The sequence below is a fragment of the Oncorhynchus nerka genome, linkage group LG15 (genome assembly GCF_034236695.1).
Source record: "Oncorhynchus nerka isolate Pitt River linkage group LG15, Oner_Uvic_2.0, whole genome shotgun sequence".
Lineage (NCBI taxonomy): Eukaryota > Metazoa > Chordata > Actinopteri > Salmoniformes > Salmonidae > Oncorhynchus > Oncorhynchus nerka.
The window spans coordinates 56619664-56756994 of record NC_088410.1 but is presented as its reverse complement, the minus strand read 5'-3'; the positions used below and the strand labels follow the sequence as shown (position 1 = coordinate 56756994).

Here is a 137331-nt window from a genome sequence, read left to right as displayed (position 1 = left end):
GCTACAATTGTGAGAAACAAGTTTTGGTTTATTTCATTCCATTTTCGAGTTGTGTCAATGTAGACATGGTCTTTCGTTTTGAGCGCACTTAGTATTACTTTCTCAGTTCCAGTATACACATCTCCGCGGCATATTACATCATTTATGCAGCTGCAAATACAATACATTTTTGTACTCATCTTGTTGTGCTGTGCTCACTCAACAGGAAGGTGGTGTGGCAGTCCTTCTTGTGGGCAGATTTCGTCATTAAAGTCTGGCATTCTCTGGATTTATGGTTCTTTCAAGACAACTGGGAACACCAAAAAAAATAAAAACAAGGTTGAATCATGACGTCAGTGATCTTCAGGTCGGAGCTCTAGAAAGAGGCCTGTGTTGGATGACCATTCAAAACATATTTTCCAGAGTCGGCGCTCATTCTTTTATGATTTCCCAGTTGTCTTGAGCTCACAGAAGTCTTAGATTTCCCACTTCAGAGTTTCCAGTTGTTTTGAACATGGCAGAAGTCATGCTGGATTGACAGCATGGCTAATATATACAACCTTTTCTGGCCCATGATTTAGCATGTGAATGTTTATCCTGTCAAGCTTGGAAAAGAGATGCTTAAACCCAAACATGGACCACACACCCTCTCCACTGAATAGCAGGCTAGTGATGGCTTTGCAACACTTGCAGTTAGCCACTGATTCCTTCCAAACCACTCAATGTTGAATTTGCGATTTCCAAATTGTTGTGTAATGTTTGTTTCCAATGGCCGACGAGCACCGGTATGTTTTATCTATACTTTTTCTTCATAGGAAAACGATTGAAAATAAATTACCAGTAGATTGTCGACTTGATTCATTACGATGACCGGTTGTCTAGCTTGCAAGATAAGATTTTGAAAGTATGATGATGTTGACATGATCAGTCCTATCAAAGCTAAGGTAGATATAATGTGATTTGACATAATTTTATCTGTGGTCAATGACCTTGAGCCTTCTTGGATGGGCACTTCTAATGTAAATCTATGGCAGCACCCAAGGGTTTTGAATTTTCGAGCTCTCCCTGTAGATTTTGTGGTGACGTAGTATCCCCATGAGTGACAGAACACTGAGCCAATCACGGCGCAACTAGAGAACATTACCAACCCCTAGGATCTTTATTTTCCTCTGGCTGCCCCACCACCACAGAAAGCACTGAGCTAGGCTGAAACACCTGCATTTGGGAGCTGCCTAACTCAAGAAAGCAAAAAGAGACCATGTTTTACGCGGCTTAATTTTTTACTATTTCTGAATTGTAGAATAATAGTGAAGATATCAAAACTATGAAATATTACATATGGAATCATGTAGTAACCAAAAAAAGTGTAAAACAAATTAAATGTATTTTATTTTTGAAATTCTTCAAATAGCCACCCTTTGCCTTGATGACAGCTTTGCACAATCTTGGAATTCTCTCAACCAGCTTCAACAGGTGTGCCTTGTTAAAAGTTCATTTGTGGAATTTCTTTCCTTCTTAATGCTTTTGAGCCAATAAATTGTGTTGTGACACGGTTGAGGGGTATACAGAAGATAACCCTATTTGGTAAAAGACCAAGTACATATTATAGCAACAACAGCACAAATAAGCCAAAATAAATAACAGTCCATCATTACTTTAAGACATGGTCAGCCAATATGGAACCTTTCAAGAACTTTGAAAGTTTCTTCAAGTGCAGTTCAAAAACGATCAATCGCTATGATAAATCTGGCTCTCATGAGGACCGCCACAGGACAGGAAGACCCAGAGTTACCTCTGCTGGAGAAAATAAGTTCATTAGAGAGTTACCAGCCTTTCAAATTGCAGTTCAAATAGATGCGTCAGAGTTCCTGTATCAGACACATCTCAACATCAACTGTTCAGAGGAGACTGCATGAAATCAGGCCTTCATGGTCGAATTGCTGCAACGGAACCACTACTAAAGGACACCAATAAGAAGAAGAGACTTGCCTTGGCCAAGTAACATGAGAAATGGACATTCATTTGTCCTTTGGTCCGATGAGATTTTTGGTTCCAACCGCCGTGTCTTTGTGAGACACAAAGTAGGTGAACGGATGATCTCCGTATGTGTGGTTCCCACCGTGAAGTATGGACGAGGAGGTATATGTGGGAACTCTTTCAAGAATGTTGGAAAAGCATTCCAGGTGAAGCTGGTTTGAAAGAATGCCAAGAGTGTGCAAAGCTGTCATCAAGGCAAAGGGTGGCTAATTTTGAAGAATCAAAAATATATTTTGATTTGTTAAACACTTTGAGTTACTACATGATTCCGTGTTATTTCATAGTTTGATGTCTTCACTATTATTCTACAATGTAGAAAATAGCACAAATAAGGAAAAACCCTTGAATGAGTAGGTATTTCCAAACTTCTGACTGGTACTGGTTAAAACCAGTAATATGTTTTAAATGGTCTTTCCTGTTTCCAAAATATGTTGTTCAAAACAAGCTGTTCAGTTACTAGGTACTCTGTCAGCTCCAACTCCATGGGGGCGTAGGTCTGAACATTGCTTCGATATAAGTGGGAACTGCCCCAATGAAGTCACACTATTTCATCAGAACTTCTGAGTCTGCTCTAATCTCCTCCTCCCAATGTATCTCTCGTGCCAGACAGCTTACTTCCACACGTGAGACTGGATCTGCTCTCAGGTACAGATGGAGCTAAAGCAAACACCAAATTGCAGTTGACTTGTAAGTAAATAATCATAACAGTCATGGGAGGCTGGGACCTGATAAACCGGACAACTACATCCAACAAGAAACGAAGGACAGAGGGATACAGTAGCTAGATCCTTCTCGTTGCGGATCTGTTGGGATAAAATCCACAACCAATTTTATTGATCCCCAAACATTAACATGTTGGGACTAAACCAGCATAAAACCGGGTGTATCACAAAGAATGATCAAATTGATTTGCCAGCTACAGAAACATTGAAAAATAGTTTGGTTGAATTAGTTTTTTTGGGGTCAAATTCACCAGCTATCTACCTTTTGATAAGAAGCTAGCTATAGCTTGCTACCTAGTTAGCTCCCATGGCAATTGTAAGTCTTTCTAAACTCATATCTGACTAACTCGGAAATATGAAGATATTTCAGAATGAAAGTTAAATGTCTAGTGCATCATGCTTTGTGACATTATGTTAGCTAGCAATCCTGGCGCACTCGCTCTTTTGTGAGAAGGCAGCTCCTTCTAAACAGCATAATTGAATCCAGTGGAGGCTGGTGGGAGGAGCTAAAGGAGGATGACCTCATTGTCGTGGCTGTATTGAAATAAATGGAGTCAAACATGCGGTTTCCATGTCTTTGTGTTTGATACCGTTCCATCAATTCCATTCCATTAATTACAATGAGCCTGTCCAGCTTCCACTGATCTAATCTGTTCAAAACAGTGGCAGCATGTGCAGCTGTGGTCATGAGTTTTTTTCACATGCAAAAGTGAAATGGGTGTATTTATGCTGTTGTTCAAATTCACAGATCGATATATATATATACAGCTAACGCTTGTTCGAAAACTTGGCATCATATGTCTGTCAGCCAATCAACGGCTGCTGCAGGTATGTATGTGTCCATCCTCACTGATAGTCAGCAGAGTCTTTAGGTTTGTGATCAGAGGGTTTGTCCCTTGTCCACAGAACTGGCCAGAGAAGTCATCCATGTCCAGAGCCCACACATGGGCACAACCATACTGGCTTTCTTTCAGATAGCGGACCCGATGGAACTAGATAGATAGACAAAGACCAGTATTATCCTTGTAAAAGATATGCATGAAAGAAACACAATCACAAAAAAATAATCCTCAGATTTAGATCGAGGTTGAGTCTGTTGGTCATGCATGTCTGGAGATTTGGTTAGAAGATCTTACCTTGGCCTCATAACTCATCTGAGGAAAAAAACAACAACATTGGATTATGATTAAATGGATTTCAGTCTTTGAAAAAGAGGAGCGCAAGACTTCTGAAAACGTGTGAACCCTATAAGCAGGGATTCACAAACTCAGTTGTCGGGACCCCACGGGGTTCACATTTGAGTTTTTTGCCCTAGCACTAACACAGCAGATTTAAATAATCAACTAATCATCAAGCTTTGATAATGTGAATCAGCTGTGTAGTGTTAGGGCAAAAACCAAAACGTGAGTTTTTATAGTAAGCCCATTTCCTGAGTATAGGGCCCAGGAGAAGCGGGTCCACTGACAGGGGCCCCACATAGTCCTGCAAAGGAGGAATAGAGTTAGTTTAGCAAAATACTACCCTAATCTGAAGGCTTCATCAAAACAGTAAACAAGCTAATGTACTTTTTGCAACTTTACGAAAGAGACATTTGCAACTGTGTTTTTGACTCTTGCCTCAGAGTCCTGTTTTCCTTACTGTGTTAGTTTATTTGTCATCTCCAGTTCGCCCTGATAGTGGGGCGGTGACACTCCCCGAGGCTCCATGGAGGTTGAACCTCACTGATGAAGTCCAGATTACTTAGACACGCAACAACAGAGACATGTGACTCTAACAGTGACCGAGGAGTGAGACTAAACATGATCAACATGAAATCTTCAAAATGTTGATGTATCACTTGATCAACCAGATGCAGACCATACTCGGACAGTGCAGTGATTTCATATACTCCATCAATGTCGTCTCTCCTGGCTGCCAGTGCAGTTGACAGGATCAGTCTTGAGGCTCCGCTGGCCTTGCTTTCTGCGACATAATCCTCAAAACTCCTGTGGGTGCAGATAAAGACGCACAAAGACACAGTAGTGCGCACAATGGATGCCTTTCTATTTCTATCGTACTAGTTAATGCATTGTTTTGTGAAACATTGTTAGTTTAATCAATGCCAAGCTAGAACAAAAACATGCACCACGTGGGTCCAGCCGGAATGGATTGAGAAGCTAGGTGTAACTCTCAAAGCCATGTCCTCAGGATGCTGATGGACGGTGAGGATGATTCCCCGTAACACCCTGTTTTTTATGTGAGGATAACTAAGATCAGTGTTTCTTCGACCAATGTGACATTTCACTTTGTACTATGTGAAATTTGTAATATAAACTTTATAGAAGTTTAGAAGCGCTGAGATATTCCTTTCCGTAACTTATAGCGTAACATGTCAATGTTCTTAGTTTAGTCTCTAGAGGGAGACCTTTCAAAGGGAGTAGATGTGCTCTGCTGCTTCTGCGTACCTTCCATTGTAGAGTTCATGGTTCCTCCCTCTCACCAACAGTGAAGTCATCAGTTTGGGGTTTCTGTACACAAACAAGAAAAAGAGAAGACCTCTTAAATATGAATATCATAATATGTGTATCTCTCGCTCTCTCCCGGTGTGTGTGTGTGTTAGAGAGAAAGGAGAAAAAAAGGTAGCAAGAGGTGGCAGGTAGCCTAGTGGTTAGAGCATTGGGCCAGTAACCGAAAGGTTACTGGATTGAATCCCCGTGCTGACATGGTAAAAATCTGTCGTTCTGCCCTGAACAAGGTAGGCCATCATAGTAAATAAGATTTTGTTCTTAACTGACTTGCCTAGTTAAAAAAAAGAGAAATGTAGTGTTTTACCAAATGAGCAACAAATGACCTTTTTAATAGATACAAAATTGATTTCATTTGTATTCATCATCGTAAACTATTACTTGGCCGTCAAGGCGGCGAAAGACTTGTAGAGGGTCTTGTCCTTCCACTCGTAGGTAATGAGCTCATTAGCATAATTTGTGACGGCAAAAGTGTAGACCAGGTGGGTGCACAGGTAAGGATCCACATTCTCACCAAATAAGTAGACTCAGACCTATAAGACACATTACAGATAGAATTGTGTGCTGATAAAATAAATGTATAGGGTTTGGTAAATAATCAATAATACGACATGACAAAAGCAACAGCACAACCAAAAATATGTAGCGACATACAAAGAAAACAAAATCTGTGGAAATGGCACCTGCTGAATATGCTATGCCTCTCATTATTTTATCTGTCCTGGTGTGCTCCTGGCTCTGGCAGTGTGGGAAGTCCCATGGAGAGGTACCTGGGAGAGCAGAGAGGGAGAAAGAGTGGGAGGAAGATGCATACATCGCATAACGCCAGATGAACATTACCTCTCCAGTTACAGACATACGGTGAGCCAGGTGGAATGCTATTCCACTGGTCAGAACATTTATACAACATAGCCTAAAATAGACTTCTATTTGTCTTGTTGAGAAGTACAATGACAGACTGCATGACATGTAGACGAAAGTACAGGGTGTGGACCAAAATAATTTTTACTCAGTTGACAGCCTCATTTATCAGTTTAATAGTAGACCTATATAATCCTACATGCACAGTACAGCTTGGGTTGGCCTGACTGGTCTAAGACCAATTTATAATTTTGGGTCATAGAGTGTATGTCACTGTTTCCGCCTTTCCTTCAGCCGGTGGGCCATTTAGCAAAGACCCAGAGTTACCTCTGCTGCAGAGGATAAGTTCATTAGAGTTACCAGCCTCAGAAATTGCAGCCCAAATAAATGCTTCAGAGTTCAAGTAACAGACACATCTCAACATCAACTGTTTAGTGGAGACTGCGTGAATCAGGCCTTCATGGTCGAATTGCTGCAACGAAACCACTACTAAAGGACACCAAAAAGGACCCAAGCCTATGATCACCATGCGCAATGCCAAACGTCGGCTGGAGGGGTGTAAAGCTTGCCACCATTGGACTCTGGAGCAGTGGAAATGCCTTCTATGGAGTGATGAAATCATACTTCACCATCTGGCAGTCCGACAGACAAATCTGGGTTTGGCGGATGCCTGGAGAACGCTACTTGCCTGAATGCATAGTGGCAACTGTAAAGTTTGGTCTGGGGCTGTTTTTCATGGTTCGGGCTAGGCCCCTTAGTTCCACTGAAGGGAAATGTTAACGCTATAGCAGACAATGTCATTCTAGACAATTATGTGCTTCCAACATTGTGGCAACAGTTTGGGGAAAGCCCTAGCCTGTTTCAGCATGACAAGGCCTCCATGCACAAAGCAAGGTCCATAAATTAATGGTTTGTCGTGATCGGTGTGGAAGAACTTGACTGACCTGCACAGAGCCCTGACCTCAACCCTTTCGAACACCTTTGGAATGAATTGGAATGCCGACTGGAGCCAGCCTAATCGCCCAACATCAGTGCCCAACCTCACTAATGCTCGTGGCTGAATGGAATGCTCGAGGCTGAATGGTCTTCCCAGAAGAATGGAGGCTATTATAGCAGCAAAGGGGGACCAACTCCATATTAATGGCCATGATTTTGGAATGAGATGTTCGACTATCAGGTGTCCACATACTACATTACCAAAAGTATCTATTTTTAGAATTGTGGGAACGCTTGAACAGTTTTCCTAAATGGAACACATTTTTTGCTGAATTCCTGTTGTTTTTTTGAGCCCAAAACTAAAATCTCCCTTCTTTTTTTGTTGTGCTAAAGGACATTGTGAGCAGCAATTATTCAGGATGTTATGGTTATGTATTTTTTTAACCATTTTAATTTACTCCACTAGCCTCATCTGCACATGTATCATAGAATTCTATCACTTACTGCTACAGTTTAGTGTCCACACTACCTGATAGCACTGGTTTAGCACACACCCACGGCTGTCCCATTGCATGTATCGGTCATCAACTGTGGGCTACTAAACTATGCTGTGATGTCAGACAGACAGTTTTTCTTATCCCTTTTATTTGTAATTTCTATTATGCCCCTATCACCCCACACTGAACACAAATATAAACACTATGTAAAGTGCTGGTCTGATGTTTTATGAGCTGAAATAAGAGCTCAGAAATGTTCCATTCACAAAAAAAAAGCATATTTCTCTAAACTTTTGTACACAACTTTGTTGTAAGTGAGCATTTCTCTTTTGCCAAAATAATCCATCCACCTGACAGGTGTGGCATATCAAGAAGCTGATTAAACAGCATGATCATTACACAGGTGCACCTTGTGCTGGGGACACATCCACTACAATGTGCAGTTTTGTAACACCACAGATGTTTTGAGGGAACGAGCAATTGGCACGCTGACTGCAGGAATGTTCTCCAGAGCTGTTGCAAGAGAATATGTTAATTTCACTACCATAAGCCACTTCCAACATCATTTTAGAGAATTTGGCAGTTTCATCCAACCTACCTCACAAGCACGTGTTACATCCCCCAGCTAGAAAACAAAATAATGTCACTCAAACAGAATGGGAAACCTACAGAGTCTCTGACAACAACCAAAACAGAACATAGGAGGGGTTTCTGAAAGACACTCATGGGGGTGTCCACATGAGGGTATAGGTTGGCCTGACTGGATTCGGAGCATTTCCAAATCATCTGTCAATCAAATGACATGCACACATTATTTTTGTTCTTCTTCTTCTTAGTCTGGTTGCACGTTCCTCTTGGCTTTCCCTGTGCTCCAACCTGTCGTCACATTCTTTTTCCCCTTTCCTTGTGCTCAAGCTCTAATCTCTCCTCACATTCTCATTCCTTGTGCTCGAGCAAGATCCTTTTTGTTGCTCCAACTTTGCCTTTAGTTCTAACTCCCTTTGTTGCAAATCTTTATTAACTACAAAAAGGTGTTTTTAATTATGGTGCTTGTTAGCTAGCTAGCTCAAGCTTGTTAGCCAGCTACCTCAAAGGACATTCAATGTTCCCCCTTAGAATCTGCTCCTCCTAGGTATAATTCTGTGGACGTAATTCATATAATGCATGTCATAACAAGTTGCCCAGTGCATCAAGCCTCCTCCTCAACCCTCTCACTCTCACCCCACCCGCAAAAGTCAGATCTTGCACTATATGCTACACTTGTCTGTCCATTACGCACATAAGGAACTAGATCGCCTGCTCTATCTGCCCTGATTGGTGAAGTAATTTATTGAGTTAATTGTACAAAAATGGTTTATTTCACAGGTTAAAACTGGTTCAGAACTATATTTTGCTAGTCGGAACAGTTCTGTTCATGGTCTGTTATGATATACACTGAGTATATAAAACATAAAGAACACCTGCTATTCCATGACATGAAAGCTATTTTCTTTATTTGATGTCACTTCTAAAATACACTTCAATCAGTGTAGATGAATGGGAGGACACAGGTTAAAGAAGGATTTTTAAGCCTTGAAACAATTGAGACATGGATTCTGTATGTGTACCATTCAGAGGGTAAATGGGCAAGACAAAAGTGCCTTTGAATGGGGAATGGTGGTAAGTGCCAGGCGCACCGGTTTGTGTCAAGAACTGCAACGCTACTGTTTTCTTTTTGCACTCAACAGTTTCCCATGTGTATCAAGAATGGTCCACCACCCAAAGGACATCCAGCCAACTTGACTCAACTGTGGGAAGCATTGGTGTCAACATGGGCCAGCATCCCTGTGGAATGCTGTCAACACCTTGAAGAGTCCATGTACTGACGAATTAAGGCAGTTCTGAGGGCAAATGGTGGGGGTTGCAACTCAATATTAGGAAGGTGTTTGGTATACTCAGTGTATGTATTATGATGATAAATTAAATGTTGTCCAGGCTACCAGAGAAATTTGACATTACAATATTCAGATGTAGCCTAAAAATGCCAATGGAAAAGGTGAACTGCGCTTTGGATCAGATCTCGTAGAGTCAAATACTTGAAATACCGGTAGCTCATCTATTTACTATTGTGAAGTGGGTCCAATTAAATGAGATGTGGGATGAATTATAGCATATCCTAATTTATGGGCCTATAGGCTATTTTGTGAGTATGAAACCATCCGTATCAAAAAAGATAAGGAATTTGGAAATGATCATGGTAATGAAATAAATCATCGGAAAAAGATTTCAAATGATTTTAGAATGCAAAGATAAAATAAATAGATTTTCATCTCTTCTCACTAACAGAAAGTTATTCCATCTTGTTATAAAATTTAACTACCTATTTTTTTTGTTATGAATAAGTCATATATTCCTCATTTACACAAGGCTACTTTTGCCTTCTTGCAATGCAATACTTCAATCACTAGAAACTGTGCTTATGCATGGTCTAAAGTTTGGAGGTGAAGCACATTTTCACGTCAAGTTCAGTTTTTATGAATGCCAACTTTTACGTGAAGAAGTGAGCATTCTTTTTTTGGTGAATTTCAAATAATATTTACATTTGAAAAGAATGGACTGATGCTTCAAGTGTTTTTGCATATCAGTTCATGAATCCTATGCCATGGCACTGGGACATAAAAAATATGTTCCAACTATCTAGAATTCTATACTGCGTAGTTGTCAAACTAGTGAAACAGATACATTCTACGATTTACACTAGTCATTTTTAAGCCATGCATGGTTTATCGTTGGAGGCAGACAAACCAATATGTTCCTTTCTGTTTTGAGTAATTGCCCTTTCTATTTTTGTGGCAGAGCTGCGACGAGTTGGTTATACTTTCGTACTGAGCATATATCTCCATAAACTTTTGTTAATGGCTTGTGTGACATGAATTTACAATATCATAAACATTGTACCTTCCTTACACAGTACCAGTCAAAAGTTTGGACACACATACTCATTGCAGTATTTTTTTTATTTGTACTATTTTCTACATTGTAGAATAATACTGAAGACATCAAAACTGTGAAATAACATATATCAAATCATGTAGTAACCAAAACACATACACATGGTTAGCAGATGTTAATGCGAGTGTAGCGAAATGCTTGTGCTTTGCGTTCCTAGGAATGCTTTTCCAAGAGTCTAGAAGGAGTTCCCACATATGCTGAGCACTTGTTGGCTGCTTTTCCTTCCCTCTGCACTCCCAACTCATCCCAAACCATCTCAATTGGGTTGATGTCAGGTGATTGTGGAGGCCAGGTCATCTTATGCAGCACTCCATCACTCTCCTTCTTGGTCAAATAGCCCTTACAGAGCCTGAAGGTGTGTTGGGTCATTGTCCTGTTGAAAACAAATGATAGTCCCACTAAATGCAAACCAGATGGGATGGTGTATCGTTACAGAATGCTGTGGTAACCATGTTGGTTAAATGTGCCTTGAATTCTAAATTAATCACAGACAGTGTCACCAGCAAAGAACCCCCACACCATCAAACCTCCTCCTCCTCCGCTTCACAGTGGGAAAAACACATTCGGAGATCATCCGTTCACCTTCTCTGCATCTCACAAAGACACGGTGGTTGGAACCATAAATCACAATTTTGGACTCATCAGACCAAAGGACAAATTTCCAACAGTCTAATGTCCATTTCTCATGTTTCTTGGCCCAAGCAAGTCTCTTCTTCTTATTGGTGTCCTTTAGTAGGTGTTTCTTTGCAGAAATTCGAACCATGAAGACCTGATTCATGCAGTCTCCTCTGAACAGCTGATGTTGAGATGTGTCTGTTACTTGAACTCTGTGGAGCCTTTATTTGGGTTGCAATCTGACTTAACTGTAATGAATTTATCGTCTGCAGCAAAGTAACTCTGGGTCTTCTTTTCCTGTGGCGGTCCCCATGAGAGCCAGTTTCATCATAGCGCTTGATGGTTTTGGCAACTACACTTGAATAAACTTGAAAAGTTCTTGAAATTTTCCAGATTGACTGACCTTCATGACTTAAAGTGATGATGGAATTTTGTTTCTATTTGCTTTTTTGAGCTGTTCTTGCCATAATATGGACTTGGTCTTTTACCAAATAGGGCTAACTTCTGTATACCACCCTTACCTCGTCACAACACAACTGATTGGCTCAAACGCATTTTAAGAAGGAAAGAAATTCCTCAAATGAACTTTTAACAAGACACCTGTTAATTGAAATGCATTCCAGGTGACTACCTCATGAAGCTGGTTGAGATTATGCTAAGAGTGTCCAAAGCTGTCATCAAGGCAAAGGGTGGCCACATGAAGAATTACTAAAATTACTTAAATTACTGACAGTGTCACCAGCAAATCACCCCCACACCATCACACCTCCTCCTTCATGCTTCGCTGTGGGAAAAACACATGGGGAGAACATCCATTCACCTACTCAGCGTCACACAAAGACATGGCGGTTGGAACCAAAAATCTCAAATTTGGACTCGTCAGACCAAAGAACAGATTTCCACCGGTCTGATGTCTATTGCTCGTGTTTCTTGGTCCAAGCAGGTGTCTTCTTTATATTGGTGTCCTTTAGTAGTGGTTTCTTTGCAGCAATTCAACCATGAATGCCTGATTCACGCAGTCTCCTCTGAACAGTTGATGTAGAGATGTATATGTTACTTCAAGTAGCTAATGTTGAATATTTCAACCCTGTTGATTTGCTGATGGTCTAAATATGTTATAAAAATAGTGGTGAGCATATCTTGCATGAACTGTTTTTTCTTTGTCATGCCTCTGGAACAGGGGTGTCAAAGTCAAATGGACGGAGGGCCAAATAAAAAAATCAGCTACAAGACGAGGGCCGGACTGTTCGAATGTTCATTGAAAATTTTTTAAATGACGCATATAGTCTAGTGAACCTAATTGAACCTACTGAAAACCTAACAAATATATTACAATATGATCAGATAAATAAAGCAATATTTTCTTATGGCTCTGTCAGTAATCTTTAATTTTCAACAGACACAAAAGACAAATTTCCTTTATATAAATATCCCCATAACATGAACATTAAATGAAAGAAACCGGTATTCAAGGCACCATCAGTAGACTATATTTTCTATTTTAGCAAAAGTGGGCTAAATTTACTTCAAAGAAAAAACAATAATAGCAATTTTCTATCATCCACTCAACTGAAATATTTTTAAAATATAATTGGATTGAAATACAAAAAAATAAAGTGCAAAAATCTATTAATCAAAAACAACACTTTGTTTAAGGAGAAGTAACATGCAGTGAAAACAAATATTAAATTTTAACTTTTAAACTTGAACTGAGTAAAAACTCTAAATATGTGATTGCACAGTAATGTTCACTTGTTTGAGGTTGAGGGTGATACTTGGTGGTGTCCCATCTTTTCCACAAGTTCATCAATGTTCGGGGTAAGGCTCTGAGCTGAAGAAATCCTCAGAATTGAGTGGAGGTGTTCAGCAGTAAGTCGACTTCTGTGTGATGTTTTGTTCAGGTTCATCAAAGAAAACAGTTGTTCACACAGGTATGTGCTGCCAAACATAGACAACGTTTGAGCAGCCTGGATGCGCAGCTGGGGCATTGTGCCGGGAGGAAACGGGCGAACTCCGCAGCACCCACTGCCGCATATTTTGCCCTCAGTGCATCATTGCATTGGAGGTCAATCAACTCCATTTGGAGGTTTGGTGGTGAGCTTTCCACGTCAACAGCAAATGGGTTACCGAGCAGTTCCAACCTGCTTTTTGTGCTTCAAAGTCAGCAAATCGGCGAAAGTCAGCGGCAAGCATACCTATTTTATCAGCCAACTGTGTGCTCGGGAACGCACTGGTAGAGAGCTTCTCTTTCATGGTCTGGCAGCTGGGAAAGTGGCTCAAATTTTCTTTCCGCATCTGCGTCTCCCACAGAGTCAGTTTGGTTTTAAATGCCTTCACTGTACTGTACATATCAGAGATGACACGATCCCGACCCTGCAGCTGCAAGTTTATTGCATTCAGATGACTCGTAATGTCACACAGAAAAGCCATTTCACACAGAAACATTTCGTCTCGGAGTTGTGTTGTGTCTTTCCCTTTGCTGTCCAAGAACAGACAAATCTCCTCACGAAGCTCGAAACATCTTTGAAGCACCTTTCCCTGGCTTAGCCATCGCACCTCTGTGTGATAAGGCAAATCACCATGCTCCGTTTCTAACTCCGTCAGAAATGCCTTGAACTGGCGGTGATTCAAACCTTTGGCTCTGATAAAGTTAACTGTGCGCGTGATGATGCTCATTACATGCTCCATTTTCAAGGCTTTACCGCACAACGCTTCCTGGTGTATGATACAATGATAAGCTGTCAGCTCACCTGTCGCGTTTTCCTCTTGCATCTTTTCCCGTATCTTCGCCACCAGTCCGCTCCTGTGTCCACACATCGCAGGTGCTCCGTCGGTTGTCAAACCCACGAGTTTTTCCCAAGGCAGCTCCATCTCATTTACACATCTTGACACCTCTTCATACAAATCATGCCCCGTAGTTGTGCCATGCATAGGACGTAAAGCCAAAAACTCCTCTGTCACGCTTAGGTTGGAGTCCACTCCGCGGATGAAAATTGACAACTGGGCAATGTCAGAAATGTCGGTGCTCTCATCCACAGCCAAGGAATATGCAATAAAATCTTTTCCCTTTTTCACAAGCTGCTCTTTTAGATTGATGGACAACTGGTCTACTCTCTCGGCAATGGTGTTTCTGCTCAGACTCACATTTAAAAAGAGTTGCCTTTTTTCTGGGCAAACTTCGTCACAAACTTTAATCATGCAGTTTTTGATGAAATCCCCTCCGTAAATGGCCGGGCTGATTTAGCGATCTCTTCTGCCAAAATAAAACTGGCCTTGACAGCAGCCTGGCCTTGTGATTTGGCTTTTTTGAACAGAGCCTGTCGAGATTTGAGGCCTCGTTTTAATTCCTCTGCCTTTGTAGCCTTTGTTCCATGTCCATATTCTTGTTTTTGTCCGCGTGTTTCGTTTCATAATGTCGTCTCAGATTATACTCTTTCAGTACCGCCACACTTTCTCCACACAGAAGACACACAGGTTTTCCAGCTACCTTCGTGAACATATACTCCGACTCCCACCTTGTTTGAAACCCCCGGTTCTCAGTATCCACCTTCCGTTTTGCCATTTTTGATGGGTATCTGAAAGTTAATTTTACTGTGATGCTGACGACTGCTGTGCCAATAAATATTGAAATGAAGCAGCCTACTGCTCGGTGCGTCACCTTTGCATTGTGGGAAATGTAGTATTGGTGCGTGTAAAAGATCTGCGGGCTGCCGGCTTGCTGCGGGCCGGTTCTAATAATAAATCAAGATCATCCCAGGGGCCGTAAAAAACCTTCTTGCGGGCCGGATGTGGCCCGCGGGCCTTGACTCTGACATATGTGCTCTGGAAGAACAGTCCACCATGCACTGCCTTCTGGTCAGTCAGCTGGGATTAAGGTACACAGACAGTGAGTGGTCCCATAAAGACATGGACTGACCGTAATATTGTTTTACATCTTACAATTTTCTCAAGGATTTTGATGCATATAACCATTGCTAATACACCACACTGACTCAGATGCAGCTGCAAATCAGTATTGGATTGAAAGAGAGAGGCATAAGTCGCCGTCTGACACTCCACACAAAGAGAGCAAAGGGATGGGAAATAAAAAATCATTTAACACTTTTTTGGTTACTGCATGATTCCATATGTGTTATTTCATAGTTTTGATGTCTTCACTATTATTCTACAATGTATAAAATAGTAAAAAATAATGAAAAACCCTGCAATGAGTAGGTGTGTCCAAACTTTTGACTGGTACTGTACATTTATTTAAAGAAAATTGGTCTTTCCTCTGTCAGTGCATTGGAGTTCAGCCATTTTATTTGTTGTAATATTTGTTCTTCCTCTTCCGGAGGAATTTTAGCCAACTAATTTAAAAAAGAAGATACTTTAAACAAGGTTCCATTGTCAAGCCACGAGAAAGGGTTGGTCTTACTCTGTATAATGGCAAAAACACTGCTTTTGAACATTGGATGTACCTCTCCTAGTAGCCTGCTGGAAAACCAATTTGGATTTTGATATCATTCCTGTATAATGGAGGCTTTAAGATAGAGGTTTAATGCCTTAATATTTAATAGTTTTAACTATCCAAACTCATGTTCGTTATATAAATATGACTGTATAACTTGATCTGGTTTGCTGTCCACCCATTTATTTGGGAGATAACATGCCAATTTAAAGTTAGCATGTTTTAGAACCCAATGCATAATATAGTACTCTTATCATAGTTGGGTTTTACTCCAGAGAAACTCGAGAAATTATCCAGGTCCTCAATAAGGCCCATTCAAGGTTGAAGATTGAGGAAAACTTCAATCATTGGCATACATTGATACTTTAGTCCTTAATCCCAAAATGTTTTGCCCCTTAATGTTATCATTAGATATTTATATTTAACAGTTCAACGGCCATAATAAATACGTACGGTGACAGAGTGCAAATGTTTTTTTTACCTCTCTTGATAATTCAAAGTTCTCAAAAAGGAACCGTTATTTAGGATTTTACATAAAGGATTGTTGTACATTACTTTTACCGATCTCATGAGAGATTTTCCAAAATGGAAAATAAAACCAGGCACTTGTAAACAGATTCTAAACATACTGTATGGAAAGCTCTCATAATTTAGATTGTAGCTGGTATTCTCATAGTTTTCGATCATTTCTAGTAGTTGTCTAATGATATCTCCAATATTTCCTTTTAAGAATCCCATCGGATCGTGATGAATAATGTCCGGTAGGACCTTTTTAATTCTATGAGCAATACATTTTGCAAATGTATTTTGCATCTCAACATTGAATGGTGAGGGGGGCCTCCAATTTCTTGCTTCAGTAGGAGAGACATCAGTCCCTCTTTTTCTGTGTTCGAAAGTTTGCCATTAATATACAGTACAAGTAATTAAAACATGATAGTAAATACTCTTGCAGTACTTCATAAAAAGTACTGGAATGCCATTGAGGCCAGGGGTTTACCCCGCCCAAAATAAATCAATTGTCAATCATAATTTGCCCTGTGTAATTACTCCTTCATAATATTTTGGGGGGGTCGCAGGTAGTTTAACATGATTTTTTGGGAGAATGATATCACAAAACTCAACGTCAAGTGAGGAACTTGACAAGAGAACATTTGTTTAAAATATTTTACTTCCTCATTGAAATCTCCTTTGTTGAGATAAGGATTTCTACATCATTTGTAACTATTTTCTGTAGGTTCCTTTTGGTCGAGTTTCTATAATGAAGGTTTAAGAAAAACTTGGTTCGTTTCTTGCCATTCTCCATCCAGTTTGCCCAGTTTAAAAAAATAACTGAAACCTGATATTTCCTGAATAAAATCCTCAAACCCCTTTGGTTTTCAGTCTAGATTATTCCGTGCTTCTATAGTACATTCATCAACACCATTGATGTGGAATCTTAGATTTTCTATTTCTGGTTTAAGTCTTTTCTCCATCGACCGATACTGTTTTTGTTTTTGAGATGAACATTAATTTGAATGGCCTCTAAAGGCACATTTTAAAGGCATCCCCTACATTAAGTGGGTCTGCTGATCCTGTATTGTGCAAGAAAATCTTATGAATTCCTTAGCTTTCTGTTAGGAGGGTACTGCCAGTCAATAAACCTTGGTTAAATTTCCAATATCTCCATCCTCATGATAAGTCTGTCATAGTTACTGTATATGGAGGGATGTTGATCTGATCTTATTCAAATCTCAATCATGACTCTTTTTTTTTCATTTTTGGCACCATAGAAACGGATACCAGGAAATAATCAATCTGATTAGCTTGATTAAGCCTCCTCCAAGTATATCTTATGAAATCCAGGGTTTTAAGCCTCCAAATATCAGTAATTTCCAATGTGTCCATAATATTCGCAATCTCTTTGAACGCCAGAAGTTGATAGTTGGTAGTATGATTGCCTTTACAGTATATTGGCGGACTTACAACTGTGTGGAGACTAAAAATATGTTCAAATAAATTGGGATTGTCATTAGTCGGTCCATATATATAGATATATGAGCTATATCTTTACATCATCAAGTAGAACAGCACCTTCAGAAAGTATTCACACCCTTGACTTTTTCCACACTTTGTTGTGTTACAGCCTGAATTTAAAATGTATTAAATGTAGATTTGTTGTCACTAGCCTACACACAATAACCTGTACTGTCAAAGTGGAATTATACTTTTTCGAAATTATTACAAATGAATAAAAAATGAAAAGCTGAAATTTCTTGAGTTAATAAGTATTTGACCCCTTTTGTTATGGCAAGCCTAAATAAGTTTAGGAGTAAACATTTGCTTAACAAGTCACATAATACATTGCATGGAATAGTATAGTGTTTAAAATAATTTTTTGAACGACTATCTCATTTCTGTACCCTACATATACAATTATCTAAGGTCCCTTAGTCGAGCAGTGAATATCAAAGCCCGATTCAACCACCAAGAACACAGAGGTTTTCCAATACCTCGCAAAGATGGGCACCTATTGGTAGATGGGTATTAAATAAAAAAACAGACATTGAATTTCCCTTTGAGCATGGCAAAGTTATTAATAACACTATGGATGGTATATCAATATACCCAGTCACTAAAAAGATACAGGCATCCTTCCTACATCAGTTGCAAGAAAGGAAAGAAACCGTTCAGAGGTGTCACCATGTGGCAATGGTGACTTTAAAACAGTTACAGAGTTTAATGACTGTGATAGGAGAAAACTGAGGATGTAGCTACTCCACAATACTAACCTAATTGACAAAGTAAAAACAAGGAATCCGGTACAGAATAAAAAATATTACAAAACATGCATGCTGTTTGCAAGAAGGCACTAAAGTAATACTTTTTAAAAAAATGTGGCAAAGCAATTAGCTTTTTTCTCTGAATACAAAGTGTTATGTTTGTGGCAAATCCAATACAAAACATTACTGAGTAACACTCTCCATATTTTCAAGCACGGTGGTGGATGCATCATGTTATTGGTATGTGTGTAATTGTTAAGGATTGGACAGTTATTCAGGATAAAACATTTGTGGAATGGAGCTAAGAATAGAAAACATCCTAGAGTAAAACCTGTTCAGTCTGCTTTCCACCAGAAACTGGGAGATGAATTCACCTTTCAGCAGGACAATAACCTACAACACAAGGCCAAATCTACAGTGGAATTGCTTACCAATAAGACAGGCAAGTGAACGAGTTATAGTTTTGACTGTAAATGTACATGAAAATCTATGGCAAGAGTTGAAAAAAAAAGATTCAGCTTGAAGAATTTTGAAAAAAATAATGGGCAAATGTTGCATAATCCAGGAGTGGACATCTTTTAGAGACGTACCCAGAAAGACTCACAGCTGTAAATGCGGCCAAAAGTGCACCTGAGAACGTATGTAACTGAAAAAAAATTCTAAAAACATGTTTTCACTTTGTCATTATGGGGTATTGTGTGTAGATTGGTGAGAAAAAAATGATGAATTTAATCCATTTTGAATTCAGACTGTAACAAATACATTTAGAATGTCACGGTTCATGAATCCACTGCCTCCTTTTCTCTTTCTCTTTCTCTCTCTCTCTCTCTCTCTCTCTCTCTCTCTCTCCCGTGTTTGTGTGGGCGTGGTTCCCAATCTCGGCCTGATTGTCTGCGCCAGCTGGAATCACTTATCTTCCCTTTATATGTTCTGTAACCAGTGTTTCTTGTTGTCAGATCGTTGTTACTTCCCTGAGGTTGTGTCGTGTGTCCGTGCTCATCTCTCGCCGCCCTTGTGTGGATTATCTGTTGTGCTCCTTCCTACCCATCCGGACACACTTCCCTGGATTTCTCAGCACGCTATCATAGGAAGATGCGCCCTAGTCCCTGGGTCGGATTCCGTCTGAGTACAGTCTGTCTGTCCTGTTGCTGCTGTAAACTGTATTCATAAAACCATCGTTGCTTGCATCTTGCATCCGCCTCTGTATTGTCACATAGAATAAGTCAAAGGGTATGAATACTTTCTGAAGGCACTGTATACAGTGCATTTGGAAAGTATTCAGACCCCTTCACTTTTTCTAGATTTTGTTACATTATGGCCTTATTATGAAATTGATTAAATCATTTGTTTTACTAATCAATCTACACACAATACACCATAATGACAAAGCAAAAACAGGTTTTGGGAACTTTTAACTTATTTATTGAAAATTAATTACTGAAATATTACATTTACATAAGTATTCAAACCCTTTACTCAGTACTTTGTTAAAGCACCTTTGCAGCGATTACAGCATTGAGTCTTCTTGGGTAGGACGCTAAAAGCTTGGCACACCTGTATTTGGGGAGTTTCTCCCATTCTTCTCTGCAGATCCTCTCAAGCTCTGTCAGGTTGGTTGGGGAGCGTCGCTGCACAGCTATTTTCAGGTCTCCCCAGAGATGTTTGATCGGGTTCAAATCCGGGCTCTGGCTGGGCCACTCAAGGACAATCAGTGACTTGTCCCCAAGCCACTCCTGCATTGTATTGGCTGTGTGCTTAGTGTCATTGTCCTGTTGGAAGGTGAACATTTGCCCCAGTCTGAGGTCCTGAGCACTCTGGAGCAGGTTTTCATCAAGGATCTCTCTGTACTATGCTTCATTCATCTTTCCCTCAATCCCGACTAGTCTCACTGTCCTTACCATTGACAGCATGATGCTGATCCCTCACAGCATGATGCTGACACCACCATGCTTCACCGTAGGGATGGTGCCAGGTTTCCTCCAGACTTGATACTTGGCATTCAGGCCAAAGAGTTCAATCTTGGTTTCATCAAACCAGAGAATCTTGTTCCTCATGGTCTGAGAGTCACTTGTGTGCCTTTAGGCAAATTCCAAGTGGACTGTCATGTGCCTTTTACTTTTATCTGGCCACTCTACTATAAAGGTCTGATTGATGGAGTACTGCAGAGATGGTTGTCCTTCTGGAAGGTTCTCCCATCTCCACAGAGGAACTCTGAACTCCAATCAAGTCTTGGTTGTTCCAAACGTATTCCATTTAACAATGATGGAGGCCACTGTGTTTTTGGGGACCTTCAATGCTGCAGAAATATTTTGGGACCCTTCCTCAGATCTGTGCCTCAACACAATCTTATCTCTGAGTTCTACGGACAATTCCTTTGACCTCATGGCTTGGTGTTTACTCTGACATGCACTGTCAAGTGTGGGAACTTATATAGACAGGTTTGACTTTTGCAAGTCATGTCCAATCAATTGAATTTACCACAGGCGGACTCCATTCAAGTTGTAGAAACAGGATGCACCTGAGCTCAATTTCGAGTTTCATAGCTAAGGGTCTGGTTACTTATGTAAATAAGATATTTCAGGTTTTATATGTAATAAATGTGCAAAAAAAAAAAAAACAGTTTTCGCTTTGTCCTAATGGGGTTTTGTGAGTAGATTGATGAGGAAAGTGTTTTATTTAATCCATTTTAGAATAAGGCTGTGGCGTAAAAAAAAATGTGTGAAGGCATCTGAATACTTTCCGAATGCACTGTATATAAATATAAAAATAAATTATTTTAAAACATTCCCAGATTTTTCCCAAATTGCCGTTCTGCAATTTCCTTAGGTAACTGATCGTTCATTCCTATTTAAGTGCCGGCGAGTGATTTGCCCAGGATTCTGACCGTTGTTTTGTCTTTAAAGGATACAAATTAGGCAATGATTGGGTGCTCGTAACGATGTACTGCTCTCTGTTCGAAACGATGTTCGCATTCAAGTTTGATTGTGATGTCAGTCAGTTGTCTATACTGTTGTTATAGTGATCTGGGGCGACTCTTGAGGAGCAGGTGTTAGTGGATTTGTCTTCTGTCACTGGCTGAATGGTTCTCACTTCCTGCATTGTGTTGGGTGGCAGGATCCTTGTAATCCCTGTCACTTCCTCAGGACTATGCTGTCAGCCCGACTGCTGCTCACATAGCTAAGGGCTGTTGTATACTGGCCTGTACATAGAAACATAACCTAAAATGTCACGATGTATGTCAGTCCAAAGATGTTGGTGAACTAAGGAATATTACACTGCAATTGATTTCTAAATATATTTTTAGTTTTGTGTTCAAATGCTGTGTGTATGTGCATTTGATTGAGATTGCAATGGTTTTTAAAAAAAATCTCTCTGGGATGTTTTTCATTCATGTTTGTATATGAGGAATTTCAACGCTTGTATTCTACTGTATGTAATTCACATTGCAAGGTGCCCCAATCCTGAAGATAGTGGCTATGAATTCCAACAGTGTTTACTACTACGTTTTCACTCCCCTTTCCCATTGCCTTGTGTCAGTCGCAATATAGGCCACATTCATTTCTGACTTGGACCTGGGAGAACTTGAGCAGATTATGTCAATGGTCTATGTGGGTTGTCTCTGGTGTGGGGTTTAGTCATGAAAATATGTTTATAAATCACAGTACACGCTAAAAGCTTGGCACACCTGTATTTGGGGAGTTTCTTCTCTGCAGATCCTCTCAAGCTCTGTCAGGTTGGTTGGGGAGCGTCGCTGCACAGCTATTTTCAGGTCTCCCCAGAGATGTTTGATCGGGTTCAAATCCGGGCTCTGGCTCATGACTAAACCCCACACCAGAGACAACCCACATAGACCATTGACATAATCGGCTCAAGTTCTCCCATAAACCATTTGATTTCCACTGATGCTTTGTCCTTCACCACCTTCACCGGCTGTAACACTTTTTGTCCACTATGTAACCCAACCCTTTTTATACATGGCCGATTTGGCTGCGTCTCTAAAATAGCTATTATCGTTTGAATACTATATTGTATCACCAGTGTATTTTCAAATGCCATTTGATGAGGAGTCATTAATTAGAAGGGAAAATAAACAGATATTCAAGTAGAATAAAGACTATAGAGATACAGTATATGGCTCTGGGTTTGTAGAAGTATCGCAACACAAATGCGTTTGTCATGCAAAACCAAGAAGGTAATACATGTTTTAGTGTAAGAATTAAAAGTATTAAACATGTCGAACAAAGGGAAAATACAAGATAAGGCAGAATCTTTCATTTTTTTGAACTCATTCAAAACAAAACAGTTTTCACTTCTACAAAACTAAGCGCGAGACTCAACTAATTGCATCTCAATTACTTTCTACATTCAGCATTCTTCCCTTCCCACACAACATGTTTTAGCACCACGGTAACACTTAAAGATGCACTATGCAAAAATCGCTCCACCATTTCCTGATTGCTAAAATTCGAATAGTTCGCCTAATTTCAGTTTATGTGACAAAACAAGCAAGTATAGTGTAGAGAATCATTGTACCATCTAAACCACTGAAATATATTTTCAGCTGTATGAAGCTGGTGTACAAAACCGAAAGTAAAAGACGCAAAAACTAAACTTGAGCATCAGAAGTATAGAAATACCACACATAGAACAGATCTACCACTTCTTAGACTTGCTTTCGATGAGCATGACAGATCTATAACGCACAGTTCTATGTGAATTTGTTGGGTCAACCAAAAAGTTTAATATAGCATCTTTAAATCCCTGATGCAGTCTTTTTAATTACATTTTCAAATCCTCACTGTATGTATAATAAATCACTGTGTTTTTCATGAATATAACTAATAAAATAACTAAATATATTGTTTCCCTGTGCCTCTTTTTCCGTTTGAAATACTCAGTCTGGTCATGTGGGCGTGTTGATACAAATTTAAATATATTTACATACACAGCCCTGATTGGCGGATAGGAGCATCAAGACCATACAGTTAGAAACTAAAATACTAATTTAGTAGAATCTCTATGGTCTAGAATCTAGAGCCTACCCAACTTACCCCAAGGAGGAGGATACATATGCAAATAAAAGATGACTGGTCATTGGTCAGAATAATCAGATCAGATTGTGATGTCAAGTTGTGGACCAAAAACTCCATCCCATCTGAACAGGCTGAAATTCCAAGTGTACGCTAAAGGGCATTATCATAACATTTTTACCATTTCCTAGTGTTATTTTGACCTCATATTGTGGAAATATTTATTTTCCAAAAGTAAATTAAAGGGGCAGTGCAGTCAAATTTAAAATTGGTAAATACAACGTTGGCATTAGCGATGCTAATTCACACCCTTACTTCCTCACAACGCGCTTAAGGCCACACGCAGATCTTGGAGCCGGGGTCGAAGACCGAGCCGTTGCTGCAGTTTTTGAGGTGGGTGAGGCCATGGGCACACATGTAGAAGGTGGTGATGTCGTCTGGGTTGGCGTAGATGCCATCAGGCTTTCCGTTGCAGAAGCCTGTCCCAGGGGCGTGGGTGGTGGCGGTGGTGGTGGTGGGGCGGGTGGTGGTGACTGAGCCAGGTTTGGGGGTGGTGGTAGGGGGCAGAGGGGGTAGTACTGGATGGAAGGAAAAATAAAAGGAGAGAGGGTTTTACCATGAAGGAGGGAGCTGAGGTGATGAAACAGTGATGTCATTTCGGGACATTATTTTATCTGACTGGATTTATCATAGTGGCCCATCACACAGTGGGATAATCTGGTCTAGTAGTTGATTCATTTCAGATTACACTTTAGTTTTTGAATATCAGGTTTGCTCCTTCACTAAAACTTCAGACTTACCGATGTCAAGAAGTTTGCGCAGATGTCCCAACAGAGGGTGGTTGCCCTCAGCGCAGAACTGGTTGGCGAAGTCATCAAGATCCAGGGCCCACACGAAGGCACCGCCAAACTTGTTGTCCTTCATGTAGCGGACCTGTGCAGCGGATCGAATGAGGAGACCGCAGTAGATAGACATAGATAGAGAGGGTGAATATATTTAGAGGATATGTCACAGAAGTATCATACCAGACTTTTTGTTGACCACTTTAATGACTATGGGCAAAAATGTCTTATCTAAATTACAATATTATGTAAACTGATTAGGGGAAATGACCTTGGTCTCAAAGCTCTGCTTGGAGTCAAATCCAACCCACTCATTGCCACTGTAGGCATAGGGAACCATCTGGTCTGCAATCATCTCAACTGTTGCGCCATTTATGAAGGTGCAGATCTGAACAAAACACACAAAAAGGGAGTTTGTTTTGTGAAAAACTCATGCAAAGGTCTCCGTTGTACAGCATTCTTGGAATAACAATGAAAAATGAATTTCTAACTTTGCTTAACATTTTGGTGTTGAATGTTTTGGCCCCCAGCAGCCAGGCTCTCACCTCATAGTAGGCCCAGAAGCCAGCTTCGCGGGTGTAGGGCCCGGCGGAGGCAGGGCCACTGACTGGTGCTCCAACGCTGGTGTCAGATGATGTCAGGCGGAAGGTACGACCATAGGTGGCGAAGCCCATGTTCAGCTTCTCCACTGGGGTGCCATTGTCTCTCCAGTACTTCATGGCGTAGTCCTGAGAGAGAAAGAGGGGGTTAAGAGGGTTGGAGGGATGGATGGAGAGAGAAGTGAGAAATGTAGCAAGTACTTCAGCAGTGCTAGAGTATTTATTGTTGTGGAATAGCACACCACAGTAAAGTGGCACTATACTTTTTCTATCATGGTGAAAATGTGTAGCAAATGTCATGATTATACCACACCATTATAAGTAAATAACATCAGTAAAGCTGTATGATGTTTAAAACCTATTTTCCTTTATAAAGATGGAATGACAAGGGTTTTAAACGCACTATTTGCATACTATGGGTTTACAATAGTATCATTATACACACTGATAAAGATTCTGTCAGTCTGTGTGTTATTTTTCCTTACAGTGTTGAAGTAGATAAGCTCTCCCTCGTCATGAGCACCGCGATACAGGGGGCTGTTGTGTCCAGTGAATCTCTCCCAAGTTCCGTGGAAGTCGTAGGTCATCACATTGATGAAGTCCAGAGACCTGGAGACGCACGCACAAACTATAACCACTGAGAACAAATGGCACCTGGAAACTGTTTCTAAAGCGCCATAGCTATTTAAACTGATTGACCTCAGGAAACATTTGTTATTCAAAATGGCCGGCAGACTCACTTGGCAATCTCGGCAATCTCATATCCAGCATCGATGGTTCCCTTTCCAGCGGACACGGCAGCGGTGAGCATGAGCTGGGCATTACCGGTGGACTTGGCCTCAGCTGCGTAGGCTGCCACTAGCTCCTGTAAAATACACACACACACACACACACACACAACATCATGTGTCAGAGAGGGTTGGGGATGCACAGTGAAGACGTATTATGGGGAACATATGAATATATGAATAGTATGCCCCCAGTATGCTAGTGAATAAGGAGAGTTTATCTTATTTTGTAAAGCTCTTTGAACGCTTGGAAAAGCACTATATACATCCAAACCTTTTATCTATCTACATGACTATCATTGAGTAATAACTGTAGTGGAGGAGCCACACCCACCTGGCAGAGCAGAGTGAACCTCTTCTTGTCCTCCGGGGGGCTCCCTCGGGCCCCGGGGTACTCCCAGTCCAGATCCAGACCGTCAAAACCATGGGTTCTCAAGAAGCTGATGGACGACTGGATGAATGCCTGACGGTTGGCAGCATTACTCACCATGATGGAGAACCTGAGGAGAGGAAGACGGTTTTATCATGAGGCTGTATTACAATACACCATATGGTTTCTAAATACTACCTTACTACTTCCACAGATATACTACTTGCTAGTCTCTCATGGACAAACTAGGTAAACATAAATCAAGCATATAACCAAATTATGCAACATTTTAGTTCTGGGTTAACTGAGAGTTTTCTATATACATGAACACCTGAGAGATGATCAAAGTTCTATCATGACGCCATAACATAATACACCATATAGTTGCTAAAGTGTACTAAACGTAAATTAGTACAGATACCAGTAGTCATATAGTACTGATAGTCACGATCAAAGTTATCTTGACAACACAAACGTGTTGTCCTCTGTCAAAAGCACTTTGAACAGCATCTACACTGAAAAACATGATAGTTGTGTTATTTCACGTGCCCTAGTAGCTATAGTTAACACAGTTCCAGAGAACCTAAATGTAGCTGCAGAGATTATCTCACAAACACTACGATACAGTAGGTACTGTTGCAGATACTCTAAATCTAAGTAATCCAAATGTATGGTGCTTTTCATAGCCCTGTAGCATGACTAAGGGAGGTGCTCACTGGGAAGAACCAAAGTTCCATCCTCCGACGGCCAGCAGAGTCTTAAGATGAGGGTTCCTGCAGAGAGATGGCAAAGAGAGAAGGGGTTGAGATTATTCAGCAATTTTGTATATGAGTAGATTGATAACTCTGCAAGTGGCTGCTTAAACAAGCTCCAGTTCAGAGGAGGGATTAATAAAACCAAAGAAATATCCCTGGACACTTGGGAAACTAAATTCCTCATTCAACACCAACACTAATAAGTTGTGAAGCGAGCTATTTACTTGATCTTCAAGGCGTTGAAGGACTTGTAGAGGACGTCATCATTCCACTCGTAGGTGACCAGCTCATTGCGGTGGTTGAGGATGGAGAAAGCATAGATCAGGTGAGTGCACAGGTGGGCGTCCACATTTTCGGGCTTGTACTTCCCTTTGTCTGGTCTGTACTGAGACCAGTTGGTGAAGTAGCACACCATTTTGGGAGAAGCAGCAGCTGTGGTGGAAACTGAGGTGGAAGCGCCAAACTGGCACAGCACCAGGCACAAGCCTAGAGCGAGTGAGAAAGAGTTTTGAAAGGTTAAGCAAATGTCTAATTAAATAGCCCCAAAAACATTTGTCAAAGCGTATCATTTTATTGCACGATAGAAGGCAGTGATAGTGCCTGATGTAAATGATGGAGTCATAGTCACCTGCTAAGATTGTCAGCTTAGACATCTTGACTATTTGCTATGAGACAAAGAGAGAGAGAGAGAGAGAGAGAGAGAGAGTAAGAGAGAGAGTGAGAGACAGACAGAGAGATATTTTCAACAATGATACTTGGACCTGTAATCAGGATGTTTACACTGGGTTATGCCAGCATGGAACTGATGCAAGGTTTTGAACATTACCTGCTCACAACAGACAGAACAACAATAAACTACCACCATTCACATTTCCCCATTAAATTAACATTACCCACTGCACTGCACAGGGTACTGTCCTAAACAAGTGCCACAGTATTTAAATATTGAAATAATTGTTAAATAATAATTTGTGCATTCACTGACTCTCATTACTACATTGATGTAGTTAAATTATTTACTAAACTAATTTAGCAATGTACTTAGATTCACACTAAATTCTTTCCAATAGCTATATTGCATCAGTTGTTGTCAGAGTCCAATAAAAATAATAGCCAGAGACTAAAGGTGTACAGACCAAGACATTGAAAGCAACAGTTGCTAGCTACTGAAACAAAATCGTTACTAACATCGAAGGCCCATTTATCCAATTACACAATGAATCAAGTCGGTCCTAATATGACCAAGGAAACTGTCAGCTGTCACTAGTGAGTTTCCTTCTAAGCTTACCGTGGGAACTTCACCGATGAAACCGTCAGTGATGAGAAGTTAAGTCTTGGTTTTTATATAGTTTATCCAGTGGTGGGTGGGCCCCCATGGAACCAATTGGGAGGGGGGGTTAAACAAATGTGCAATACAATCAGATAAGTACAGAAGAGTCTGGACTGGGGTGGTGATTAATTTATGACAGGCCAGGTAATGTACAGTAATCAGCTCAGAAACACTAAGCAAGACAGATAAGACACGGACCACGTAAGAAGACACATGACCTGAGCATAAACAGATGAACAACAGTGCACGTTAGATTGGTAATGTTGATTCTCTGTTCATTTCCCATTTTTGTAGAGATTTTGAGGTCAAAGTAATTAATACGAAGCATATACACAGTGAGAATGTTCATTCTGTATTTGGAAAACAATGTTATGTACAGTATTATAAAAACTGTAGCTGGGATTATACAGTGAGTGTACAAAACATTAGGAAAACCTTCCTAATATTGAGATGCACCCCCTATTGCCCTCAGAACAGTCTCAATTTGTCAGTACATGGACTCTACAACATGTTTTGGAAGTGCTCCACAGGAATGCTGGCCCATGTTGACTGCAATGCTTCCCACAGTTGTCAAATTGTCTGGATGTCCTTTGGTTGTTGGACCATTCTTGATACACATGGGAAACTGTTGAGTGCGAAAACCCCAGCAGCATTGCAGTTCTTGACACACTCAAATCGGTGCACCTGGCAACAACTACCCTTCCCTGTTCAAAGTTACTTAAATATTTTGTCTTGCCATTCACCCTCTAAATGGCACACATACACAATCCATGTCTCAATTGTCTCAAGGCTTAAACATCCTTCTTTAACCTGTCTCCTTCCCTTCATCTACGCTGATTAAAGTAGGTTTAACAGGTAATATTACTAAGGAAGCATATCTTTTACCTGGATTCCTCTGGTCACTATATTTCATGGAAAGAGCAGGTGATCGTAATGTTTTGTACACTCGGTGTGTATTGCAGGCATTTAGAAAAATGTTAATCATAATTGGCACAACTATCCATTTGTTGGAATTGTGATAACACATTAATTAGTTATTATGTTGGCAAGTTTGATAATAATGACCATTATTTGTTCAGATTACGCTATCTGTGTCCCGAGCTGTCAAAAACATCCCAAAAGTTAAATAGTTGACACTTCTCAAATGTATATTGGCATGTCTAATTGTCTTTGATCCAGCAGGTTCCTAGCTGTACTGAATTATATACACTGCTCAAAAAAATAAAGGGAACACTAAAATAACACATCCTAGATCTGAATGAATGAAATATTCTTATAAAATACTTTTTTCTTTACATAGTTGAATGTGCTGACAAAAAATCACACACAAATTATCAATGGAAATCAAAATTCATCAACCCATGGAGGTCTGGATTTGGAGTCACACTCAAAATGAAAGTGGAGAACCACACTACAGGCTGATCCAACTTTGATGCAATGTCCTTAAAACAAGTCAAAATGAGGCTCAGTAGTGTGTGTGGCCTCCACGTGCCTGTATGACCTCCCTACAACGCCTGGGCATGCTCCTGAACTCCTGGACAGTCTGTGATGCAACGTGGCGTTGGTGGATGAAGCGAGACATGATGTCCCAGATGTGCTCAATTGGATTCAGGTCTGGGGAACGGGCGGGCCAGTCCGTAGCATCAATGCCTTCCTCTTGCAGGAACTGCTGACACACTCCAGCCACATGAGGTCTAGCATTGTCTTGCATTAGGAGGAACCCAGGGCCAACCGCACCAGCATATGGTCTCACAAGATGTCTGAGGTTCTCATCTCGGTACCTGATGGCAGTCAGGCTACCTCTGGCGAGCACATGGAGGGCTGTGCGGCCCCCCAAAGAAATGCCACCCCACACCATGACTGACCCACCGCCAAACCAGTCATGCTGCAGGATGTTGCAGGCAGCAGAACGTTCTCCACGGCGTCTCCAGACTCTCACGTCTGTCACATGTGCTCAGTGTGAACCTGCTTTCATCTGTGAAGAGCACAGGGTGCCAGTGGCGAATTTGCCAATCTTGGTGTTCTCGGGCAAATGAAAAACGTCCTGCACGGTGTTGGGCTGTGAGCACAACCCCCACCTGTGGACGTCGGGCCCTCATACCACCCTCATGGAGTCTGTTTCTGACCATTTGAGCAGACACATGCACATTTGTGGCCTGCTGGAGGTCATTTTGAAGGGCTCTGGCAGTGCTCCCCCTGCTCCTCCTTGCACAAAGGCGGAGGTAGCGGTCCTGCTGCTGGGTTGTTGCCCTCCTACGGCCTCCTCCACGTCTCCTGATGTACTGGCATGTCTCCTGGTAGCGCCTCCATGCTCTGGACACTACGCTGACAGACACAGCAAACCTTCTTGAAACAGCTCGCATTGATGTGCCATCCTGGATGAGCTGCACTACATGAGCCACTTGTGTGGGTTGTAGACTCCATCTCATGCTACCACTAGAGTGAAAGCACCGCCAGCATTCAAAAGTGACCAAAACATCAGCCAGGAAGCATAGGAACTGAGAAGTGGTCTGTGGTCCCCACCTGCAGAACCACTCCTTTATTGGGGGTGTCTTGCTAATTGCCTATAATTTCCACCTGTTGTCTATTCCATTTGCACAACAGCATGTGAAATGTATTGTCAATCAGTGTTGCTTCCTAAGTGGACAGTTTGATTTCACAGAAGTGTGATTGACTTGGAGTTACATTGTGTTGTTTAAGTGTTCCCTTTATTTTTTTGAGCAGTGTATTTAAAAAGCGTACTTTTTCAACTTTGATCTCTTATGATAACCATATGAATTTCTGGCAGTGGTTTGTTAGGTACATTTGGTCAAGCACTGCCAACTGTTTTTGGCAGATGCCTTGGAGCAAAGTTGACTTGGATATTTAATGTCAGCAGAATTGTCGTTTTTTTTGGCGCTCTGCCACGCATGTGCGCTCACGTACGTAATAAAATCAACGTAAGAAATATAAAGTTGTCAGCAATATTTTATTTAATCTTTCATTAGATCACCACCTTAGTGGGATTATTTCTTTGTCACATAAATGACAACATTTACAAATCCCTTACGACTGCTGAGACTACTGATTAGAGTAATAGAAAACAGAGGTGCAACAACCTTTAGTAGCTGTCTGTCAATAAATATGAAAGCCTTATGTAAACTGTCATTGTGGAATATGGCACAGATTGCAGTGTTGCATTTCTTTGGTCTTTTTTATTACATTGACTTGTATTGTTCAGAGACAGGAATGACAGTTCATATTAATCATGTAAATATATATATTTTGCAATATCTACATAACAAAACAGTTACTTTGGTGTCTATTTGAAATTTCATAACCTGAGCATAAACAGATGAACAACAGTGCACGTTAGATTGGTAATGTTGCTTTTCTGTTCATTTCCCATTTTAGTAGAGATTTTGAGGTCAAAGTAATTCATTTGAAGCATATACACCGTGAGAATGTTCATTCTGCATTTGCAAAACAATGTTATGTACAGTATTATAAAAACTGTAGCTGGGATTATACAGTGAGTGTACAAAACATTAGGAAAACCTTCCTAATATTGAGATGCACCCCCTATTGCCCTCAGAACAGTCTCAATTTGTCAGTACATGGACTCTACAACATGTTTTGGAAGTGCTCCACAGGAATGCTGGCCCATGTTGACTGCAATGCTTCCCACAGTTGTCAAATTGTCTGGATGTCCTTTGGTTGTTGGACCATTCTTGATACACATGGGAAACTGTTGAGTGTGAAAACCCCAGCAGCATTGCAGTTCTTGACACACTCAAATCGGTGCACCTGGCAACAACTACCCTTCCCTGTTCAAAGGCACTTAAATATTTTGTCTTGCCATTCACCCTCTAAATGGCACACATACACAATCCATGTCTCAATTGTCTCAAGGCTTAAACATCCTTCTTTAACCTGTCTCCTTCCCTTCATCTACGCTGATTAAAGTAGGTTTAACAGGTAATATTACTAAGGAAGCATATCTTTTACCTGGATTCCTCTGGTCACTATATTTCATGGAAAGAGCAGGTGATCGTAATGTTTTGTACACTCGGTGTGTGTTGCAGGCATTTAGAAAAATGTTAATCATAATTGGCACAACTATCCATTTGTTGGAATTGTGATAACACATTAATTAGTCATTATGTTGGCAAGTTTGATAATAATGACCATTATTTGTTCAGATTATGCTATCTGTGTCCCGCGCTGTCAAAAACATCCAAACAATTCAATAGTTGACACTTCACAACTTTATTATGGCATGTCTGATTGTCTTTGATCCAGCAGGTTCATAGCTGTACTGAAATACTGTATATATTTAAAAAGTGTACTTTTTCAACTTTGATCTCTTATGATAACGATATGAATTTCTGGCAGTGGTTTGTTAGGTACATTTGGTCAAGTCACTGGCAACTGTTTTTGGCAGATGCCTTGGAGCAAAGTTTACTTGGATATTTAATGTCAGCAGAATTGTAGTTTTTTTGGCGCTCTGCCACGCATGTGCACTCAAGTGCGTAATAAAATCAACGTAAGATATATAAAGTTGTCAGCAATATTTCATTTCATCTTTCATTAGATCACCACCTAAGTGGGATTATTTCTTTGTCATATACAGTTGAAGTCTGAAGTTTACATACACTTAGGTTGGAGTCATTAAAACTTGTTTTTCAACGACTCCACAAATTTCTTGTTAACAAACTATAGTTTTGGCAAGTTTGTTAGGACATCTACTTTGTGCATGACACAAGTAATATTTCCAACAATTGTTTACATACAGATTATTTCATTTATAATTCACTGTATTACAATTACAGTGGGTCAGAAGTTGACGAACACTAAGTTGACTGTACCTATAAACAGCTTGGAAAATTCCAGAAAATTACGTCATGGCTTCTGATAGGCTACTTGAAACCATTTGATTCAATTGTAGGTGTACCTGTGGATATATTTCAAGGCCTACCTTCCAACTCAGTGCATCTTTGCTTGACATCATGGGGAAATTAAAATAAATCAGCCAAAACATCAGAAAGAAAATGTAGACATCCACAATTCTGGTTCATCCTTGGGAGCAATTTCCAAATGCCTGAAGGTACCATGTTCATCTGTACAAACAGTAGTACGCATGTATAAACACCATGGGACCACACAGCTGTCATTACCGCTCAGGAAGGAGATGCATTCTGTCTCCTAGAGATGAACATACTTTGGTGCGAAAAGTGTAAATCAATCCCAGAACAACAGCAAATGACCTTGTAAAGATGCTGGAGGAAACGGGTACAAAGGTATCTATATCCACAGTAAACAAGTCCTATATCGACATAACTTGAATGGCCGCTCAGCAAGGAAGAAGCCACTGCTCCAAAATCGCCATAAAAAAGCCAGACTACGGTTTGCAACTGCACATGGGGACAAAGATCGTACTTTTTGAGAAATACCCTCTGGTCTGATGAAACAAAAATAAAACTGTTCGGCCATAATGACCATCGTTATGTTTGGAGGAAAAAGGGGGAGGCTTGCAAGCCGAAGAACACCATCCCAACCGTGGAGCACGGGGGTGGCAGCATCTTGTTGTGTGGGTGCTTTGCTGAAGGAGGGACTGGTGCATTTCACAAAATAGATGGCATCATGAGGTAGGAAAATTATGTGGATATATTGAAGCAATATCTCAAGACATTAGTCAGGAAGTTAAAGCTTGGTCTCAAATGGGTCTTGCAAATGGACAATGACCCCAAGCATAGTTCCAAAGGTGTGGCAAAGTGGCTTAAGGACAACAAAGTCAAGGTATTGGAGTGGCAATCACAACACCCTGACCTCAATTCCATAGAAAATTTGTTGGCAGAATTGAAAAGCGTGTGCGAGCAAGGAGGCCTACAAACCTGACTCTGTTACACCTTCTCTGTCAGGAAGAATGGGCCAACATTCACCCAACGTATTGTGGGAAGCTTGTGGAAAGCTACCTGAAACGTTTGACCCAAGTTAAACAATTTAAAGGCAATGCTACTAAATACTAATTGAGTGTATGTACACTTCTGACCCACTGGGAATGTGATTAAGGAAATTAAAGCTGAAATAAATCATCCTCTCTACTATTATTCTGTTATTTCACATTCTTAAAATGAAGTGGTGATCCTAACTGACCTAAGACAGGTAATTTTTACTCTGATTAAATGTCACAAATTGGAAGTGAAAGGAAGTGAAAAACTGAGTTTAAATGTAGTTGGCTAAGGTGTATGTAAACTTCTGACTTCAACTGTAAATGACAACATTTACAAATCCCTTACTACTGCTGAGACTACTGATTAGAGTAATAGAAAACAGAGGTGCAACAACCTTTAGTATCTGTCTGTCAATAAATTTGAAAGCCTTATGTAAACATGACACAGCTTGCAGTGTTGCATTTGTTTGTTCTTTTTTATTGGATAGTTGTGCCAATTATGACTAACATTTTTCTAAATGCCTGCAATACACACCGAGTGTACAAAACATTACGATCACCTGCTCTTTCCATGAAATATAGTGACCAGAGGAATCCAGGTAAAAGATATGCTTCCTTAGTAATATTTTATTACATTGACTTGTATTGTTCAGTGACATGAATGACAGTTCATATTAATCATGTAAAAATAGAAAAAATATATATTTTTGCAATATCTAAATAACAAAACAGTTACTTTGCTGGGATATGTTTCGTATTGCGTCAGATAACAACATTGACGAATACGCTGATTCGGTGTGCGAGTTCATTAGAACGTGCGTTGAAGATGTCGTTCCCATAGCAACGATTAAAACATTCCCTAACCAGAAACCGTGGATTGATGGCAGCATTCGCGTGAAACTGAAAGCGCGAACCACTGCTTTTAATCAGGGCAAGGTGACTGGTAACATGACCGAATACAAACAGTGCAGCTATTCCCTCCGCAAGGCTATCAAACAAGCTAAGCGTCAGTACAGAGACAAAGTAGAATCTCAATTCAACGGCTCAGACACAAGAGGCATGTGGCAGGGTCTACAGTCAATCACGGACTACAAGAAGAAATCCAGCCCAGTCACGGACCAGGATGTCTTGCTCCCAGGCAGACTAAATAACTTTTTTGCCCGCTTTGAGGACAATACAGTGCCACTGACACGGCCTGCAACGAAAACATGCGGACTATCCTTCACTGCAGCCGAGGTGAGTAAGACATTTAAACGTGTTAACCCTCGCAAGGCTGCAGGCCCAGACGGCATCCCCAGCCGCGCCCTCAGAGCATGCGCAGACCAGCTGGCCGGTGTGTTTACGGACATATTCAATCAATCCCTATACCAGTCTGCTGTTCCCACATGCTTCAAGAGGGCCACCATTGTTCCTGTTCCCAAGAAAGCTAAGGTAACTGAGCTAAACGACTACCGCCCCGTAGCACTCACTTTCGTCATCATGAAGTGCTTTGAGAGACTAGTCAAGGACCATATCACCTCCACCCTACCTGACACCCTAGACCCACTCCAATTTGCTTACCGCCCAAATAGGTCCACAGACGATGCAATCTCAACCACACTGCACACTGCCCTAACCCATCTGGACAAGAGGAATACCTATGTGAGAATTCTGTTCATCGACTACAGCTCGGCATTCAACACCATAGTACCCTCCAAGCTCGTCATCAAGCTCGAGACCCTGGGTCTCGACCCCGCCCTGTGCAACTGGGTACTGGACTTCCTGACGGGCCGCCCCCAGGTGGTGAGGGTAGGCAACAACATCTCCACCCCGCTGATCCTCAACACTGGGGCCCCACAAGGGTGCGTTCTGAGCCCTCTCCTGTACTCCCTGTTCACCCACGACTGCGTGGCCACGCACGCCTCCAACTCAATCATCAAGTTTGCGGACGACACAACAGTGGTAGGCTTGATTACCAACAACGACGAGACGGCCTACAGGGAGGAGGTGAGGGCCCTCGGAGTGTGGTGTCAGGAAAATAACCTCACACTCAACGTCAACAAAACTAAGGAGATGATTGTGGACTTCAGGAAACAGCAGAGGGAACACCCCCCTATCCACATCGATGGAACAGTAGTGGAGAGGGTAGTAAGTTTTAAGTTCCTCGGCATACACATCACAGACAAACTGAATTGGTCCATTCACACAGACAGCATCGTGAAGAAGGCGCAGCAGCGCCTCTTCAACCTCAGGAGGCTGAAGAAATTCGGCTTGTCACTAAAAGCACTCACAAACTTCTACAGATGCACAATCGAGAGCATCCTGGCGGGCTGTATCACCGCCTGGTACGGCAACTGCTCCGCCCACAACCGTAAGGCTCTCCAGAGGGTAGTGAGGTCTGCACAACGCATCACCGGGGGCAAACTACCTGCGCTCCAGGACAACTACACCACCCGATGTCACAGGAAGGCCATAAAGATCATCAAGGACATCAACCACCCGAGCCACTGCCTGTTCACCCCGCTATCATCCAGAAGGCAAGGTCAGTACAGGTGCATCAAAGCTGGGACCGAAAGACTGAAAAACAGCTTCTATCTCAAGGCCATCAGACTGTTAAACAGCCACCACTAACATTGAGTGGCTGCTGCCAACACACTGACACTGACTCAACTCCAGCCACTTTAATAATGGGAATTGATGGGAAATTATGTAAAATATATCACTAGCCACTTTAAACAATGCTACCTAATATAATGTTACATACCCTACATTATTCATCTCATATGCATACGTATATACTGTACTCTATATCATCGACTGCATCCTTATTTAATACATGTATCACTAGCCACTTTAACTATGCCACTTTGTTTACATACTCATCTCATATGTATATACTGTACTCGATACCATCTACTGTATCTTGCCTATGCTGCTCTGTACCATCACTCATTCATATATCTTTATGTACATATTCTTTATCCCCTTACACTGTGTATAAGACAGTAGTTTTGGAATTGTTAGTTAGATTACTTGTTGGTTATTACTGCGTTGTCGGAACTAGAAGCACAAGCATTTCGCTACACTCGCATTAACATCTGCTAACCATGTGTATGTGACAAATAAAATTGGATTCGATTTGATTTGATTTGATTTGGTGTCTATTTGTAATATCCTTAAATTGTGCGCCCTTCATTAAAACATTGAATGAACACTCAACTTCAGTCCCTGTGGGATGCATTTTGCTGTGTACAGGGCTGCATTGTGGCTGCAAACAAACAGCACATTTATCCCACTAGACGTTGTTGGTTATAATGAGAGAAATCAATATCACCATGCAGAAGTGTTCACATAAACAGCTATATTTTTTGGTACCCTCATTACTAGGATTTACACTGAGATGTCATTGAAACTTCTTGATTGCATTATCATTACCTGCTAATTAATGCTTTTTATTTTCTTTGGGAATGATTTGATTGAAATTAAGTGCCATTTGTACATATGGTAACATGTAATAATAATACTGATTCTATTGAATTTTATATTTTTTCACCCTAAATGCCTCATCCTTCTAAACTGTAACATAAATGAATTAGCCACTATGACCTCATTCGGAATCCATTTGAATCATGTAAACAGAAAGTGTGCTATCTACGCTGATGTACAAAACATTAGGAACACCTGCTCTTTCCATGACATAGACGGACCAGGTGAATCCGATTGAAAGCTATGATCCCTTACTGTTGTCACCCAGCCTAAAACCCCAAACAGCAAGCAATGCAGGTGTAGAAGCACGGTGGCTAGGAAAAACTCCCTAGAAAGGCCAAAACCTAGGAAGAAACCTAGAGAGGAACCAGGCTATGTGGGGTGGCCAGTCCTCTTCTGGCTGTGCCGGGTGGAGATTATAACAGAACATGGCCAAGATGTTCAAATGTTCATAAATGACCAGCATGGTTGAATAATAATAAGGCAGAACAGTTGAAACTGGAGCAGCAGCACGGCCAGGTGGACTGGGGACAGCAAGGAGTCATGTCAGGTAGTCCTGGGGCATGGTCCTAGGGCTCAGGTCCTCCGAGAGAAAGAAAGAGAGAAGGAGAGAATTAGAGAACGCACACTTAGATTCTCACAGGACACCGAATAGGACAGGAGAAGTACTCCAGATATAACAAACTGACCCTAGCCCCCCGACACAAACTACTGCAGCATAAATACTGGAGGCTGAGACAGAAGGGGTCAGGAGACACTGTGGCCCCATCCGAGGACACCCCGGACAGGGCCAAACAGGAAGGATATAACCCCACCCACTTTGCCAAAGCACAGCCCCCACACCACACCATCTTCAACCACCAACTTACCATCCTGAGACAAGGCTGAGTATAGCCCACAAAGATCTCCGCCATGGCACAACCCAAGGGGGGGCGCCAACCCAGACAGGATGACCACATCAGTGAATCAACCCACTCAGGTGACGCACCCCTTCCAGGGACGGCATGAGAGAGCCCCAGTAAGCCAGTGACTCAACCCCTGTAATAGGGTTAGAGGCAGAGAATCCCAGTGGAAAGAGGGGAACTGGCCAGGCAGAGACAGCAAGGGCGGTTCGTTGCTCCAGAGCCTTTCCGTTCACCTTCCCACTCCTGGGCCAGACTACACTCAATCATATGACCCACTGAAGAGATGAGTCTTCAGTAAAGACTTAAAGGTTGAGACCGAGTTTGCGTCTCTGACATGGGTAGGCAGACCGTTCCATAAAATATGTGAGCTTATATACACTACCAGTCATAGTTTGGACACACCTACTTATTCAAGGGTTTTTCTTAATTTGTACTATTTTCTACATTGTACAATAATAGTGAAGACATCAAACTATGACATAACACATATGGAATCATGTAGTAACCAAAACAATTGTTACAAATCAAAATATATTTTAGATTTGAGATTCTTCAAAGTAGCCACACTTTGCCTGGAGGTGTGTTGGGTCACTGTCCTGTTGAAAAACAAATGATAGTCCCACTAAGCGCAAACCAGATGGGATGGCGAATCTCTGCAGAATGTTGTGGTAGCCATAATGGTTCAGTGTGCCTTGAGTTAATAATAAATCACAGACAGTGTCACCAGCAAAGCACCCCCACACCATCATACCTCCTCCTCCATGCTTCACGGTGGGAAATACACATGCAGAGATAATCCGTTAACCTACTCTGCGTTTTAACCAAAAATCTCAAATTTGGCCTCATCAGACCAAAGGACAGATTTCCAACGGTCTAATGTCCATTGCTCGTGTTTCTTTGTCCAACTAAGTCTCTTCTTATTGGTGTCCTTTAGTAGTGGTTTCTTTGCAGCAATTCGACCATGAAGGCCTGATTCACGCATTCCCTTCCGAATAGTTGATGTAGAGATGTGTCTGTTACTTGAACTCTGTGAAGCATTTATTTGGGCTGCAATTTCTGAGGCTGGTAACTCTAATGAACTTATCCTCTGCAGCCAAGTAACTCTGCGTCTCCCTTTTCTTGTGGCGGTCCTCATGAGAGCCAGTTTCATCATAACACTTCATGGTTTCTGCGACTGCACTTGAATAAACGTTCAAAGTTCTTGAAAGTTTCCAGATTGACTGACCTTCATGTCTTAAAGTAATGATGGACTGTCATTCTCTTTGATTATTTGAGCTGTTCTTGCCATAATATGGACTTGGTCTTTGGCCAAATAGGGCTATCCTCTGTATACCCCCCTACCTTGTCACAACACAACTGATTGGCTCAAATGCATTAAGAAGGAAATATATTCCACAATTGAACTTTTAACAAGGCACACCTGTTAATTGAAATGCATTCCCGGTGACTACCTCATGAAGCTGGTTAAGAGAATGTCAAGAGTATGCAAAGCTGTCATCAATGCAAAAGATGTCTAGTTTGAAGAATCTCAAATATATTTTGATTTGTATAACACTTTTTTGGTTGCTCATTGATTCCATATGTGTTCTTTTATAGTTTTGATGTCTTCACTATTATTCTACAATGTAGAACATAGTAAAATAAAGAAAAACCCTTGAATAAGTAGGTGTGTCCAAACGTTTGACTGGTACAGTATGAAAAACTGACAAGCAAAATGAAACATTCACAATATTGTATTCAGTCTTAGTATGGTATTATTTTTATTTGAAAGACAGTAACCCGACAAATAGAAAATGACAAAATTAAAATTAGTATATTTTGTAACATTTTGCCAGTTGCAGTTCAGGATCAGATCCTAGGATAAGTTATTGCCGTTACAGCTAGTTGTCATTGAAGGTTGTTATAGCATTCTAACTAATTGGTCCTACATAGCTAGCAGTCATTCAGAGCCAGTCACAGCACTTGCAGGAATCAATATAGACGAGACCGGTCTGGCATCGGTGCAGGTAGGTGTTTCCACGGAAACACTGGAAATAGGTGGTGTTGTCGATGACGTTGACGTACAAGCCATCTGGGCGTCCGGAGCAGAAGCTGAGGATGGGGTCAGGGGTGGTGGTGGGGGCCCGAGTGGTTGTGGGCTTGGGGGCGAAGCCTGGGAGGGAGAAAGGGAAGGAGGGGTGGAGGGAAGAGAGTGGGAGATAAGATGATATAAAAACCTACCTTTACTGTACTTGACTTTTGGGTTTATAAAAAAAAACTAGAATTTAACTTCAATGGAACTGAATTTACCCAGAGAGTTGCGGAGGTGATTGACAAGAGGGAAGGAACCATCAGCACAGAAAGCACCAGTGAAGTCATCCATGTCCAGCGTCCACACGGAGGCTCCTCCCAGGTTCTTGTTCCTCAGCCAATGGACCTGATGGAGCAAAAGGGGACAAAGACAGATGTGTAAACATGGACATGGGTATATAGAGAACTTGATTGATTGATGGATCAATTGACTGAGATGTTCCTGGCATGCACCTTGGCAGCGTAGCTCTCCTTGTTGTCATAGCCCACCCAGGAGCTGCCCTGGACAGCATAGGGGACCTTCTGCTCATCAATCCACCCAACAGTGGCGCTGGAGGTGAAGGCGCAGACCTGGGAGGAGAGAGAAGCATCCTGTTAGCTAATGACAAACAAACACATAAACAAACAAACAACACAATATAACATAGTGTTTTGAGATCCATGGCCTGTATGCTTTGAGTTTGAGAAAAGGGCCTCATATTTCAAATGTACCTCGTAGTAGGACCAGTATCCTGCTTCGCTGGTGAATGGGCCGGCGTCAGCAGGGCCTTTGGCGGGGGCTCCCAGGCCAGTGTTGGTGGTGGTGAGACGGTAGGTGCGGCCATAGGTGGGGAAACTCATCAACAGCTTCTCAGCAGGGGCACCGTTGTCCAGCCAGTAGGTGATGGCAGAGTCCTAAATCACATGGACAGGTGGTTAGGACAAGGCAGCGAAATTGAAGGACATCAACACCAATATTTCCTATATGTAAATAGTTTATTTACAAGTTTCCATTATATAATCATGGTCAATAACACAATGGTTTACAAGTACTTCCTGGTTTAATACTCAGCATGGAATAGAATCAATCCTAATAAAACCAAGTGTGTGTTAGTCTTACGACGTTGAAGTCGTAGTGTGTCACTGAGTCGAGACTGCTGCGGTACAGGGGGCTGTTGTGTCCGGTTGCTTTCTCCCAGTGTCCGTGAAAGTCATAGGTCATCACGTTGATGAAGTCCAGAGAGCTGCAGAGACATAAAGAGACAAGTATATGGAGTATAGTGAGTTTGTAAGATTCATGAATTGGATGTATGGTGTTATTCTCTATTATAAGGTTTTCCTTCATTGACTAATTTGTCTTTTTTAGATCAAATGTAATTTACCCCAACTCTGGTATAAAATCATTTCAAAATGTGTTTGACGAATGTCTCTTTCACCCTCAAGTCACATGCTGCCTACCTGGCGATCTGGGCCACCTCGTAGCTGGAGTTGATGGTGGGCCGTAAAGCAGCCACGCTGGCAGACAGCAGCAGCTGGGTTAGCTTGGTGTCTTTGGCATCGTCCATAAAGGCCTTCTGCAGCTCCTGTAAAGCCATACAGAAACATAACGTTCTGACAGAAAGTAATATAAACTATTTGGCCCTTCAGGCCGAGCTAACCCCTTCAGCAGGTGGTAGATCGCTATACAACCATACATAGTCCCAGAAAATGACAGTAACACATTGAAAGATATTGGTGCAAATCCTCACTCATGTTATAACTGTCAGTAAAAAAAAAAAAAGGTTCTGTGCAAGCTTACCCTGACGAGCTCGGTGAACCTCTTCCTGTCTCCGTTGGGGCTGCCGTTCTGAGTGGGGTACTCCCAGGCCAGGTTGAGACCATCAAAGTTGTGGGAACGCAGGTAGTTGATGGCTGACTTGATGAAGGCCTGGCGGCTCTCAGGTTTGGACACCATGCCGATGAATCTGGAGGGGGAAGGAGACATAATTGAACCATTATTCTGGTTGTGAGCCTATATGAAAGGACTGAAACCCAACAGACACAGCAGTCCTCCAGATTAAGACAAAAACCGGGAAACACTGATAATTATAATTGATTTCTCAGGTGCTGGGTGCAAAAAGACATTTTACATTTACATTTAAGTCATTTAGCAGACGCTCTATCTGCCTTATGTGGAATTGCGCAATATAATATCGTTATCAACCAATAAGAATCATCACTAGACTTACGGGCTGAGTCCGTTGACTGTGCCTCCGACAGAAAGCAGAGTCTTCAGCATTGGGTTCCTGGGGATCAGCGAGATAAGATGAGGAGTCAAACCTAGTGTTCATTATGGAGTTATCAACTAAGGCCCAACTCTCACTGAAGTACACCCAGAGTCACTCACACGTTCTTCAGGTTGTTGAGGCTGATGTATAATGTTTCGTCGTTCCACTCGATGGGGGCGACCTGGTTGAAGCTGTTGATGGTGGCCAGGCCGTAGACCACATGGGTGCAGAGGAAGGGGTCGATGTTCTCAGGGGTGAATTTCCCACTGCTGGGGCGGTACTGGGCCCAGTTGGTCATGTGGCAGACCAGTTTGGTGGAGGCGGCTGAAGGTAGAGAAGGAAAACTATTCAGAGACAGAAGTTCACATTGACCTTTTGGGGTACCTTAAAATAGCGGGCTGGACATTGTGTTCACTGGGATGCTCTCTTTATTATTCCAAATGCTTATGGGGGATCTGTGGTTTTTGATGGGATTGCCAAGCATCTTGAGTATGAGCCACAGAATTATTTAGAGATAAATGATGTATTCTATGGTCTAAACATTTCAACTGAGAAATGTAAAAAGGTTGATGAGGGAAATGCTTACCAATCTGCACCATCAGCAGAAGGCCCAGACCTGAGGAGAGATGACAATGTTTTCATACACTGAATGACCCAGGCCCAGAGGATCATATTGAAGAATAATGATAAGAATATGATGAGGATGATGATAGGGATTATAATGACCGAAGAAGCCTGCAAGCATAGGGAGTCTGTGGTACCTGCAAGCACAGTGAGTCTGGCCATTGTGTTGTGAAATCAAGTCGGTTATCCTTAGAAACAATGTACCTGTATAAATAAATACAAAATATGACATAAATGCATGAATAGACACACATTTTGTATTTTTTTACATTTTTTTTATTTTTTACAAATGAACTAATACAGAGTTACTTAAATATAGATATATAACAACATGTTATTATTAAACAATTTTTACATTTCATTATTTAAATACTTTTTAAAAGTATAGAGCAGTTCAGTTGTTATGCTGTTAATTCAGATGAAACGAGTTTGTAAATATGAAGTATTGGATACGGTTCGTAATACACAATCCATAATATTTAGCAATGAACCTATGTTTCTGTAATAGCGAGATAGCAAACAAAGCCAGATGTATGTATGTCCAGACTTAGGTCAAATGTATAAACAATTTAAAATACTTGAGGTGCACTTTACATAACTTGACTGGTACAATGGAATCGATAAAATGTTCCCAAAAGTGCACCCACCCCGCACTGTGTTCAATAATGTATTTGACCCAAGTCTGTGGCATGCATCCAGATGTAGGATCTTAAGTTGATCACTCTTTTACTGCTGAGAATTTTCCTGCACAGCAGGAAATTGAACCTTCTGGTGTATTTCAGGTGTAAAAAAGCTTCTAAAGTTTGTAATTTCTACCTTGAAATTTCAGAATTATTTGCCCTAGTGAAAAATGTATGTATCCCTACGAAAAATATCCTTTAATTATAATTCACATTTCCTGTTGCTGCAGGATTATTTTCCTACTGTAGCAAACTGGCTCAAATGAATATCCTACATCTGTACACACACTCATTCACTGTTAGCAAACCTCCTCGATCTCTTTACATGCAATTCACAAGTTAATTAATAAACACACTTTCATCACCATGTCATCCGTGATAAGTAAGGTGCAATATAGTAGGGATATTACGTCTGATATCACAAGCAATGTTACATAAATGAATATAAAGTTACATATTAGATACAATACATGAATACCATATTACCTTTCTCCACCAGTGACAGAGGGAGAGTTCCTACAGTAGCTGTGCTGTGTTCTTGCTGATTTATACTTCTCATTTTCCCTAATAATAATTGGTACCAAAGTGCAAGTGATAAGATTCCTGAGTAATCCGGGAAGTGGGAGACGAACTGATTACCTAATAGATTCAATTACACACACTAGGTAAAATGGCAACTATTATGACTTACTTGAAAAGGGGATATTCATGCCGCTAGGTCACAACTGACATAATAAAGCAATCTAATATGATCATGCTACATCTGCCATGCAAATTCAACAGTGGTAAGGAAATAAAAAACACAGTGGAACAAGCATGATTTAAATACAATCCCAAGGTGTTTATTGAGTAATATTTACAAGTGTCATACCTCCCCTTCACTCTCCCATTTAATCACAGATTTAGAAGGGTCCAATGGTATCAGAACATTTCAACATTTCAGCCCAGCCAGCTGACAGACAAACACATCCTAGCAAACAGGTTGCCCTTAACCACTGATACAGGGACATATTTGTTTTCATTCCTTTATGGTTCAGGTTATGATTCCTAGATCTGTGGTTAAGGGCAAGCTCTACCTCAATAGCCATTGTAGCTTCCACCAGGAAGTGTGATTTGAACCGACTTCTTGAAAATGACACAGAATATTCAGAGAACAGGGGTTTGAAAAGATGTCACCTTAGTATTACAGAGATGCTGTAAGATGATAATTACTTTTAATGGGTCTTTAGCCGATGGGAACTTTGCATATAAAAAGCGTTGGGTTAACAAAAACATTCACACACACACATACGCAAATGAGCTAGCAAATGAGCTAGCATTACGCAAATAAGCTAGCATTAAGTACATAACCAAAAAGGCAGTGTTTCCAATATTTCCCATTGGGTTAGAAACCAAGCAAGGGCAGATCACGTGTACTTGTGAGTCTTTCAGGCCTATACCAGAGCTGGGTGAAAAAGGAACAACACTAGCCACCAGAGAGTAAGCTATTTTTTTCTGAGTATGTGAGCTAAGTGTGCGCTAACAACTGTACTCTAGCAGTACAGCACCGCACAGTATCTACAGACTGATGATGAGTGAGATCCAGTGTATATGTATCTCTTTACTACAATAACACCTTTCCTGCTCTTGAGGGAACATAGGCTGCTTTCCCAGTTGGCGGCTCTATCAGTTTATCTTGAACATTATTGAACAGCTAGATGAGATATAGTGTATAGTGGCTTACAGCATTACCGGCCATCTGTTAGACCCTGCAGTTGCTGCCACATGGAGGAGAATGAGATATCATATCACCAGCAAAGTTTGACTACAGTTTGACAGGCAGGTTGAAAGAGAGTCAAGTTGACTCCCTTGTCCTGCAGTTTCGTATAGCCAGCCGGTAGTACCAATCACACCTCCACTGTCTTCAACTACGAAGTGTGAGTTTGAGTTCCCCCCCCCCCCAAGGAAGTCATCACTGCAAGACATCTGGATATTTCACGTGTTTTTAAGCTGCCCTCTTTCTTCTAAGGTACATTGAGCCACATATAAAAACAGTTTATAAAACACAACACTCCCAATCCAATATAAAATTACCCTGAACACCGTCAGGCACAGGGTTAAGTGGCTGCACCCACTAAAATCAAAACAACATCATTGGTCTAAACATAAAAACTGTCCGGTGGGGACTAGTGTGGTGCTGAATATGTCTATGTATTATAAAAGCAACACTACTGTCACTACTGGGGCACTCTGGGTATACACGTTGACAAAAAAAATGCTCTCTAGAACCTAAAAGGGTTATTCGAATGTCCCCATATGAGAACCCTTTGAAGAACTATTTTTGGTTCCAGGGTTCTACTTGGAACCCAAAAGGGTTATCCTACGGGGACATGGGAAGAACCCTTACGGAACCCTTTTTTTCTAAGATTGTACTGGTGTTGCTGCTGTACTAACAGATTTGTCATCAACACGTTTCATGTCCAGAGTGTGTTTGTATCTTGCTCATTCTGATGTCGTCAATCAATCGATGTCTGTGTAAGAGAGTCAATAACATCATAATAACTTCTATACAGTTGTGGGCACAAGAAAGTGAGATGTAGCTAACAACCAAACAAACACCAGAAAAACCATCATCCAACCACTTACTCAACAAACCTTTTTCACCTCTCAGACTTTTACAAATAACAAAACACAATATGATTTTGGCTTCTCCAGACCGCTTGCAAACCATAAAAAGTATTGTTTGATTCCTACACTCCTGAGATGTATCGAAATCATGAGCTAACAATGACAATTTATGAGGACCCACATACCCTCAAGTGCCGCAAAACTTCTTGATACCTTGCACTGTTCTACTGCATAGAACAACATGTAGCAGCAGAACTGTGCTGCCACTGGCCAACCTGCCTATGAATGTTTCAGAGCAACAGAAATGAAAAATAAATAAATAAATAAATAAATAAAACAAGAGACAAAATACAGTAGTTGCCATTTTGTTTCCTGTTGCCTAAGCTTCATCTACCGGTAGTTATATTCAGAATAGACACACTGTGTTGAAATGGCCGTTTACCATTGAACTACTTGACTATGCCCAAAATCAATAGTTCAAGGTATTAGACAGAACACACATTCCACAGACTTTACAGGTGCAAGGGGGTATCAAATATGGAAAAAGAATATCCACTATTCAAATGCTGCCATGGTTTTAATATACAGTGGCAATAGGCTTGACAAGGACAGTGGTTGACGTGTTAGTATTGTGACTTTGGGAACATTGGGAACATCTAAACAGTGTGTGGGTATTATCCTTGCTTTCCACCCAAATCCACCCAAATCAATCCCACAGGGGCTTCATGATTAACTAGCAGACGCGGTATGTTCCATAAATGACATATCCTTGCAGTGAACTCTCCTCAGACAGGCAGTGTTTATGGCAGAAGTGTTGCATGATTAACAGTTAATGAACAACAGGACATGTTATGTAAGAGGTGAACGATAACACTGTACTTTGTGATCAGTCTTCAGTACCTGCTTTCATCGTTTTATCGCAACTATTGCCATTGCGAAATGCTCATCTTACACTTCAGCATAGATGGGTTTCATAACCAACCCCCAAAACACTGAATTGAAATTGTTTTCCATTTGTGTCTGAATCTTCTAAACAATGCAGGCACAAAAAAAAGTGTAAACACGGAACTGATAAATATCTTTATAAAGTTGAGTTCCCAACATAAACATAAAGGTAAACATTCATTTGGACGAGTGAAGTTATTCATTCAGACGCTGTCACCGCCATAACTACATCACATAAAACAAACAAACCAACACACAGGCAGAAAATCCTAGGACGAGACAAAAAGTTGTGTCATAAGAAAGTAAGCATGCGTCCATTCACAGGGAGTTCAATTTGAAGTAGACTTCCTGAAGAGCCATGAGATGTATGAATGAGGTCACTGTTTAATCCCCCCTTCATCTTATTCAAGAGACAAAGAGTTGGTCAGTGTCTGAGTGCACTAGAGATGTCTACTGTTCTGTATGTACACATTATGTTCTACATACAGAAGATAAGTTGGGTGACATATAGTGCTAAGCGATTAACCAAAATGTTATTTTTTGTTTTTTTAATTAACTAACTGACCAATGTTGGTTCAATTATTTGAATTCCATGTATTTCTTTTTTTGCAATGTTTCTCTACAAAGAAATCAGATCATGCGCAAACTGTGATGTAGTAGGGAGATGTAGTTTTCAACAGACCAATATTCTATATAGTTTACTGCAGAAAATGTGGTAATTAACTATAATGACCATTATCCATTGCGTGCCTACTTGTCCGGTCAAGTTTGTGGAGCAGATACGGAGAGGGAGAGAAGGGAGGGATAGAGAGAGCAGTTGTTTCTTCGCGAGGTATCTCTACCCGACAATACAAGTGTTTGATAGTTGGTATTCAGCAGTCATAAAAGTATGCCTTATTTACTTGGAAGAACTAATAAAATAGTGATTTCGTCAGACAACGCAGGCAGCAGCTCTATAGAGCCAGGTAATATATAGGATGACTCATTGGGGAGCACAGAGATAGTAGGCTGGCTGGCTGCAACTGCATGAGCAGAGATGAGACAATGTCTTGGATTTTTTTTAAAAAGGGCCCAATCAGATCTGCTTTAGCCAACATCCGCAAAACTGATGTTTTGACAGTGTAGTAGGTAGAACTGTGTTAGAGCTGTCAAATCCCCAAGCAGCTCCCGGCATTATACCTAAAGTGGACATTACCATTGGCTGCAATGAGTCGCAATAAGAGAAATCACATGCAGCCTTGATTACAAATTTGAACACTAGAATGTGAGATGTAATCTACACCTTGATTAGTCTGATGGAAATCCTTATTAATTTAAGTTGAATGATTTTACAATTTCAGTGTAATTATTTCTACATAGCCTACACTTTCTTATTCGGAACTTCAAACGCAAATGGGGCGGGTGTAGCTTCTTGACGATGATCACCAGAGCAGCTGCTCACCGATTTGACTGCAGTACAGTTTCACCCCTGACACCTCCAAAACATCCACCCGCATGGGTGTCTGCTAGTGCCAGTTGCTGCTTGATCTGATTGAATCTAGTCCGAAGTTATCAAATAAAACAAATGTATACGTACACAACAGACATATTTTATTAATAAAGTAATGCGAATGGTTAATAAGAGATACGCAGTATTGGGTCGTCACTACCATCATGGGGCTTTAAAAAAAATGTTTGTGTTATTACAGCATTCAACCCACATTATGCATAGTGCATTTATTGTAAAAAAACAACAAAATTGAAACCGAAAACCATTTTTTACATTTTTTAAACTACACGAAACTGAACCGACTTCAGAAAGCACGACTGACATACGCTATCGAGCTTAGGGTTCATAGCAGAGTAGGGGAAGCCAGGAGACATGGCGAATGTGACGAATTGCCCTGCTGCTGTGAAGGAGGACAAAAGCCTCTCGTATCCCCATAAGGCATGGTTCTAATGACACCAATGTAATTGACAATCAGGTAGTCTGACCCCTCCCTTAAAACCCATAGACACACACACTTAAAAAATGTCCCGGTTTGATGTTCTTATAAAAAGAAGAATAAAATAACCATCATTTTAATTCCCCCCATCCCCCTTGCTTCAAAATATTACCCCACACACCCTTGTCCACCTGTTCAAAATCCCCTCCCCGCCACAACAAAACAATAGATAGGTGAATCTGAACAATAGGCTTTACACCATGACTATGACACAATGTCCAGGGACTGGCGGAGATCACAGGTCCAGTAAGCCAATAAGAGTGAGGGAGAGTGTGGCGGTGAGAAGGAGGGGAGCATGATTGGACCATGGGGATCTTGCTTGGTTCTGCACCATCATTCCAGTTCCTGTTTGAGAGAAAGAGAGCGACAGAGCGAGAGAGAGAGAGGTGGGGTGGGGGGGGTCAGAATTGCAGACATGATCTAGTACAGTATTATCCCAACAGTTGCCTACTTGCCCCCCATTAACCCTCACTGCCTCTCACTAAACCCCGTCACTCAGTGACAAACCTCAACTTCCATCAGCAGCATATCAACCTCACAGGCAGATGTCGTGTGTGGCCGCCAGATGATACAAAACACTAATTAGTCCCTCTTGGTTCAAATGGCACTTATGCTCTTGTACCCTTCTGCGTGTGACAGCTAGCTAATCCTGTTAGCCTCAGGCCATGCTAGCTGTTGGCGGTAGACTTGGTGAAGAACAGGAGGAGAGATTTGGATTATTTCCTCCTGTAGTGAGTTCTAGTCACAGCAGGAGTGGTGTTGCTGCTAGGCAAGTCCCAGGTGGGGATGTAACTTAAACCTGACACAAAACCTTGCCTGGATAAGCTCTGGGGCTATGTGGTGTGTGACTGAAAAACATGTGTTGTGCCGAAGTCTCCCTTCCATCAAACCTCAGTGTCAGTGGCTACGTCCCTATTACATCTCCTTCCCCCAAAAGGTGCAATTGTTCACTTCCCTTCACTGATTTGAAAGGAAATGACTGGCATATAAATATGGTGGAAATTCCCTTTAAGTATAGCCCATCCTTCCACCAATCCAATGCTTTTAGATTTGTGGGAAGTAGCGAATGAATGTACACTTCAGGAAGAAGGAGATATTATTGTGACATACCCAGTCAGTCTGTCTCACCTGAGTCGCGGGAAACAATGGTCTCGTGTGCGGCTCCGTCTCCTCCCTCCCCCCAGGAGCGTATCTCCAGGACCACATAGCCGTTGTCTTTGGGTAGGGGCAGGGTGACGGACGTCTTCCCCTTGTCCAGAATCTTCAGTGCAGACTGGCCCTCATGCTTATACAACACCTGAAAGAAGAGAGAGGGAGGGAACCGCTTCATTTCAGATTCTGACAAACTGTACAGAGGAAATCAGTTATTTAATGTTTTTCCTTTGCCCCTTTGTTCAATGTTTGTTGAAGTATTTTTGGCTTAAGAAGCTAATGTTTCTATTCCTTTTCTTTTTTTTCTCTCTGCACACTATCGCATTATAAAAACAATAAATGATTGTTAATGTTATCTGTTGGTGATATGCCGTCGGATTACTTACAGAAGTAGCTCATTATGATTTATCCAAACAACATGAATAATTTTGACCGCCTATCTCCTTTCCCTTCACACATTTGAACATTCTTTTAAAAATTTGCAATAGGACAAACACATATCCACCTGCACACACACACCTCTCCTTCAAAACAGACGCCACTCACCTTGTAGCCCAGCACAGCTGATTCGTTGCCGAGGGCCTTGACATGATCCCACCTCACAGTTACCCATGAGCCATCAGTCTTCCAGAACACGTTGCCAGGGGGGCGATTAGGAGCTGTTAACATAAAAGAACAGACAACCACTTACTGGCCGGTCTCTCACCTTCTGAAACTTACTTGACCAAGACATGACCAGGAAGTTATTGAGGAATTACACTTAGATACTTAATAACTTGGTAATACAAAGGTCTCGCGCACAAATTACAGATACAGCAACGTTATGATCTAAACTGTAACCGAACTGCAAACTAAAAGGCATGATATCATATATAATATATTAATATAGCTATGTTTGTGCGTAATGTTGATGTTCGTGTGCTCCGAAAGGGTTCGTCAGCTGTCCCCATAGAACCCTTTTTAGTTACATTTTACATTACATTTAAGTCATTTAGCAGACGCTCTTATCCAGAGCGACTTCCAGAGAGAAGAGAAGAGAGAGGAGAAGATCCTCTGTATCAGGATCTAAATCCTCTACTAGAATCCCTTTACACACTTAAAAGGAAAACTCCACCCTCAAACTATCTTTTGGTATTTGTTTCATCAGTCCATTGTTGATATAGACCCAAAATGTTTTGTATGTCAGCGATCAAAGTTTTCAAGAGATACGACAAAACGCATCTGACAGGCTGCATTTCTACATTTTAAAAGTGACATATCTTGAAAACATGCTTGTGGACATGCAATTTTTTGGGGGAACTACAGTGTATATCAATGGACTAATACCCAAATATTTTTTGCCTTTCTTGAAGCCCAGTGCATGCTGGTAGTCAGGTGCATGGTGGATATCTCCCCTCCCAAACACACTGTGTGTTTGAACCCCTGGGGTATTCTCAGCCGGTAGGGACAATCCATCTTATCCCACATGGGAGAACTCATACTTGCACCGCTGGCCTAACCCAGTTATGTCACATCTGATCCCTCGAAGAGGGTTGGGGCCAGGGGACTGAAACAATATTTGAGTGTGTGTGTTTGTTATGTCACACATACAGTACGGTGTGTTGGTCGTGGAAACTGTGTGTGTGTGTGTGTATCCTACATACGTGGTCTCCTGGTAGTGACAGTGGATTTGGGTGAGGCTGGTCCTGTGCCAGCGCTGTTGTAGGCCAGCACGGTAACATGGTACCGGGTGCTGGGTCTCAGTCCTGCCACGCGAGCAGTTGTCTCCAACCCGGCTGTACGCACTCGGTCTGCAGCTGCCTCCCGCTCATGCTGACGCCAGTACCGGATCTGTAAACACACATTTTAGTGTGCTGATGCCACCAAGAGTACATCTCTGTGAAAAACTGGGGGCATTCCCCAAAAAAGAAACTACCAAATAATTATGACTGTTTTTTTCTCACAATATACTGTGAGGTAAATATGAACAGATCACTTGAAGGCCCTAAAATGTAAGCATTTTGTTATCTCTTAAACAGTTTCCTTTTAAATGTGTACAATGAACAATAACCAGATTAATGAGCAAAGTTTCCTCCAGCTGCCCTGTCATAACATTAATGACTCTCACTCTGACTCTCCCATTTTTTCCCCTCAGGGCCATCATGATAACCAGCCAGACCTAATCTGCCTGGCGACGGATCCCAACCAAACAACACATCAAATAAATGAATAAAACCTTTATTAGTCGGGGGATATAAGATATCAAGGCTGAGGAGATGAGGTGAGGTCATCTCCAGGGCAATGTCACTGTTGCCTCAGGATGGTAATAGCATAGCTGTTACCTCAGTTAACTTTACTGACTGGTACTGACTGGTTCAGACTGGTTTGAACCTGAAGTCTAGATATGGATCCCAAATTGCATGCTATTCCCTTTATAATGCACAACTTTCGACCAGGGCCCACTGCTTGTCACATTGTTTGGGGTAAATGCACATGTCGGGGTATATCGTATGATATATTTCATGGTATATGTATATGTTCATGTGTATGTTGTGCAGGTCCTTAACCTCGTAACCTCTGAGGATGCCATTGGCGCTGAGGTGTTGGACCGGGTCCCACGACACCTGCATCTCGAACGCCGTCAGAGCCGTGGCGTTGATCCTCGAGGGCGCCACCGTGGGCTCTGCATGGAGGGGCAGGGGTGAAATTAGGGTTGAGGATTATATCCAACACACACAAGTACGATAAACACAGTGAACAAATGTGGTTGGTAACATTTAGTTTTTTGTGTTTTTGTTCGCCCTCTTGTGGCAATGTAGCATAATGTTCCTCATCCTTCTTGTATAAGCCAGATCTGTTCTGACTCACCCTCCTCTGCAGAGTGCACCAGGGCAATCTGGCTGAAGGGACCCTCTCCTTTACGGTTGTAGGCTTTGATCTTCACCTCAAATGGGCAGTAGGGGGACAGGCTCTGGTTGGAGTACACATAGCGAGACGACTCCACGTTGGAAACACGCTCCACCACCCATGTCGGAGTGTTCCGCTTCCGGAATGCCAGGATGTAGCCAAAGCCATCTCCGTTCTGGTACTCTCTGGCCATGGGCTGGGATCAGATTCAAACAAAACTTCATGTCAACTTTGACAAAGCTCTCCATCTAACTCTCTCTCTAAAATGCGCACACACACACACACACTCAGGCATGCGTACACATACACAGACAGACACACTTACGGTCCAGGTGATGATGAGTTCGTTGCGGTCTCCTCCTCCTCCACCTAGTCCACTAGGGGCCACTGTGGGAGCTGCTTGCTGGGTGCGTACGGTGTGAGAGGACATGCTAGGCTCTCCACTACCCAGGATGTTACTGGCGATGACCTGGAACTCATAGTCCATCCAGGGCAACAGGCCAACCACACGAGCCGATTCAGCATTGCCTTCAATGTTAGATGGTTCTGCGGGGGGAGAGGAGTATGGGGAGAGGGAGAGGTCAGGGACTGATTGATTGGTACAAAAACATACATTCATATGCATGCGTGCACACACAACGGTGTTCCTCTCACCTGTCCTCATCGTCCTCCATCCGGATGACAGTGGGGAGAAACCCATGATGACATACTTCCCGATGGGGCTGTGGTTGTCATAGCCACGACTCCACCGCAGCTCCGCCGACGTCTCAGCAACGTTCTTCACCACTAAACCACCAGGAGGTCCCGGGGGGCCTGAGGAGAGACCGTTGGAGAATGCATGGTCAGGACATTTATCCAAATTCCTTCATTTACATGCAACTACAAATCCTCACCCAGAAAGTAGTGGACGGAGCTCATTGTGGCCTGGGGATGAAGAGGATTACGCAAGTAAGTCATTAAGTAAAAATCCTCATAAAATGTAGAATCGAAATCCTGCAATGCTGTAACACAAACATTTCATGAGGATGACCATCATAGAAAAAGGACAGGTGGGTTGTTGTGATATGATCGGGTCTTACCTCTGACCACCAGTTTAGCGGAGGCTGAGGCGCTGTCCACCACGGTCTGAGCTGTACAGCTGTATGTACCGGCCTGACTCAGCTGACCACTCACTATCAACAGATCCCCTATGGTCTCCTTCTGTTAGAGAGACAGAGAAAGACAGAGAGAGAGAGAGACAGACAGAGATAAAGACAGCGCAAGTAAGAGAAAGACAGAGAGAGAGAGAAAGAAAGAGACAGACAGACAGACAGACAGACAAAGAAAGACAGAAATAGACAGAGAAAGAAAGACAGAGAAAGAAAGACAGAAAGAGACAAAGAGACAGAAAGAGAGAGACAGAGAAAGAAAGAGAGAGACAGAGAGCGCAAGTGAGAGAAAGAAAGAGAGAGACAGAGAGACAGAGAGTGAAAGTGAGAGAAAGAGAGAGAGAGAGAGCGAGAGAGAGAGAGAGACAGAGAGACAGAGACAGAGAGTGCAAGTGAGAGAAAGAAAGAAAGAGAGAGAGAGAGCTTGTTCAGAATTAGAGACATACTCAGTAATTGGAGACATGGTCTGCCTGATATAGAGAAACAAGCCAGGTATTCATATAATCACAGTTTCACAGCAGTACTGAAGGTAATTTGAATTCAAATGAAATTCAATTATATCCAACACTCTGCTTTGAAAGTCTATCCCATTATAAGACGACTCCAGTGGCAGTGAAATCATAGTGCTGACCGTAATTTGTTTGGGTCAGGATTATAAACTCTAATCCCCAATAAACCAAGGGGCATGGAAAATGGCAATGTCACATCATCAACATAGAAGTGTTTCATCAGCAAGACGTGAACAGTAGGCTGTGACTCTGCACATTAAATGGATAGTTTCCTTGAAATGGTCTGCAACTTAGATTGAAATGAGGCATATATCTGACTAATGTCTTGTAAATACACCCTGATTCATGGTCATTTTCATTAACCCTACTATTCACTCAAAAAATCATACCAAATGTCTTTTTGATTAAAAAAATAATCTGTTAATTAAGCAATTTGATTCAATTTCAAATGGTTTGATTGAAAATAACCCCACGTGAACCTGTGGATTTTTTTTTTGTCTTATTCATCATGACGCACACCCATTCCTGCAGTGGTACATTCTACTGTGGCCTGACTAACTCACCCCCTCCACACGGTGGTACGGTCCAGCGGGGTCCTCCAGGTCCAGCAGAGCTCCGTTATGAGCCCAGGTGAAGGTGAGGTCCATGGTGGGATCATGTGACGCGTGACACTGCAGCGTGACGTTCTCTTCCTGGTTGATGTCAGCGTTGGAGGGAGCTAGGGTGATCTTAGTGGCATCTGGGGAAGAGAGGGGAAGGAGGAGAGTAGGGGAGGAGTGAAACTGTCTTAAAACAAACACTGGTGTTTCAGTGGGCCAGTGTGTGTGTACACGTGTGTAAGAATGTGCATGCCATGTGTGTGCAAATGTGTGTTTGTTTTTGCGTGTGTATGTATGTGTGCATCCATGCTTTTGTGTACCTCTAACTGACAGGTGTCCGGTGCTGTTGGCCTTGCCCAAGTAGTTCTCAGCAAAGCAGGTGTACTTCCCCTCATCTGCCCTGCTGATGTTGTGGATCCACAGGATCCCATCTGGAGTCACTGTCACCCTGGGAGAAGAAGCAGGAAATGTAATCTTTATTATCCCAAATGTTTCCATGTGTTTGCAGTTTGCACTTGTTGTTAGGTGGGAGTATTGGACAAAATCGAAGCTAAAACATGAGACACTTTTCCTTCAGATCACATTTATCTTTTAATCCCCCCCCCAGAACTGTTGAGGCTTTCTGAATCAAGCCTCAGTAAGTCTGAATCTAAGGTTAAAGTGAGGTTCAGGGTCAGGTGTGTGTTTGTGCATGTACCTGCTGCTGTTGGTGAGGAGCTCAGTGCCACGGCTCCAGAACAGGGTAGGTTTTGGGGCGGCTCGCGGCCGACACTCCAACATCACCTGCCCCCCTCGGGCTGCTGGGACCAACCTCCTCACCGGTTTGGAGCGGAAGTCTGGGGCCTGGACTGGAGACCACAACACAGGGGGGAGGACAGGGAGTTAGAGAGGTTAGAACTCGGGTGTTAAGTTGCATTTCTCTTGGGCTGCAGTGTTTACGGGGTTTGGTTTTAACCCTTGAACCCTGACCTCTCACCTTGCACCCTCAGTTCGGCGTTGGAGTAGATGGTGTCGTGTTTGTTTTCAGCCACACACTGATACATCCCAGAATCCTCCAGTGCCAGGTTGATGACCTTCAGACGACCCCCATTGACTTCCACTCGGTCCTGATGTCAGAGGGATGGATGGAGAGATAGAGGAATGGATGGAAGGAGATATAGGTTAATGAATAGGGAGGGGGAAAAACATCAAGGGAGGGTAGAGACGAGCGACATGGGCTTGTGTGTCTATGTGTACGTGTGTGTGTGTGTGTGTGTGTGTGTGTGTGTGTGTGTGTGTGTATATACCTGTGTGCTAAGGGGCTGTCCATTACGTAACCAGCGTATGGAGGGTCTTGGTTTGCCAGCAGCCACACAGGTCCAGTGCAGTTCTGAACTGATCTCTACCTCAGAGTCACTCATCACCTGCAGCCACTCTGGCTGGGCTGAAGGGACCAAACAGATACAGGGACAAGTTGACAGACAAATTCAGGTAAACACGGATGGTTCTGATGGTCATATAATGGTGATATTCAGGGGGAACAGGGTTTCAGACTTACTGCTGGATACTACACTGAACAAAAATATAAACATGTAAAGTGTTGGTCCCGTGTTTCATGAGCTGAAATAAAAGATCCCAGAAATGTTCCATATGCACAAAAGGCTTATTTCTCTCAAATGTTGTGCACAAATTTGTTTACATTCTGTTAGTGAGCATTTCTCCTTTGCCAAGATAATCCATCCAGTTGACATGTGTGGCATATCAAGAAGCTGATTAAACAGCATGATCATTACACAGGTGCACCTTGTGCTGGGGACAATCAAAGGCCACTCTAAAATGTGCAGTTTTGTCACACAACACAATGCCACAGATGTCTCAAGTTTTGAGGGAGCGTGCAATTGGCATGCTGGCTGCAGGAATGTCCACCAGAGCTGTTGCCAGAAAATGTTATGTTAATTTCTCTACCATAAGCCAACAGGCCTCACACTCTGACCACGTGTAACCACGCCAGCCGAGAACCTCCACACCCGGCTTCTTCCCCAGCGGGACCAGCCACCAGGACAGCTGATGAAACTGTAGGTTTGCATAACCAAAGAATTTCGGCACAAACTGTCAGACACCGTCTCAGAGAAGCTCATTTCATGCTTGTTATCCTCACCAGGGTCTTCATCTGACTGCAGTTCAGAGTCGTAACTGACTTCAGTGGACAAATACTCACCTTCGTTTACCACTGGCATGCTGGAGAAGTGTGATCTACACAGATTATTCCTGGTTTCAACTGTACCAGGCAGATGGCAGACAGCGTGTATGGTGTCGTGTGGGCGAGCAGTTTTCTGATGTCAACATTTTGGTATGGGCAGGCATAAGCAATGGACAATGAACACAGCTGCATTTTATCGATGGCAATTTGATTGCACAGAGATACCGTGATGAGATCCTGAGGCCCATTGTCGTGACATTCATCCACTCCCTCCACCTCATGTTTCAGCATGATAATGTACGGCCCCATGTCGCAAGGATCTGTAGACAATTCCTGGAAGCTGAAAATGTCCCAGTTATTCCATGGCTTGCATACTCGCCATACATGTCCCCCGTTGAGCATGTGTGGGATGCTCTGGATTGACGTGTAAGATGGAGTGTTCCAATTCCCGCACATATTCAGCAACTTCACACAACCATTGAAGAGGAGTGGAACGACATTCCACAGGCAACAATCAACAGCTTGATCAACTCTATGCGAAGGAGATGTGTCGCACTGCATGAAGCAAATGGTGGTGACACCAGATACCGACTGGTTTTCTGATCCACGACATACCTTTTTTTTAAGGTATCTGTGACCAACAGATGCATATCTGTATTCTCAGTCATGTGAAATTCATAGATTAGGGCCTAGTGGTGTTTCAATTGACTGAGTTCCTAATATGAACTGTAACTCAGTAAAGTCTTAGAAAGTGTGTGTGTGTGTGTGTGTTTGTGTCTCTACCCTACCTTGCACGTTGATGCGTCCCTGGTGTTTGTCGCGGCCCTCAGAGTTGTAGGCCTCACACTCGTACACGCCCTCGTCATGGAAGGTCATCTCAGGCAGAGTGAGGATGGGTCCCTCTGCACTGGCCCCGGCCTTAGACGGCAACAGACCATCCACCTTCCTCCAACGCAACTTTGGGATGGGACTAAGGTGAGGGAAGGGAAGCAGTGGTGGATAAAGAGGGAGAGAGGCATGGGCAGAAGGAGGGGAAGGTGGAGGAGGAAGAGGACATTGGAGGAGGGAGAGGCAAGAAAAGGGGAATGCAGGGCGAGAGTGTGTGGATACAGTATACAACAAATCGTGTATAGAGAATGCTTACATACTTTATCGCGTTCCTCTTATTTTTTATTTATTGTGTGTTTTTGTTCTACCTTGTTATTTTTAGTATTAAATTGTTATTGATTACTGCATTGTTTCAAGCTTGCAAATTTGAGATATTTTAACAATATGGGATAATAACATGGATCAGGGACTTACTTTCCGTAGGCAAAGCACTCCAGCTGGGTGGTGTGTCCTGCCAGGGCGTAGGTCTCTGCTGGAAAACGCACTTTGATAGCAGGAGCTGACTTCCTGGTATTGGCTGTGGTTAATAGAGAGGACATGTCAACAACAGCGAAAATGGCTGATGTGAAATAAAGCAAATTATAAGCTGCACCTGCACTTCAAGTCTCTCCTCTTAGAGGATAAGTATACAGCACTGTATTCTTTGTAGTTCCTTGTCAATTGAAATGTCAAACGCTTTTCAAAGCTGCACAATTACCATGTAAGAGGAACAGAGTACTTGAATAGGCCTTTTCTCTCTACACACACACACACACACACACACACACACACACACACACACACACACACACACACACACACACACACACACACACACACACACACACACACACACACACACACACACTCCTGTACCGTCTGGCTGCACGGTGAGTTGGTTGGCCTTGCTGAAGGTACTCTTGGTACTGATGTCCATGTCGATGGTGGTGAAGCAAAAGTAGCTTGCTGTATCGTTAGGCTCCGCCTTGGCCAGGTACAGGTTGCCCGTTACCTGGGAGACGAACCACCTACCCCCGTCAGGCTTCACGAAGCTGGGGAAGTCGTTAACGAACCAGCGGTAGGACAGCGCTAACGAGAGGAGAAAGAGAGAGAAGGGAGAGCAAGAGCAAGAGCGAGAGAGAAGACGAGGAGGAGAGTGAGACTTAATCAATGTGCCATAAATAGGGGCTTATCAATGAAAACATTCCACAAACTAGTTCAAGGGAGCACTCAGAGAGAAAGCAGAGATTGGAATAAAAGGCATCTCAACAGTTTTTAACCCCCAAACCATAAGACTCCTGAAGAGGTAATCAAATGGCTACCCAGACGATTTACATTGTGTGCCCCCCCCACCAAACCTGCTCCTCTCTGTTTATCTTATATGCATAGTCACTTTATTAACTATACATTCATGTACATACTACCTCAAAATGGCCGACCAACCAGTGCTCCCGTACATTGACTAACTGGGCTATCTGAATTGTGTCCCGCCACCCACCACCCGCCAACCCCTCTTTTACGCTACTGCTACTCTCTGTTCATCATATATGCATAGTAACTTTACACATATCTACATGCACATACTACCTCAATCAGCCTGACTAACCGGTGTCTGTATGTAGCCTTGCTACTTTTATCGCCTCGCTACTGTATATAGCCTGTCTTTTTACTGTTGTTTTATTTCTTTACCTACCTATTGTTCACCTAATACCTTTTTTGCACTATTGGTTAGAGCCTGTAAGTAAGCATTTCACTGTAAGGTCTACATACCTGTTGTATTCGGCGCACATGACAAATAAACTTGGATTTGATTTTGATTTGAGCACGTGAATTGTGTGTGTGTGTGTACCTGGGTAGTGGGCGGGGGCCTGACAGGCCAGGAAGGCACCTGCACCCTCGTACACTGTCTGCGGGCTCTGCCCTTCCCCAGAGAAGTCATGGAGGTCTAGAAAATCAGTAAAGAAGGATATCACAAGAAGATAGAAAACAAACTACACGAGACAATGAAAAAAAAAACTCAATTAAATTCAGTCAAGAGTACCACAAGACGAAAGTGTACTTCTCACTGAGCAATTTCTTATTTTCACTATATAAACCAATCAATGGAATGAGATGAGATCCACAGAAAAGAGAGTTTGATGAATAACAACGGGGATCCAATACATCTTGATTAATATGCATCAACACAGAGAATGGTAAATACATAAATATGAATAAATGAATGTACTCACAGCCAAATTTGAGATTGGCGACGCGGCTGAGTATGGTGCCACAGCGGTTCATGGCCAGACACTGGTAGGAGCCTCCGTCACTGCCGTACTGGGGACCACTGATCACCAGGTTACCGGCTACCAGTGTATACCGGAGGTCCCCTACCGGGACATTCGTACCATTCACATGCCACCTACCGGACAGGGAAGGGAAGAAGTTACATAACGCTGTAGAGATGAGAACTTAGTACCTGTACCACCTCTCTGATGACTGCTTCTCTGATGTGTGTGTGCACATGTTTGTTCTTACCTGTACGTAGCAGCAGGGCTGGCTCTAGCCTGGCAGTTGAGAGTAACTGTTCCCTTACTGAGACCTTCTGGGTAAACCACACTGCTGGGCTGCTCCTCAAACACTGGCCCACTGTCATGACCCGTTATGCACACGTCCCCGCCTGTCAACACACACACACACAAAATCAGAATGACCAACCACCCAATTTCCTACTACCAGCCCCTTCCAACCAATCAAGATTAAGAGAAAACAATTAGATTCCAGATTTTTTTAAGGGTCTTTCCCTTTTCAAACTGTATTCAACTGGAACTGTGTTGTGCTGCGGCTGTTGAAAGACACTAACATTTCAAAACAACTTGTTCTGTATTACTATAAGATATTTTTTCTTAATTAAACGGAAAGGGAGCATCCCCAAAACACCATGTATCACCATTCAGAAATTCAGTTGGTGGTAAATACGAGTTTCATCTGTGCTTTGGGAAGCCAAAGTCAGAAAATTTGGAATTGTCTAATTGAATGAGAAATGTTCACAAATTACAGTGGAAGTATTTGATTAAATGTAATCTAATCCATTTTAATCTCATCTAAATAATGTACTCTGGGATGGTGTTGAGATGGCCTGTTTTCCCCTATTCCCTGTTCCCCTGACAGAAAACCCATAATTATGTGTTCATGGCTCAGAGATGTGTGTGTGTGAGTGTGAAGCAGGAGTTGTGCAGGCAAGCATTATGGTAAAACAACCATCTGCACTGAAAGTGGGAGTGAGATCCAAAGGGTGCGAGTCTATAGGGGATACAGGCTGTCAGGGGCAATACTGTTCGGTACGACAGTGATGAAGAGAGAACGAGGGGAGAGGGACTTAAATGGGGAGAGGACATAGAGGTGAAGAGTGAAAAAGAGATTGAGTGTTGGGGTGGCTAGAGGGAGGAGAGGCGCAGGTAAAGGTGGAGAGGGGGATGAACAGAGGAGAGTAGAAGAGTGGAGGGGTGGAGAGAGAGGGAGATGAGAGAAACAGAAGGTGCAGTAGAAACAGCCGGTTGGAACAGACAGCTAGCTATTCTCCAGGTACACAGAGAATCTGTCCGTGTTATACAGCACAAATTGGGTTAGAGACGCCTCATGAACATATGGGAATCTAATGCACAAAAAGTGTGTGCGAGAGAGAGGGAAAGAGGGAGGGAGGAAATAAGAGATAACAGGAAGAGATGGTGCGTTTGCACATGAGCATGTGTGCGTACGTGTGTGTGTGTGTGTGTGTGTGTGTGTGTGTGTGTGTGTGTGTGTGTGTGTGTGTGTGTGTGTGTGTGTGTGTGTGTGTGTGTGTGTGTGTGTGTGCGTGCGTGCGTGCGTGTGAGAGAGAAGGGGAGCTCTTAAAGTCCCACTGCAGTCAAAAACTATGAGGTTGCTATAACACTGTAAAATGTTGACAATTATGATAATGCCCTTTATAGTGAGGAGTTGTTTAAAAACATCGCTTTAAATTTCAGTCTGTTTTGGTGGGATAGAGTGTGGGTTTATACCCTGATGAAGACAGCTTGCCTGTCGAAACGTTGGTATTACATTTTTGCATCTGAGCTCCAAGAGTGTGCGGCTCTCTTTTATTTTCAAGTTTCTACTCCGCTAGCCAGCACCTCGTCTTAATAGGTGTGCGTTTCTTTTTCTTCTAGATCATAGAGTGTGGGTTTGCCTGGTGACAGCACCAGGCAGTACAAGTTAATAGACCAATAACAAAGAGAGTGTTTCAAACCTCTCTGCCAAAAACAGCACTTTTTCTGGTATTGTTGTTTGTTTTCAATTAAAATGTTTTTTAAAAACTCACAGTAAGGTACTTCAATTATTACCCAGAAATGATTTGATATTGAGATAAAATAGCTGCATTGGACCTTTAAATTTGGGGCAGTGAGAGACACACATGCTGTTTGGGGACTCTCTAATCAGTCTCTCCTCTCTCCGGGTGTTTGCTATGCTGGGGTGCTAGGATGCTGTGTGTGTGTGTGTGTGTGTGTGTGTGTGTGTGTGTGTGTGTGTGTGTGTGCGCGCGCGTGCATGCGTGCGTGTGTGGAGGGGGACGGCAATCCCCCAACCATACAGAAGATACATTTCCAAATAATTTCATACCCTGGAAACATCCAAACCTACCAGCTAACAGTGCTGCATGTTAGAAACCTGCCACACAAACCACTGTTCGTGTTCATTTTGAGGTGTGGCAATGAGAGAAGACAATGAGTATCTCTCAATATCTAAATATCAAATCATTTTGACTCTCTCTCTCTCTCTCTACTACACCTGCTGTCTCGACCTCTGAATGCTCGGCTATGAAAAGCCAACTGACATTTACTCCTTAGGTGACCTGTTGCACCCTTTACAACCGCTGTGATTATTATTTCACCCTGCTGGTCATCTACGAACGTTTGAAGAACGATCTGGCCTTTAATGGCCAATTACTCATATAATCTCTACCCGGCACAGCCAGAACAGGGCTGGCCACCCCTCGGAGCCTGGTTCCTCTCTAGGTTTCTTTTTAAGTTACTGTTTATCTAGGGAGTTTTTCCTAGCCACTGTGCTTCTACATCTGCATTGCTTGCTCTTTGGAGTTTTAGGCTGGTTATGTTTTTAAGCACTTTGACATCTGCTGGCTTTATAAAATACAGTTGATTGATTGATTTGATTGAACGAATAGGCCCATTCTTTCACAGCAACAAAACAGAATAACCTGAGGTAGGCTAACTATGATTTTCCCAACCAAACAGACCAACAGTTCTTTGTCGTCAGATACATTCAATGTTCTTGTTGTGTCCTTGGGTGTGTCTGTGTGTAGGGTAGTATGTGTACTGGTTTCCCTACATTCTCAGGACCCCAACATCCCAACATTTCACCTGAAAGAATCATTATTCTACGGTGTAGATCCTCTCACAAGTTGCCTGAGCCGCTGCTCCATTACTGGAAATATGACAGGTAAGCTTGCATGCATGATACAGGCTATGATGTTGTTAGCTAGCTGAATCAGCTATTTTAATGACCGTTTTTTCGAATGTGATTAAGTCATACAACTATCACACCCGTGCATATTATTGAAAAAGACACGGATGTTCAAGATAACATACAGTTCATCGGAAAGTATTCAGACCCCTTGACCTTTTCCACATTTTGTTATGTTACAGCCTTGTAAATGCATCAAATGCATTCAATTGTATTATTTCCCTCAATCTACACACACTATCCCATAATGACAAAGCAAAAAAAAGTTTAGAAATGTTTGCAAATGTATTAAAATGAACACTGAAATATCACATATGCATAAGCATTCAGACCCATTACTAAGTACTTTCTTGAAGCACCTTTGGAAGCGATTACAGCCTCAAGTACTTTTGAGTATGACGCTACGAGCTATGCACACTTGCATTTGGGGAGTTTCTCCTATTCTTCTCTGCAGATCCTCTCAAGCTCTGTCAGGTTGGATGGGGAGAGTTGCTGCACAATGATTTTCAGGTCTCTCCAGAGATGTTCGATCGGGTTCAAGTCCAGGCTCTGGCTGGGCCACTCAAGGACATTCAGAGACTTGTCACAAAGCCATTCCTGAGTTGTCTTGGCTGTGTGCTTACGGTCATTGTCCTGTTGGATGGTGAACCTTCACCCCAGTCTGTGGTCCTGAGCAGGTTTTCGTCAAAGACCTCTCTGTACTTTGCTCCGTTCATCTTTCCCCTCGATCTTGACGAGACTCCCAGTCCCTGCCGCTGAAAAACATCTCCACAGCATGATGCTGCCACCACCATGCTTCACCATAGGGATGATGCCAGGTTTCCTTCAGATGTGACACTTGGCATTCAGGCCAAAGAGTTCAATCTTTGTTTCATCAGACCAGAGAATCTTGTTTCTCATGGTCAGAGAGTCCTTTAAGTGCCTTTTGGCAAACTCCAAGCTGACTGTCATCTGCCTTTTACTGAGGAGTGGTTTCCGTCTTGCCACTCTACCATAAAGGCCTGATGGTATGTGTTTATGAGTGTGGCCTTGTATATGATTGTCTGTGTATGTTATTCACTTTTTGTTTACTGAGCATAGAAAGTTAACACATACTGCGTGTCAAAGTGTGTCCATTGGGATGTATGAGTGTGTGTGTCTGTTTCTGGGTTTCTGTGGCCTTGCATCTTTTGCCAGAGTATGTATGTATACTCAGCAAAAAAAAGAAAAACGTCCTCTCTCTGTCAACTGCATTTATTTTCAGCAAACTTAACATTTGTATATATTTGTATGAACATAACAAGATTCAACAACTGAGACATAAACTGAACAAGTTCCACAGACATGTGACTAAGAGACATGGAATAATGTGTCCCTGAACAAAGTAACAGTCAGTAAGTATCTGGTGTGGCCACCAGCTGCATTAAGTACTGCAGTGCATCTCCTCCTCATGGACTGCACCAGATTTGCAAGTTCTTGCTGTGAGGTGTTACCACACTCTTCCACCAAGGCACCTGTAAGTTGTCTAACAGTTCTGGGGGGAATGGCCCTAGCCCTCACCCTCCAATCAAACAGGTCCCAGACGTGCTCAATGGGATGGAGATCCGGGCACTTCGCTGGCCATGGCAGAACACTGACATTCCTGTCTTGTAGGAAATCACGCACAGAACGAGCAGTATGGCTGGTGGCATTGTCATGCTGGAGGGTAATGTCAGGATGAGGCTGCAGGAAGGGTACCACATGAGGGAGGAGGATGTCTTCCCTGTAACGCACCTGCAATGACAACAAGCTCAGTCCAATGATGCTGTGACACAACGCCCCAGAACATGACGGACCCTCTCCAGAATACAGGCCTTGGTGTAAGGCTCATTCCTTCAACGATAAAAGCGAATCTGACCATCACCCCTGGTGAGACAAAACCGAGGCTCGTTGGTGAAGAGCACTTTTTGCCAGTCCTGTCTGGTCCAGCAACGGTGGGTTTGTGCCCACAGGCGACATTGTTGCCGGTAATGTCTGGTGAGGACCTGCCTTACAAAAGGCCTACAAGCCCTCAGTCCAGCCTCACTCAGCCAATTGCGGACAGTCTGAGCACTGATGGAGGGATTGTGCGTTCCTGGTGTAACTCGGGCAGTTATTGTTGCCATCCTGTATCTGTCCCGCAGGTGTGATGTTCCGTTGTACCGATCCCGTGTAGGTGTTGTTATACGTGGTCTGCCACTGCGAGGACGATCAGCTGTCTATCTGGTCTCCCTGTAGCGCTGTCTTAGGCGTCTCACAGTACGGACATTGCAATTTATTGCCTGGCCACATCTGCAGTCCTCATGCCTCCTTGCAGCATGCCTAAGTAACGTTCACGTAGATGAGCAGGGACCCTGGGCATCTTTCTTTTGGTGTTTTTCCAGAGTCAGTAGAAAAAGGCCTCTTTAGTGTCCTAGGTTTTTATAACTGTGACTTTAATTGCCAACCGTCTGTAAGCTGTTAGTGTCTTAATGACCGTTCCATGGGTGCATGTTCATTAATTGTTTATGGTTCATTGAACAAGCATGGGAAACACCCATTACAACGAAGATCTGATGAAGTTATTTGGATTTTTACGAATGATCTTTAAAGGCAGGGTCCTGAAAAAGGGACGTTTTTCTTTTTTTTACTGAGTTTATGTATGTGTGACTCCTCCTTCATGTTGGGTATTGATTAATACTATACTAAGTTTTGTTTATGCAGTTTGTGTGTGTGTGTGTGTGTGTGTGTGTGTGTGTGTGTGTGTGTGTGTGTGTGTGTGTGTGTGTGTGTGTGTGTGTGTGATTCACTTCATCAACAGTCCAACGGAGCATTGATGAGGCTAATAATTACAATTTCTGTCCACAGGGATTGACTATGAGTAACTGCACATTTGGCAACAGTGGAAAATCTTGTTCATTTCAACAAAGGAACGCTACACCATCTTCATCTATCATTCATGAGATCGCTGAATTATTTCCACTCTGTCGTCAAGTAAATAAATAAACAAAAAAAAAATCGAATCCCTTGTGCCCGCTGGTCTAAAATAACAACATGAAATTTTAATCTGGCCTGAAGCCCCCCAGAGGCGCAGGACCCTTACTTTTGGTTCTCCAGACACACACTCAACCCCCAAACCCACCCATCGCACACCAAACCATCAGTCTGATAAGATGCATGGTCATGTTGAGTGTGTGTACGTGTGTGGAGTGAGAGGCTGTGGGGGCTAGGGGAGCACAATAACTGAAAGAGGTTGCATGTGGGTGGGAGATTGAGATAGTGGAGAACGACTGAGATAGTGGATGTGTTCATATTGATGGGGAAGTAGCCCGGAGCTGAAGTCCATCCTAATTTACTAGTCAATTCAGGAAGTGAACAGCACTCTTATGGAAATGTCATTTTATCCAATTCACCATCCAGGACTGACAGTAGCCACATTCCTTGGTAGTATTGAAAGATTCGAACTAATGGAGTGGACGTGAGAGGAGATCTGACAGTAAGTGGTGATGCGAGGAGGAACGGAACTGACATTGGAACATAAGGGTAAGGAGAATAAAAGAGAAAGGGGAGGAGAGGGAAATAGAGAAGACAGGAGGAGATGAGTGGAGAGGAGGGAGGAGTAAACAGAATATATAACACAAAGAGAGAGAGAGAGAGAACTTACCGACAGCGTAGCTCAGAGCTAATGAGCTGAGGCTCAACAGAATCATTCTCACGCTCCAACGCACCATTCTCACGCTCAGATCAGAACTGAACCGGATCAGAACCACACCAGAAGGAAGGAGAAAAGGCTTATCAGTGCCTGTGGAGAACAAAAAGAATGACAGATGTATTATTTATTATTTATTTATTTATTTATTACTACAAGGCTAGCTCTCTATTGCTAACACATGATCTATAAGCAGCCACACTCTCTTTTTCTAAACATCCTCACAGTACAGGGTCTCTAATGTCTGTGGACTGAAGCAATGTGTAACACTACAGTGGGGGTTTGTCCAAATGGCACACTATTCCATACATAGTGCATTACTTTTGACCAGAGCCTTATGGGCCTCGGTCAAAAGTAGTGCGCTATATAAGCAGTAGGGTGCCATTTGGACAAGCACCCCTACTAAGTATTCTCCAGTGGCCTTCTCTCTTCAATAGCTATATCTCCCGCTGCCTTTCACACACCCAGGAGACTGTCTTCCCGCGCTCTACTTCAGGTTACATTACAGAATAAACACTATAGCCTAAGGTAGATAGACAAACAGATAGTATGGGTCATTCTTGGTACACAGCATTGCAATTATCTCTCTCTGGCAATGTGAAAAAGCAGCTTGGGGGAAGAATGGGCGAGGTAAGAGCATTCGCAGTGATTTAAGATAGATTTTTGTTGAGATTACATAAAATGTAATTAAATAAATCGTAGTGCTCTTACGTTCAATTTATAACTCTCTCACAAGGTGCAAACAGAACATCTCCTTGACAATGTCTTCTCTGACCTTCTTATTCTCCCTCCCTCTTTCTCTTACCCTCCTCTCCTTTCCTGTCTCGTTTTCTCTCTCTCAGCTGGAAATGCTGGCAAGACAACCACCTAATCTAAAAATCAGCATTACATGACAAAAAAAATAACTTAAAAACACAATAGCCGAAGACGATCGTGGAAAGCAACGAGAGGGTTTTCATTCGTTAAGTGTTTTATTCTCTTCAAATCCAATAGGTCCAAGGTCTTTAGAGAGAAACATCAATAAGCCAGGAAGGTTCTGGCTCTTTAACTCGGAAGCTGGCACAGAAGGTAGAATTAGATCTAGTACATCTGTCGGAACTTCTCCAGACAGCTCACAGCCTAGTAGGCTAATTTACAGACCAGGAACAAGTTACTCCATGGCAGAATTCCCTGGACAGACCCGGCTAACATAATCTACTCTGTCAGTCTGTGTTCTCCCTCTGTGCTCTCCCTCTGTGCTCTCCCACTCTCCCCAAACTGTCACCTTCTGACACTTCACTGGATACTACTGTTATTAAACACAGAGAGAGGGGGGGTGAGATAGAGATATGAGAGTGGGGATAGGGAAGAGCGACAGAGAAAGAGAGCAATAAAAAAGAGCAGAGAGAGGAGAGAAAAACAGACAAAAAGCGAGTCAGGCAAAGACAGAGAAATATATCTCATCAAATCAGCTCACAGCTTAATGACTGTGGAGGGAGGAGATGAGAGCATATCACATTGCTCTCACGTCTTCATCGCACCACAGCCAAACAACTGGGTCTGGTTCAACAGTCAGCTCAAAGTACATAGAAACATTCATATGACATGCTTTAATAGGGCTTGGATAGACTGAAATGATGACATGACAAGACAATTAGGTAGTAGTGACAACCAGGAAAAGTATCTGGTTGCTTTGCAATGGAGCATGACTCCTTCATGACTCCTGCAGATGCAGGTGCGTCACTTTAAAGATCAACCCCGTCAATTTGTTGCGCCTGATGATTTCCATACGGCATCTCATTGCCAGCCAAACCGACTTCCAACAACCAGGTGTTGTGCATTTAGCAATCAACGGAACCACAACTGAACAAAACACGTCTCAACCCTCAGGGAATGAGAGTTCCCTGTAAATCGGTCCATATGAATTGTCGTATCAGGGTAAAATCTGTCCAATATGTGCAGTCAGTGCAGACCCTTCCATTTCTGTGTGTAGCGCTGGGGAATATTGTGTCCCATTGACGATCCTCAGGGTGAGTCACCCATCAGTGCACACCTCTTCCTCTCTTCCTCGCTCTTCCTCGCCTCCTCATCTCTCTGCTCCTGTAATTGGAACTCAGAACTCTGACACATTCTGACAGATAACAGTAATGGAACCAGCACTGTTCCAGTCTAGACAGGAAGCGTTCCTCCCGTGAGCACTGATCTAGGACCTGCTTTACCCTCTCCTAATCCTATGACCACAAGGGGGAAATCACAAAACTGACCTTAGATCATTGTTGTCTGTTTTGATCTCGGCTGAATTATTTTGGGCTGTTTCTGGGGGCCGGCTGGTCCAAGCAACTTAACCAAGGACCACAGATGGGCTGTTTATGAGGAGTGGTTAAAAACTGATTGTGTCTCTGGAGAGGGGAGGGCCCAGATGGGTGATTCTACAGTTTAGAGTGAGCAGGAAAGAGAGGGTACACACACACACACACACACACACACACACACACACACACACAGGTCCTGAAATTAGAACCATGTGCGATTGATTTTATTATTAGTGTCATGCAAGGATGCACAGCCTACATGGGCTTATAAGACACTGTTTTCGCTGTAGCAAAATAAAATAATTTGTCTGAGTGTCTCTGATGGCTGATTGCAGACTCAATGTGTACCACTCTCTCACTCAGATGCTTGTTTCCTCAGTTTGAGTTCAGCCGGCTATACTGCAGCGCTCTTAGCAGCCCCTAAACGCCACACACACGCTCTCCACACAGTATGGATGGCTGGAGACCGAGCTAAGCCTTTTAAGGATGCTCCTCTGTCAGTGTGGGTGTTTTCCCAGAGGCCCCTCAGTTATCCACCATTATCTGCACATTCTTCACATAATATGGATGACTGGGTCCGGATCACAGTAAAGGGCGGCTGGTACTGTATAGGACGGCTGGTGCTGTATTCCATCTTTGCGGTGTGGAAGGCTAGTGTGTGTGTGTGTGTGAGGGGGGGTATGCTGTAGTTGAGTGCTTGAGTTAACACCGACTTCACTTGTGTGGAGTGGAGTGTTGGTCTGATTGCTGGAGAAATCTCTGCAGCTCACTCCCTCTCTTCTCTCCCCTCCTTTTCACAGTATTCTTCTATGTGCTCCTCTCCTCCATCCATATACACTGAGTCAACCCAGCCTGAGCAATGGCGCTAACAGAGATGGTCTCCTCGTTTCAGGTTCTTAGAAATCTATGCAGTTCATTGTTATTTTATGTATTATTTCTTACATTGTTAGCCCAGAAAATCTCATGTGTTATTACATACAGCCGGTGAAGAACTATTGGATATTAAAGTGATGTCAACTTACCATCATTACCTCCACCCTGGACATACGATCTTATCCCAGAGGCCGACCCAAAACAACGCGGTCGCCGCAGGAGCGGCCTACTGGTCAGACTCAGAAGGCGAGCACAGGATCCACCGCTTACATTTACATTACATTTAAGTCATTTAGCAGACGCTCTTATCCAGAGCGACTTACAAATTGGTGCTTTCACCTTATGACATCCAGTGGAACAGCCACTTTACAATAGTGCATCTAAGTCTTTTAAGGGGGGGTGAGAAGGATTACTTTATCCTATCCTAGGTATTCCTTAAAGAGGTGGGGTTTCAGGTGTCTCCGGAAGGTGGTGATTGACTCCGCTGTCCTGGCGTCGTGAGGGAGTTTGTTCCACCATTGGGGGGCCAGAGCAGCGAACAGTTTTGACTGGGCTGAGCGGGAACTGTACTTCCTCAGTGGTAGGGAGGCGAGCAGGCCAGAGGTGGATGAACGCAGTGCCCTTGTTTGGGTGTAGGGCCTGATCAGAGCCTGGAGGTACTGAGGTGCCGTTCCCCTCACAGCTCCGTAGGCAAGCACCATGGTCTTGTAGCGGATGCGAGCTTCAACTGGAAGCCAGTGGAGAGAGCGGAGGAGCGGGGTGACGTGAGAGAACTTGGGAAGGTTGAACACCAGACGGGCTGCGGTGTTCTGGATGAGTTGTAGGGTTTAATGGCACAGGCAGGGAGCCCAGCCAACAGCGAGTTGCAGTAATCCAGACGGGAGATGACAAGTGCCTGGATTAGGACCTGCGCCGCTTCCTGTGTGAGGCAGGGTCGTACTCTGCGGATGTTGTAGAGCATGAACCTACAGGAACGGGCCAGAGCATATTACTTGCCAATGTCCAATCTCTAGATAACAAGGTGGACGGAATTAGGGCACGAGTTGCCTTCCAGAGAGACATCAGAGATTGTAACATTCTCTGTTTCACGGAAACATGGCTCACTCTGGATATGTTGTCAGAGTCGGTACAGCCACCCAGTTTCTTCAAGCATCGCGCCGACAGAAACAAACATCTCTCTGGTAAGAAGAAAGGCGGGGGTGTATGTCTTATGATTAACGACTCATGGTGTATTCACAACAACAGACAGGAAATCAAGTCCTTTTGATCACCTGACCAAGAATTCCTTACAATCAAATGCCCACTGCATTATCTTCCAAGAGAATTCTCTTTGATTATAATCACAGTTGTGTACACCCCCACACATCCCGAGGATGCATTTATTGTAGCTGGGGATTTTAACAAAAATAACCTAAGAACAATACTTCCAAAATTCTATCAGCATATCGAATGTGCAACACGAGCTGGTAGCATTCTGGGTCATTGCTACTCGAACTTCCGCGATGCATACAAAGCCAACTCCCGCCATGCCTTCGGCAAGTCTGACCATGACTCCATTTTTTTGCTCCCAGCCTACAGACAGAAACTAAAACAGGAAACGCCCGTGCTTAGGTCAATACAATGCTGGTCTGACCACGCTTCAAGATTGCTTCAATCACGTGGACTGGGATATGTTCCCGGATAGCCTCAGACAACAACATTGATGTACAGTTGAAGTCAGAAGTTTACATAAACTTAGGTTGGAGTCATTAACCTGTTAGTCCTATAGGGGCAGTATTTCATTTTTGGATAAAAAGACGTGCCCGTTTTAAGCGCAATATTTTGTCACGAAAAGATGCTCGAATATGCTTGGAATTGATAGCTTTGGAAAGAAGACAGTCTTACGTTTCCAGAAATGCAAAGATTTTCACTGTGAGTCCCTTAGAACAAATGTTTCGGGCAAAACCAAGATGTATGACCGACCAGGAAATGCACAGGATTTCTGAGGCTACGTTTTCCATGATCGCCTTATATGGCTGTGAATGCGACAGGAATCAACGGACTCTTTCTCTTGTTTCCCCAAGGTCTCTGCAGCATTGTGACGTATTTGTAGGCATATCATTGGAAGATTGACCATAAGAGACTACATTTACCAGGTGTCCCGCTAGGTGGCTGCGTGGCAATTGGTGCGCAAAAGTCAGGTCCCGGTATTTTTCCATTCAAATCTCAGAACAAACCAGGCTACAAGGACGGTGCTTTCAACGGAGAGAAATATGACAAACCACCTTCAGGATTGATTCAAACAACGTTTTCCATGTTTCAGTCAATATTATGGAGTTAATTCGGAAAAAGTTTGACATGTAGGTGACTGAATTTTCGGTTAGTTTCGGTAGCCATATGCATAGTAACAAAAGGGAACGATGTGTCCTACACAAGAATCTTTCAGGAAAAACTGGACATCTGCTATGTAACTGAGAGTCTCCTCATTGAAACATCTGAAGTTCTTCAAAGGTAAATTATTTTATTTGATTCCTTGGCTGGTTTTTGTGAATATGTTGCGTGCTAAATGCTAATGCTAACGCTAAGCTAGCTATCACCACTCTTACACAAATTAGTGATTTTCTCTGGTTCTAAAGCATATTTTGAAAATCTGAGACGACAGGATTGTTAAGAAAAGGATAAGCTTGAGAACAGGCATATTTATTTCGTTTCATTTGCGATTTTTAAAAATCGCTAATGATGCATTATGCTAATGAGCTTGAGGCTGTAGTAACGATACCGCATGCGGGATGGGGCGGACTAAGAGGTTAAAACTCGTTTTTCAAGAACTCCACCAATTTCTTGTTGACAAACTATAGTTTGCAAGTCGGTTAGGACATCTACTTAATGCATGACACAAGTCATTTTTCTAACAATTGCTTACGTACAGATTATTTGACTTATAATTCATTGTATCACAATTCCAGTGGGTCAGAAGTTTACATACACTAAGTTGACTGTACAGCTTGGAAAATTCCAGAAAATTATGTAATGGGTTTAAAAGCTTCTGATAGGCTACTTGACATCAATTTAGTCAAATGTAGGTGTACCTGTGGATGTATTTCAAGGCCTACCTTCAAACTCGGTGCCTCTTTGCTTGACATAATGGTAAAATCAAAAGAAATCAGCCAAGACCTCAGAAAAAAAATAGTTGACCTCCACAAGTCTGGTTCATCCTTGGGAGCAATTTCCAAACGCCTCAATGTACCACGTTCATCTGTAAAAACAATAGTATGCATGTATAAACACCCTGGGACCACGCAGCCATCATACCGCTCAGGAAGGAGATGCATTCTGTCTCCAAGAGATGAACGTACTTTGGAGCAAAAAGTGCAAATCAATCCCAGAACAACAGCAAAGGACCTTGTGAAGAGGCTGGAGGAAACAGGTTCAAAAGTATCTATATCCACAGTAAAACGAGTCCTATATTGACATAACCTAAAAGGCCTCTCAGCAAGGAAGAAACCACTTTCAAAACCGCCATAAAAAAGCCAGATTACGGTTTGCAACTGCACATGGGGACAAAGATCGTACTTTTTGGAGAAATGTCCTCTGGTCTGATGAAACGAAAATAGAACTGTTCGGCCATAATGACGATTGTTATGTTTGGAGGAAAAAGGGGGAGGCTTGCAAGCTGAAGGACACCATCCCAACCGTGAAGCACGAGGGTGGCTGCATCATGTTGCAGCTTTGCTGCAGGAGGGACAGGTGCACTTCACAAAATTGATGGCATCATGAGGTAGGAAAATTATGTGGATATATTGAAGCAACATCTCAAGACAACAGTCAGGAAGTTAAAGCTTGGTCGCAAATGGGTCATCCAAATGGACAATGACCCCAAGCATACTTCCAAAGTTGTGGCAAAATGGCTTAAGGACAACAAAGACAAGGTATTGTAGTGGCCATAACAAAACCCTGACCTCAATCCTATTGAACATTGTGGGCAAAACTGAAAAGTGTGTGCGAGTAAGGAGGCCTACAAACCTAACTCAGTTACACCAGCTCTGTCAGGAGGAATGGGCAAAAATTCACCCAACTTATCATGGGAAGCTTGTGGAAGGCTACCCGAAACGTTTGACCTAAGTTAAACAATTTAAAGGCAATGCTACTAAGTAGTAATTGAGTGTATGTAAACTTCTGACCCACTGGGAATGTGATGAAAGAAATAAAAGCAGAAATGAATCATTCTCTACTATTATTCTGACATTTCAGATTTGAAAAATAAAGTGGTGATCCTAACTGACCTAAAACAGGGAATTGTTTCTAGGATTAAATGTCAGGAATTGTGAAAAACTGAGTTTAAATGAATTTGGCTAAGGTGTATGTAAACTTACAACTTCAACTGTATACGCTGACTTGGTGAGCGAGTTTATAAGCATCGGAGATGTCGTACCCTCTGTGACTATTAAAACGTTCCCTAACCAGAAACCGTGGATTGATGGCAGCATTCGCACAAAACTGAAAGTGCGACCCACCGCTTTAATCATGGCAAGGCGACCAGAAACATGACCAAATACAAACAGTGCAGCTATTCCCTCCGCAAGGCACTCAAACAAGCAAAGCGTCAGTATGGAGACAATGTAGAGCCGCAATTCAACAGCTCAAACATGAGACGTATGTGTCAGGGTCTAGAGTAAATCACGGATTACAAAAAGCAAACCAGCCCCGTCGCGGACATTGATGTCTTGCTCCCAGACAAATTAAACAACTTCTTTGCTTACTTTGAGGACAATACAGTGCCACCGACACAGCCCACTACCAAAGCCTGTTGGCTCTCCTCCGTGGCCAACGTGAGTAAAACATTTAAACGTGTCAACCCTCGCAAGGCTGCCGGTCCAGATGGCATCCCTAGCCGTGCCCTCAGAGCATGCGCAGATGAGCTGGCTGGTGTGTTTATGGACATATTCAACCAATCCCTATCCCAGTATGTTGTCCCCACGTGCTTCAAGGTGGCCACCATTGTTCCTGTTCCCAAGAAAGCTAAGGTAACTGAACTAAATCCCTATCGCCCCATTGCACTCACTTCTGTCATCATGAAGTGCTTCGAGAGACTAGTCAAGGATCATATCACCTCCACCCTACCTGATACCCTAGACCCACTCCAATTTGCTTACCGCCCCAAAAGGTCCACTGACGATGCAATCACTATCACACTGCAAACTGCCCCTATCCCATCTGGAAATGAGGAATACCTATGTAAGAATGCTGTTCATTGACTACAGCTCAGCATTTAATAACACCATAGTACCCTCCAAAGGTGCAACAGCGCCTCTTCAACCTCAGGAGGCTGAAGAAATTTGTCTTGTCATCTAAAACCAATCAACTTTTACAGATGCACAATCGAGAGCATCCTGTCGGGCTATCACCGCCTGGTTTGGCAATTGCACCGCCCTCAACAGCAAGGCTCCCCAGAGGGTAGTGCGGTCTGCACAACACATCACCGGGGGCAAACTACCTGCCCTCCAGGACACCTTCACCACCCGATGTCACAGGAAGGCCAAAAAGATCATCAAGGGCAACAACCACCTGATCCACTGCATGTTCACCCCGCTATCATCCAGAAGGCGAGGTCAGTACAGGTGCATCAAAGCTGGGACCGAGAGGCTGAAAAACAGCTTCCATCTCAAGGCCATCAGACTGTTAAACAGCCATCACTAACATAGAGAGGCTGCTGCCAACACATAGACTCAAATCTCTGGCCACTTCAATAAAGAGACTGAAAATTTATTACTAGTCACTTTAAATAACGGCACTTTAATAATGTTTAAATATCCTACATTACTCATCTCATATGTATATACTGTATTCTACACTATCTTGCCTATGCCGCACGCCATCGCTCATCCATATATTTATATGTACATTACATATTCTTATTCATCCCTTTACATTTGTGTGTATAAGATAGTTGTTGTGAATTAGTTAATTACTGTTAATTACTGGTATTACTGCATAGTCGGAACTAGAAGCACAAGCATTTCGCTACACTCGCATTAACATCTGCTAACCATGTGCACGAGACCTATAAAATTTGATTTGTGTGGTTGATGGTACTTTTGGCAATTGACATTCATATTCATATGTGTCATAATGCTGCCTCCCAAACCACATCCCACAGACAGACACCACAACACCTCTTTCTCCATCTATCCCACCATCGTTCAGTACTCTCCTTGTCTACCTTCTCCTCCCTCCATCCCTCCATCCCTCCATCCCTCCCTCTAAAGTTGTCATGCTCCATAAAGGAAGGAAGGACTGCCTGAGGCCATGGAGCTTTTAGCTCAGCCCAGACATCTGCCAACAGGACACACACTCCCACAAGGACCACACACACACACAGGACACTCTCATAATGGCACTTACCACCCCAGGTGGGCTGTTTGGGACACCGCTCTGTTCAGGGAAGGAGAGAGGGAGGAGGAGAGGATGAAAAAGGAGGTGGGAAGGGGATGACTGACAGGGACACCAGAAGACAAAACCTTTAATTATTGAAGTCATTTTTTATCAGCTAAGATCCCAACAGTCCTGCCCTACCCTCTGTGGTGACAACTAATATCCTGTCTGCTCTGGCCTTGGAGCGTGACACACACACACACACACACACACACACACACACACACACACACACACACACACACACACACACACACACACACACACACACACTGCTCTGAAATGTCCCGTCTTCTTGGCGATAACCATCTCTTTAGCAGGTGTTTGATGAGAAAGCAGAGGGTGTTAGCTGTCCCTGCCAGGACCCCTGAGAACATCAAACATAACACTGATCTGGTCCCTAAATCCATCTCTGGGATGAACTGTGGTGATTGGGAGCTCTGGATGGCTTCTACATCATACACCTCTGTGAATAGCATACACACACACACACACACACACACACACACACACACAGACACACACACACACACACACACACACACACACACACACACACACACACACACACACACACACACACACACAGATCCCTAGCTGTTGATTCAAAGATAAAGAGGCTTGAAGATGGAGACGGCTGATATTGCAGCGTGAGATGACAGCCACTGGCAGCATGACTGGAATCATAACTTAGTCATCCCATCAAACACACACACACACACACACACACACACACACACACACACACACACACACACACACACACACACACACACACACACACACACACACACACACACACACACACACACACACACACACACAAAGGTAGAGATCATTACCACACCTTAGTAAGGAAGGTCAGGGACAGCTTAGCTGCAATTTCACAGGTAAATTGTTAAATAGCTCCAGATTTCAGCACCTAATAATATAATGCACATTACGTCAGTTTCACAGCTGGAAGATGTAGCACCTCAGACAGATATCTGTGACAGTCACATTAGCATTATCCTGCACATGCACACACAGTATATCCTCCGGGGTGTATGGAATTCACACTCAACCTGACTTTAATGGTTTGACTACAATTCACACTATTGGGCTTGCAAATCTGACAGACAAAGAGTACTCTACACACATACATTGGCAGGCACAGACTGTAATAGACTGTAATAGTTTTGACTTGAGGTTATTGTTTGTGGGGGTGCCAGGTAGGTTGTGCCTACCAGAGAAAATATTGCTTTCTCCTTTTTGTGTGTGAGGGAATGAGTCCCGTCTGGTCCGTGAAGTCTACAACGATACGAAGGACTCATGCAAAAGTCAGTATGGACATACACTTTTCATAAATCCTTAAAACATTGGAAATAACTTCAAAACAACTGTTCTGTTGCATGGGTTGTATTACCAACATAAATAATCACACATAATAATATAACAAACAATAAGCTCTGGTTCCTCAAGAAAAGTCCTGTACCTCAGGCCGAAAAGATTCCAGCCCGGTAAAGGAGTTGAGTGAACTCAAGTGACCTTAGTCACGCAATGTTTGTCCGTTAATAAAAGTGTAGGGTAAACCCAGTCTCTATCATACAATCAAAATATCAAACTCTTTTACCACACAACCCTAAAGAGTATCAAATCTCAGTAGTTTTCAACTACAACTTGTCACGCCCTGATCTGTTTCACCTGTTCTTGTGATTGTCTCCACCTCCTCCAGATGTTGCTTATTTCCCCAGTGTATTTATCCCTGTGTTTCCTGTCTCCTGTGCCAGTTTGTCTTGAATGGTTTCAAGTCAACCAGCGTGTTTTCCGATGCTCCTGTTTTCTATTCTCTTTTTCTAGTCTTCCCGGTTTTGAACCTTGCCTGTTTTTACGGGACTCTTTACCCGCCTGCCTGACCCTTCTTCCTGCCCTGACTTCCAGCCTGTCTGCCACTATATACCTATTGGAAACTCAGAATCTGGTTTTGACCTTTTGCCTGTCCACAAACATTCTCTTGCCTACTCCTTTTGGATTATAAATAAACTACACAGACTTTAACCATCTGCATCTGGGTCTTGCCTTGTGCCCTTATAGTACGAACGGGCCATGACAGACCCAGCAGACTCGGACCAGCTTCGCTATGCTGTCCCCCTGGAGGGAGCCACCATCGGGAGACATGAGGAGCTGTTACAGGACCTTTTGGAAGGGCTCCTTTCCTTGACGGAATGCAACGACCAAGGGTTTAAGGAGATTATAGAGCAATCAGGGAGTTAGCTCAGAGGCTGCCTGCTACCACTAAGAAACCCCAACCACCCAGTCATTATTTCCCCTATTAGTGGTGAGCTTGTACAGCCTACCCCAAGAACCCTGCTTACCTCCACCGGAGTGATATTCTGGGGGTCCTGGTACCTGCCAGGGTTTTCTTTCTCAGTGCTATCTTATTTATGAGCTACAGCCATCTTTGTTTCCTTCAGACCGATCTAAGATAGCAGATGTTATTACGCTAATGTCGGGAAGGGTGCTCTCCTGGGCTACGGCAGCTTGGGAGCGACAATCCACCATTTGTTGTTACCTGGAGGATTTCATGGCAGAAGTGAGGAAGGTATTCAATTCTCCGGTATCCGGGAGAGAGGCGGCCAGTAAACTTCTTGAATTACGTCAACTCCCGTAGTGTGGCAGACTACGCGGTTGATTTTCACACGTTGGCCGTCGAGAGTCCCCGGAATCCGGAGTCTCTTTTCAAAAAAAAATTTCACAGATTATCTGAGGTGGTAAAAGATGAGCTAGCTGCTCGGGAACAACTGGTGGACCTCAACTCCCTCATTGCCCTCACCATTAGAATTGATGGACGCCTAAGGGAAACACAGGTGTGAGAGGAGGTCTGGTCTCGGGCACACTCGTTCATCCACAGTGGCTCGCTCACCTCCGAGGGAAACCTGAAGTCCCTGAGAATGGTTTTTCCAAGAGGATCCGAAGCCACCCGAGCTCCCTCAAGAATCATCGACGATGTGTGAGTCGGATATACCAGAACCTATGCAACTGGAAAGAGCTAGATTATCACCTAGGGGACGTTCACATATGCTAAGCTCCAACAGTTGTCTGTATTGCGGTGCTGCGGGGCATTTCATTGCTACCTGTCCAGTGACCTGGTGACTCCCCTCTCTGCACTCACCTCTCCCAAGGTACCGTTCACATTGTCCCCAGCAGCAAAGAAGGCTTTTGTGGATTTGAAGCAACGATTCACCACTGTCCCATCCTCATCCATCCGGATCCAACCCGTCAGTTTGTCGTGGAGGTTGACACTTCCGACATGGGAGTAGGGGCCGTTCTTTCCCAGCGATCCATCCAGGACCAAAAGCTTCATCCCTGTGCCTTCATATCCCATCGTCTCAACTCGGCAGAGAGGAACTATGACGTTGGCAACCAGGAACTCCGAGCAGTAAAGATGGCCCTGGAGGAGTGGAGGCATTGGCTGGAAGGGGCGGAAACTCAATTTTTGGTTTGGACCGACCACAAGAATTTGGAATATCTCCGCACAGCCAAGTGCTTTAACTCTAGGCAGGCCCGTTGGGCTCTGTTATTCACTAGGTTTAATTAAACCATCTCCTACCGCACAGGGTCCAAAAATGTGAAGCCGGACTCCCTTTCCCATCTGTACAGTTTCGCTGCCAAACCCTCAGAATCAGAGACCATTCTCCCTGCCTCATGTTTGGCGGCTGCGGTTGTCTGGGGTATTGAGGCTCTGGTTCGCAAAGCACAACGTTCCCAGCCGGACACTGGGGGAGGCCCGGCTAAAACGGATGTTCGTTCCATACTTGGTCCGGTCCCAAGTCCTGGAATGGGCTCACTCCTCCAGGCTTACCTGTCATCCAGGTGCTCATCTTACCCTGGCTTTCCTCCAACAGTGCTTCTGGTGGTCCACCATGGCTCCTGACGTCTCGGCCTTCGTTGCTGCATGCATGGTGTGTGCCCAAAACAAGACTCCACAACAAGCTCCGTCTTGTCTTCTCCAGCCACCTCCTGTTCCTCATCGCCCCCGTTCCAATATTTCCCTGGATTTTATCACTGGGCTTCCTCGGTCCTGACGGTGGTTGACAGGTTCTCCAAGGACACCCATTTCATTCCTCTTCCTAAATTTCCTTCCGCCATGGAGACGGCCCAGATCATGGTGCAGCACATCTTCCAAATCCATGGACTCCTGGTCGACATTGTCTCAGATTGGTGTCCTCAGTTTTCATCCCGATTATGGAAGGTGTTCTGTACCCTTATCGGGTCGTCAGTCAGCCTGTTCTCCGGGTTTCATCCCCAGTCCAACGGCCAGTCGGAGCGAGCTAATCAAGATATGGAGACGGCACTCCGGTGTCTTGCTGCCAGTAACCCCGCCACCTGGAGTCAGCAACTGGTCTAGGATGAATATGCCAGGAACACTCTCCCCTGCTCGGCTACTGGACTATCCCCCTTCGAATGCTCCATGGGATATCAGCCTCCGCTCTTCCCCGAGCAAGAAGTGGAGGTCAACATACCTTCAGCCCAGATGTTCGTCCGTCGCTGTTGGCATACCTGGAAAAGAGCTCGGGCGGCTCTTCTCAAGAAAACCTCCAGGTATCGTCGACAAGCAGGTCGCCACTGGACTCAACACGGTATAAATCACAAATGAAATACCGTTTGCAAAAAAAGTTGTAGTCAGACAATCCAATCTGCCAACAGATCTCCAGCACAGAAAGAACATGACAAAACAGCGGAGACCAAATGGGATGTGTAGTCCAAAGGAAGAAATGAGTGGATCCGATCCTGCTTAAACTTTAGACAAAGCTTCAAAGCACACTTTTAAATACAACAAAACAAGCGGAGTAAAGAAGCTTCGGAACTGACGGTTGAACACATCTTCATTCGCACCAGCATCACAACTACCTTTTTCGCATCTGATGCTGGCTATTTAATTGGGAATTAAAGGGGAAGCGCCCTATTGGAAGGAGAAGCAGAGATGGTTCAGACAAATTAATGGCCGTCACAAGACACACAGGCACTTTTTTGTATACTCACTCAGTGTCCTTCCCTGACTCTCTCTCTCGCTTACATACTTTCTCTCTCACACTGTGAACTACTCCCCACCCGACCCAATCCCCCAGCCGCCACATGGCACAGAATTATGTTGTCAGAGTTGGCAAGGATGTGTGTATCACATTCTCTCTCTGTGTCTCTGTGTCTGGCCCTGGGCATCTCAGACCGGTAGTCACTGACATGGTCAGACACTGAAGGTGACTCCAGTCATGACCACGTCTGAGCTAATACACCCAGAGATGCACACACACACACACACACACACACACACACACACACACACACACACACACACACACACACACACACACACACACACACACACACACACACACACACACACACACACAGCCTGCAGAAGGCAGAAACTGTGCTGGTCATGCATTATGTATTGAATCCTTCTAGGATGTTCCACATTGGCTGTCAGTTAGTCACTGGGGCAGTAACAACCAGAGTGAAGTGTGAAACTACGAAAGGGTAGAGGGTTTAAGAAGGTTTTCCACATTCAAACTGATGGACACACACACATATACACTGTCAAACACAAACACAATTATACGCTTGGCTGTCCACACACCCGCCATTCCTGCACACACCACTTCTAAGGGCAACGTTTGATCATGCTGAGGACAGAGTTCAGAAAGCTCAGATGTGACTACTGCAAACCTATTGTTGAAAAGACATAAGCACCAATAAATACCACCATTATAATCACAGCTCTATATCATACAGATAGAGTTTAGAGTTAGGATTTAGAGTTTCCATTTTAGTTTAGAGTTGGGATTTAGAGTTTAGAATTTATGGCCAGATTTAGTGTTTACATAGTTTAGAGCAGGGCTATTCAACTGGTGTCCCTCCAGATTTGGACATGTTTTTATTTTATTAAACTGGCCCTTTGATCACTACTAACCACTAACCTCACTGCAACTCCCCTCCAAGTCTCCGACCACTACCTTGTATCCTTTTCCCTCTTGCTCTCATCCAACACTTCCCACACTGCCCCTACTCGGATGGTATCGCGCCGTCCCAATCTTCGCTCTCTCTCCCCCGCTACTCTCTCCTCTTCCATCCTATCATCTCTTCCCTCTGCTCAAACCTTCTCCAACCTATCTCCTGATTCTGCCTCCTCAACCCTCCTCTCCTCCCTTTCTGCATCCCTTGATTCTCTATGTCCCCTATCCTCCAGGCCGGCTCGGTCCTCCCCTCCTGCTCCGTGGCTCGACGACTCATTGCGAGCTCACAGAACAGGGCTCCGGGCAGCCGAGCGGAAATGGAGGAAAACTCGCCTCCCTGCGGACCTGGCATCCTTTCACTCCCTCCTCTCTACATTTTCCTCTTCTGTCTCTGCTGCTAAAGCCACTTTCTACCACTCTAAATTCCAAGCATCTGCCTCTAACCCTAGGAAGCTCTTTGCCACCTTCTCCTCCCTCCTGAATCCTCCTCCCCCTCCCCCTCCTCCCTCTCTGCAGATGACTTCGTCAACCATTTTGAAAAGAAGGTCGACGACATCCGATCCTCGTTTGCTAAGTCAAACGACACCGCTGGTTCTGCTCACACTGCCCTACCCTGTGCTCTGACCTCTTTCTCCCTCTCTCTCCAGATGAAATCTCGCGTCTTGTGACGGCCGGCCGCCCAACAACCTGCCCGCTTGACCCTATTCCCTCCTCTCTTCTCCAGACCATTTCCGGAGACCTTCTCCCTTACCTCACCTCGCTCATCAACTCATCCCTGACCGCTGGCTACGTCCCTTCTGTCTTCAAGAGAGCGAGAGTTGCACCCCTTCTGAAAAAACCTACACTCGATCCCTCCGATGTCAACAACTACAGACCAGTATCCCTTCTTTCTTTTCTCTCCAAAACTCTTGAACGTGCCGTCCTTGGCCAGCTCTCCCGCTATCTCTCTCAGAATGACCTTCTTGATCCAAATCAGTCAGGTTTCAAGACTAGTCATTCAACTGAGACTGCTCTTCTCTGTATCACGGAGGCCCTCCGCACTGCTAAAGCTAACTCTCTCTCCTCTGCTCTCATCCTTCTAGACCTATCGGCTGCCTTCGATACTGTGAACCATCAGATCCTCCTCTCCACCACCCTCTCCGAGTTGGGCATCTCCGGCGCGGCCCACGCTTGGATTGCGTCCTACCTGACAGGTCGCTCCTACCAGGTGGCGTGGCGAGAATCTGTCTCCTCACCACGCGCTCTCACCACTGGCGTCCCCAGGGCTCTGTTCTAGGCCCTCTCCTATTCTCGCTATACACCAAGTCACTTGGCTCTGTCATAACCTCACATGGTCTCTCCTATCATTGCTATGCAGACGACACACAATTAATCTTCTCCTTTCCCCCTTCTGATGACCAGGTGGCGAATCGCATCTCTGCATGTCTGGCAGACATATCAGTGTGGATGACGGATCACCACCTCAAGCTGAACCTCGGCAAGACAGAGCTGCTCTTCCTCCCGGGGAAGGACTGCCCGTTCCATGATCTCGCCATCACGGTTGACAACTCCATTGTGTCCTCCTCCCAGAGCGCTAAGAACCTTGGCGTGATCCTGGACAACACCCTGTCGTTCTCAACTAACATCAAGGCGGTGGCCCGTTCTTGTAGGTTCATGCTCTACAACATCCGCAGAGTACGACCCTGCCTCACACAGGAAGCAGCGCAGGTCCTAATCCAGGCACTTGTCATCTCCCGTCTGGATTACTGCAACTCGCTGTTGGCTGGGCTCCCTGCCTGTGCCATTAAACCCCTACAACTCATCCAGAACGCCGCAGCCCGTCTGGTGTTCAACCTTCCCAAGTTCTCTCACGTCACCCCGCTCTTCCGCTCTCTCCACTGGCTTCCAGTTGAAGCTCGCATCCGCTACAAGACCATGGTGCTTGCCTACGGAGCTGTGAGGGGAACGGCACCTCAGTACCTCCAGGCTCTGATCAGGCCCTACACCCAAACAAGGGCACTGCGTTCATCCACCTCTGGCCTGCTCGCCTCCCTACCACTGAGGAAGTACAGTTCCCGCGCAGCCCAGTCAAAACTGTTCGCTGCTCTGGCCCCCCAATGGTGGAACAAACTCCCTCACGATGCCAGGACAGCGGAGTCAATCACCACCTTCCGGAGACACCTGAAACCCCACCTCTTTCAGGAATACCTAGGATAGGATAAAGTAATCCTTCTCACCCCCCCCCTTAAAAGATTTAGATGCACTATTGTAAAGTGGCTGTTCCACTGGATGTCTTAAGGTGAACGCACCAATTTGTAAGTCGCTCTGGATAAGAGCGTCTGCTAAATGACTTAAATGTAAATGTAAATGTAAATGATCAATTCTGAATATTAAAAAAGGGTATGCAAAAAAATCCCAGCCAAAATCTGCCGTTCAATTCCAAAATCACAAGCTCTATTGTGGTTGTCTATAGTGTGATTTCTAGTGGGTTTTAGAGGTTTCTAGAGCCTACAGTGCATTCGGAAAGTATTCAGACGCCTTGACGTTTTCCACATTATGTTACGTTACAGCCTTATTCTAAAATGGATTTGAAAAAAAAAATACTTAGCAATCTACACACAATACCTCACAATGACAAAGCAAAAACAGGTTTTTAGACATTTGGGACTCGTTTCAGGAAACCAGGCCTATGTCGCCCCTCTACTTCACAGATGAGTCGTTTGAACTTAAAACTTTTTTGAAAAATCTAAATGTGTTTGTTTGGCAGAAATGCCTTCTGGAACTTTCATGTGCCTTAATAACAAACTTGTATGCCATCTGTAAATACAAATAACATTTTTAAATTACGATCCTAGTTGGTTTAGCCCACGAAAAAGACATCAAACTTCCCGCTATCCATGATTGGCTGAGATAATGGTAGCCCATATCTGCAAAAGCAGAGTGTCTGCGGAATGCTGAATATCTTGGCTTTTGATCTGTGCCTTAAAATCTTTGGTGTGACTTACTACCATATATGGACATACAAATGTATAAGTGCAGGCTGAGCCGATGATGATGACTGCTACCTACATTCCAGGGTTGCCATCCAAACACTTAAAAGACACACTCTCGTCCACTTACCCTCGCCTTATGCCCTTGGGGGAATCTCCATCGCCATCTTGGAGGGCGGTCCAAATGATTAGCCAAGCAAGGGAAGTTTGGAACAGAAGCCCCATTGCCCTCACTTTTAGTTGGCTTTGGAAGTGTACAATTATGTTCATTTCGGGGCCTGAAACTACCCATTATTCAATTTGCAACGATTGTACATCCGAAAGAAAAGTTTGCAAAAACTTAAAAACAACATCAAGGGTGCATCTTTTAAGTGCTTGGACCGCCAAAATATGACGTATGCAATCATTACACAGGGGATTGGCTACTATGGCACCTTGTAGCCAATGAGATAAGCTTTCCAGGGATATGCAGTTGACCTGGGTGGGACAAAGCAAGGCCTAAAACCCTTTATGTGTAATGTGAACTATTGCTACCTTGCTTACAGACAAGATGCACCGAGCATGCTACATTACATTGTAAACAGATTTCATCGCTTTACTTTAATTGCTTTCATAAAAGATCGCTTCTCAAGGGGGAAAAAAAGCTAAAAACTAAGCTAAAAAAAGGCAGTTATGAATAAGTATAGCGCCATAGAAGCTTTGAACTCGGATCAGGGGAGCGATTTGAACAACGAGTATTTAGACTCGGTTGATGAAGATTGCTTTCTACAAGGATTGGATCCATTTTTAGATCAGTAAGTAAATTATTTTCATGACTTTCTATAGCTAATGTTTTATATGTATTTTGTTGTCTGCTTTTTGTGCTTTGGATTTAGTTTATGTAGGCTTATGTAACTAATAATTTCATTGTTATATAATTCCAAAGTAGTCATTGTCTATGTTTCATATTAGTTCACTGTTTGCTGTTCTAAGTTCCATCCTTGTATCTTTGGAGAGGCCACTAAATTCTCATGGCCATTATTTATTTGTGGTTCTCACCGCTGTCTTGGTCTCTCTTACTGACAGTTGTGGCTGCTTTGCATGATGTATTCTTGTCTCCATCTTCTTGCCCTTTGTGCTATTCTGTGCCCAATAATGTTTGTACCCTGTGCTGCTGCCATGTTGTGTTGCTACCATGTTGCTGTCATGTTGTGTTGCTACCATGCTGTGTTGTCATGTGATGCTGCCATGCTATGCTATTGTTTTCTTAGGTTTCTCTTTATGTAGTGTTGTCTCTCTTGTTGTGATGTGTGTTTTGTCCTATATTTTATTTTAATTGAATTAAATGCTTAATCCCAGCCCCCGTCCCCGCAGGAGGCCTTTTGCCTTTTGGTAGGCCATAATTGTAAATATGAATGTTTTCTTAACTGACTTGCCTAGTTAAATAAAGATTAAATAAATAAAATAATAACTACAAGTCTTAGTGTACAAAGTGTTACTGTTTGCATCGTGTGTGTGTGCTTCACACCTTCTATGTGAGTCACTGTACAGATACAGTTTAGGCTTGATGTTTTTACATTTACAGTAATGTTGTTTTGTAAATTGAGTCAACTGTAATTCTGTCTGTTTTACAACAATACATCCCTTTATTTTATTCACCACAGAGTGGAGAATGCAGATTTTTGGATGATGACATTTGGGAGCCACCCCTCCCCAGCAAGCACCCCCTGCCGGTCAAGGCCTTCACTCACCACTGCTATGTCAATCACCCTGTCTGATGGTTCTACATCCACTTAACATAGACCTCTTGAAAAAAAAATAGGGGCTTGTGGCACCATTTGTCCTAATATAATCAGTTTCCCCAAGATCAAGGTAAATGACATGACAAAGACAGCGGAGAGAGGACCATACATTGGATCAGGACTAACAATATGCTTTTTGTGAAATGGAAGGACACTAGGGAAGTAACCATGCTCACCACACAGCATAAGGCATTTAATAACAACCAAGGAGGGTGAAAGAGGAAGACTGTCTCCATTTCTGTGAAGGACTACTATGCCACTATTGGGGGTGTCGACCTATCTTGTGCTCTGAAAGGCCACTACCAGGCCCTCCACAAGAATAGGTCTAATACTTTTTTTTACCGCTTTGTGGACCATGCTACAGTAAATGCTTTCATTCCCCACAAGCAGATGGCCAAAGCAAAAGTTTAAACCCCTCTCTCCCAGTTGGCCTTCCGAGAGCAGCTAGTTCAATTCATGTGTATGTGGGACCAATACATTGGATATGCCAAGACTAAACTTTCAGGCACTTTGGAGAGGTTGAAAAAACACTTGGATATCCCCTGTCTGTCCCCCGACACCACCACAATGTTTGAGAGAAGTTGGTGTTAAATACATTTAGTTTTTAAAGTGAACAACAACCTTTAGACACATCCAGTCTGCAAAAACAATGAAATTACCACATTCGGACACGTTGGAGAGGTTGAAAGGACACTTGAATGTATCCTGGATACCCCATAACACCACCACAATGTTTGAGTGAGGCTGATATGGTGGACATTTTTAAACTGAACACATTGCATTTAGGGATTGCATATATATGTAATAGCACTGGAATGATCTAATTTACAGACATATTCCACTTTGGAGAGGTTTAGGGACACTTGGAAATGTCCCGTGACCACACCTGACACCCCTTACTAAAACATATGTCCATTTCTAGTTGTTAGGTCTATCAATTCCATTTTTTTTCTGATATTTTTCACATCTTGTGGAAGCCACCTGTTGTGGTTCCAGTTCTGGGAATCAATAATTCACTTATAGCTTGTCAATGAAAAAAGTTTTTTTTTTAAACAATAAAAAAACAAGGTTATTTTGTGTGTGACTGATCTTGTGTATTCTGAACTATGTATCTCCTATCTTCTGATCATTTCCTCATTATCTCCCAGATGTCTTCTTTCAAAATATACCACGTTTTGGCATATCAGAATCATGTAATTACACATGAATAGCAGTTACTTTTGGGTATGTCTATTTAGACGGAAATCTACATTTTGCCATTAAATTTAAGAGGTTAAAGTGTACTGTTTGCTGGCTGGCTAACGCTACGTGTATGATCTGTGTATTCATGATATTCGTATCTCAGAACCATTTGCATTGCTAGTTATAGCCTAATGTTAGATAGCTAACATTGAACTTGGTTAGTTAGCTACCTGTAGATTCATGCAGGGTGGGGGCATAATGTCACGTGTGACAATTTCTTCACTTCTTATGAACTCAGGCAGCAGCTCCTGAAGAGGAAAATCACCATGGTTGGCACAGTTAGAAAGAACAAGCCTGCGCTCCCCCCTGCAATCCTCTCAACAAGGGAGAGAGAGGTCTTCTCATCAAAGTTTGCCTTCACCCCTACCACCACTCTAGTTTCTTAACTCCCAAAGAGGAACAAGAATGTGGTCCTCTTGAGCACACTGCACAAAACAGCTGAGGAAGCCAGTCATCATCCTGGACTACAATCACAACAAAGAAGGCGTGGACAACCTGGACAAGGTGATTAGAACTTGCAGCTGCATGAGGATGACTGCCCGCTGGCCCCTGGTCATCTTCCATAACATCATTGATGTGTCCTCATAATTGGATGCCTGATAACCAGAATAAGAGGAGCGTGTTCCTGGAGCAGCTGGGAAAGGCACTTGTAACCCCACACATTCAAAGAAGGGAGGGACTCCCCTGCACAGCAGCCTCTGCAGCGCTTGTGAAAGCTGTTCATGGGGCTGAATCTTGTCCTGGTCCACCTGAGGCTGCAGCTGGGGCAGGCAAGAGGAGGAGATGCCAATTCCGGCCCTCGAAGAAGGACTGTAAAACAAATACTATGTGCTGCAAGTGTGAGAAATGCATCTGCAAAGTCCATGCACACATACATGTACTTGCATACTGTCCCACATGTGCTCATTATAGTTATTTTGATTTTTGTTCATCACATTTTTGTTTTGTATCTGTTATCTTATTTTATTATTATTTATTGTTGTTGTTTATACACCTTGTGGGTGGGGGCAATGGTTAAAGAAATGGGAGAAGGCTAGTATTTTGTAGTTGAATTCCTCATTGTACAGTATATAATAATATACCACTATGTTGCCCAAAAAGTTCAAGACTGCTGTTGTTTCCCTTCAATAAAATGCATTCAAAACTACTTTCTGCACATTTCTTCTACCTTCTTAGGCTATACAAGTGCTATCTCTTGCTAAAAATGGTATGTTTACGCCTATGCAGTACCTTTAGCAATAATAATAATAATAATAGTAAACCTCTACTTTAGTAAAGGAAACAGTTATGTGTCCATTGATTAAATGCAGTCGTTCTGCCTTGTGGAGACAAAACACAGATATTCACAAAGTTTGTGATGAACGACAGGTTATTTCTTCATGCAAAATAGATTTGGGGTTTAAAATTCAATTAACTGCTTTATTTCAGGTGTTTAGTGAAGGCGGGTCATTTTTGACCCTTAAGACACGGGGAGTATACAGAATGTTAACACTACACAAGCGTTAAGAGGGTGTGAACGATGCCGAATGGGCACAAAAATATTCAAATGCCATTTTCTCAAAAGTGAGTTTGCAAGTTTAACTTCAAAGCAGAATTACTTTCCCATTGTAGTGTATGATATACCATTTAGCTCTACTTTAGCTCTAGCTCTACTTTTAACCAATGTAAAAAAATACACAATTTCAAATTTTGAAATGTAAAAACCAAGTAAAACCAAATCGAGCCAGTCGGTGACATTTTTGCAAATGTATAGAAAAAAACACGGAAATATTATACAGTGGGGCAAAAAAATATTTAGTCAGCTACCAATTGTGCAAGTTCTCCCACTTAAAAAGATGAAAGAGGCCTGTAATTTTCATCATAGGTACACTTCAACTATGACAGACAAAATGAGAAGAAAAAAAATCCACAAAATCACATTGTAGGATTTTTAATGAATTTATTTGCAAATTATGGTGGAAAATAAGTATTTGGTCACCTACAAACAAGCAAGATTTCTGGCTCTCACAGACCTGTAGCTTCTTCTTTAAGAGGCTCCTCTGTCCTCCATTCGTTACCTGTATTAATGGCACCTGTTTGAACTTGTTATCAGTATAAAAGACACCTGTCCACAACCTCAAACAGTCACACTCCAAACTCCACTATGGCCAAGACCAAAGAGCTGTCAAAGGACACCAGAAACAAAATTGTAGACCTGCACCAGGCTGGGAAGACTGAATCTGCAATAGGTAAGCAGCTTGGTTTGAAGAAATCAACTGTGGGAGCAATTATTAGGAAATGGAAGACATACAAGACCACTGATAATCTCCCTCGATCTGGGGCTCCACACAAGATCTCACTCCGTGGGGTCAAAATGATCACAAGAACGGTGAGCAAAATTCCCAGAACCAGGGGACCTAGTGAATGACCTGCAGAGAGCTGGGACCAAAGTAACAAAGCCTACCATCAGTAACACACTACGCCGCCAGGGACTCAAATCCTGCAGTGCCAGACGTGTCCCCCTGCTTAAGCCAGTACATGTCCAGGCCCATCTGAAGTTTGCTAGAGAGAATTTGGATGATCCAGAAGAAGATTGGGAGAATGTCATATGGTCAGATGAAACCAAAATAGAACTTTTTGGTAAAAACTCAACTCGTCGTGTTTGGAGGACAAAGAATGCTGAGTTGCATCCAAAGAACACCATACCTACTGTGAAGCATGGGGGTGGAAACATCATGCTTTGGGGCTGTTTTTTGCAAAGGGACCAGGACAACTGATCCGTGTAAAGGAAAGAATGAATGGGGCCATGTATCATGAGATTTTGAGTGAAAACCTCCTTCCATCAGCAAGGGCATTGAAGATGAAACGTAGCTGGGTCTTTCAGCATGACAATGATCTCAAACACACAGCCCGGGCAACGAAGGAGTGGCTTCGTAAGAAACATTTCAATGTCCTGGGATGGCCTAGCCAGTCTCCAGATCTCAACCCCATAGAAAATCTTTGGAGGGAGTTGAAAGTCCGTGTTGACCAGCAACAGCCCCAAAACATCACTGCTCTAGAGGAGATCTGCATGGAGGAATGGGCCAAAATAGCAGCAACAGTGTGTGAAATCCTTGTGAAGACTTACAGAAAACATTTGACCTCTGTCATTGCCAACAAAGGGTATATAACAAAGTATTGAGATAAACTTTTGTTATTGACCAAATACTTATTTTCCACCATAATTTGCAAAAAAAAATTTTTAAATCCTACAATGTGATTTTCTGGATTTTTTTTCTCATTTTGTCTTTCATAGTTGAAGTGTACCTATGATGAAAATTACAGGCCTCTCATGTTTTTAAGTGGGAGAACTTGCAAAATTGGTGGCTGACTAAATACTTTTTTGACCCACTGTATTTACATAAGTATTCAGACCCTTTGATCAGTATTTTGGTAAAGCACCTTTGGCAGCGAATACAGCCTTGAGTCTTCTTGGGTATGATGCTACAAGCTTGGAACATCTGCACATCCTTGCAAGCTCTGTCAGGTTGGATGGGGAGAATCGCTACACAGCTACTTTTAGGTCTCTCCAGAGATGTTCCATCGGGTTCAAGTCTGGGCTCTGGCTGGGCAACTCAAGGACATTCAGATACTTGTCCCTATAGCCACTCCTGCATTGTCTTGGCTGTGTGCTTAGGGTCATTGTCCTGTTGGACCCTGAGCCTTCTCACCAGTCTGAGGTCCTGAGTGCTCTGGAACCAGTTTTCATCAAGGATCTCTCGTTACTTTGCTCCATTCATCTTTCCATCGATCCTGATTTGTCTCCCAGTCCCTGCCGCTGAAAAACATCCCCACAGCACGATGCTGGCCAAAGAGTTCAATCTCGGTTTAATCAGACCAGAGATTCTTGTTTCTCATGGTCGGAGTCCTTTAGGTGCCATTTGGAAAATTCCAAGCTCGCTGTCGTGCCTTTTACTGAGGAATGGCTTCTGTCTGGCCACTCTACCATAAAGGCCTGATTTGGTGGTGCTGCAGAGATGGTTGTCCTTCTGGAAGGTTCTCCCATCTCCACAGAGGAGCTTTTTCACAGTGACTATTGTGTTCTTGTGCACCACCACCTCATGATTTGGTTTTGGCTCTGACATGTGGGATCTTGTGTGCCTTTCCAAATCATGTGGGAACAGAATGCACCTGAGCTCAATTTAGAGTCTCATAGTAAAGAGTCAGAATATTTCTGTACATAAGGAGTTTCAGTTGTTTTATTTGCAATATATTGGCCAAAAAAACCAACTGTTTTTGCCTTTTCATTATGGGGTATTAATTGTAGATTGATGAGGAACATTTTTTATTTAATACATTTTAGAATAAGGCTAAAATGCATTGTATGTGGCATGTTTATGATTTTTTTTCTTCATTTGAATTTGGCTCCAGCATTTGAACAATTGAATCTACAAAATATTATGACCCCATTCCTGAAAGCTCCCAGGAACACACACATGCTTTCTCTTCCTCTCTGATGCTCACTGGGAAATTCATTCAAATAATACTCCCTTCAGACTGGAAATTGCATTACATGTATCTTTGTATTACTTATTTAGATGCTTAGTTTTAAAATGATCTAATTACTTTTAAAAAGCTTTTAATAGCTGTTTTAAAATGACTGTTTGTTCACACACTCATTTCTGTCCGTAGTGTGTAGAGATGGCTGGGTAAATACAAATTCTTTATCAACAATACATGCAGTAAGTGTGTTGTAGAAGGGATTGCTTTATCCAACACAGAATGTGTGTGTGTGTGTGTGTGTGTGCGAGAGAGAAAGAGAGAGAGTAGCGTGAGAGAGAGAGAGACAAACAAAGATGAAATATTATGTACAGAGTGAGAGTGAGAGAGAAAGTAGACTGAGCAGGGGAAAACATAACAGCTCTAAACAGCAGAAAAGTGTAAATCAATCCATTGGTTCATTACTCACCCCAAACGCAAACTGTCTTTTACGTGGTTCTTCTATTTGGAGCTCAGGTTCCATGTTAGGAGAAAGAGGGCTTTTTAAGCTCTAATGATGGTACCATCACTCTGTGTGTATTTGAACAGTGCTCTGCTGAGGAGCAAGGGTTAGAGGGACAGACAGCGTATGGAATACTCCAATTTAAAGTTTCAGATTTAAAACATTCGTCCGTGGAACCAAATATTCCAGAATGTTCTAGCAAGAATCTAAATGCTGATCTTCATTGCCTGATATTGACTCGAAGACATATGTCAAAGGTTAATTACATTACTACGTGTGTGTATGGGGGGCAAAAAAAAGTAACACCTGAGGAAACGCTAGTTTTATCAACACATCGCATGCGCTACTTGCTCATCAATAATTTGTGACCATTGCTACTCCATTTTACAGGATGGCTACAAGGCACTCCCCCGCCCTCCCTTTGGAAAATCTGATCACGCCTGCATTCTGCTCATCCCTTCCTATAGAAAGTACCCGTGGTAAGGACTGTTCAACGTTGGTCTAATCAATCGGAACCTATTCTTCAAGATTCTTTTGATCACGCGGACTGGGATATGTCCCGGGTTGCCCCTTAAAATAACATACAACATACACTGACTCGGGACTGAGTTCATGAGGAAGTGCATAAAGGATGTTGTTACCACTGAGACGATTGGAACTTATCCAAAAATTAACACCAAACAATCACAGATTATAAAGGGAACACCAGCCACAGTCCTCAACAAGCTAAACACCTTCTTTGCCCGCTTTGAGGAAAACAGTGGCCGGCCACCGCCGCTCATGAGGACAACGCCTACAGAGATTAGGTGAGGGCCCTGGCAGGAAAATAACCTCCTCTTCAACGTCAACAAAAAGGAGCTAATTGTGGACTTCCACATCGACGGAGAGGGTGAAAAGCGTCAAGTTCCTCTGCATGTACAACCTGAAATGGTCCATCCACACAGATAGTGTGGTGAAGAAGGTGCAATAGCGCCTCTTCAACTTCAGAAGGCGGAAATTCGTCTTTGCCCCTAAGACCCTCAAGAACTTCTACAGATGCATGATTGAGAGCATCCTGTTGGACTGTAATCACCATCTTTTACGGCAACTGCACCGTCTACAGTCGCAGGGGAAGTTGTATGTGTCTGGCTTAGGGTTTTAGTTTCTGTAATACTAGTCTGACAGTCAGCAAGACAGTATGTGTGAGTGTCTGTGTGCTCTAGACTGATATTGGTTCAAATAGGGCTGCAGAGCGTTCTGCCTCTATTGAATGGTGATTGTGAACACTTGCCCTTTCAGAAAACAGGAAGAAAAAGACGTCTAATAGCTCTGACCTTTAAAGAAGACCACAAGAGGGATTATTTTGCATTCAGACTAAATGTCTGGAAGTTTAGTAGCCCAAGGAATGAGCTAAGTTTAGCTAGCAGACATTTTTACATGATTTAAAATCTACATACACCCTTCATAGAAACGAAGAGAGGCCTGCTTTACACATTCACATACAAACACACAAACAAACACACACCCCTGCTCTAGAGAACAAAATGTCACGGGGATGAATGCTAGATCAGAATGTCAAAATGTCATGGAGACAAGTGTTTTATTTGTCCACCAATAAATAAACAACACAGGAATAACAAACAAACATACACAACCAGACTATTTCCTTCCTCTCTGACCTTAATCAAGACGACAATGGATTTCCAATATGAAAACATCATGATTGTGTTCTTCAGTTTGTCGTGGTCAGGAGTTTTTCATGGCCATGTGGCCAAACCATGAAAAACTCTAGGCCATTGTTGAATTGTAATTTTTTTTTTTAAATAACACCATTGCCTCGATGGCACTAACACTCACACTTATCTTTAATTATTTGCCGCTGACTTTCCTGGTAGCTACTTCATTGAGGAAAAATGTAGTTACTACGGTTGTGATATGTGGTTGTCTCACCTAGCTATCTTAAGATGTATGCACCAACTAAGTCGCTCTGTTAAATGACTAAAATGTAAATGTTCTCAGTCTGGTCATGTGATCAGGAAAACCCTCCTGGTCCCCCTCATTGAATATACGCAGTAACTATTCAGATATCAGTTCTACATTCTCTGGGACTGAGTCTAACGCACGCAGAACAGCAGTGAGTGATGGGAAGGGTTGATACCAATAGTGACTTCATCTGTGGATGGACGATCCCAGCATCTGTGTTTGTGTGTGTGTGCGTGTACTGTTCATTGGGGAACAATGCAGGGTTTATGGGTCCCTTTAGCTCCTTCTGCTTCAGTTAAACAGAGAACCCTTTACAGGATTAGCACTCTACTTTAATGACAGGGTCACAGAGGGACACAAAGTAAGACATGCGCTTATGCACACACACACACTTCCAAAACGCACAACCACACACAGCTCGACGGGGCCACAGTGGAGAATGTCCAAAGCTTCAAGTTCCTATGTGTACACATTATTGACGACCTGAAATTGTCACACAGTCACACAGTCAGCACGGTGAAGAAGGTGTAACAGCGCCTCTTCAACTTCCGGAGGCTGAAGAAATTCAGCTTGGCCCACAAGACCCTCACAAACTGGTACAGATGCACCATTGAGAGCATTGTCTGGCTGTATCACCGCCTTGTAGGCAATTGCACCGTCCGCAATCACAGCGCTTTCTAGAGGGTGGTGTGGTCAGCCCAACACATCATCGGAGCACAATGCCTGCCCTCCAGGACATCTACAGCACCCGGTGTGACAGGATGGCCAAGAAGATAATCAAGGACCTCAGCCACCCGAGCCACGGCCTGTTCACCACGCTACCATGTAGAAGGAGGAGACAGTACAGGTGCATCAAAGCTGGGACAGAGAGACTGATGAACAGCTTCTATTTCTAGGAAATCAGTGTTAAACAGTCTTACTAGACTAGCCGGCCTCCGCCAAGTACCCTGTACCCAGCCCTGAACCTTAGTCACTGTTACTAGCCGGCTATCACCCAGTATTCGTTTCGTGCTGTTGGTGGTAGGTGCACTTTATTCAGCAGCCATAGCACTGGGAATGCAAAGTGTTCCCATTTTGAAACATTTCATGTGTCTGAAGGGTACAACTCAACCTACCCGGCAGGTCCAGATAGCAAACGAAGTCCACTTACAGGCATACCGCTGGCCAATCAGATAACTCAGATCACCATGTCTGCACAGTTTTCTCACACCATAGACTTTAAAAAAAGCCTGGAACGCACAGCAAAGTTGATAATGTGAGATTTTTTAATTTTTTAAATCATGACTAGAGAGACTCAATGAATAAAGCAAAGAGCTGCTGTTTTTAGGAGTATGCTTATGTTGAAGTTGTCATTCAGCACTGTCAACACTTTGGTCAACACTTTTATAAGCCATAAATTGTGCGTTTCCTACTTCCACTCACACTACAACCAGCGCTGCAGCTGCAATGAATGAGTATAGGACAGCAGTCAATAAACTTGTGTTGTTATTATTAGCGGCTTGTCTTTTTTTAATATCGAGGAATATTCTACTTTCTCTTTTCATAGGAGTAACAACATGAATTGGTGCATGAGGCAGAAATAATGCAGTGCGACTTAAGTTTCGCCATCAGCTGGAAGACTGTGTCCCCTTTTCTTAGCGGAGGGAGGGCGAGAGGAGGGACAGTGAGTCGAGTGAGAGGCAGCCTCAACGCTGCTCCCTCCCTTCTGACTGACCATCAGATGCAGGCCATCAGTCCAGTAAAAAAAGCACATTCTTATGCTCACTCAGGTGTGCCTCACAAGTAATGCAATAAGTGATCTATTACTAGTGCGATCTGTGACGTCCCTGCCACTCTGTCTGCTGGGATCTCCTGTTTGGTAGTCTGCTTATTACAGGAGGCTAGTGGGTAGAGCTAGGAGGATGTGGCGCACCAAGGTAGGCCAGGCCTGTGGGCTATAAAGTGTGGCCACATCAGCCAACACCCTCTCTCTTCCCTGACTGGCAGGCTGGCTTCCACCACCTTTTGGGTTTTTGGTCTGCTTTCACCATACAACACCCTCTCCACTCATCCACACACTGCATACACTACTGATCCTACAGATGTCCACAGCTTATGTTTATTTTTTTGGTTAATATTTAGTTTAATACATTTTTTACATTTAAGTAATGCGTGGTATCCCTTTGTTGTTACAAACTATGAGTCAGGTCGTAACTCATTGGGGGCTTGTCCAAATTAGAGATGTTGGTTATGTGGTAGTTTTGGTAGTATGTTATTTGTAAATTTGGCTAATTTGTTTTGTTTGGACTCCCTGTTTTGTTTATGGTCAGCTTGGAGCACCGTGAAGGGGTAGTAATTGGGGCCTAATTGGGTTGAGCTGTGTTGCTGCAGTTCTTAGAATGCAATGGTTTACTATTTGTTTGGCAGTCTTTGTTAAAGCCAAAGTTTGGGATTATCACTCATTATTTTTTTTCAGAGTTTTTCCTTGATTGTGTTAGCTTTAAGGGTTTTGTTTTGGTAGATGCTGGAAAGGAAGCAGCCTTTGTCCCCTGTGTGTTGGTCTACAAATGTGTTTGTGCCTATTTCCTAATCACTGGTGTTTTGGGTTCTGGTACATGTGTTAAATTGATTTGGTAAGGATTGCCAATTCAGTAGGTAGGAGCCACATATCCCCTTCTAGGTTTCAGTGACTTTATCTCAAAAGGAGATCTGTGATTTTGTACTCTCTCTAGTGTGGTGCAGACTGTGGGTAGAGCCCATTTGTGATAAATTGCCACGGGAGCACTTCCTTGAATTCAGATCAGTCACTGGATTTCCGGTTGCATTTCTGTTTCCGATGGAACCAGTTCATAAATACCCGATTCAAGTATCTGCACGAAGACTGGGGTTGAGATGAGATCGGTGTATTCGTTAGAATAGTCTTGGGGAGGTTCCATTTTGTCTTGGTTGTCCTTTACCTTATCAGTGTACACTATGCACCAACACTAGTTTTGTAGGGTTTGTCTTAGTCTAAATTGGTAATTTAGTTGAGTTTATCACGGCTAGTAATGTAGACAAGTTTGAGTGCCCGTCTGACTCACTTCTTCAGCAGTGCACTACAGAGCAGACAGCACAGATTGAAAGCAATTGAAAGACATTATGAAGGTCAGTCTAAAAGCCAAACTAGTTGAGGAAGGAATCTTAGCTATTCGAGATACAGTTTGTTACTCCAGTTGCGTCACCAGGTGTTGCTGGTTTAAGTTTTGAGCAACAAAGAGATGTTAATGCTACAACTAGCAAAATAGCAGATTAAACACATTGAGTTGAAAAATTGAAATCAGAGAGGGTAAGCTTAAATTAATCATCAGTTTTGCCAGTAACAAACTATCCAACTGAGGACATTGTAAGAAATGTGTGTTTATTTCCTAAATTGAATGAAAAGGACACAGAAACATTTTTCTGTTTGTTTGAGTAAGTAGCTGAATCTAGAGATTGGTGTGGTGAAGATAGTATTTTACTGCTACAGTGTGTGTTAACTCAAAAGGCCTTTTCAGCGTTAGATTTAGCTGAGAGTAAGGTCTCTGAAACGTTGACAAAGGCAGTGTTAAAAGTCCACGATATTGGTTCCAGATTCGTATAGGCAGGGTTTTCGCAATTATTAAATGACATGACAAGTCAACCTAATTTAGTTACATCCAATTGGTAGTTACAGTTTTGTCCCATCGCTTACAACTCCTGCACGGACTCGGGAGAGGCAAATGTCGAGAGCCGTGTGTCCTCTGAAACACGACCCTTCCAAGTCGCCCTGCTTCTTGACACAATGCACGCTTAACCCAGAAGCACCAATGTACTGGAGGAAACACCATTCACCTGGCGACAGTGTCAGTGTGCGTTGTGCCGCCTCATGGATCTCCTGGACGCAGCCGGCTGCAACACAGCCTGGGATCGAACTAGGATCTATAGTGATCCATCTAGCACTGTGATGCAGTGCCTGCACCACTCGGGAGGCCCCCAACCTATGTAGATTTTGCAGGTAATTTTGTGTCTCAGTTTAATTGTTGGTGCTCTGCCTCAGAAGTAGATACATTTCAGGAATTGTCTGATCTGGTGGTCCTTGAGCAGTTAAAAAAATTCAGTACCAGAGTGTGTTGCAACTTATATCAGTGAGCACAAGGTGAAAACTCATAATGAGGCATCAGTTCTATCAGATGAGTATGTCTTGATACATAAAAGCTTTTTTATGGGTCCTGTAGTCATTGAAACTGCCCGTAAAGAGTACTCTCCCCTCGCTAAAAGTTTTCAAGGTTGGGAGTAGGTCACTGTTTTCCTCGGGTTGTTTGTGGTCTATGAGGTAGAAATGATCTAAAACAAGTTTAACTACTGTCAAGGTAAGGGACACTGGAAAAATGAGTGTCCTGTCCTTAGAGCAAAAGCTCAATTCTGGTGGCAACTCAAAATATATATATTTTTGTTGGGGCCTAGCTATATCACTTAGTCCAAATACTGTATCTCTGCTTGAGAAGCATGCATAGATAGACCTTATAGAAAATGCAGTGCTTCTGCCTATGCTGCATACATTTACGAGGGTTACACGTGACCGACCAGCTCGATTCAGTCTTTTGTCGGAACATTTTAAATTGTGGTTTTTACATTGGATAAAAGTAGAGACTCAGCTCTAGAAAATGGTATATCATACACTACAGTTAAGGGACAATGGGAAAGTAATTATGCTTTGAACGTTGATAAACTTTTGAGAAAATGGCCTTTGAATGTTTTGGTACACCCACTGGTACACCCATTCAGCATCGTTCACACCCTTTAAGCTATAGCCCCATCCGTAAACGCAGTGTTGTCAGATTGTCCGTTCGTAAATCCAGAGCGTTTTGCTTTCGGAGCGCTCAGACCGCACACTGGACGCTCTGGCCGAGGTGTAGGGTTGATCCGAGCGTTCTGTCCTAACAGCAGTCAAGCACCCAAGCTAACTGGTTTTAACGTTGGCTAGTTTGCTAGCTACTTCCAGACAAATGAGAGAACACTCTGATCATTTTACTCACCCTAGCAGAGCTGGTTAGTCTGTTTTTATGTTATCCAGAGCTTTAGTGACTGCAACTGTGCTGCTAGCAACAATTTTATCGATACTTTTTTGCTAACGTTCACTGACACCGGCGAAATTCAACGGGTGTTGAGCTAACCAACCAGGTTCAATGTTAGCTAGCTAACATTAAGCTATAACTAAGCAAAGCAAATGGCTCTGAGATACAAATAATATTGCTACACAGATCACACATGTAACGTTAGCTAGCGAGCCAGCCAGCTAATGTTAGCTATACAGATAACAGTACACTTTATTTTGAAATGATAATTACTTTCTGACAAAATTAGAAATGTGTTATATCTGAAAATGTAGCTAGCTATACTATTTTACCCGTAAACATGAAAGGACGCTCCCTCTCCGTCACGGATGCCATGGTTGCTCTTAGTTTGAAGATGCAATCCGGGGACAGGTGTTTTCTCCATCTCCTTACCTATCATATATTATATTCCACTGATCTCTTGGCATGTCCAGCCAACTCATTATCTCATCCAATCATGGCTAGCGGAAAGGTTGCTGGCTTTTTCCAACTAGGCTTGTCATTTTAGCAATGTTATTCATATTTTCAGATGGCATACAAGTTTGTTATAACGGCACATGAAAGTTCACATGTTCCAGAAGGCATTTCAGCCAAAAAACACATTTTGATTAAAAAAAAGTTTACTTTCAAATGGCTCTCCTGTGAAGTAGTCATGCGCCTAGTCTACCAGGGAGGTGCCTGAAACGAGTCACACACCTCCCTGGTAGAACGTGTTGAGAAGGTGCCAGTCAAAATATTGTGCGACACAGGCTCTGTGGAATTATTTGTTTGTGAATCCATATTGCCATTCTCGTCTGAGTCCGATACATATGATTCTATACTCATATGTGGGATGGGGTTGTTCGTTTGTGCTGTATAGATAACTTGTGCCGTGAGCTGTGAGGTGTCAGTAACTGAACACAATTGTGTCTGTTACATAACTGTTTGACTCGCCTGAGCACCTTTTGTCTGCTTCTCGTGATGAATTGGTGTAGGAACAGCAGCGTGACCCCTCTTTGAAGGAGCTGTTTGACAGTGTTGCCAGCTGATGCACAGCTCTGCACAAGGTTACTTGCTTCAAAACAGTATGCTAGTTCGCAGGTGGGTGCCTAATGGGGAAAGATTTGTAGGTGATCCTATCATGCAGATTGTAGTGCCCTCTATTTTTCGCACATGTAGCCTACATATCAATACATGCACAGGATATATGTCTAGGTTAAATAGGGGACAGGTGTTGTGCCGTGAGGTGTTGCTTTATCTGTTTTTTGAAACCAGGTTTGCTGTTCACTTGAGCAGTATGAGATGGAATTGAGTTCCATGCAATAATGGCTCTATAATACTGTACGCTTTCTTGAATTGGTTCTGGATTTGGGGACTGAGAAAATACCCCTGGTGGCATGTCTTGTGGGGTAAGTGTGTGTCAGAGATCTTTGTACGTTGACTATGCAAACAATTTGGGATTTTCAACACATTGGGATTTTTAACACATTAAGGTTTCTTTATAAAAAATAAGTGATGCAGTCAGTCTCCTCAATTCTTAGCCAAGAGAGATTGGAATGCATAGTATTTATATCATCCCTCTGATTGCAATGAAGAGCAAGACATGCCGCTCTGCCAGCTGCAGCTTAACTAGCTCTTTCCTTGTAGCAGTCGACCACACGACTGGACAATAATCAAGATAAGACAAAATTAGAGCCTGCAAGACTTGCTTTTTGGAGTGTGGTGTCAAAAAAGCAGCACATCTCTTTATTACGGACAGACCTCTCCCCAGCTTTACAACCATTTAATCTATATGTTTTGACCACGACAGTTTACAATCTAAGGTAAGGCCAAGCAATTTCGTCTCAACTAGCTGAACATCTAAAACTAAGAGCATTGTATTTTGTACAAATCATTCCCTAAGTGCTAGACCTCAGCTGAATCTGGTAATGAATGTTGCGCAACATTCATTACCAGATTCAGCTGAGGTCTAGCACTTAGGGAATGATTTGTACAAACAGTTCTAGATGTTCAGGACCAGTTTATTACTGGCCACCCATTCCAAAACAGACTGCAAGTCTTTTTTTTGTGTGTGAACTTTACCCCTTTTTCTCCCCAATTTCATGGTATCATGGTTTTAGTAGCTACTATCTTGTCTCATCGCTACAACTCCCACACGGGCTCGGGAGAGACGAAGGTAGAAAGTCATGCATCCTCATACACAACCCAACCAAGCCACACTGCTTCTTAACACAGTGCCATCCAACCCGGAAGCCAGCCACACCGTGCACCTGGCTAGCGCAAACTGCGCCTGGCCCGCCACAGGAGTCGCGATGAGACAAGGATTTCCCTACCGGCCAAACCTAACCTGGACGACAGCCAATTGTGCGTCGCCCCATGGACCTCCCGGTCGCAGCCGGTTATGACAGAGCCTGGGCGCGAACCCAGAGTCTCTGGTGGCACAGCTGGTGCTGCAGTATAACACCCTTAACCACTGCGCCACCCGGCGCCACCCTGCAACTCTTTGTTAAGGGTTTCAGTGACTTCATTAGCTGTGGTTGCTGATGAGTATATGATTGAATCATCAGCATACATGGACACACATGCTTTGTTTAATGCAAGTGGCAGGTCATTGGTAAAAATAGAAAAGAGTAAAGAACCTAGAGAGCTACAGTACACCACACTTTACATGTTTGACATTAGAGAGGCTTCCATTGAAGAAAACCCTTTTGAGTTCTATTAGATAGATAGAGGCAGAGGTTGAAAAGCCATAACAGATACGTTCTTTCAAAAACAGGTCATGGTTAATAATATAAAAGGCTGCACTGAAATCTAACAGTACAGCTCCCACAATTTTATTATCAATTTCTTTCAACCAATCATGAGTCATTTATGTCAGTGCAGTACATGTTGAGTGCCCTTCACCATAAGCATGCTGAAATTCTGTTAATTTGTTTACAGAGAAATTGCACTGTATTTGGTCAAACTATTTTTTTCCCATCAGTTTGCTAAGAGCTGGCAGCAAGCTTATAGGTTTGCTGTTAGAACCAGTAAAGCTTTACCACTCTTGGGTAGTGTAATTACTTTGGCTTCCCTCCAGGCCTGAGGACAAAGACTTTATTCTAGGCTTAGGTTAAAGATATGACAGCAGTGGCGGGCCAGGCGCAGCTACCATCCTCAGTAGCTTTCCATTTAAGTTGTCTAAGCCAGGTTTGTCATTATTGATCAATAACCATTTTTCTACATCTCCCAAACTTACTTTACAAAATGATTTGTCTTTCATTATTATTATTTTTTATGCATGGATACGATGGCTCACTGTTCGTTGTTGGCATTTCCTACCTAAGTTTTCCCACTTTGCCAAATGAAGTAATCATTATAGGAATTGGCAACATTAAATGCTTTAGTGATGAATAAGCCATCTGATTCGATGAAAGATGGAGTTTAATTTGTCTTTCGGCCCATTTCATTTAAAGTACTCAAGTTTTTCCCCCCATTCATTATATCATTGATCTTGGCTTCGTAATACAGTTTCTTCTTTTTCTTTTTGTTGTTTCTCAATTTGCAGTAAGTCAGCCAGTCCAATGGCCAGCCAGACTTATTAGCTGTTCCTTTTGCCCCAATTCTTTCAATCATATAGTTTTTCAAATCTCATCAATCCTTGGAACCTAAACAGTTCTAACAGTCAGTTTCTTAACAGGTGCATGCTTATCAATAATTGGAAGAAGCAATTTCATAAATGCATCAAGTGCAGCCGCATCTGGATGCTCCTTAATTATCAGACCAACAAATATTTTTAACATCATCCACATAAGAGTCATAGCAAATCTTTTACATGATCTCTTATACACTATTTTAGGCCCAGCTGTTGGAACTTTGGCTTTCCTGGACATATCCACTGTATTGTGATCACTGCATCCAATGAGTACAGATACACCTTTAAAACAAAGTTCTACAGTATTAGTAAAAGTGAGATTGACATATGTGGATGATCTTGTTCCTGTAATGTTTTGTAAACACCCTGCTAGGTTGATTAATAACCTGAATCAGATTACAGGCACTGGTTGGTTACAGTGAAAAGGTTCCTCTTGAGCCGAGACCTTGATGAAACCCAGTCAATATTCAGGTCGTCAAGACTGTAGACCTCTGTTTACATCACATACACTATCAAGTCTTTCATACACATTATTTAGATAGTGACTGTTAGCACTCGGTGGCCTATAGCAACACACCAAAAGAAGAGGATTTAAATGTGCCAAGTAAACCTGCAGCCACAAGATATTTTCTAAGCATCGCAGGGATATGGCTCTGAATATATACAGCAGCACCGCCCCATAAGCATTTCTGTCTCTTCTATAGATGTTATATCCTTGTATTGCTACTGCTGTTTCAGTAAATTATCTAAGTGAGTCTCAGAAATGGCTAATATATGAATGTTATTTTATGTTAGCAAGTTATTGATTTCATGAAACTTATTTCTAAGGCTACGTACATTAAAATGGGCTATTTTCAGCCCTTTTCTGGGTAGCTTATCAGAGATGGACATAATATGGAACAGCAAACAAAGCAATATAAATAATATACATTCATCGAGTGTGTGTGTGCTGCGGGGGTTGAAGCTCCGAACCCATAGGCTGTAAACTTCCGACTTCAACTGTACACATGTTTAAGAGATGTTATTGCAGGTGTAGAAAAATGCTTGCGTTTCTAGCTCCAACAGTGCAGTAATATCTAACAATTCACAACAATACACACAAACCTAAAAGTAAAATAATGGAATGAAGTAATATATAAATATTAGGAGGAGCAATGTCGGAGTGGGATAGACTAACATACAGTAGAATAGAATACAGTATATACGTACATATGAGAAGAATAAAGCAAAATTATGTAAACATTATTAAAGTGACTAATATTCCATAATTAAAGTGGCCAGTGATTTCAAGTTCATGTTTACAGGGCAGCAGCCTCTAAAGTGCAGGGTTACGTAACCGGATGGTAGCCGCCTAGTGATGGCTATTTAATAGTCTGATGACCTTGAGATAAAAGCTGTTGTCAGTCTCTCAGTCCCAGTTTTGATGCACCTGTACTGACCTCGCCTTCTGGATGATAACAGGGTGAACAGGCAGTGGCTCAGGTGGTTGTGGTCCTCAGGTGGTCCTTGATGATCATTTTGGCCTTCCTGTGCTCTAGATGTCCTGAAAGGCAGGTAGTTTAAGCCCAGTGATGCATTGGACAGACCACACCACCTTCTGGAGAGCCCTGAAGTTGCGGGCAGTGCAGTTGCCGTACCAGGCGGTGATACACCCCGACAGGATCTTCTCAATTGTGCATCGGTAAAATTATGTGAGGGTTTTAGGTGCAAAGCCAAATTTCTTCAGCCTCCTGAGGTTGAAGAGGCACCTTCTTCACCACACTGTCTGTGGACCATTTCAGATCGCCAGCGATGTGTACGCTGAGGAACTTGAAGCTTTCCACCTGCTCCATGCAAACATGGGTGAACAGGGAGTACAGGAGGGGGCTGAGCATGCACCCTTGTGGTGCCCCTGTGTTGAGAATCAGCAAAGTTGAGGTGTTGTTTCCTACCTTCACCACCGCGAGGCGGCCCGTCAGGAAGTCCAGGACCCAGTTACATGGGGCGGGGTTCAGATCCAGGGTCCCGAGCTTAATGATGAGCTTGGAGGGTTCTATGGTGTTGAATGCTGAGCTATAGGCAATGAACAGCATTCTTACATAGGTATTCCTCTTGTCCAGATGGGATAGGGCAATGTGCAATGCGATGGAAATTGCATCATCTGTGGATCTATTAAGAAAATTGAAGTGGGTCTAGAGTGTCAGGTAAGGTAGAGGTGATTTGATTCTTAACTAGCCTCTCAAAGCAATTCATGATGACAGAAGTGAGTGCTATGGGGCAATAGTCATTTATTTCAGACACCTTTGCTGTCTTGGGTACAGGAATAATGGTGGACATCTTGCAGCAAGTGGGGACAGCAGACTGGGATAGGGAGAGATTGAATATGTTTGTAAAAACTCCAGCCAGCTGGTTTGCACATGCTCTAAGGATGCTGCTAGGGATGCCGTCTGGGCCGGCAGCCTTGCGAGGGACTGTTATCCTCAAAGAGGGCTAAGAAGGTGTTTAGCGAGACGTCAGTGTCCGCAACGTGGCTGCTTTTCCCTTTGTAGTCCGTGATTGTCTGTAAACCTTACCACATACCTGCAGTGCATTCTCTGTTTGGCTTGTCCTCATCTCCATTTCTAAAGAGCGCCAAAGACTCGGCTACCAAAGACTCGGTCCTCCAAAACATATTAAAAATGTTCAGTCCTGTAACGCCATATAGGTCTAGGCTATATCTTCCTTACTAAGAATGTGCCTCACACATAAAATACAGTTTACGGAAGTTTAGTATTTTTTTTATTTCTGGACAACTGCAATGCGTAAAGTCCTATACTACTTAAAACCAATTACAACAGTGTTGACTGTCAATGCTCCAAACATATTGAGCAAACACTGGATGTTTTTGTTTTACTGTGTGCTATTTAATAAACTGTAGTATCAATATACAAAGGACTAGGATGAGAATATTCCTCTTCCCGAGCTGGATTGGAGTTATTATTTCTTATTATTATGCTATGGGAGGGGTTGAATGGAGCTGAAGGGTGGACTAATGACAACAAGATAACCAACGTAAAACATTGGTGTGTAAAATGTATGTAGGTTCAGAAATGCTGTGAAATAGCACAGTTACAAATAGAAATCAAACTGGATCAAATCAAACCAAATTTATTTATAAAGCCCTTCTTACATCAGCTGAAATCTCAAAGTGCTGTACAGAAACCCAGCCTAAAACCCAAAACAGAAAGCAATGCAGGTGTAGAAGCACGGATAAACATCAGAAATAGAGGAAGGACTAAAAACAAACTAAATATAACTATTGTAAAATAGATTGTGTCTGTAAAATGTATATAATATGTATAAACTGAAAGTAGAAACCTAAGTGTTATTGTTTATTCGTTTATTCCAAATGAGGGAGGGGTGGTAGGGTTTGCGGGGATTAATAAAGGTATATTCTAAAAAAAAAAGTGTGTGTGTGTGTGGATATATATATATATATATTAGTCCTTCCTCTCTATATATATTTACTCAAAAAATATATGGGGGATTGGAAATGATGCGGACAATTAGATTTATAGAAGCAGCAATCTATCTGCAATATTAAAGCTGATCCATCGGTTTAAAATTATATATATATATAAAAAATGTATTAAAAATATTTTAAAAATGTAAAAGCCATGGAACGCCTTGATTGGCCAGTGAATTGCCAAGTCCACGTCGCACCTAAAACTTGTCTGTTCACCAAAACCCAGCCCCTTTGCGACACCGCCAGCTATTGTGCTCAAAATTCTGGCTGTTAAAATTGCTAAAATATTTCTGACACACACCCGGATCTATAGAGCTATTGCCAGCGCTTAGATTTACCATTGCTTTAGGTTTGTTATCGTAGAGTCCTCTTTCTCATTCCCCAGAACACCTCACAGAGAGAGGGAGTGTGTCACATGCACAGGAAATAGCACTGGCTATTTTCAAAGCCAGATTTACTCACAAATGAACCTTGATGAATCCCAAGTTCACCATACAACAGATAGCTCCAACATCCAGAGTGACATAGGCTATTAACCAAATGTAAATACCAATGTAGCCAAGATAGCCTCCGATGGCGGCATACTTCAATTTCATCCGCCAAAATGACAAAATGCTCAGCTCAGCCTTAGACCAATGTAGCATTCACAGATACAACTGATAGGTGGCACTAAATGACCAATATGGTCACATGTCATAATAATAATTTGCAACACAAACTCCATAGCCTTTCATAATGGATTTACAATTACAAAATGACACATGTTCGTGCTGCGAACAAACACAAAATAATATTATTATGTGAAATATTATTACACACAAATATATAATAAGGATCGAACAACATTTCCATATCAACAGCTGAAATTACTAAAAAATGTGTTCAAAACATTAAAAAACCATAGAAATCAAATGCAATCAAAGGGATGTTGTCTATGCTCATGATTCAAAAGCATCCCCAAGGCCCATTATGTCCACAAAGCAAAAGTAAATGTCCTAGATGGGTAAAAGGTATTAGTTGGTAATGAAAAAGCTGACAGTCCAGTACTCACTTTGCCTGCCTGACAGCTAGCAGTGAGGGAGATGGTGACATGGTGGTTGCCTGTAATGTCACGTCTTGTGTGTAGAGATCCTGTATGCTGCCTCTGTCTGGTCTTAACTTTCATTAAAGTTGATGTTCCACTCTTTCACTCTGACATTTCCAATGGCATGTTACATTATTCCAAACTGGAAAATTGTTTAAGGACCAGAGAAAGATGGCGGACTGAACACAGCAGTGTAGATCACCTCAAGATAAAAATGGAATATGTGACTCACCACCTGGATTTGGTTTTATGTAGCAAAATATTGAAATTGTGTTTTTAACATTGGATAAAAGTAGGGACTCAGACTTACAAAATGGTATATCATAGACTGCATTTTTGAGCTACAATGGGAAAGTAATTCTGCGTTGAAAGTTGATCAACTTGTAAACTCACTTTTTAGAAAATGGCATTTGAATATTTTGGTATCTAGTGAAGAGCTTAAGACATGTAGCTAGCTAGCTATGTAAACAATGAACCTAGCTATGTAAACAACGTGCAAGATCACACACGTCATGTAACGTTAGCTAACGAGCCAGCCAGCTAACATTATCTAGTTAAACAACAAGAAACATAGTGCCAAATCATGTTGTTACTACCCTCCATGATTCTGCTGGGAGCTAACCAACCTGGTTCAATGTTAGCTAGCTAACATTAGGCTCTAACTAGCAAACAGCTCTGGAATACGAATAATAACATAATACATGTAACGTTCGCTAGGGAGCCAGCCAGCCAGCTAACTTTAGCTAGCTATCTAACAGTACACTTTAGCTTGAAATGAATCCACTTTCTGTCAAAATTAGAAATGTGTAATATCTGAACATGTACCTAGATAGACCTAGATCTTACCTGTATACATCATCATGCATGATGGAAGTGTCTCCCTGTCACAGATGCCATGCCACAGTTGCCCTTAGTTTGAAGATGTAATCCGGAGACAGGTGTTTTCTCAATTTCTTTAGTTATCATACTCTAATTCTACGGATTTCAAAACTAGATCCTCCAGAAAGTGGAGAGCAACACTTGTGCAGTTTCACAATGCGATATTTTTTTTTTTAAGTCGCGTTCGACAGGATTACCAACACAGACTGACCAGCTCAAATAGACAGAAGCCTTCTAAATGGCAGACCAATCCTCTCTCGGCATGTCCAGCCCACTCATTATCTCAGCTAATCATGGCTAGTGCGAAGTTTGCGGACTTTGTGGCTTAACGAACAAGGCTCATAATTTAACAATTTTATCATTATTTACAGATGGAATACAAGTTTGTTCACATGTTCAAGAAGGTATTTCTGCCCCAAAAAATGCATTTTGATATAAATGTTGAAATGGCTCTCCTGTGAAGTCGTGACTTGCGACATACGCCTAGTTTCTTGAAACGGGTCACATATCGGTAAGTTAGACTAAATATTAGCACTTCACAAACTGGTGAGTTATAACCTTCAATCTGGCTAACAACACAAAACAAATCTTAAGGCTAGAGAAATTTAGCAAAATTATGAAAACAAGCAACACATTTTGGAGAGTAAAACAGGGGAACCAATCCCGAAAAGAAAACGTTACTCTTTGACAGACACAGACAATTTATTCTTTTAGATGGTAAAAGATGGAAACCGATCTCTTAAAATCAATAACTGACAAACTGGGCATACTTGAATTAGTCAGTAAGGATATAAAGGAGTTGAAGGCAAACCTTGAGATGAGTGGCGAAAAAGCTGCGACATTGGAGAAAGATGCAAACAAGCTGAAAGGGACAGTTATTAAGATTGAAACCGATGTTAATGAACTTAACATTTTCACAGGTACCAACACACAGGTGTGATCATTGTACAGCTGGCCCTGTAGCATATGATCAAACAGGTGTGATTAGAATGCTTATTTAGAATGTCCAGTTTCGGTATAACGCAACAATCAGCATTTGAGCTGGCCACACTGTTTTTTCAGAAACATTTTTCACAAACACAGTCCTTACAAAGTTATGTCCAGAATGTGAGGAGTTTATTTTTGGATGCAATGTTCAGACCTTCACAGAAGGAGCTACAGCTTAACACAATCAACAAAATAGGAAAAATGTAGGCTACATTTGTCTTAGAGCTAACTGAGGAAAGATTGACATAACACAAGCGATCACATTTTTAAAACTCTTGGCTGAAAGAAACTACAATATGAATTAGCTAATTGCAATTACTATTTAGAATTAATCTCATCACGGGTGAGCTCACCAGTGATGAAAATAATTGACTAATACACTTTCTAGAAATCAAAAGTAATCCGACGATGGGTACTTTCTGTGCGCCGGCATGTTTGTTTTTTCACAGAAACCAAAGATAAGAGGAGACAAGATGAGTTTGGTCTGTTTTATAGTATGCATGTTGAAGGGGTTGTGTCGTTCACATCCCGGAAGTTCTCGAAAAATGAGTGTACCCTTACTCACCTCATTTTTTTATAACATCTTTGGTACGACAGACAATTACGTGAAACGCAGAATGCATTGTATGTCAACAAACATCACTCCACACATAGCTGGAATTAGCTTAGCTCATCACAATCAGACTTCTAAAACTTCTAAACAAACTTCTAAAAAGTATTTTACACACACTGTGTTCATTACAATCTATGCAAGAATCGGAATACATGTTTTGTCACCAGTGCTTGAAAACGTGAATAAAACAGTAAATATATAAATAATTACCACAAAAAAATTCTGATAGTGATCTATTGATACAAGTGGAGTGTGGTGTCAGTCAATCACATAACCTCTCACTCCCACTCTGAGCCATTCAGTGTTGTTGTTTATGTATGTAACTAGTGAGCTAAGCTGTAGCATTAGCAATGTCTTTCAAAAGGAGAAAACACACAAATGCGGGAATTCTGGAGATTTAAAAAAATTCTGACAATGAGTGAGTATGAAAGTCAGGAATTAGATTCTGACAGTGACAGTGAGGAGCTGCCCCCCAACCTTGTAGCCATTGAGGACCCTGAATCTGAGGACCCCTTGTCCACTGAAGAAGTCCCAGGTCCCTTTGAAGATGCTGTTGGTGATTGAAGCAGACCGGCAGTGGATGAAGTACAGGAGTACTGTGGTAGCTGGAAGGCCACCAGTCATTTCACCCCTCCTGGCCCTGCTGTTTGCTTTGATGAGTCCCAGTTTGGAGTGCAAAGCCCCTTGCCATTTCCATCTGAGGCTTCAAGTGCTTCAAGTTGTTTCTGACTGTGGAGCTGGTGGGAGACATAGTAGAGGAGACCAATCGCTCAGCCATGGAGCTACAGGTGAAGAGGGAGCCAGGAGTGTGGGGTAAACACACTAAATGGGTGACAACCACAATTAGTGAAATGTATACCTTCCTGGTGACAGTCCTTCTCATGGGGATAGTACTATTGAAAGTGGCTGTTCCACTGGATGTCTTAAGGTGAACGCACCAATTTGTAAGTCGCTCTGGATAAGAGCGTCTGCTAAATGACTTAAATGTAAATGTAAATGTAAATAGTAAAGAAGAACTCCCTAAGAGAATACTGGAGCACAGATACCTACGTTTGTTCAACCAACAACTACCAATACTGCAATAAAATAGGTCAATACGTAATAGTCATCTATGTGTTTTCTTGCTGTGTTTTCATCCAGTAAAACTGTACTCCAGCATACAAAAGTGTGTACTCCAGCATGCAAAAGTGTGTACTCCAGCATTCAAAAGCTGGCCTCAATCTTCAGCTCAAAAGAGCTCCAGTTCCAATTATGATATTGGCAAATATTGTTTGTGTGTGTGTGGTTTCTGAAAGTACAGAATAAGTTATTAGTCATTAGAATACAATATCAGGATATAGCAATAAAACAATATTACAAAGAAGTAACATAATAAACACTGCTATAAAAATAATATATTGCATTGACAAAATCACTCCTTTGAGTTATAACGGTAAGAAACAGTAACTGTTGAGCTCTACAAGGGGGCAGGACAGAACAGAGTTATGCTAAATATGTCAAATGAAAACAAACCAGTCATCTATTTTTATTTTATTTAACTAAGCAAGTCATGTAAGAACATATTACTATTTAAAATTACAGCCTTCACCCTGGCCAAACTCAGACTGCGCTAGGTCAATTGTGCGCCCAATGACACTTCCAATAACGGATAGTTGTGATACAGCCTGGAGTCGAACCAGTGTCTGCAGTGAGGCCTCCAGCACTGAGATGCAGTGCCTTAGACCGCTGTGCCACTTCGGACTCATAAGGCCAGGATAGCTTCAAAATACAACACAAGCTAATACTCCTCTGGAGCAATTAGCATTGTTTTAAAGAGCTAATAGAATAATGTAGCTAGCTACTTAAGCATGATTGAATATAACACCATAAAGGTTAAGAAATGAGTAATGTTACCTCGCGTGTCCGCGGTTATAAGGAATATACACAAATATATTATGCTCCATACACACAGTGAGCTACAGTAGAAACAACATAACACGAAATACAGAAACTATTATAACGTAATAAGGCACTTTGTTAGAAACACATTTCCAAAGTTATTATTGGTAATAAAAACGACTGCGATGTGGGTACCAGACAGAAAATGTGAACACGTATGTGCAGATCCTGTTCTAACGGGAGATGCGCAAAAGTCTGCAGACTTGAACTGCACAAACAATTGGGAAGTGCTTGGGGAATTTTGTCCGGGTCAGAAATTCCTAATAAATAAATTGTCCGCAAAAGTAAAAAGGCCTGCTTTCATGTGAATTAATGAGGAGGCAGAATGCATCTCAAATCAAACAGTTTTTTAGAACATTTTAACTGTTTTAACTTTAAAGTTGAAACAGCCAATAAATAAAAACAGGCTTTGAGGGCACCGCGGATTAATTGTCCTGTTGCGTAACAATCACATTTTGGAACTGGTGAGTGCATTCTAACATCACGTGCATAAAAAAGTAATGCTGGGGCGACCCGTTAGATATTTGGAACTCACGTATGAAAAGGTTCAAATGGAGAACATCTTTCTGAGTGAAGCCTTACTTGACATAGAGACTAGGAAAATAGATTCAAAGGGAAACATGTAGCTCTCGTAGTCGATAAACTGTATATTGATAACCAAATGTTGAGAGACACAAAGACTACTCCATGGCTATTCTAAATACAGTATTACAGTTCCCATAGAGGAGTCGAATAATGGAACACACAATACTAGACATGGTAGGGATTGTAATAAAAAAAATATATAGAAAAGCAATAAAATACATTCTAGATAGGGAATGTTGGAAAATAATTAGTTTTACACTTTCCAATTATAGTATTTCATAAATTGAAAAGACCGCATTAGAAGAAAGGATAATATAAGCTAAATAATATATCTTCAAATTTAAGGAACTGGAACACAAAAGTACTCAATCAACATGGTAGAGATAAACACAGAGGACATAGAAGGCACAGTGTGTGGGTATGTGCGCATGTTTTGTGATGGAAGGTGGGGTGTTTGTTTTTGTGTTTGGAAAAGTGTGGAGTTAAGTGAAAAAGGATACGGGTTGAAAATCAATTTTGTGCAGATATGGATATACATTTTAAAATAAATTATTAGTATTTATTTATTTATTTACTGTCCTATCATGATGGAATGGTCAACAACCCTATACCCTAGACACGCACCTGAGAGACCCATACACTAAGGAGATGTCCTTATCTGTTTTATGGGCCTACTGTACGTAGATACCTACCAAAGCAGCACCTCCCCCTCAATATTCTGAGACTGCCTGGCAGGGTTGGTCCTACAAAGCCAAAGCCACCTGATGGGAGAGCATAATATACAAGGAAATTCTCAAAGTTGCTAATGAGAACCTTGATGACCTTGTACCTAACTGGTGGGGATTCCGGTGGGGTGCCCCCAACCAGGCAGTGGCAGTGCTGGCAACACTAGCTATAGCAACCCATGGGGAGGGGGTCACACTCGGACATTCAGAGAGGGGGCATATTATTTTGGCCCTGGTGGCACAAAATCATCAAAGATCTGACTGCACAGAGATGCTTGGGAATAAGGTCACAACGGGCAACCTGTTTTTTAACCTCTCTAGGATAGGGTCTAGTTTCCTGAATTTCCCCCTGACTGACGTGCCCAAAGTAAACTGCCTGTTACTCAGGCCCATAAGCCAGGAAATGCATATAATTGGTAGTATTGATAGAAAACACTTTGAAGTTTCTAAAAACGTTAAAACAATGTCTGGGACTATAAGATAATTTATATGGCAGGCACAAATCCGAAGAAAAACCAACCAGATTTTTTTTGTTGAGGACCCAGGCTCTTCCAATTGAAAGCTATGTAATTCCGGCTCCCAGATTTCAATTCCTATGGCTTCCAGTAGATGTCAACAGTCTTTATTCAAGGTTTCATGCTTGTTTTTTGAAAAACAAGCAAGAATTTGGAGTTTTGGTGAAGAGAGCACTGGAACAATATCAGTCTTCGGCTTGTGGTGAAGACGGCATGCACTTACTAATTTTACTTTCCTATTGAACATACTACTTTCCGTATGATATATTATAGTTTATTTACATTTTAGGATACCGTGAGGATTTAATAGAAACATTGTTTGACTTGTTTTTAGACTCCTTTGTCTGCAAGTTCAACGAGTGGATTACTGAAATCGATGGCGCCAACTAAACAGACTTTTTGGGATATAAAGAAGGATTTTATCTAACAAAACGACCATTCATGTTGTAACTGGGACCCTTGGGATTGCAAACAGAGGAAGATTTTCAAAAGTAAGTGATTTATTTAATCGCTATTTGTGATTTTTGTGAAGCCTGTGCTGGTTAAAAAATATTTTGATGTGGGGCAACGTCTTCAGACAATCGCATGGTATGCTTTCGCTGTAAAGCCTATTGTAATCGGACAACGCATTATATGTGATACATGAATGTTTAATATTGCGATTATTTATTTGAATAGCATGCCCTCAATTACACAGGATGTTGTCAACAGGTGTTCCATCTAGCGGGACGCCTATTAAATTACATGAGCAAAAAATATAACATTTTATTTGGTATGGCAAGCCAGACAAAATTGTAAGGGCCTATTTAAATAATGAATATGAATGGAGAGCATAAATTATTAAAAAGTACATCATTAGACCTCTCACTAAAGGCATCAGTCATTCAAAAGTTACACTTAATTCCGAACTGGTTCTCTAGCAAATTAATAAGAATGTCTCACCCCGTGGCCCTTTTCCCTTTATTCAGATTACAACTGCTCAGTGTCGGTTATTTTAAATTAAATCATCTCCAAAATATCGTTAAGCCATAGAAAGTTCGTTGCAATTTCAGTTTAATCCACCAGAAAAGACCAGAACAAATAATACAACAAATATTATACTAATTGATAAAAACATTTTTTTTAAATAAAAACATTTTTTTTTTAATGTATAATCTTTATCAATGATATCATAAATAGGACTGATGGAGTTATGCCACACATGCAGCTAACACAGATATATTGAGCGTACATTTTCTATTATTTGTTAAAATGTCACGAACAAAACAAGAAATAACAAAAACCACCGTGAAGCTTACAAGGGCTATAGTACCCCTAACAAAGGCAACTTCCCACAATGACGAAAGGGAAAAGGCTTGCTAAGTATGATTCCCAATCAGAGACAACGACAGACAGCTGTCCCCCATTGAGAACCATACCCGGCCAAAACATAGAAATACAAAAACATAGAAAACAGAACATAGAATGCTCACCCAAATCAAAATGAGACCAAACCAAATAGAGACATAAAAAGGCTCTCTAAGGTCAGGGCGTGACAATACCCCCCCTCCCCCCCAAAGGTGCGCAAAACCTGAACCTATAGGGGAGGGTCCGGGTGGGCATCTATCCGCTGTGGCGGCTCTGGTGCGGGACGTAGACCCCGCTCCACCTCTGGCTCACCCCACTTTGGTGGCGCCTCTGGTGCGGGAACCCTCGCCGCCGATCCGGACTGGGGAACCTTGTTGCGGGCCCCGGACTGGGGACCCTCGTTGCGGGCCCCGGATTGGGGACCCTCGTTGCGGGCCCCGGATTGGAAACCCTTGTTGCGGGCCCCGGACTGGAGACCTTCGCTGGAGGCTCCGGACTGGAGACCTTTGCTGGAGGCTCCGGACTGGAGACCGTCGCTGGAGGCTCCGGACTGGAGACCGTCTCTGGAGGCTTCGTGCCATGGATCATCACTGGAGGCTTCGTGCCATGGATCATCACTAGAGGCTTCTTGCCATGGATCATCACTGGAGGCTTCTTGCCATGGATCATCACTGGAGGCTTTGTGCCATGGATCATCACTGGAGGCTTCTTGCCATGGATCATCACTGGAGGCTTCTTGCCATGGATCATCACTGGAGGCTGGGGACCCTTGTTGCAATGTTCTTTGAAGGGAGTAGTACACAGCGTTGTACGAGATCTTGTATGAGATATTCTCACATGGAATAGCTTTCATTTCACAGAACAAGAATAGACTGACGAGTTTCAGAAGAAAGCGCTTTGTTTCTGGCCATTTTGAGCCTGTAATCGAAACCACATATGCGGATGCTGATACTCAACTAGTCTAAAGAAGGCCAGTTTTATTGCTTATCATAATCAGAACAACAGTTTTCAGCTGTGCTAACATAATTGCAAAAGGGTTTTCTAATGATTAATTAGCCTTTTAAAATTATAAACTTGGATTAGCTAACATAATGTGCCATTGGAACACAGGAGTGATGGTTGCTGATAATGGGCCTCTGTACACCTATGTAGATATTCCATAAAAAAATCTGCCGTTTCCAGCTACAATAGTCATTTACAACATTAACAATGTCTACACTGTATTTCTGATCAATTGTGTGTTATTTTAATGGACAAAAAATGTGCTTTTCTTTCAAAAACAAGGACATTTGTAAGTGATACCAAACTTTTGAACGGTAGTACGTATCTTCGTATGTACGTATGTATACAGTTGAAGTCTGAAGTTTACATATAATAAAATCACTTCAGTTAGTCAGTGTGCAACAGATGAAATATACATTCATGGGTAACAAAACATATCAGAATTCTCCGCAACACAAGTAAACTCATTTTTCAACTACTCCACAATTTCTTGTTAACAAACTATAGTTTTGGCAAGTCGGTTATGCCATCTACTTCGTGCATGACACAATTAAATGTTTCCAACAATTGTTTACACGGATTATTTCACTTACAATTCACTGTATCATAATTCCATTGGGTCTGAAGTTTACATACACTAGGTTAATTCTGCCTATAAACAGCTTGGAAAATTTCACAAAATTATGTCATGGCTTTAAAAGCTTCTGAGGCTAATTGACCTCATTTGAGTAATTTGGAGGTTTACCTGTGGATGTATTTCAATGCCTACCTTCAGACTCCGTGCCTCTTTGCTTGACATCATGGGAAAATCAAAAGATGTATTTCAATGCCTACCTTCAGACTCAGTGCCTCTTTGCTTGACATCATGGGAAAATCAAAAGCAATCAGCCAAGACCTCAGAAAAACAAATTGTAGACCTCCACAAGTCTGGTTCATCCTTGGGAGCAATTTCCAAACACCTGAAAGTACCACGTTCATCTGTACAAACAATAGTATGCAAGTATTAACACCATGGGACCACGCAGCCGTCATACTGCTCAGGAGGAGACGCGTTCCGTCTCCTAGAAATGAACTGACTTTGGTGCGAAAAGTGCAAATCAATCCCAGAACAACAGCAGAGGACCTTGTGAAGATGCTGGAGGAAACAGGTACAAAAGTAACTATATTGACATAACCTTAAAAGTCATTCAGCAAGGAAGAAGCCACTGCTCTAAAACCACCATAAAAAAAGCCAGACTATGGTTTGCAACTGCACATGGGGACAAAGATCATACTTTTTGGAGAATGTCCTCTAGTCTGATGAAACAAATGGCCATAATTACCATTGTTACGTTTGGAGGAAAAAGGGGGAGGTTTGCAAGCTGAAGAACACCATCCCAACCGTGAAACACGGGGGTGGCAGCATCATGTTGTGGGGGAGCTTTGCTGCAGGAGGGACTGGTGCACTTCACAAAATAGATGGCTTCATGATGGAGGAAAATAATGTGGATACATTGAAGCAACATCCCAAGACATCAGTCAGGAAGTTAAAGCTTGGTTGCAAATGGGTCTTCCAAATGGACTATGACCCCAACCATACTTCCAAAATTGTGGCTTAAGGACAACAAAGTCAAGGTATTAGACTGGCCATCACAAAGCCCTGACCTCAATCCTATAGAAAACTTGTGGGCAGAGCTGAAGAAGCGTGTGCGAGCGAGAAGGCCTTACAATCCTGACTCAGTTACACCAGCTCTGTCAGGATGAATGGGCCAAAATTCACCCAATTTATTGTGGTAAACTTGTGGAAGGCCACCCAAAATGTTTGACCCAAGTTAAACAATTTAAAGGCAATGCTATCAAATATTAATTGAGTGTTTGTAAACTTCTGACCCACTTGGAATGTGATGAAAGAAAAAAAGCTGAAATAAATGATTCTCTCTACTATTATTCTGACATTTCACATTCTTAAAATAAAGTGGTGATCCTAACTGACCTAAGACAGGGACTTTTTACTAGGATTAAATGTCAGGAATTGTGAAAAACTGAGTTTAAATGTATTTGGCTAAGGTGTATGTAAACTTCCGACTTTAACTGTAAATTTAAATATATATACAGTGAGGCAAAAAAGTATTTAGTCAGCCATCAATTGTGCAAGTTCTCCCATTTAAAAAGATGACAGAGGCCTGTAATTTTCATCATAGGTACACATTGTAGGATTTTTAATGAATTTATTTGCAAATTATGGTGGAAAATAAGTATTTGGTCAATAACAAAAGTTTATGTCAATACTTTGTTATATACCCTTTGTTGGCAATGACAGAGGTCAAACGTTTTCTGTAAGTCTTCACAAGGTTGCTGGTATTTTGGCCCATTCCTCCATGCAGATCTCCTCTAGAGCAGTGATTTTTTGGGGGGCTGTTGCTGGGCAACACAGACTTTCAACTCCCTCCAAAGATTTTCTATGGGGCTGACATCTGGAGGCTGGCTAGGCCACTCCAGGACCTTGAAATGCTTCTTACGAAGCCACTCCTTCGTTGCCGGGCGGTGTGTTTGGGATCATTGTCATACTGAAAGACCCAGCCACGTTTCATCTTCAATGCCCTTGCTGATGGAAGGAGGTTTTCACTCAAAATCTCACGATACATGGCCCCATTCCTTCTTTCCTTTACACGGATCAGTCGTCCTGGTCCCTTTGCAGAAAAACAGCCCCAAAGCATGATGTTTCCACCCCCATGCTTCACAGTAGGTATGGTGTTCTTTGGATGCAACTCAGCATTCTTGAGCACAGTTGAGTTTTTACCAAAAAGTTATATTTTGGTTTCATCTGACCATATGACATTCTCCCAAACTTCTTCTGGATCATCCAAATGCTCTCTAGCAAACTACAGATGGGCCTGGACATGTACTGGCTTAAGCAGGGGGACACGTCTGGCACTGCAGGATTTGAGTCCCTGGCGGCGTAGTGTGTTACTGATGGTAGGCTTTGTTACTTTGGTCCCAGCTCCCTGCAGGTCATTCACTAGGTCCCCCCGTGTGGTTCTGGGATTTTTGCTCACCGTTCTGGTGTCCTTTGACAGCTCTTTGGTCTTGGCCATAGTGGAGTTTGGAGTGTGACTGTTTGAAGTTGTGGACAGGTGTATTTTATACTGATAACAAGTTCAAACAGGTGCCATTAATACAGGTAACGAGTGGAAGACAGAGGAGCCTCTTAAAGAAGAAGTTACAGGTCTGTGAGAGCAAGACATCTTGCTTGTTTGTAGGTGACCAAATAATTATTTTCCACCATAATTTTCAAATATATATATTTTTTTTCTCATTTTGTCTGTCATAGTTGAAGTGTACCTATGAGGAAAATTACAGGCCTCTCTCATCTTTTTAAGTGGGAGAAGTTGCACAATTGGTGGCTGACTAAATACTTTTTTGCCCCACTGTATATTTACCCCACAACTATATGAGGGATTGGAAATGACGCAGACAATTACCACCGATGAAAAGCTACAATCTATCCACAATATTAAAGCTGATCCACCCACATAAAAAAGTGCACTAGTCACCATTAGTCTGGTACCAGGTTGTTTTTGCTCTCCAACTTTGTTCAGTTCAAGTGGTGTTGCGAGCTCCAAATTATGTAGACACACGCAGATGTGCACAGCTTTCCCAAGGGCAATACCCACACAACATGTTTAGGCTCTACGCATGCACAAAATATGACATTGGCTCGATTTAAGCTACTTCAAGCTAGGCAAAGCAGCAACGCCTATGCTGACCCTGTCCATTAACATTGACTAGAATCAGGAAATTCTGCGCACTTCAAAGATTGTGGTGGCTTTGAATGGATGGAAAGAAAGGCACGAATACCCTAGCACCTTTCCTGAGGTTTTTATGCCATAACATCTTTCCTCATTAGATTATCACAGGGTAAGCACTGCCTACCCTGCCTACCCTGACTGCACGTCACTGTAAGATGTGTTGCACGTGTCTTGGCCGAGCTAGAACGTTTTTTATAAGTGCTGTATTTAATACTGTAGGAAAATATGTCTGTGTGGTGGGCATAGTGTTGGAGAAAGTGTTGTGTGGATCAACCTTGAAATAATTTGAGATTCCCTATTGAATACAGATATGGTCATCTCGGACAGAGGTAGCAACTAGCTACTGTAACTAACAATCTCTTCCCAAATGAGAGTTATATCAGGCAGTAGGCAGTTTTCCATCTCCAACGACAGAGCCCAGTGTTCTATAGGGCCTCTCAGCTCTAACAGACACACATGAGAGCTGCAGCTTTGAGATACAGTAAATGAGGTCTGATTGAAGTGAGCTGATGCTAAGTGCTTTGTTACGGCTATCAGAAGCACAGGCTGGCTGAGTTAGAAGAAGAGATCATTCAGAAGAACAGCTCATGCCTCAGCAAGGAGGAAGAAAGGCAGGCAAAGATTTAAACATCCATGTTCAGGGTGGAGGACTAACAGGCTTAGGGAAGAAAGGGAGAATGTACTGAAGGACATGAGAAGGTGTGAAAGAGAACGGAGTCCTCAAAAATGATCTGCAAACGAATAGTTTGCGGAGGTTTTGGATGGCTGATTGATTAGCAGGCACTCAAAATACAAATCTGGCCTGCAATTGTCAGTCATCCAAAACCTCCGCAAATTATAATGACCATAGATCATATTCACAATGCACAACCGTTTCAGGGACATTTCTTCTCATCTAGGGAAATCTTACTTACTTTACATTTTCATAGTTCTGGTGCCAAGGCCCCCAAACCCCAAATCAGCACAATGTCCTTTAGAAATAAGTACATCATCTTATTTCTGCCCAATAATTCAAAACGCATTAGCTGTATCCATTATTCAAATGGTTTTCCTTCGTTTTAGGGAAACCCCAGTTGGATTCCGTGAGGCAAAAACTGTGTCAAATGAAATGAGAAATATAATTTCTAAATGTTACTCGCTCCCCCAAAAAAGCTTTAAGAGTTGCAGCCTAACTTTGGTGATGTAGCAGAGGGCCTCTCTGAACCTATCTGAAACAGTTAAAGTTTAATGAGGCTGTGTGTTGAGCCTACTGCCATTGACCTTCCCTTCACAGGTAAGCTCACTGAGAGCACAGCAATGATCTGGAGTAGAGTTACAGGGGAGGAGAGGAGAATAAAGGAGAGGAGAGGAGAGCTGGGCTAGCTGGGCATTATTATGTTAGTGTAGCAGTATGAGCTGCCAGGTTGGGAACTGAGCCAACCAGTACGTACACTGGGGTTTAGTACACCCACTCCTGTGACAGGTTTTTAATGACTATTGAGTCGGGACCTTGGTTCAACGTCTCTTCTGTTGCCTGTGTGAATGAATAGCCTAGCTAAAAAAAAATGGACAGATCTAGGATCAGCTTCCCCTCACCCAATCTTCACCTTCAAACACAAAACAAACCTTAGACCAACATTTAGGGGTAACTTCCTCCTACTGTGTGTATGCAGTATGCTGCCTGTGTGGATGTGAATGGCTGCCTGGTGCAGTGTGGGTGGCTATATATATGTATTTATTTTTTAAATAAATGATTCAAGGTCAGACAGCACTGGCTCTGAGAGAGACAGTGGTGGACCATTAAGGTTGTGAGACTTCACTGACTGTACCAATGGAACTATATCTCCATGCAAGTGTCCCAGTAACAAGGCCCTCGCATTGTTTATGCAAGTGTTGTGTGGATGTACCGGTGAATTATATTTGCTCTCTATCTAAAGTATCTCTGTTTGTGTGTTTGTCCTCTCTTCCACTCTCCTTGAGTCACGCTCTTTCTCTCTCTCTCGAGCGCGCTCTTTCTCTGTCTCTCACTCTCACTCGCTCTCTCTAGGCCTGTGCCTTGTTCTTTCTAAGTATGTCTCTCACTCTCACTCGCTCTCTCTAGGCCTGTGCCTTGTTCTTTCTAAGTATGTCTCTCACTCTCACTCGCTCTCTCTAGGCCTGTGCCTTGTTCTTTCTAAGTATGTCTCTCACTCTCACTCGCTCTCTCTAGGCCTGTGCCTTGTTCTTTCTAAGTATGTCTCTCACTCTCACTCGCTCTCTCTAGGCCTGTGCCTTGTTCTTTCTAAGTATGTCTCTCACTCTCACTCGCTCTCTCTAGGCCTGTGCCTTGTTCTTTCTAAGTATGTCTCTCACTCTCACTCGCTCTCTCTAGGCCTGTGCCTTGTTCTTTCTAAGTATGTCTCTAACTCTCACTCGCTCTCTCTAGGCCTGTGCCTTGTTCTTTCTAAGTATGTCTCTCACTCTCACTCGCTCTCTCTAGGCCTATGCCTTGTTCTTTCTAAGTATGTCTCTCACTCTCACTCGCTCTCTCTAGGCCTATGCCTTGTTCTTTCTAAGTATGTCTCTCACTCTCACTCGCTCTCTCTAGGCCTATGCCTTATCTTTCTAAGTATGTCTCTCACTCTCACTCGCTCTCTCTAGGCCTGTGCCTTGTTCTTTCTAAGTATGTCTCTCACTCTCACTCGCTCTCTCTAGGCCTATGCCTTGTTCTTTCTAAGTATGTCTCTCACTCTCACTCGCTCTCTCTAGGCCTGTGCTTTGTTCTTTCTAAGTATGTCTCTCACTCTCACTCGCTCTCTCTAGGCCTATGCCTTGTTCTTTCTAAGTATGTCTCTCACTCTCACTCGCTCTCTCTAGGCCTATGCCTTATCTTTCTAAGTATGTCTCTCACTCTCACTCGCTCTCTCTAGGCCTGTGCCTTGTTCTTTCTAAGTATGTCTCTCACTCTCACTCGCTCTCTCTAGGCCTATGCCTTGTTCTTTCTAAGTATGTCTCTCACTCTCACTCGCTCTCTCTAGGCCTATGCCTTGTTCTTTCTAAGTATGTCTCTCACTCTCACTCGCTCTCTCTAGGCCTATGCCTTGTTCTTTCTAAGTATGTCTCTCACTCTCACTCGCTCTCTCTAGGCCTGTGCCTTGTTCTTTCTAAGTATGTCTCTCACTCTCTATCCCGCTTTCCCTTAAATGTTCTTCTCCTTGTAAACACCCAGTGCTCTGTCCTGCCATGGCTCGGTGTTAGTTTTCTAGCGCTGCCCTGACATTACCAATGTAGTAGTTAGCTACGCTGCCCTAACATTATCAGTGTAATAGCTGGCTAGCTGTGCGTGGACATAGCATTAGCAGTCTGCATCATGTTCTCCTATAGCGCTTCAGTGACTTTTAATTTGCACTTCTGCTGGGCTTCTATCTGCTGCCCTGACAGTCCCAGTACTCCCACACCCCTCCAGCCAACCAGTCCGCACTCAGACAGACACACACATTGGAAAGCACACGCACATTCGTGAAGCAGATCACACAAACACACACACACACACACACACATATTTATGGTGTCAGAAAAAAGAACACATACATTGCTCTTCCTTTCACACATTTCAAACCCATTTTAACATGTGTGGTTAAAGGCACACACAGCTCTCTGTCTCCCACTCAGCTATCCATTTGCAGAGTGCTTTAGGTGGCTAATTCATAGGGATGTGTGTGAACTCCCCAGCAGTGTGAGACCAGATCAGAGCTCAGTCAGACGGAGGTCACATCTAATCACCCGGGGTCATAACTCTCAGCCCTTATCTACTGCACTGAGCTAGAAAGAACAAGTGTCTCAGTCTCACCCCTCCAACTATTAGTCACGCACGTTATCACACTGACCACGATAGTTTCATGAAAAATGAGTGTTTGTACTGTTTGTAGTTTGTGTGTGTGTGTGTGTGTGTGTGTGTGTGTGTGTGTGTGTGTGTGTGTGTGAAATCAGACCCATTGAACTCATTCATCTCTGCAGGAGAGATAAGATGACCGGGAGGGATGGCGTGTAGTCAGGATAGAACATTCTCACCAAACTACTGTCCCCTGCTGGGGGTTGGGAGTTCAGATGAAGAATTTTACAAGTGAGGCCACAGCAGAGAAAGAAAAGAGACAGAGCAAGAAAGAGAGATCGGACGACAGACTGACAGAGCTAGCGACAGTCAGAGACAGGGAGAGTTTTTGCTACTTAGAAAATGTGCTGTATGTTTTCATTGGATAAGAAGTATCTCCGTTTGATAACATGTTCTCCCATTCCATGCCTTCTGAACACGACCCAGCCAAACACTACGACGTCATCGCTCTAGACAGAGACTAGAAGGACTGGGCACAGCCTGCTGGGTTTCTCTTTTACCTAATAATTAATTAATTAATTGAGTTTGAGGGGTCTAGAGGGACTATCAAAGAGGAACTTGCAGATCACCCCCAAATCCTTCAAAACATTGCTGTGAACACCCCTATAAGGAGTTAGTTGGTCTAGTCCACAATTTCCAGGACAGTTACAACAGTCATTGTATAATTCAGACGCTAAAGGGGACCATTGTACCATGCAGCCAAAACAGTCTGTCTGGTATCACAGGATACTGTGGAAGTACTACTGTAGATTAATAGTTCTATATCTGAGAGGGTTCTATACAGAGCAAAGCATTCCACCAACATTCTATCTGCCAGTCTGAGACAAAGAATTCCTCTCACTTCGATTGGATGTTGATTTAAGATTCTGAGATGTTCTGACAGCTCCACAAGTCACTGGTTGGTGGCATGAGTCACTGAGTAAAACATGCACACAAACAGTACAAGTCAAAAGTTTGGACACACCTACTCCTTCAAGGGTTCTTTATTTTTACTAATTTCTACATTGTATAATAACACTATGAAATAATACATGGATTAATGTAGTAAGCAACAAAGTGTTAAAAAAATATATTTGAGATTCTTCAAAGTAGCCACCCATTTCCTTGATGACAGCTTTGCACACTCTTGGCATTCGCTCGACCTGTTTCATTAGGTTGTCACCTGGAATGTACTTCAATTCAAATAAAAAAATAAAAATCAAATTTTATTGGTCACATACACATGGCTAGCAGATGTTATTGCAAGTGTAGCAAAATGCTTGTACTTCTAGTTCCGACAGTGCAGAAATACCTAACAAGTAATATCTAACAATTCCACAACACAAACCTTATACACACATATCTAAGTAAAGGAACAGAATAAGAATGTATAAATATATAGATGAGCAATGTCAGAGCGGCATAGGATAAGATGTAAAATATTGCATAAAATACAGTATATACATATGAGATGAGTAATGCAAGATATGTAAACATTGTTAAAGTGGCATTTTCAAAGTGACTAGTCTTCCATTTATTAAAGTGGCCTATAATTTCATATTTTATTACATTTTAATTTAACCTTTATTTAACTATCTATAGGCAGCAGCCTCTCTATGCTAGTGATGGCTGCTTAACTATGGTCTTGAGATAGAAGATGCTTTTCAATCTCTCGGTTCCAGCTTTGATGCATCTGTACTGACCTCGCCTTCTGGATGATAGCGGGGTGAACAGGGAGTGGCTCGGGTGGTTGGTGTCCTGGATTAATCTTTTTGGCCTTCCTGTGACATCGGGTGCTGTAGGTGTCCTGGAGGGCAGGTAGTTTGCTTCCGGTGATGTGTTGTGCAGACCGCACCACCCTCTGGAGAGCCCTGTGGTTGTGGGCGGTGCAGTTGCCATGCCAGGCGGTGATACAGCACAACAGGATGCTCTCAATTGTGCATCTGTAAAAGTTTGTGAGGGTTTTAGGTGACAAGCCAAATTTCTTCAGCCTCCTGAGGTTGAAGAGGTGCTGTTGCGCCTTCTTCGCCACACTGTCTGTGTGGGTGGACCATTTCAGTTTGTCAGTGATATGTACGCCGAGGAACTTTACACCTTCTCCACCGCTGTCCCGTGGAGTGAGAGGTCTCGTAATCGTTGGTAATCAAGCCTACTACTGTTGTGTCATCTGCAAACTTGATGATTGAGTTGGAGGTGTGTGTGGCCATGCAGTCATGAGTGAACAGGGAGTACAGGAGGGGGCTGAGCACGCACCATTGTGGGGCCCCAGTGTTGAGGACCAGCAGGGTGGAGATGTTGTTTGATGATGAAGTCCAGGACCCAATTGTACAGGGCGGGGTCGAGACCCAGGGCCTCAAGCTTAATGATAAGCTTGGAGGGTACTATGGTGTTGAATGCTGAGCAGTATTCAATCAATCAATCAAATGTATTTATTAAGCCATTTTTACATCAGCCGATGTCAAAGTGCTATACAGAAACACAGCCTAAAACCCCAAACAGCAAGTAATGCATATGTAGAAGCACGGTGGCTAGGAAAAACTCTCTGAAAAGGCAGGAACCCAGGAAGAAACCTAGAGAGGAACCAGGCTCTGAGGTGTGGCCAGTTCTCTTCTGGCTTTGCCGGGTGGAGATTATAACAGTACATGGCCAATATATTCAAATGTTCATAGATGACCAGCAGGGTCAAATAATAATAACAATTGCAGTGGTTGTAAAGGGTGCAACAGGTCAGCACCTCAGGAGTAAATGTCAGTTGATTTTTCATAGCCGAGCATTCAGAGTTAAAGACAGCAGGTGTTATCAATGTAGTCAATGAACAGTATTCTTACATAAGTTTTCCTCTTGTCCAGATGGGATAGGTCAGTGTGCAGTGAGATGGCGATTGCATCGTCTGTGGACCTATTGGGGCAGTAAGCAAATTTAATTGGATCTAGGATGACAGGTAAGGTTGAGGTGATATGATCCTTGACTAACATTTAACATTAACATTTAACATTTAAGTCATTTAGCAGACGCTCTTATCCAGAGCGACTTACAAATTGGTGCTTTCACCTTATGACATCCAGTGGAACAGCCACTTTACAATAGTGCATCTAGGTCTTTTAAGGGGGGTGAGAAGGATTACTTTATCCTATCCTAGGTATTCCTTAAAGAGGTGGGGTTTCAGGTGTCTCCGGAAGGTGGTGATTGACTCCGCTGTCCTGGCGTCGTGAGGGAGTTTGTTCCACCATTGGGGGGCCAGAGCAGCGAACAGTTTTGACTGGGCTGAGCGGGAACTGTACTTCCTCAGTGGTAGGGAGGCGAGCAGGCCAGAGGTGGATGAACGCAGTGCCCTTGTTTGGGTGTAGGGCCTGATCAGAGCCTGGAGGTACTGAGGTGCCGTTCCCCTCACAGCTCCGTAGGCAAGCACCATGGTCTTGTAGCGGATGCGAGCTTCAACTGGAAGCCAGTGGAGAGAGCGGAGGAGCGGGGTGACGTGAGAGAACTTGGGAAGGTTGAACACCAGACGGGCTGCGGCGTTCTGGATGAGTTGTAGGGGTTTAATGGCACAGGCAGGGAGCCCAGCCAACAGCGAGTTGCAGTAATCCAGACGGGAGATGACAAGTGCCTGGATTAGGACCTGCGCCGCTTCCTGTGTGAGGCAGGGTCGTACTCTGCGGATGTTGTAGAGCATGAACCTACAGGAACGGGCCACCGCCTTGATGTTATTTGAGAACGACAGGGTGTTGTCCAGGATCACGCCAAGGTTCTTAGCGCTCTGGGACGAGGACACAATGGAGTTGTCAACCGTGATGGCGAGATCATGGAACGGGCAGTCCTTCCCGGGAGGAAGAGCAGCTCCGTCTTGCCGAGGTTCAGCTTGAGGTGATGATCCGTCATCCACACTGATATGTCTGCCAGACATGCAGAGATGCGATTCGCCACCTGGTCGTCAGAAGGGGGAAAGGAGAAGATTAATTGTGTGTCGTCTGCATAGCAATGATAGGAGAGACCATGTGAGGTTATGACAGAGCCAAGTGACTTGGTGTATAGCGAGAATAGGAGAGGGCCTAGACCAGAGCCCTGGGGACACCAGTGGTGAGAGCACGTGGTGAGGAGACGGATTCTCGCCATGCCACCTGGTAGGAGCGACCTGTCAGGTAGGACGCAATCCAAGCGTGGGCCGCGCCGGGAGATGCCCAACTCGGAGAGGGTGGAGAGGAGGATCTGATGGTTCACAGTATCGAAGGCAGCCGATAGGTCTAGAAGGATGAGAGCAGAGGAGAGAGAGTTAGCTTTAGCAGTGCGGAGCGCCTCCGTGATACAGAGAAGAGCAGTCTCAGTTGAATGACTAGTCTTGAAACCTGACTGATTTGGATCAAGAAGGTCATTCTGAGAGAGATAGCGGGAGAGCTGGCCAAGGACGGCACGTTCAAGAGTTTTGGAGAGAAAAGAAAGAAGGGATACTGGTCTGTAGTTGTTGACATCGGAGGGATCGAGTGTAGGTTTTTTCAGAAGGGGTGCAACTCTCGCTCTCTTGAAGACGGGAGGGACGTAGCCAGCGGTCAGGGATGAGTTGATGAGCGAGGTGAGGTAAGGGAGAAGGTCACCGGAGATGGTCTGGAGAAGAGAGGAGGGGATACGGTCAAGCGGGCAGGTTGTTGGGCGGCCGGCCGTCACAAGACGCGAGATGTCATCTGGAGAGAGAGGGGAGAAAGAGGTCAGAGCACAGGGTAGGGCAGTGTGAGCAGAACCAGCGGTGTCGTTTGACTTAGCAAACGAGGATCGGATGTCGTCGACCTTCTTTTCAAAATGGTTGACGAAGTCATCTGCAGAGAGGGAGGAGGGGGGAGGGGAGGAGGATTCAAGAGGGAGGAGAAGGTGGCAAAGAGCTTCCTAGGGTTAGAGGCAGATGCTTGGAATTTAGAGTGGTAGAAAGTGGCTTTAGCAGCAGAGACAGAGGAGGAAAATGTAGAGAGGAGGGAGTGAAAGGATGCCAGGTCCGCAGGGAGGCGAGTTTTCCTCCATTTCCGCTCGGCTGCCCGGAGCCCTGTTCTGTGAGCTCGCAATGAGTCGTCGAGCCACGGAGCGGGAGGGGAGGACCGAGCCGGCCTGGAGGATAGGGGACATAGAGAGTCAAAGGATGCAGAAAGGGAGGAGAGGAGGGTTGAGGAGGCAGAATCAGGAGATAGGTTGGAGAAGGTTTGAGCAGAGGGAAGAGATGATAGGATGGAAGAGGAGAGAGTAGCGGGGGAGAGAGAGCGAAGGTTGGGACGGCGCGATACCATCCGAGTAGGGGCAGTGTGGGAAGTGTTGGATGAGAGCGAGAGGGAAAAGGATACAAGGTAGTGGTCGGAGACTTGGAGGGGAGTTGCAATGAGGTTAGTGGAAGAACAGCATCTAGTAAAGATGAGGTCGAGCGTATTGCCTGCCTTGTGAGTAGGGGGGAAGGTGAGAGGGTGAGGTCAAAAGAGGAGAGGAGTGGAAAGAAGGAGGCAGAGAGGAATGAGTCAAAGGTAGACGTGGGGAGGTTAAAGTCGCCCAGAACTGTGAGAGGTGAGCCGTCCTCAGGAAAGGAGCTTATCAAGGCATCAAGCTCATTGATGAACTCTCCGAGGGAACCTGGAGGGCGATAAATGATAAGGATGTTAAGCTTGAAAGGGCTGGTAACTGTGACAGCATGGAATTCAAAGGAGGCGATAGACAGATGGGTAAGGGGAGAAAGAGAGAATGACCACTTGGGAGAGATGAGGATCCCGGTGCCACCACCCCGCTGACCAGAAGCTCTCGGGGTGTGCGAGAGCACGTGGGCGGACGAAGAGAGAGCAGTAGGAGTAGCGGTGTTGTCTGTGGTGATCCATGTTTCCGTCAGAGCCAAGAAGTCGAGGGACTGGAGGGAGGCATAGGCTGAGATGAACTCTGCCTTGTTGGCCGCAGATCGGCAGTTCCAGAGGCTACCGGAGACCTGGAACTCGACGTGGGTCGTGCGCGCTGGGACCACCAGATTAGGGTGGCCGCGGCCATGCGGTGTGGAGCGTTTGTATGGTCTGTGCAGAGAGGAGAGAACAGGGATAGACAGACACAAAGTTGACAGGCTAGAGAAGAGGCTACGCTAATGCAGAGGAGATTGGAATGACAAGTGGACTACACGTCTCGAATGTTCAGAAAGTTAAGCTTACGTAGCAAGAATCTAATTGACTAAAATGATTAAAATGATACAGTACTGCTGGGGTAGGCTAGCTGCGTTGTTGACACTACCCTAATCAAGTCGTACCGTTGAGTGTGAAGTTACTACAATGCTGCTTTTCGGGAGCTAGCTGGCTAGCTAGCAGTGTTGGTTACGTTACGTTGCGTTAGGAGAACGACAATAGCTGGCTAGCTAACCTAGAAAATCGCTCTAGACTACACAATTATCTTTGAAACAAAGACGGCTATGTAGCTAGCTATGTAGCTAGCTACGATCAAACAAATCACACCGTTGGGACTGTAATGAAATGAAATGAAAATGTGATACTACCTGTGGAGCGAAGCGGAATGCGACCGGAATGCGAAAGTTCTATTCAGTAGACGTTGGCTGGCTATTGGCTAGCTAGGAGTGTCTCCTACGTTAAGGACGACAAAATAGCTGGCTAGCTAACCTCGGTGAATTAAGATAATCACTCTAAGACTACACACTCTAAACTACACAATTATCTTGGATACGAAGACAGCAAAGACAACTATGTAGCTAGCTAATACTACACTAATCAAGTCGTTCAGTTGAGTGTGATAGTTACTACAGTGCTACGGTAGCCGGTGAACGTATGCTAGCTGGCTAGCTGCTAGGCAGATAGGAGGACGACGAAATACGATAATAACGCAATTATCACTCTAAGACTCCACACTCTAAACTACACAATTATCTTGGATACGAAAACAGCAAAGACAACTATGTAGCTAGCTAACACTACACTAATCAAGTCGTTCAGTTGAGTGTGATAGTTACTACAGTGCTACGGTAGACGGTGAACGTGTTGGGCAGATAGGAGACGACGAAATACGATAATTACGCAATTATCTTTGATACAACGACGACTATGTAGCTAGCTAAGAAGAAATTGCTAAGATTAGACAAATCAGACCGTTGTACTATAATGAAATGTAATGAAATGTAATGAAAAAGTTATACAACCTGCAGACCGAAGCGCGGATGCGACCGGCTGATGCGACCGGCTCGCTCCAACCCGAAAACACTTCATGATGACAGAAGGCCAAGTCAAGAATTTTGAAAGTTTCTTCAAGTGCAGTCGCAAAAGTCATCAAGCGCTATGATGAAACTGACTCACATGAAGACCGCCACAGGAAATGAAGACCCAGAGTTACCTCTGCTGCAGAGGATAAGTTCATTAGAGTTGCCTGCCTCAGAAATTACAGCCCAAATAAATGCTTCACAGCGTTCAAGTAACAGACACATCTCAGCATCAACTGTTCAGAGGAGACTGCATGAATCAGGCCTTCAAATTGATCAAATTGCTGCAAAGAAACCACTACTAAAGGACAACAATAAGAAGAGACTTGCTTGGGCCAAGAAACACAAGCAATGGACATTAGACTGGTGGAAATCTGTCCTTTGGTCTGATGAGTCCAAATTTGAGATTTTTAGTTCAAATCGGCGTGTTTTTGTGAGATGCAAAGTAGGTGAACGGATGATCTCAGCATGTGTGGTTCTCACCAAGAAGCATGGAGGAGGAGGTGTGATGGTGTGTGGGTGCATTGCTGGTGACACTGTCAGTGATCTATTTAGAAATTAAGGCACACTTAACCAGTATGGCAACCACAACATTCTGCAGCGATGCGCCATCCCATCTGGTTTGCGCTTAGTGGAACTATCATTTATTTTGACCCAAAACACCTCCAAGCTGTGTAAGGGTTATTTGACAAAGAACGAGTGTGATGGATTTCTGCATCAAATGACCTGGCCTCCACAATCACACAATCTCAACCCAATTGAGATGGTTTGGGATGAGTTGGACCGCAGAGTGAAGGAAAAGCAGTCAACAAGTGCTCAGCATATGTGGGAACTCCTTCAAGACAGTTGGAAAAGCATTCCAGGTGAAACTGGTTGAGAGAATGCCAAGAGTGTGCAAAGCTGTCATCAAGGCAAAGAGTGGCTACTTTAAAGATCCTCAAATATAAAATATATTTGGATTTGTTTGAAAATGTTTGGTTACATCATTCCATATGTGTTATTTCATAGTTTTGATGTCTTCACTATTATTCTACAATGTAGAAAATAGTACAAATGAAGAAAAACCCTTGAATGAGTAGGTGTGTCCAAACTTTTGACTGGTAATGTATGTGCATGCCCAAACACACACACACACACACACACACACACACACACACACACACACACACACACACACACACACACACACACACTGAGGGAGGATTGACCCCTGTGGTCTGCCCCTCGTTATAGGGAGCAGAAGGAGTCTTTTGAGCTGGCGGTGGGTCACTGAGACACACAGACACAGGCAACGGCGGAAAGACAGACACTCCAGCCAAAGGAATATCCAGGGAGGGTTAACCTTGTCAAGTTCAAAGTGAGAGGAACCCCAACATATCATCAGCAAAATAAGAAGAAAGGGAATGTGCACAGCGGCTGGCCACACAGTGTGGGCCACTCCCAGGCCTCACCTTGATCGTTATTCAGGTGGTAGTGATACAACATAAGGTGACCTTGCTGGCTTTCACATGGGAGACGGACCCTGCTGCTACAGCAACACAGAGAAAAACACTAGAGAGGTCCTCGAGGCTAAGTAGTATATTCACTCTGTAGCTAACATCTTAACTGGAGGATAACCAGGGGCATTCTCCTCACCACAATGCAACACTTTCACAGGTGTACAATGCCTAGATGATGGTTATTCTGAGTGGCGGAGAGAGACCCATCTCTACCATCTCTATCCCTCTATCCTTGCCTCTCAGCCTTCCCAGTTTCTGCACTCATCAACGCTACAGTGTTGCCTTGCCAAATTGACCAGAGCCAAAAAGCAAAAGCAAAAACATACACCTACACCCTCCACTCTCCACGTTTGTGTTTCTATTTCAGCAATTCACAGTACTATTCATGTTATTAAAACTCACTTTAGAGGTGTTCTGTTGATGGTATGGAGACGTTTTATGCACTGACTGTGCTGTCCCTCCAGATAAATAGAAAGCTGAATAGGCTTTTACATAAAAAGGGTCATATTAACATTCACAATGAACTGTCTGGAGTGGTGCTTTAACATCTGGGAGAAAGACCGCGAGATATGCGTACCTTCTGAATGCTGTATGTTCTTCACCATTATATTAGTCATTTGATATGTATCAATAAATTGAAAGTGCCCTTTCCTACTCTTGCTCAGCAGACCTTTCTTTAAAGGTAAACATCACTGTCAGAAGGTCATTTATGCTTGAGTGCGTTCATATTAATGTGTGTGTGTGTGTGTGTGTGTGTGTGTGTGTGTGTGTGTGTGTGTGTGTGTGTGTGTGTGTGTGTGTGTGAGACAAGACACTGTGCGCGTTATACCAGCCTGCCAGCACACAGCGCCAGCCATACGCACCTGACCGCGAAACGTGCTCATCAGCGGCGCATGATGATGGTAGGGCTGACGGTATAGCGCCCCGGGAGCAGCCGTGGGGTTTCTTTGCCCCTGTACCACTAAACTGGGCTGCATATCACTTTAGGTGTAACAGACCCGAAACACAACCTACCGTTTTACTTTTTAGCAATCAGGGGTCTGTCAATGGAACATGAACCATCCCACCGGACATACACTGGTTGAATTAAATTACGTTGTACCAACGTGGAATATCCATTGAATTGACGTCTTTGCCCGATGGGATGCCCCTGTTTGATCCTGCAAACTATTGGAATAATCCATAATGTGTCCCAAAACATAATGTGTCCCAAAACCAGATGAAACATTTAGCCCCTCATGCCAAATGGTGTATAAGTGCGTATCTCTATCCCATGCACAGTTGCGTCTAATGAAATGAAAACGGAAAATGGGAACCCTTTCATAACAGTCGAACCCCAACAACTGCTCTAGCAACATCATGCTTTTTGAAACCCTTAACGATAGGTAATGACAACCTTTAAACTGCACAAATCTTTACAGGACAGAAAACATAAATCTTATCTGATAGTGCGACAAGGAAATGCAAATGCCTGTTTACCTACCTCAATTAGCGGAGGAGAGCGGGTGTTTTTCTTTCTGTCTCTGGTGGAGAGATGCTGAGATATGTGTTGACTCCCGGCAGAAGGGATGCGTAGACAGCTGATCATGCGCAAGAGACACACTGATGCTGCCCGTTCAGAACGCCCTGTAATAAAGGAGACCACACAGAAAATAGAAGCGTCTCAAGCCTCATCTGACAGATCTTTGTTGCCCCTCCCACCCTCTCTCTTCTTTTGTCGTTGCTCACTCGTTTTTCCTGTCTCCCCCTTCTGCACTAAGCAATTTAGTCAAGCTGCAGCCGCTGTCCTGCTAGGATGATCTGTCTCTCGAAAAGCAGCCGCTTTTCTTTCGCTGCTTGTACTCCCTGCCCACCGTCCTCCTCCTCCTCTCTCACCTTCTGTTCTCTTCTCCTCCTTTAAAATGAAACGAAGAAAAACAAAACAGCAGCAGCCTGTGCATCTCACTCGCCTTTGTTGCCTGCCTCTCCTACACAGTCAACCTGGACACAGAGTTAGACATAACATGGAACATCTAAATCTGTCTCTCTCTATTTAGTATGATATCATGTTTCAAATGGTAAGCATTAATTTGTGGATGTCCATCATCCATTTTGTATGATATGTTAAGAATTGTATGATATGTTACAAATTGCAAGTCATACAATATGTTACACATTTTCAATACATAAGATATGTTACAAATTCCAATTTGTTGTGGCTAATGTTAGCTAGGCTAGCGGTTCTGTGCTTCGCAATTGACTCAAGCTGCAGCCCCTGTTATGGTTAGGGGTTAGGGTTAGGAGTTAGGTTAAAGGGTTAGGGGAAGGGTTAGCTAACATGCGAAATAGTTGCAAAGTAGCTAAAAAGTAGAAAGTAGTTGCAAAGTTGATAAAATGCTAAAGTTGTCCGTGATGAGTTTCAAACACGCAATCTTTGGGTACTTGATGTTCTCGCTATATATGCCCACAACATCCACCCTGACCAACTACCCTCGTTTCCTTTTTTCTTTAAGTAACCTTCTGTGTTACGTAACCATACCAAACATAACGTATCATACTAATTTGAATGTCCTGGATCTACATTTACAATGTTACTGACACAGCAGCTACTCATTTTAGAATATTAGCCATATATCCAAATGTGTGGGCTGCGCA

The 137331-nt window shown here is 42.9% G+C and overlaps 3 protein-coding genes across 3 annotated transcripts; all 3 read right to left on the bottom strand.

The window, feature by feature from the left end:
- Positions 1-22608: 22608 nt before the first annotated feature.
- On the bottom strand, positions 22609-28092 carry LOC115142943 (acidic mammalian chitinase-like). The gene is made up of 11 exons (XM_029682831.2): positions 28024-28092; positions 27364-27400; positions 26960-27221; positions 26697-26753; positions 25945-26110; positions 25563-25687; positions 25308-25431; positions 24769-24951; positions 24495-24611; positions 24182-24314; positions 22609-23959 (listed from the first exon to the last, which is right to left on the bottom strand). Exons 2-11 carry the CDS (start codon positions 27386-27388, stop codon positions 23712-23714), a joined length of 1440 nt encoding a protein of 479 aa, XP_029538691.1. The 5' UTR covers positions 27389-27400; positions 28024-28092; the 3' UTR covers positions 22609-23711.
- A 12016-nt stretch (positions 28093-40108) lies between these two features.
- On the bottom strand, positions 40109-44516 carry LOC115142942 (acidic mammalian chitinase-like). The gene is made up of 12 exons (XM_029682830.2): positions 44474-44516; positions 43445-43511; positions 43270-43299; positions 42803-43007; positions 42645-42701; positions 42215-42380; positions 41875-41999; positions 41537-41660; positions 41149-41331; positions 40891-41007; positions 40657-40783; positions 40109-40519 (listed from the first exon to the last, which is right to left on the bottom strand). Exons 2-12 carry the CDS (start codon positions 43467-43469, stop codon positions 40311-40313), a joined length of 1368 nt encoding a protein of 455 aa, XP_029538690.2. The 5' UTR covers positions 43470-43511; positions 44474-44516; the 3' UTR covers positions 40109-40310.
- A 1400-nt stretch (positions 44517-45916) lies between these two features.
- On the bottom strand, positions 45917-136360 carry LOC115142941 (contactin-2-like). Its single transcript, XM_029682828.2, has 22 exons — positions 136181-136360; positions 67986-68123; positions 61385-61526; positions 61096-61268; positions 60714-60809; positions 59741-59953; positions 59300-59402; positions 58786-58967; positions 57105-57241; positions 56795-56924; positions 56516-56666; positions 56139-56266; positions 55783-55958; positions 54642-54762; positions 54217-54375; positions 53888-54108; positions 53524-53758; positions 53223-53338; positions 52320-52506; positions 51223-51335; positions 50653-50821; positions 45917-49869 (listed from the first exon to the last, which is right to left on the bottom strand). Exons 2-22 carry the CDS (start codon positions 68050-68052, stop codon positions 49760-49762), a joined length of 3129 nt encoding a protein of 1042 aa, XP_029538688.1. The 5' UTR covers positions 68053-68123; positions 136181-136360; the 3' UTR covers positions 45917-49759.
- Between the last annotated feature and the right edge of the window lie 971 nt (positions 136361-137331).

Coding starts and splice junctions, on each gene's coding strand:
- LOC115142943 (XM_029682831.2), bottom strand. CDS start 27,388: ATGTCTAAGCTGACAATCTTAGCAG. Junction 24,952..25,307: donor AGCTTATCTACTTCAACACT/GTAAGGAAAAAT, acceptor TTTCTCTCTCAG/GACTACGCCATGAAGTACTG. Junction 24,315..24,494: donor AGCAGAGCTTTGAGACCAAG/GTCATTTCCCCT, acceptor TCCGCTGCACAG/GTCCGCTACATGAAGGACAA.
- LOC115142942 (XM_029682830.2), bottom strand. CDS start 43,469: ATGGCCAGACTCACTGTGCTTGCAG. Junction 41,661..41,874: donor GAGGTGGCCCAGATCGCCAG/GTAGGCAGCATG, acceptor ATGTCTCTGCAG/CTCTCTGGACTTCATCAACG. Junction 40,784..40,890: donor AGGAGAGCTACGCTGCCAAG/GTGCATGCCAGG, acceptor TTGCTCCATCAG/GTCCATTGGCTGAGGAACAA.
- LOC115142941 (XM_029682828.2), bottom strand. CDS start 68,052: ATGGTGCGTTGGAGCGTGAGAATGATTCTGTTGAGCCTCAGCTCATTA. Junction 61,527..67,985: donor AGCTCTGAGCTACGCTGTCG/GTAAGTTCTCTC, acceptor GTGTGTTGACAG/GCGGGGACGTGTGCATAACG. Junction 51,336..52,319: donor TGTCACTACCAGGAGACCAC/GTATGTAGGATA, acceptor TTATGTTAACAG/CTCCTAATCGCCCCCCTGGC.